The 144,179-nt window shown below is 35.6% G+C and overlaps 3 protein-coding genes and 1 pseudogene across 6 annotated transcripts; 3 read left to right on the top strand and 1 right to left on the bottom strand.

The window, feature by feature from the left end:
- Window positions 1-5,252: 5,252 nt before the first annotated feature.
- On the bottom strand, window positions 5,253-21,339 carry NMBR (neuromedin B receptor). Its single transcript, XM_026504679.2, has 3 exons — window positions 20,918-21,339; window positions 7,491-7,839; window positions 5,253-5,654 (listed from the first exon to the last, which is right to left on the bottom strand). The coding sequence occupies exons 1-3, from the start codon at window positions 21,337-21,339 to the stop codon at window positions 5,253-5,255; spliced, it is 1,173 nt and encodes a 390-aa protein (XP_026360464.2).
- A 3,423-nt stretch (window positions 21,340-24,762) lies between these two features.
- On the top strand, window positions 24,763-26,648 carry LOC113259686 (translationally-controlled tumor protein-like; annotated as a pseudogene).
- Window positions 26,649-50,444: 23,796 nt separating this feature from the next.
- GJE1 (gap junction protein epsilon 1) lies at window positions 50,445-52,556 on the top strand. Its single transcript, XM_026504680.3, has 3 exons — window positions 50,445-50,755; window positions 51,447-51,629; window positions 52,161-52,556. The coding sequence occupies exons 1-3, from the start codon at window positions 50,717-50,719 to the stop codon at window positions 52,554-52,556; spliced, it is 618 nt and encodes a 205-aa protein (XP_026360465.1). The 5' UTR covers window positions 50,445-50,716.
- A 7,888-nt stretch (window positions 52,557-60,444) lies between these two features.
- Window positions 60,445-124,538, top strand: VTA1 (vesicle trafficking 1). Of its 4 annotated transcripts, XM_044386379.3 has the most exons (9): window positions 60,472-60,611; window positions 65,707-65,767; window positions 79,791-79,885; window positions 82,603-82,730; window positions 83,838-83,913; window positions 100,458-100,566; window positions 112,709-112,882; window positions 117,891-117,971; window positions 123,188-124,538. In XM_044386379.3, exons 1-9 carry the CDS (start codon window positions 60,579-60,581, stop codon window positions 123,331-123,333), a joined length of 903 nt encoding a protein of 300 aa, XP_044242314.1. In that variant the 5' UTR covers window positions 60,472-60,578; the 3' UTR covers window positions 123,334-124,538. The 4 variants fall into 4 exon arrangements, with proteins under 4 accessions (XP_026360699.1, XP_057166992.1, XP_044242314.1 ...); XM_026504914.4 differs by lacking the exon at window positions 65,707-65,767 and having other exon boundaries at window positions 60,445-60,611; XM_057311010.1 differs by lacking the exon at window positions 123,188-124,538 and having other exon boundaries at window positions 117,891-119,358.
- Window positions 124,539-144,179: the final 19,641 nt, after the last annotated feature.

Raw genomic sequence — 144,179 nt, 5'->3', positions numbered from 1 at the left:
GTGAATACATACATTTCTAACATTCAGCAGAAAATTAAAAGTTCTAAGCACACTCATGCTTCCAATTAAATGTTTGCAACATATGAAGACAACAGTTTGAACATTCTAGTACTTGATTTTCAGATTTGATTATGTACTATTGCCAAAATACCTCGAGTGATTACAGGTTTCTCATTTCAAATATTCTAAGCACCATTAAATATTTTGTAAAATAGATTTTAGGTCCCTAAGTGGGTTCAATTTATATTATTCTTCCACTCAGAGGAATAAAGGCCAGCTATTACCTGTTTATTGCCCAAGAGGAGAATTAGTTCCCAGAAATAAAATCTTGGTTAAATTTTGCTGTACACTACTTCAAATACAAATTACCCACCGCAGATTAAGACTTGGCTCTGTATATAAGAAAGTTTCCTGTTTGAAATTTTGGTAAGACACAACATATGGAAAAACTAGAGCTCTTGGAATAGCTTGGTAAAATAGTTTAGAAAATGAAATAGTGTAAAATGCTGTAACCATAGCATGTAAGTAATGCTTTCTCCAATAATCATTAATGATCCACTTATAACCAGACTTTCTTTAACACTCTTGTTATTCTTTTATAACCGTACCAAAAAATGGTTTTTTTGCACTAAAGCTGACCATATTTACTTACACCTTGCTCCTTGCTTTGAAAAAGTCTAAGGAAAACGTGCACAAACATTAATTTATCTTAAGTTGAAATACACATGCTTTTGCTATTTTAAGAGAAGCTTAATGGCTGAAACATTTCATTTCTCAGAAATTTAGTGGAAATATCTCCTGTGTGTGCAATGAAGCCAGTAATAAAATATTAGTAAATGGAAAAATTGTACTTGTTCAAAAATCCATTAACTGTTTTACAGCTCTATACAATCCTATAAACATTTAAGACATGTTCTAAGAGGCAAATAGTCAAAATATGTGTTTTGGTATCAAAAAAAGTTCCATTAATTTTTATTATTTCTCTTCTTTTTTATATAGCATGCACAAAATAGAGAAAGAAATTGGGGCAAAAATTATGGACCCATATTTTTTATATGAAATTGTTTTTATAAAAATATTCATTTGGGGGCGCCTGAGTGACTCAATCAGGTAAGCACCGACTCTTGATTTCAGCTCGGGTCATGATCTCAGGGTCGTGAATCAGGCTCTGTGCTAGGTGTGGAACCTGCTTAAGATTCTCTCTCTCTCCTTCTCCCTCTGCCCCTTCTCCCTGAGCTCTCTCTCTCTTAAAAAATAAAATTAAATTAAACTAAATTTAAAAAATTAAGTATTCATATGGGTGACCCAGAATTTAAGCTATTATTCTTACTCTAGAATGATAAACGTAAACTCAAAGACCCATTTGTTTTTGTCCTCCATCACTGGGTAACTTCCACATTCTAGGGAAGAAAATGTTCTCGTGTTTATTTCTATCTTCCATTCTATCTTCCAATAAATTAACTGAATTTCAGGTTCTTAGCAGTATTGACCATAGATAGAATATATGAATTTGAAGTCAGATAGATGAGAGTTCGACAACCTCTTCCATTGCACCTACCTGCTTATTAACCCCCAGTTTCTTCACCCATAGAATGGGAATCTATGCCTTATGAGGCATTCCTGTAAACTATAGGATCTGGCACATGGTAAATTTTTAGTAAACTGTGTTACTTTACTACATGAAGAAAGACAACTTTTAAATAAAACAATAGAAGCTACTCTTACTGAACACTTATTATTATACCAGGAATCATTAACTTTACATGCATGTACGTTACATGCATTACCCAATTTAACCCTTGCAATATTGTTAACCTATTTTCAGACAAGACAATTAAAAGAGAGCATTCTCTGGTCTCCCAAGCATTGCAAAGATCCTACCGTGCTGTGGTTCTTTTGAAATACACTTGGTTTAAAGACGAGAGTAACATAAAAGGACATTTATCTACATGAAAAATCACAATTTGCCTCCGTTATGGCAGATATTACCACACTAGACATAATTTTTTTCATACTATTACCTTGAATTAAGATACTACTAGATGGAATTATGTAAATCAGGAAACTTATTACCTTTTCAAAGGTCTGTTTCACTCTGTTTCTTTTAACAGATTTGGTTTTGCCTTTTGTTCTTCTTCTGACTAATATGCCTAATTAGTTTGATTTCCTTCTGTAGTTTGATTTCATAGATAAATTTAGGGTTTACTTCTTTCATCTTCACTCTCTGGTAATAAAAACAGTCTTCAAATGCCCAGCAATAAATACAAATAGCTCAAAAATAAATATAGGAAGCATGTATAAACAAACATATAAAATCCAACCAACGCCAAAGCTTGAGCTCTATTTTAATATGAATTCAATCTCATATGTGTGTGAAAGTATGTATGTGTGTATAAGGCATGAAGTTTTGTTTGACTTGGAAAGTATATAAGTAAACATTAAATATTTGCCTTCATTATGCTGTATATAGAACATACACTAATATATTAATTCTCAGGTATCTATTCCAAAGAAAATATTTCAGAAAATGGTGCAATTCACAGGACTTCTTGAAAATTAGAAATCATTATAGTTAGTGAGTGAATTAGGATTAGAGCCCAGCAATGGAGCACAACAGCCAGATTCAAAACAAAGCTTGAACAGATAATCTTCAACCTGCTTCATTTATGAACATAGTTCTAAGTATTGACAGAGTCTCCAAACTTCAGGGCTCAATATTAAGAGAAAGTCTGACTTCCAATATTAATAGCAACCAGGAAGAAAATTTTTAAATGTAGCCAATAAAATAAAAACTTAATAAAATAAAATGCAGACAAAAGTTTGATAATATTGATAATATTATAAAATCAGACATGTGGCTATTGCTAAGATTCTTTGTTTAAAAGAGGAAAAATGAAATTTGATGCTATTATTATTCCATTTGTGTCATTACAGAAAAACATTTTTAACAAAAAAAGTATACATTAAAATTTTTTTCTAAAATATCTCCTGAAAAATGTTTTTCATTCCTGAAAAACAAATCAGATAACAGTTATACAAAAACATTATTCTCAGAAACTTTAAATTCTCAAGACTTTATAATTAAGATGTATGTTTGTCCCTTTAGTTTCATATATACATATACATAGTTTCCTACATATATAGCGTATATATCTTGTAATATATATATGTGTGTGTATATATGAGAAACTAAAAGGATCTTACAAGATATATTTGCATATACCTTGCAATATTCTCATATATACTTCCACCACCACTTTAATACTAACAAGGAGAAAGATTCTGCATGGACCAAGGATTACCCTGGGTTCTTTAGATTTTAATGGATGAGCCTTAAGAGATTTAAAGACACTCAGAGTCCATGTAAAATTTGTGCATAATATTTTGCACCTTTCTGATGAGTAGATCAACAACTTTTGCAGAGGTTAAGGACAACTAATCGAGACAGAAGAGAGTTACAACCGAGTACTGGTGGACTAGTGGGTGCATGCAGCATCCGGTTTTAGATCTCACCTTTCCCGCAAGGCTGTGTAAATCCTGTTTAACTTTCTAATATTTCTGAGTCTCAATCTTCTACTCTATAAAATAAAGATAATGACAGGACATATTTCAGAGATGAATTTACCATGAAGTGAATAAAGTCTAAGCTTGGTGCCCTGGCAGTGTATTTATGTGATTGGGTATAATTGTTTAAAATTCACAAAATTGAGTATTTTTAAAATTTTTTTTGGAAAGATTTTATTTATTTATTTAAGAGAGAGAGCATGAACCGGGGGTTGGGGGGGAGGAAGGGGCAGAGGGAGAAGCAGGCTCCCCGTGGAGCCCAATGCTGGACTTGATCCCAGGACTCTGGGATCACTATCCAAGCACAAGGCAGTCGCTCAACTGACTTAGCCACCCAGGCACCACAAAATTGTGTATTTTTAATAGAGATATTCCTCAAATTATTGGGCTTCATGCCCTACAAAAAAAATTGTTCTTTCTCTTTTTCATGTTAGGGTTTACACTGAGTATTAAATTAGATAAATAAAAAAGATAAAGCTTTAGGATTATGCCTAGAACAGGGAAAACACTCAATTAATGTTCATTAACATTATTATTATCAACTATCATAGGCAATTTGCTTGCGTTTATTTTTCCCGTTCCTGCATATGATTGAATATTTCATATCTTAAATAGTATGGCTTAGGGGTGTTTAAGAAAGAGCTTAGTATATTAATAGAATTTTCCACTCAGCAAATTTGGGAAGAGACATAGTATGAAATATATTAATTCAAATGTTAGACTTAATAGTACAAATCTAAGAAGGGGTAGCTTTTAGAATTTAATCAAGGCCACATTTGCATTTTGGTGAAATATCTAAAATACTTATTTAGAAAAAACTGTGGTACTATGCAGAGTAAACTTACTTAAATGAGATTTCATACTCTTGTCAGGTGGCTGTTGCAAGAGAGGATGAGTAAAGGAACTCACCAGAATTACACTAATCTTATCATATCTATACAGAAACATCTACATATTCAGGGACTTAGCAGTGTATACAAAAATGGCCATGCCATTTTCTAAGTCATAGTTTTGGGACATATGATAACTATTTTACTTCATAATGTAAAATCAATCATATTCATATGATATCCATTTTATTATTCATAATCAAATGTCATCATACCTTTTAATCACACACCTAAAAGTTAGACATAAGCTATCTCTATAAATTATGATTAATTACACAAAGAATCACAATAAATTAATATTATGGACTTGTGATTAAGCTCTACCTTTTGAATTTTCTATTTTATTTAAACAAAGTAGATAAATACATGCACCAGTTATGAATAAAATTCACCAGGAAAATATGACTTGTATTTCAAATAATAGGAGTTTGAATATTACCCTCACTGAATCATCAAGTCAATATAGAAATTCATTTCATGCTTCAAGATAAAACAAATTTAAGATAAATACACTAGAGTTGTCTCTAACAACAGCTTAAATCCTGAAGCAATATTAATGTATACACATGTAGAACCGCATCTTGGATGACTTTTAATATGAGATATATATTTTTCAATGTAATTTAAAGTCCTGTTCAGAGAAGAATGCTAGCTGTGTTTGTCTTGCCTTTTCTGAGTCAATCATGAAATCACCTCATGAATTAGCTGAGCAATAGTAAGAATGAGGAAATTGTTTCTTTCTGCTCTGCTCAATAGAGATAGAAAGGTGAGTAAGTTCTTTCCACCAAATGGCTCAAATCACAATGCCATTTCCTGCTTCATGCTGTGCCCATTTAGTAAAACTGAATTGGTCATCATGTTCTTAGCATTGCTTTTCAGAGATGTCATACGCACTGCAGAAGAGCTGGGAAGGTAGCTGGTTGATCTCTCTTGATAGGACTTCCTCCTACAGCAGAGCTGGCTATTGAAATGCCTCCTGAAGTTTTCGCTGAGTAGATAAAGAGCAAATGGATTGACACAAGAATTGCAAAAGCTCAGAACACGGGCAAGTAAGGTGACAATCATGTGGCCTAGAGATGGGTCAATCTCATTATAATTGAAAGACCTATACATGTAGAGAATGTGATTTGGAAACCAACAGAAGACAAAGCAGCCCACAAAGACCAGCACAATTTTAGCCAGGCGCTTCCGTGTTTCCATCTGCAAATACAAGGAAACAGTCCCATTGGTTAAAATGAAAATGGAACCATCTGCATGCAAAACATCATGGTGCAAAAACAGTAAAACTTACCATGGCAAGCAAATGCATCCAAAAATACAAAAGTTATTTTCCTCAAAAAAGTGATGATTTCAACAGTTTGACAAAGCCTATTTTGGTCACTATACACTTTCATCTAAAAATACGTGACAGCCTCTACAAGACTGGATGATAAATTATTAATAAATGGCTATGTCTTCATGTTAAAACTGTGACCTATGAAAATTGTCTCTTATTTTCAACTACTTTCCTGTTGCTTACAGTCTTAGTGTGTTCACTTTAAATATAAATCATTTGTTTGTATTAAATCCACTGAATTAATGAACCACACAATATGCTTAAGATTAGATTTTTTTTAAATCAGGGTAATTGAAATACAGCATGACTTTTTAAATCCTTATTCCACAAAAACAAAAACAAAAACTTGGGATTTAAACTTCTGACTCACATAAATCAAAACCATCTGATGTAACTATCAATCCTATAAGTATTACTATGTTAGAGACCTTTAAAAATATAAAGACATTTTCTTTCTTTTCATAAACTTTACATACTGTGCTTACTGTTTTATAACAAAATCTTCAGGAATGTGATAGACAAAATTCAAATATTGGAAATAAATCTTTTAAATCTAAAAGTCATCTTCTAACATCTAGAGTCCAAGGTTTAGCTCATATTTGTCTTATTTTCTTAAATATTTAAATAAGGCCACATGAGTATGAAAACTTAATGTACCAAAGGATATTGATAGTAGGCAGAATGATATTTTCTGAGCTAAAACTATTGATAGTGAGTTAGAACATGCCAAAGAAAACTGTAGGGAGTGGTGATGGGAGAAGCAAATAGAGGTGTAGTAAAGAGGAGGCAAGCAAAATGTGGTACCCCAGATGTATCCTGGTGGCATGAATTAAGCAACCTGGCAATATCAAGGAGCTCAACTGTGAAATTTGTATTATGAAGCAGTGTCCACTCTAGCAGGTGGAGGATGGTGCAAGAACTTCACGGCAGCCTATACTTGGAGTCTCAAATGCACAGGCAGGCTTTTGGCATTGAGGTTATTTCTTAGCTGATAACAAGCCTAGTTACCCAGCCAGAGTTTATAAGTTCTAATAAAGAAATTCACAAAAACAAGGCAGCACTAAGGCCACTTTAAAACACCCAAGTGGAGGTGGGAGGGTAAGAGGAACTCAATTTTAAAAGCCAAAGCAAAAACTCAAATACCCTAATTGAGATACAAATTGGATCACAGAACAAAGGAACAAGCGCAGTGAGCTTATGACCTGAATTTTTTTTTTTGCTTCAATGATGGTAGATATTTAGATAATAAATCTATAAATTTATCTGCAAGTACTTTAGTGATTGGTTGATTTTTTAGCTTTTAAAGATGTGGATTTCTGATGTTGATGGTCATCAATAAATAGAAGTTACCTTCTTGAAATGTGATAATTTTCTGGTTTATTTGTGTTGTTTTTTGCATGAACATTTGCAGATAAGGAAAAGCCTTCAAAGACATTAAATTTTAATAGCTCTAAGCCCAGATGGGAGATAAGCTGGACTTCAGTGGACCTCTACACAGCTATAACATGGCGGCATATTGCACATGGCTCCCCTCCTCCTCTCGGCACAACATCCCTTCTAGTTCAGGCTAATGCAAATCCCAACGCCCTGTGACTCTTCTAATCTTTCACGGTATTGAGAACCCACGAAATAGACCAGAAAATACCAGTTACTGCATCTGACCGACACACCCAGAACACAAACACACCTACCAAGCTTACCTGTTTTTTAGTATGTTCATTGCATTCTCCAGGAAGATTATGTGCACTTTTAATTAAGGTCTTTGCAATATGATAATAATAAACGCTAATAACAGCAAGTGGTATGAGGAAATAGACCAAGAAGATGAGCACTGAATGAATCTTTGGGTGTAATTCATCCGTCTGAGGGTAGGGTATACATGCCGTGAAGTTGCCATTTTCCAAGCTATCGATGCGCGTTACTTCCGAAAACACGGCTTCCGGAACCGCCAGCAGCAGGGAGATCACCCAGATCCCCACCGCCTTCACACAGGTCCGCAGCACCGCTCCGGATGTCTGGATGTCCATGGGATTGACAATGGCTCTGTACCTGGAAAGACAACACGCCTCACATTACTCTCTTAGAAGGAAAATGTAAGGGGAGGGAGAAAGAGAGAGGAAGGAAGGGAGGAAAGAAGGAGGGAGGGAGGAAGGAGATCCTACTTGCTAATATTCCATTATCCCTTAGCTGTTTTGTAGTGTATGGAATACTTCAGATCTCCGATGTCTGTCTGTCTACAAGTCATTCCACTGCTTATTAGCACAGAAGACAGGAAGAGAAAGGGAAAGATTTTAAACTGTCATTCCCCAAATTGCATTGATTTGCTTACCTCTTTCACAAATCTTATTCTAAATCAATAATACTACAAAGTATCATCATTTATTGAATATTTTTATTTAAATCATTACATTTTCCAAAAAAAGCTATCACTACTGAAATTGCTATAATATACAATAACCCTAAAATATAAAATGTCTACAAAATAATGTTACTAAGTTCTATCTTGATACTCTTCTTCAACTTTTGAGCCTGAGTCACCCACATTTTTTCCTGAGGACATCAGTAAATCTTATAGACTAATCTAGACTGGGATTTCTGCCGTAATTCAATCACAAGTACTGAAAGAACTGAGGACGAAGTAATGTTCTATCTTTGCAGCTCAAATTTATTTCATTTTGAGACCTCATGAAATCTTCTCTTCCTATATAAAACTGTTGTAATGGTACAAGGAACCACACTCCAGGACACAGGGCTTAAACGATCCAAACGGCTAACTCAATCACACACTTAAGGGTAATAATAATGCAAACAAACCAAAATTATATGTGAACATCAAATCATTTGTATTTTTCTGAAAGTATTTCAGGTTACAGTGTACCTAGAAGGTTAACACAATACAGTAAAAAGTGATTTTAGTCAAATCTGAACCATTGTCTCATCTCTGATATCCTTTAGAAAATCACTTAAGGTCTTCTTCATCTGTAAGGTGGGGAGAAAACATTTCTCTTGAAGTTTCTTGATTATAAAAAAAAACAGGAAGAGCACCTCTTACTGTGCCTGCCAATTAGCAAAATAGTAACCATGCCATGATTCTATACCTTCTCCTTATTTACATTTGACTTAGTCTGGTGTCCTAAAAAATTCAGAATATTTCAAGTACCATAACAAGCAGGTAAGATCTTCTGAGGTTCTGTAAAGCTATTTCCCATTGCCCACAGGAAAGGAACAGCTCCCAGCCTGAGGGGAGCCTGTCTTCCTCCTCCCTGACTGGCATCAAGTGTCCTTCCCAAGCTCTCAATAAGAGAAAGTCCATATTTTTATCTAGAGAATCTTCTCATGTATAACAAGAAACATATAAATTTTAAAGTAGAACAACAGCAAAGGGCCTCAACACCAAATTAAATAAAGCAGCATGCATAATGCGTTTATTTTACCCAGACTTTGCACACGGCAGAACGTAGTAGGCATGTGTTCCCTCCCCATTCTGCTTAATTGTATGTTCTTAAGAAAGTAAAAGGAGAATTACAATCAGTAACTAGAATGAGCTATTTGTTTCTGTTTCTTTTAAATTTTTTATTAGATTAATACATTCAAAGAGGTTTTTGTTTTGTTTTGTTGTTGTTTTTGTTTTAATCAGAGAGCACTATGAGACGATAAAGAAAAATAGAAGCCCCTGATTTCATTTCAGGTCCTGCTCCTGGATTGAACCAATTTCACATCATTACCTCCGTATGTCTAAGAAATGTCCTTCTGCCACTGTCTCTTGAAATAAATATTATCGACATTTGTCTTGACATCCTGTTACAGAAGTGGAAAATTTTCTCTCTTATACCACCTCTATTCCTCCCATTACCAACTTCCTGATTTAGTATGCTATATTAAACGTTTATAAGAGAGTCACTATATTGTTATTATGAATAAACAAGTATCTCTCACTGCAGGATTAAGTAATATATTATGTTATCTTTCTTAAACATGTCTCTGATTTACCTAGAGTTGCTACTTGATCATTGCTTTGTTTGCACAATTTTCCATGTTCCTGAATTTACTTTTTTAAAAAATGTTCTTCTACCACCTTGCTGAATAATTGGAGTCCCAGTGCTTGAATCTCAATTCCTCTTTCTTCGTTTTTTTACTTTAACAAGCTCAGCTCCAACTTCTTTTTGGTTTTACTTTCTATGATAATTTATTAGCTTTAGCTTCCATTCTTTCTTCTGATTCTTTAAATTTCTATTCTCATATTTTTATTTTCTAGAAGTTCTTGTTTTCATGTCACCCTTTTGCATAGGTCCTATTCTTATGTTATGAATATATGTTCTTATTATATATGTATGGAAATAATTCAGAAAATTTTGTTTACTGCTCTTTTATAGTATAGTTTCAATAATAGCTAACAATAATAGTAGCACAGCTTCTCCAAAGTTTCAAGCAAAAAATTTTTTTTCTCATAATAAAATCCAAGTGAATAACTTGATCAATTAACTAGCTTTCCTTGTTAGATTGTTAGAAAACTCAAAGAATATTCTGAACTTTCCTTTATGGATTTTAAAAGGAGGAAAACAGGGGCACCTGGGTGACTCAGTCAGTTAAGCATCTGCCTTTGGCTCAGGTCATGATCTCAGGGTCCTGGGCTCAGGTCATGATCTCAGGGTCCTGGAATGGAGCGCAGCATCAGGCTCCCTGCTCAGTAGGGAGTCTGCTTCTCCCTTTTCTTCTGCCTCTGCCCCTGACTCATGCTCTCTCTCTCTCCTTCAAATAAATAAATAAAATCTTAAAAAAAAAAAAAAAGAGGGAGAGGAAAACAAATGTCACTCCCCTCCCCTTATTCCCACCCCATATCCAACCAGGTAAACATAAAGCATGTTAGGGAAACTGCGAAGAGGAATGAAAGTTATAACTCTTTCATTCTGACAAGATTGCCATAGTAGAGCTAGCAACAGGTCTAGAATTCTTGATTTAGGAGAAGTAAGAAATCTAGTGGGGGTGTAAGACATGGGTAGAGAAGGCCTTTCCAACAGGGATGATTCCTGGTCATGTCCTGCAAGAAAGGGAAATAGACTTTGGATCTTCCCCTAAATAATATACATGTGATGGAAAGGGGAGTACTGACAATTCTCTAAAGCCAGAAATTACAGTTTACAACAGATTACTGAAGTGTCATTATTAGTACTTAAACATCACATAATTGTCAGAGAATAAGTTTTACATTAATGTTTCATGTGCATCTTTGAAAGGAAAAAAATCAAACAATACAGTACAAATTAGTATGGACATGTTTAATCATTTTTCCTTCAAATACTTATAAAAATGTAGGAATGAAACAGTCCCTCAGTTTGCAAACTATGTCATTAAATTTAGTAGCATAATACATATGTGTGAAAAGTTTTTTTTCTTTCAGATAGTCTCAGAAAGTTATCCCTAATGGAAAATTAGAAAATAATTAATCAAAAGGGATTAAAGAAAACATAATTACCATTCATGTGTTAAATATTAATAAATAGATATGCTTCTTCATTAATTTCTGTTTTGAATCTTGCACTTATCACATCTGTGTATAGTCTAAATTTAATGTAAAGGGATAATGGAATATAATCATATTATAAAATATATAATGAAAATTAGATCATTTTAGCTTATATGAAGTTATCTAAATATTTCAAAATCTCCATCTACACATTTCTATAAACCTATTAGTTATGTTATCCATAGTTTCTTTTCTTTTTCTTATCATACTTTCATTTATCAGAGGCCAACAAAGAGTTAAACGTGAACAATCTGACAAAGGCGAAAAGGTGTTGTGGAAGCAAGAGAAAGAGAAAATTTCAAAAAGAAGTATAGACCCTCTGTGACAAATACTCTAAAAACAAAAACGGAAACCTCCTTTTGCTTACCGTAGTATCTAAAGTGCCTAACACAATGCCTGACCCATAGGCATTTCTCAATGAACATTTGTTGAACTGATAAGGAAACGTGGTCTAAGCAGCAAGGAGATCACTTATGAAAAGCAGTTTTGGTAGAGTGCGGTGGTCATCGGATATTAGGTTAAGGGGAGAATGGACATTAGAGATGGAGACACAGTCTAGTCCAATAATGCCCAAGCTGGATCAATATTCAGAATCATCTAGAGCTGAAAACAGATAGAGTATTAGGTTTCTCCCCAAACTTACTGGCACAGAGTCTCTAGGATGCAAAAATGTGAGGTTTTGCATTTTACTAAGATTTTCAAATGATTCTGACTATAAACCAGGTTTAGAAATCACCTTTCAAGAACATTGACTGTGGCAGTGAGCATCTTTCCACAAGACCCTTGTGAGCTTGTCTTGTGCAAAGGACATACATTCATCAATGGAGAGTATCTGGAATCTAGCGAAAGTTCAGTGTTAAGAATTAGATGCCTGCCTTTTATAGTATGTCACATCATGTTTTCCTTTTTTAAAAGATTTATTTGTTTGCGAGAGAGCGAGAGCGCATGCAAGCAGGGGGACGGGCAGAGGGAGAGGGAATGAGAGAATACGCAAGCAGACTCCCTGCTGAGCTTGGAGCCTGACACAGGGCTCCAACCCAGGACCCTGAGATCATGACCTCAGCCCAAATCAAGAGTCGACCATTTAACCAACCACCCAGGTGTCCCACATCATGCTTTTTTTTAATTTAAATTCAATTAGCCAACATATAGTACATCATTCATTAGTTTTTGACATAATGTTCAATGCTTCATTAGTTGCGTATAGCACTCAGTGCTCTCACCACATCATGTTTTAAACATATTTATAGCTTATAGCAATAAAACTTATTGTGAATTTATTATTTAAAAATATCTATTCAAGATCATAACAGAATGGCTAAAGCAATAATCTTTTAAACATAATGTAATAAGTGGGATGTCACTTTGGAAAGGATGAAAAATACCATATTCAATTACAGAGGGCTCAGCAATTCCATTTGTTCTCTACCCCTCTCCCCCAATTATTTTGTTCTTAACCCATTAAAGTGTATGATTTAAATGACATATGAAAGTGTCGCAAGAAGGAGAATGACAATGACAGTTAATGTTGTTGAAGGCAACAGGTTGGAACTAGCCAGTCTATGATTAAAGGAATTGGAGAAGGCCTATACAAGGTAGAGAGCTCATTTTCATTCATTTTACAATAGGCTCATTTTGTTCTCCACTTCAGTGCCTATTATCTAATAATTAACTGCGTATGTGAATAAATATTGGTTTGAGTGAATGGGTTATTTGTCATCCTGACACACAGTTGACATAGTATAAGTAGTTACACAGCTACATACTGTTTAAAAATGCATATTATGTCATTTGATAAAATTATCCCGTGCAGTAAAATTAATTAAAGTACCCATTTTACAGAAAAATTCATTGAGATTAAGGGATTAAATGATGTTGAAATGATAGCCAGTAGGCAGATGACTCAGGATTCACACAAGACTATCTTGTGACTTCAGAGTCTATATTTTTTCAGTTTATGGCACATTGCAGAGGAAGCAACTGAAAAATTAAGTGCTTTATCTATTCTACTTATTTTTAGACATTTGATCTCCTTGTCCTTTAAAAGTCAGTGGTATTTTTAAATGGAAAGTCTTGACTTATGTCTGTAATCACGTTTTCTCAATTTAATGATCATTTTTATGGGAGAAACTAAGCCTCAACAGTACTAGCAAGTAACAGTTCATTTTTTTAAAGATTTTATTTATTTATTTATTTATTTATTTATTTATTTATTTATTCGACAGAGAGAGAGAGAGAGCACAAGCAGTCAGAGCAGCAGGCAGAGGGAAAGGGAGAGGGAGAAGCAGGCTCTCTATCGAGCAGGGAGCCCAATGACGTGGGGCTTGATCCCAGGACCCTGGGGATCATGACCTGAGCTGAAAGCAGACGCTTAACCATCTGAGTCACCCAGGCACCCTCATTTCCTATTTTGTGAGTCATCTCTAAAAACTGCATTTTCATCAAATCCATGTAAATACCTACAGTCATTTCCAGGTCTACTCTCATAATCTAAAACTGGCTTCTCGTGAGATGTTTAATGCTTGGTTGTCTCTTAAAATGTGATTCTCTTCCAAAAATTAATTTAAATTAAATCACTTATTAAAATGTTTGTTTTCAAAATAATCCCCCTTAACTTCCACAAATAATAATAAAAGTAAAGAAGGTCTACATTGAAAGTTGAAACAATATTCTTAATGAAAATCTGCAGAAGACAGGAATCAAAACCTTAACGGCAAATAGCTGCATCAAGGGAAGGGCTAGGGATAAATAAGTGGTTATCATTTATTCTTGTTCCCCTTGAGGATCCATGAGTAACTGGAAATAGAAAATACTGCCTAGAAATCTTATCCAGCAGAGGGAACAAAAGATAAATAAATATTTCTTTTAAAGTTGCAAGGTGGAGGGGGCCGCCTGGGTTGGATAAGATAAGCATCGGACTCTTGATTTTGGCTCAGGTCATGATCTCAGGGTCTTGAGAGCGAGCCCATGAGCTCCGCGCTCAACGGGAAGTTTGTTTCTCTCCCTCTCCCTCAACCCCCCCACCCCAGCTCATGTGCACACACGCAAACTCTCTCTCACTCCCTTTCACTCTCTCTCTAAAATAAATAAATAAACCTTTGGGAAAAAAAAAAGAAAATTAAATACTGCCTAGAACCTCAATAAATCGTAGCACTCACAAAGATAGGCTATGAACTTAATAACAATGAATATTTTGTATAAATAATTAAAACAGTAAGTTAAGAGATAGCTCATTAAGTTTGAACCTAGCAATATTAAGCTGGTTCATCACTTTGAAGCCTGGATCGAAACTGAAAACAACATTGATCAAACAGAAACAAATAAGGATACAGGAACAAAAACAACAATAAAAAGAAAAGGAAATATAATGAAGACATGTAACTTTTTGTATAGAAAATAAAGGAATGAACTTTCCAAATACCAGTGGTCAGTATATTTGGGATGTGGGTGGAGTTCTTCATAGAGCTGAAAATAATCTACTGGTTACATAAATATTATCTAAAACCTACATATTGATTCTAAAGTAAACATAATAATGAAAAGTAAATACACAACTATAGCATATAACTATTTGTACTGAATATTGAATCAACTCCTTCCAGAAGGGAATCATCTACACCTCATATCAATATCTAATTTTCCAGAAATACAATAAATAAGCCAGTCAGGACTAATTAAAAAAGTGTAAGAACTTATTGAATGGAATATTATACAACCACAATAAAGGATAAGATCACGCCATTTGTGACAACATGGATGGACATAGAGGGTATTACACTAAGAGAAATAAGTCAGATTGAGAAAAACAAATACCATATGATTTATTTCATGTGTGATCCTGACAAACAAAACAAATGAATAAAAAAATCGAAATGCAGAATCAAACCTACAAATACAGAGAATGAGCTAATGGTTGCCAGAGGGAAGGGAGGTGAGGGGATGAGCAAAATGGGTAAAGGAGGGAGATACAGCTTCCAATTATGCAATGAATGTCACAAGAATAAAAGAAACAGCATAGGGAATATAATCAATGTTACTGTAATAGTGGTGCATTGTGACAAATGGTAGCTATGCTTGAGGTGAGCATAGCATAATATATAGAGAAGTTGACTCACTATGTTATACATCTGAAACTAATATAACATAGTATGTCAACTATACTCAGGTTTTAATTAAAAAAAAGGGGGGGGGCGCCTGGGTGGCTCAGTCGTTAAGCATCTGCCTTCGGCTCAGGGCGTGATCCCGGCCTTCTGGGATCGAGCCCCACGTCGGGCTCCTCCGCTGGGAGCCTGCTTCTTCCTCTCCCACTCCCCCTGCTTGTGTTCCCTCTCTCACTGGCTGTCTCTCTCTCTGTCAAATAAATAAGTAAAATCTTAAAAAAAAAAGAACTTTCCGAGAATGAGAAAGTAAAAATGCAATTAAAAATTTTAAAGACCTTGGAACTGGTCAACCCTCCTGAGGAATCAGCAACTGGAAGAACCAAAGTAAATTGTCATTTTTGTTCCTGAAACACACAAACAGGAACCATACTCCTGAGACAACTAACAATATGGGGAGTGCTGTTGAACTTCCCTATCTGACTTCCTGGCTCAGCCGGAGTAGATGGGCCCCTATTTAAATGTAGCACCACAGGCAAAAGACTGACAGGTACATCTTAGAGAGTCTTTGTTTCCACTGAGAAGTGGGTCCAATAGAATCAGCATAAATTATTAACTGAAAGTCTTGTCTGAGATGTTGCAACATGGAGTAGAGCGATAGGTAGAGCCCCGGAGACAGAACTCACTATCCAGCTGCCTCACCAATACTAGTGTCCCTTCCCCCTTTTTGATCTTTCTCCCTCAATATCCAGGTAGGGAAATAATAGGATCCCAGCTATAGACCCTCAGCTCTACAGTTGAGGACATTATTCTTAATTTGCAAATGAAGAAAATAGCCGCCTTATGAGCATGTGTTTTGCACCATCTTATCATCTTCTCCAACTAGAACATCTGAACTCAGCAGATGCAGGACTAGCACCCACATGCCTGGTGCATTCCTTCTTACTTACAGTGTGTCCCAAAAGTGTCAGATCAAGGTGGATGAATAATCTTCAAAAACTATAAAGTAATATATAAATTATGGCAGTAGTGTGAATATTGTAAAAATTACACAGTACCTCCAACGTGCGGGATTCCTTCTAAAGAGAAGGAAAAAGGGACATAAGCTAGAAGCATTTGAGACCAATGAATAAAAAATATCTGACTTATTGGAGTCAAATATAGCAACTTTTGTTAGTTGGTTAGGCGTCTGCCTTTGGCTCAGGTCGTGATCCCACAATCCTGGGATCCCATTGGGCTGCCTGGTCAGCAGGGAGTCTGCTTCTCCCTCTGCCCTTCACCCCCCTCATGCTCTCTCTCTTCTTTTTTTTTTTTTAAGATTTTATTTATTTATTTGACAGAGAGAGAGACAGCCTGTGAGAGAGGGAACACAAGCAGGGGGAGTGGGAGAGGAAGAAGCAGGCTCCCAGCGGAGACCGCCGGGATCACGCCCTGAGCCAAAGGCAGACGCTTAAGGACTGCGCCACCCAGGCGCCCCCTCTCTCTGTCTCTTGCTCTCACTCTTTCTTGAATAAATAAATAAAATCCTTAAAAAAAAATCATACATATGAATTCAAATTAAAAACTAATAATGAAGAGCAGGTTATAATTTACCCTGTTTTATGACTTGATAAAAATAACACTGAGCACTTCTTATGGACAAATTGTCCTTTCTGCATCAGCAGCTAGAAAACTTGCAGACAAACCTGTGACTAAGAGTTTGTGATAGTATAGGTTACGTCATAGTCCTCAACTTTTATTTTTCCTCTACCTGGGTTTCGTCCCTTTTTTATTTCTCTCGTATGTTGTTTGCATCTTTATTTTTAAGCTCCCTTAAATTCTTTTAGAGCAAGTAGACAATAAGAAAGTCCTCACTCTGGTAAAATGCGTTATCTGTAGGGCAAGTGGGGAGTATTCTCTTAGGGAGGTATGGCTAGTCTGAACTCTCCAGAAGAGTTTAGAAATACACTCAAAGTGCTACGGTACGCACAGAGAAGCAAGGGCTTCTGGGTATACTACCCAGGGCTCTAGACCAAAGAAGAAGCATCTGCAGTTGGGGCCAGCTGGTCAATCAGTACCTGAGCTTCAGTCAGGAGTTTGGGTGAAAACCCTGGAAACAGATCATGGCATTCCTCCCCACCTCCATCACAGGACTGAGACTCATAAAAATGCTTCTGGCAGCCTAGAAAGTGTTAGATCCAGGGCCTACATTTGATCTGTTTCACTATTTTAACAAATAATTATACTGAAGAGAATATCTGTTTGCATGGGTATAATATCCAAGTAATGTTATTGATTCAACTAGCTCCATTATGGAATTAAATCTGATTATCTTAACCAGCAAACAAAAGCTTAAAACCATTTATATATTAGCACTAGAGTCAGATTTGGTGCAAAATTATTTTTGCATTCAATCCAACATTGCCTATTTAATATCAGAAAAACAACATAACCGGATACATTAAATTCATATTAATCTCACTTTTATTAATTTATAGATTTGTAATATTTAATTTATAAATGCATTTTAGTTAACACATAAAAAAGAATAAGAATTGATATCTAGTTTTACATTTGTAAATATATAAAATTATAAATAAAGTTTACAGTTCAGCGCTAAGAATTGAGAAATTTTTCCTGTAAAAGAAAAAGAAGAATTCATTCTTAAAAGTTATTTGCATTTTAATTAGGGGCTTTTAGAGGCCAAAGGTCTTCAAGAATCAAAGAAATTATATTCTAAGCTTGGAAATGAAGCTACTGTAACAGACAGTGACGGAGAGATCGAAATGCCAATCATAATTATGTTCATGGGACTTCACCCCCTCGGTATCACAGCACACATGTGAGGGTGTGAGAGTGTGTGTGCGTGTGTGTGTGTTTTGTTTTGTTTTGTTTTGTTTCGGTTTTCCTGTTGCCACAACTACTACTGAATTTTGACTTTGAGATGTTTCTTTTATTTTACAATCACATTTTATGATGTTCTTTGCTTTTGTTGAATCTAATGAATCAGCTTTTGCAATCATTTTTTCTTTTTTACTCTTGGGTGCTTTGTTTCAAACTGAACTCAGTCTACCATTAGTAGGAAAAATCATTAATAATTTCTTATATTTAGAAAAGCAATAATGTGGCTTAATGGTGAAGAGTATGGGCTTTGAACTGAGCTCAAATGCTGGCTCCATCATTGTGAGATCATTAAAATGTTGCTTAATTTCAAGACTTAGTTTTCTTTGCTTTAAAATGGTATTAATATTAATACCTCCTTCATAGTGTTGTGAGGGTAATGAACTCCCATACAAAAGCACAGTGCTAAGGGAGATTAGTCTTCTACTTGTTATCAAATTCACAGGAAATCAAAACATTTGCTTAAATAAAATGTGAGGAGATCAAGTACTTATCAACACTTAATTACTATGTTCTTTTTTTTTTTTAATAATTTTGTTCCAAGATTTTATTTATTTATTTGACAGAGACAGCCAGCGAGAGAGGGAACACAAGCAGGGGGCATGGGAGAGGAAGAAGCAGGCTCCTAGCAGAGGAGCCTGATGTGGGGCTCGATCCCAGAACGCCGGGATCACGCCCTGAGCCGAAGGCGGACGCTTAACAACTGCGCCACCCAGGCACCCCTAATTACTATGTTCTGGAAGAAAAGTACAAGTGTAGACAATATATAGGAAAACATTTCCAAACCATTTTAATTGAATATTGGAATGTATTGGGTCGTTTCATCACCAGTGATTCCAGTTCCTTGATTTATAATTCTAAAACACACACTAATAAGCAAGAGTAGAATCTGGACCAAGTAAAAGAGGCAACCCACCTTTTTTTATCCTTAGTAAGTTAACTGTGCTGCATTTACAGAGTACTCAACACACGTAACAAACCGAAAAAGTCAGTAGGTACACGAGGAATAGCAAGTTCTCTCAGCTTGGTCAGAGCCAATTTACCTGTGGGTCTCCATGATAATAGATTGAAAAAAAATGGTGTGAAATAAACTCAAGCCTTGGATCTTGCTACTCATAGAAATAAAAGCACAATGATAGTAATTTTAACTACTGTTAGTGATGACTATTCATTAAGTTTTATTCTAATCATTAAGTAGAATTTTTTTAACTTTCTAATTAAAATGGGTCCTATAAGGAAGGGCAGTTAAACTAAAAAGTCACATTTTAATTATAGGATTCAAAAAAAGACTTCATAAAAGTTAATAGAAATGGTATCATATTAGCAAGCTGAGGTGCATACATAACCCAAAGTCAGCTATTTTTATAAGAATGTGGTTTTTAGAAAGAATATGACACACACCAAAAAGCTGATAACACTTGGTTTAAAAAGACAGAAGCTCTCAACTCCCCAGTGATCATTGTCTTTCCTTCATTGAAAAATGGCTCTTCAATGCCAGAGTGATGGAAGGGTATTGTTACAAATACCAGGAAATTTAGATGGACTCATTTTCCATTAATAACAACATGTAAATTGAAGAAGAGGAGAGTGAACAACACCTTAATCATCCAAGTCCAGTTGTTTGTCTAAATAGCTGAAGTTCATACCCTGACCCCAAGGGAATTAGACCAGGGCTCCATGCACAGTTGCCTAATTGGATATTTTGTCTCCACCCCCATCCAGACATCCCTCCTGCTTAAATGCTTGAAAGCATGATGATAGGGAGACTGAGGTAGGGGCAGTGGACCAGGAGTCAGCAGGCCTGGATTCTTCTCTCTGTTCTGCCAGGGTAACTTACATTCCCTGGGCCTCAATATCTTCACCCAGAGAATGACATAGTTGAAATTAGCTGATCCACAAGGTAGGATAATGGACACTTCCCATGATTAAAATATGCGAAAAGCAGATTTGATATCAAAAACGTATTTTTGCAACACCATTTTAAGACACTAAAATTTGGTACCTACCTGTTGGGGGGGGTCACTTGACTTGAGGTATTAAAACAAGAATGTGAAGTCATCTGTCTGAAGAGCATTTACTATTGTAGTTGTTTGACTTCAAATAAATAACAGAATTTAGTTAATAAGTGTAAACGATATTTCCCCATTTGAAAAAATCTCAAAATCAAACATCTCCCTAATATTAAGTCAAATATTCTTACCAATCAGGTTATCAAAGTACTGAATAAGGAAAGTGCACTTCTAAAATTCTGGCACACAAGAAAAGCTTCTACATAATATTTGCACTGTTGCCCAATTATTCTAGTTTTTCTATGAAATAGATAACAAAGATTTCCAAAGTGTGTGCAGGGGAGGAGGAAGACTAGAAATGTGCAATCCTAAAACTACTTTCCAATTTTAAAAAAACAATGTTAATTATTTTAAAAGTAATAATTTTCTTATATACTTTTTCAAGCTTCACAGCTCAGTCCGTTTTAACTCCTTTTACTCCAATTCCCACATACACTCTCTCTCCCTCTCTCCTTGCCCCTCCCCAGCCTTTCCGAACTCCCCTTTTTCCCTCCAGGGGCACTCCTACCCTTCTCCACCTCTTTTCCAGACCACACCACCACCACCTGCGCCCTTACCTGTCGGCGCTGAGGGCAGTGAGAGTGAACACGGAAACCCCCACGGAGGTGAGCTGGATGACCGGGATCAGTTTGCAGCCCACCTTCCCGAACATCCACTCGTCAAAGAAGTAGCGCGAGGCATCCACCGGGACGCAGGTGAGCAGCAGCAGCAAGTCCCCGGCGGCCAGGTTAGAGATGAAGATGTTGGGGACGCTCCTCATGGCGCTGTTGGTGATGAAGATCTTCACCAGCACGATGTTGCCCAGCAAGCCCACGGTGATGATGAGCAGGTGGAGGGACGGGATCACGCAGCGGATCGCGAACTTGGCGCTGGTCCCGTCGGAGGCGGGCAGGAAGTCCCGCTCATACACCCCGGGAACCAAGACGCTGGGATTCTCGTCCGCGGTCTGGGAGAGGTTGCAAAGAGACTTGGGGGGCATGTTCTCCTTTCCAGAAGAGTCCACTGGAGTTTTCATGCGCCTGGGTGCCCTGAAAAGTGCAACACGCACTTGGGCTTAATCAATTTCCCTCTCACAGGAACAAGTTTACTGCCTGGGGAGAGCTAGTCACACTGCCGCGTCCCAAAGAGGACCGGGCCTTGGTGAGAAGTCCGTTCACGCTCCGGAGCTTCACTTCTGGAAGGGGCGCATTGGCGCCTGCTGGCTCCAAATTAAAAAAAAAAAAAAAAAAGGCAAAGCAGTTGCGTCTTTGTTCTAATCCTCAGTGGTTTATTTTCCTTTATAGCTAGGGGAGAACAGTCCTTTTGCGAACAAAGTTTTATCCCTCCGGAATTAATAAAAGTACCTGTCCGACGGTTCTCAGGGAGGGGAGGAAGTCATCCTGCCGCTGCCCAGCGAACCTCAGCTGAAATCCTGGGAACTAGCGGAGGGGCGGCTGGCACTTTGCTCTTTCCACAGCTTTGCTCGTGTGTCTGCAGCTCCTGCTGGAATGTATGGAATTGAAGGGGATCTGAGTCCTCTCTCTCACTCTGTGCCCCTACATAGTTCCATCCTTACCCGCCTCCGAGCGGGAGGAGCCCCAGTGTGCGAACCTCCGAATTCAGGGGCTGAGCTGGCAAGGCTAGAACACTGAATTTGGGAAAGAGAATGAGTGACAAAGGATGGAGCAAATGAATGGAATTCCCTCCCCACTCTTCTTCCTTGATCCAATTTTTTCACCCTAAATAGGGAAACTCTTTCCAACATCTGGCATATTAGTTTTAAACATATTTTATTGAAATATAGAATGCATAAGGTACACAATTCTTCGATGTTTAGCTTAATCTAACCACCATTCAGAACCTACAATCTAACCACTATCCCTTGAAGTGACCACTATTTATTCTGCCTTTTATCATCTAAGATTAGTTTGCTGCTTTTGAGCATCTTATAAATGGAACCATTAAGTATTTAATCTTGTGTCCAGTTTCTTTCACTCAACATTATATCCTTGAGGCCCACTCGTGATTGTGTGTGTGGCATTTTTCATTGCCGCAGAATATTCCAGTATAAATGTACCACTGTATTTATCCCTTCTAAAGTTGACATTTGGATTCTTTACAGTTTTAACTAATTTGGACGATGTTTCCATTAATATTCTTTGCCTGTCTACTGGTGCACATTTGAATCCCAGGTGTAGATTTTTTAGATCACAATGATTGAATGTGTTTAACTTTAGCAGAAATGGACAATTTTCTAAAGTGAATTCCAACTATTTTTCTTTTGGAAACTTGCTGGACAATATCTACTAAGGCTGAACATATGAATGCCCATGACTGAGCAATGCTACCCCTAAATATATACTCAGTACAAATATAATGCACTATTTTTTTAGTTTCAGGTGTACAAGAGAGTGATTCAGCAATTCCATACATAACTCAGTGGTCATGATGATAAGTGTGCTCTTTAACCCCATCACCTGATAACGCTATTTTAAATAGGATGTTCCCAAAACCAAAATGACTTTCCAAATTAACACCATCTGAGTTTAATGTAAACTTCTCAGAAGTAGCACAGTTCTGAAGTTAGCCAAATAACACTCTTCATTAGAAATGACATTAGGCTGGTTCTTGGTTAATAAAGAATTTGTGTGATAAGAAAATTAGTCAAGAACTACCTACGATGATCTAGCCATGAGCTGATGAAGTGTGCCAACCCATTTCTAAAATATAAGCAATTTTTCAAATATTTCTGGCCAATAACAGCATTTAATTATCATAGTTTCATTAGACAAGATTTGCACTACAGTCAATTTTATATTTTCTAACTTGATTATAATTCCTTATCATAGTCTTCTTGGATTTCATTACTTACTTTGCTATTAGGTTAAGGTTGGCTAAATGTAGTTAAGTTTGAAAATATGTATATAAATCACTTTTATATATATATCAAGGCAATTAATATTACATATAAGTTGAGAATTTCTCCGGGAATTTTATCTTCAAAGTTATTTAAATTGTATCTTTTAACATCCATTCTTATTATGCAAAATAAGTTAACTAGCAAATCAATCTTCTATATTATGAAATCTCTCACTTTCAAACTGCAACTATCCCATTCTAATCTTTTTTATATGAAAACATATCGTAGTCTAAATTGCTGTATGAATATCTGTATTCTCCTCTGACTGTGTCTGATGATCCTAAGCATTTAGATGAGAAAAATGTTTAGTCTAAAAACTGGATTAATAAATATCCAATTGCTTGGCATTGTAGAAATGAGGTATCTAGATTATTGAAATTTTTGCATTTTAAGTGAATCCATATGTATTTACTCAAAGTCTTAGGTTCATGAGATTGGAGAGTGTAATGAATGCTTTAATAATAATAGCCTTACTGATATTTTATTAAAATATTATAAAGTTATTATACTTATGTATGTATTATTTAGATATATCACAAAATTACATATAGGTGCACGGGTATTGTCTCATTTGTATGGGGACAATTTTTTTTTTATTATAGTCAATGTTCTATACATCACATTAGGTTCCTTAGAGTTACATCTAATTTAATGTTTATAAGTATTCTATGAGGTACATATTTGAGTCTTAATTTTACATATGAGATGATCAAAACTCATAGAGGCAAGATAACTTGCTTAATTTCCTAAAGAGTTTAGTAATACTGTATTTTGAAGCTTATTAAATTTGACTTCAAAGTCCACTGTAACTCATTCTTCCAAGAGAATAAAGTGTGGGAAAAAATGTGATTTCTATATAATTGAGGGACACCTTTTTAATACTGAAGAATTCAATGTTTATAAAATATATAATATACATTTCATTGCCCTAAAATGAACAAAATCTATTCGGAAGTATATATAAACATTCTTTGTTATTTAAAATTCATGCAAATAAGCTGGAAATCAGAACCAAAAAGAAAAAAAGAAAAAATCAGTCAATGGAAACTAAACCAATAATGATACAGATGATACAGTAAATAGATAAGGATATTAAAAATGTAACTAAAACCTTATACCATGTGTTTGAGAAGGAAGAAGAAAACATTAGCATTAACACAGAGAAATAGTGACTATAAAAAGACATATTCAATTTCTACAGAGGAAAAAACAATGTCTGTGATGGGAAATAAATTTTATAGGATTAAGAGCAGATCAAACACTGCAGAAAAGATCAGTGAATTTGAAATGTAGTAATAGAAATTATCCAAAATAAAATACTGAGAGAAAAAAAAAAACTGGAAAAAAAAAAAAAAAAGAACAGTGTATCAATGCACTGAGGGAAGCATTCAGTGGCCTAATCTTTCTGTAATTAGGTTCCTGAAGGACAGGAGAGAAAAAAATTAAAATAGTGGCTCTGTATTTTTTCACATTCGATGAAAGCAAATACCAGGCGGAAGAAACATGAAGAAAATTCTACGAAGAAGAGAAACTGGAAGCTTTCCCACTAAGATTGGGAACAAGGAAAGGATGATCTCTTTCACTACTTTTATTCCACATTGTACTGGAAATCTTAGCAATGCAATAGGGCAAGAAAAGAAAATGAAAGGTATACTGATTAGGAAGGAGGAAATGAAACTGTCACTGTTCAAAAATGGCAAGATTATATAGACAACCCAAAAAATTCAGCAACAACAAAAACTTGCAACTAAAAAGCAATTGTAGCAAGGTTGCAGGATACAAGGTTAATATATAAAAGTCAATTGGTTTTTTATATACTAGCAGTGAATAAGTGGAATTTGAAATTAAAAATGCAATACCAGTTACCCTAGTATCCCCAAAATAAAATACTTGTACAAATCTGAAAAAAGATATATAAGATCTATATGAGGAAAGCTATAAAACTCTTATAAAAGAAATCACATAAATAAAGGAATGAAATAAATGGAGAGATATCCACATTCATGGATAGGAAGACTCAATATTTTTAAGATATCATTTTTTCCCAACTTGATCTACAATGCAATATCAGTCAAAATCTTAAGTTAATTTGTGGATATTGACAAAGTGAATCTGAGGTTTATACAGAAAAGCAAAAGACCCATAATATCCAACACAATATTGAAAAAGAACAAAGTCAGAGAATTTACACTACCTGACTTCAAGATTTACTATAGAGCTACAGTGATCAAGACAATATGGTATTGGCAAAAGAATAAACAGATAAATCAATGGGATAGAATCAAGTGTGCAGAAATAGGTTCACATAAATATAGTCAACTGATATCTGACAAAGAAGCCAAGGTAATACTATGGAGCAAAGATTGTCTTTCAGCAAATTGTGCTAGAAAAAAAAATCCATGTGCAAAAAAAAAAAAAAAAAGAAAAAAATCAAGACGCAGACCTTATACCCCACACAAATTAACCATCAACCTAAGTGTAAAACATAAAACAATAAAACTCCTAGAAGTAACATAGGAGAAAACCTAGATGACCTTGGATGCAATAATTTTTTAGATACAATATCAAAAGCCCAATGCATAAAGAAAGAATCAATAAGATTGACCAAATTAACGAGTTGAAATCATATACTTCTGCTCCGCAAAAATACAGTCAAGAAAATGAGAAGACAAGCCACAAACTGGGAAAAAAATATTTCTAAGACATATAGCTGGTAAATGATTGTTATCCAAAAATACTTAATACTCAACAATAAAAAAACCAAAAAACCCAGTTAAAAAGTAGGCAAAAAATCTGAACAGATAGCTTTTCCACCCACTACCCACTCCCCAGCACGCCTTCTGGCTGCATACCACTTACTTCCAGCTGTGAGCTCCTGCTAGGCTAGCACTACCATCAACTCTCTCCAGCCATTGTCATGATCATCTACTGGGATCTTGTCAACCATGATGAGCTGGGTTGTGCCTGGAGGTGGAGGGGAATATGGCCAGTAAGACAGTAACTCTGATGAGTCGCTCATTGGTGAACCTGCCTTCACTGCAGGCCCCAAGGGCAAACGTACCCAAAGCACAGGAATCACTGGTGTTGATATTGTCATGAACCATCACAAGGAACCAGAGTCACAAAAGAAACCCCCAAGAAGTACATCAAAGACTATATGAAATCAATCAAAGGGAAACTTAGATTAATGACCATAGTGAGTAAAACCTTTTATGACAGGGGCTACAGGACAAATCAAGCACATCCTTGCTAATTTCAAAAACAACCAGTTCTTTATTCATAAAAACATGAACCCAGATGACACGGTTGTTATCCTGGAGCACCATGAGGATGGTGTGACCCCATATGTGATTTACTTTAAGGATGGTTTAGCTGTGAAAAAATGTTAACACATTTGGCTACTACTTTGGATGTTATCACCTGTTGTCATAACTGACTGCTGCTTTTCATCCACACAACACCAGGACTTAGACAAAGGGACTGTTGTCATCTTGAGCTCTTCATTTATCTTCACCTTGATTTATTCAGAGCAGAGGCATTGTTTTTAAGGGGAAAAAATGTCATGTAGGTTGTCAAAAAATAAAAAGCACTTAAATTCAAAACAACAACAACAACAAAACGAGATACCAGTACACACCTATTAAAATGGCCAAAACCCAAAAAACTGATAACACCAAACAATAATGAGGATGTGAAACAACAGGAACTCTCATCTATTGCTGCTGGAAATGCAAAATGCTCCAGCCACTTTGGAATACAGTTTGGACTTTCTTACAAAACTAAATATGTTCTTACAAAATGTATCAGTTGTACTTCTTAGTATTTACTCAAATGAATTGAAAACTTAATGTCCACACAAAATCCTGCATATGGAAGTTTACAGCAACTTAATTCATAATTGCCAAAACTTGGAAGTAACCAAGATGTCCTTCAGTAAGTGGACATATAAAATATGGTATATACAGATAATGGAATGTTATTCAGCCCTAAAAAATGAGCTATGGGGGCACCTGGGTGGCTCAGTCAGTTAAGTTACTACCTTCGGCTCAGGTCATGATCCCAGGGTCCTGGGATCAAGCCCTGCATAGGGCTCCCTGCTCAGCAAGGAGTCTGCTTCTCCCTCTGCCTCTCACCCTGCTCATGCTCTCTCTCTCTCTCTCAAATAAATAAATAAATATAAAAAATGAGCTATCAAGCCAGGAAAAGATATGGAAGAAACTTAAATGCATCTTACAAAGTGAAAGAAACCAATCTGAAAAGGATACATATTGTATGATTCCAACCGTGTGATATTCTGGAAAACACAAAACTGTGGAGACAGTAAAAGGATCAGTAGTTGCCAGAGGTTACCTTATGGAGGATGGAGAGGAAAAGAGGCAGTGCACAGAGACTCTTGAGGATGGTGAAACTACTCTGTATGATATTGTAATGGCGGGTGCATGCCATTATACACTTGTCAAAAGCCATAGAAAACACAATGCCAAGGGTGAACTCTAATGTAAATTATGGACTCCGGGTGATAATGATCTGTCAATATAGATTTATTAATTATAACAAATGTATCAACCCATGCAGGATGTTGATAGTGAGGTTGTGCACACACGAGGGGAGGGAATGTAGAGAAAATCTCTGTAACTTTCAATTTTTGTGTGTGTGAATCTAAAGCCACTTTAAAAATTGCTCTTAAAGGGGCTCCTGTGTGGCTCAGTCAGTTGAGCGACCAGCTGTGGATTTCAGCTTAGGTGGTGATCTCAGGGTTATGATCTCACAGGTGGTTAGATGGAGTCTTACCTGGGGCTTTACGCTCAGCGGGGAGTCTGCTTGAGATTCTCTCTCTCCTCTCCCTCTCCCATCCTCCTCCACACTCTCACTCTCTAAAATAAAGAAAATAAAGCTTTTTAAAAATTGCTTTAAAAATAAAGTCTTTTTAGGGGCGCCTGGGTGGCACAGCGGTTAAGCGTCTGCCTTCGGCTCAGGGCGTGATCCCGGCGCTATGGGATCGAGCCCCACATCAGGCTCCTCTGCTGTGAGCCTGCTTCTTCCTCTCCCACTCCCCCTGCTTGTGTTCCCTCTCTCACTGGCTGTCTCTAGCTCTGTCAAATAAATAAATAAATAAAATCTTTAAAAAAAAAAAAATAAAGTCTTTTTAAAACAAAATAGGATAAAATCGTATTTAGTTATAAAGTGCTGCATGTTACGTAGATACTTATGTTTGTAAGAACTCCTTGATCGAATTATCTGTTCTATATTTTAATGTCAAAAGAAGTCTTATTTGGGATTGTTTTTGTTTTTTTAAATAAACCCTACTTATGACTTCAAAAAAGGTACCAAGGTACATCATAATCAAAACAGCATTCAGTGAGAAAGAGATTTTGCACAAGGAAGAGAGAAGCTATGAAAGCAGAGAAGCTTTCCCTAAGAGAATTTACTGTATCAGGAACAGAGTATGAGGAAGTTCAAGCTGAAAGACCCTGTTGAAAACAATGAAGCAAAAAAAGTGAACCTGACAGTAGTTCAAATCCACATGAAAAATCAAAGAATGTGGGTAAATTTAATTAGAAAGGACAGCACATGCATAGTCCTTCCTTTTTCTTCTTTTAACTTATTTTAAAAAGCAACTGTACACAGCAATACGTATAAAATTGTATTGTTGGGCCTATAATATACACAAATATAGTAATATTTGACAATTAATGCACAAAATAGGTGGGTGGGAACAGAACTATATAGGAGTAGGAAAAAGACACCAGACAAATCCGTAAGAACAAATAAAGAGAATCCACAAAAACAACTGAAAAGAACCAGGAATGGTAAATAGGAAAGTTACTGTAACAAACAATATTGACATACTTGCTCTTTCTTCTTCTCCCAGCATCTTTAAAAGGAATAACTACATAAAGTAAAAATTATAACAATGTTATTGTTGGTCTTTTACTACACATAAACTGGTATTAATTGAGTATAAATCAAAAATAGATTCTGATAAGATATATATGGTAAGGCCTAGAGCAACCACAAGGAAAATAACACAAAACATATAGTAAAAAAATATTGAGTAAGGGGCAGGCGGGGCTAGGTAGGGAGGGATAGATGGGGGGTTTTTTGCTCTGGGTCACAGAAATCCCAAAAATGTGGAGGTGCGGGGAAACCAGAGATAAGGGAACAAAACGGACCACCCTACCCTAGGTGTGTGGGGTGGGTGTCTTTTTTCTGATAATCACCAGTGACCAACAAAGAATAGCCAGACCCTAAAAAGGAAGTAAGCCATTGAAGGTATTATCACTAGTCCTTGCTCAATGTCATGTTAAAAGGATTTAAGTTCCCTGGTTAGTTTTCTATAAAAGACCAAGCCTAAAGGCCCTCAGAGGCAATGCAGTCGGGACCCCTCTCACTCGAGTGCATTTTGTTTATCTTCACTTAATAAACTTCCGTTGCTTTACTCACTCTCCTTTGTCTGTGAGATTCATTCTTCGACTCCATGAGACATGAACCCAGCTCTCCTGCATCATTATTTAAAGAATTAAAATGTCAAACTAGAAAATATTTACTTTATACAAAAGAGAGCAATAAAAGAGGAACAGAAAAACAAAGAAGTATGAGATGCAAAAAACAAAAAGAAAAATGTCACACAAATCCAACTATATCAGTAACAACATAAAAGGTGAGTGGATTAAACAATCCAAACAAGGGGTGCCTCGGTGGCTCAGTCATTAAGTGTCTGCCTTCGGCTTAGGTCATGATCCCAGGACCTGGGATCGAGCCCCGTACTGGGCTCCCTGCTCAGTGGAAAGCCTGCTTCTCCCTCTCCCACTGCCCTTGCTTGTGTTTCCTGTGTCTCTCTCTGTCAAATAAATAAATAAAAAAAATCTTAAAAAAAAAAAAAAGTCCAAACAATAAGCAGAGATTGGCTGAAGAGGAAAATTGCCCGGAGCAGGCCCCAGAAGATGCAAAGTTACTAACAATAAGCTAGAGATAACCAGAAGCCCCACTGGGAGCAAGAGATAACCAGCAGTTTCCGCGTCTTTAGGCAGGCTTCCCGCCACAGGCTCCCTGGCTACTGTTCCCACCTAAAGCAGCCCTGGCTCCCCCAGTTTAAACCCACCTACCAACAGTCAGCAAGCCCTTGGAAACTGACTATCTGCAGTCCTCTTTAAAAGCCCTATAACCCTGTTGCTCCGGGCCCAGAATTTCAAGCAGGAGCTTATCTGGGTCCACCAGCCTAAAACAAATCCGAGTTCTCCTACTTCTCCGAGTATCACTTGTTCTCTCGTGGGTCTGATTTTTATTTTTCCGCAACAGGCAGACTGTATTAAAAACAAGATCAGGGCATCTGGGTGGCTTAGTTGGTTAAGTATCTGTCTTAAGGAACAGAGTATGAGGAATACAATTTTTAAGCAGGGAGTCAGCTTCTCCATCTCCTTCTACCCCTCTCCCTCTGCCCCTCTCCCTCTGCCCCTCTCCCTCTGCCCCTCTCCCTCGCTTGTGCTCTCTCTCTCTCTCTGTCTCTCAAATAAATAAAATCTTAAAAAAAAAAAAAGATCTAACTCTGCATGAGACAGACGCACTTTAGATTAAAAGGTACACATAGGTTGAAAGGAAAAGAATGGAAAAAGAAATATGCAAGCAGCAGCCATGAGAGAGCTGGAGTTCTATACTAGTTTCAGACAAAATAGCCCTTAAAACAAAGAGGTTACTAGAGATAAAGAAGGACATTTTGTAATGATAAAAGGGTCAATTCATTAAGAATATTTAACAATTCTAAACACATTTGTACATAACAATCAAGTCTCAAAATACATGAAGCAAATACTGACAGAACTTAAGGGGAAAACTGGCAATTCAATAGTCATAGTTGGTGATATTAGTGTCTCGCTTTCAATAATGGCTAGTACAACTAGACAAAGGCGCAACAAGGAGCTGGAAAACTTAACACTGTAAACCAACTAGACCTAACAGACATCATTAGAACAGTCTACTCAGCAACTGAAAAATACATATTCTTCTCAAGTACATATGAAACATTTTCCAGGATAGATCATATGCTAGGCCACAAAACAACCTTCAATGAATGTAAAATTATTAAAATCATTAAATACATTAAAATGTTTTCTGACCACAGTGGAATAAAATTCTAAATCAATAACAAAGAAATTTAGGAAATTCACAAATATGTGGAAATTAAACAACATATTCCTTAGTATCCAATGTGTCAAATAAGAAATCACAATGGAAATTAGAAAATACTTTAAGATGAAAATAAAGATACAACAAACCAAAATGCAACCAAATTAGTGTTTAGAAAGAAATGTATGGCTCTAAACACCTATATTAAAGAAGAAGAAAAATCTCAATTTAATATCTTAATCTTTCATCTTAAAGCATGAAAAGAACAACCTAAACTAATCAAACAGATGGAAGGAAATAATAAAAATTAGAGCAGACATTAATGGAATAGAGAATAGAAAAATGAGAGTGAAAATCAAAAACATTAAAACTTCATTCTTTGAAGAGATCAAACAACTTGATAAAAATTTAGCTAGACTGACCAAGAGCAAGAGAAGACTCAAATTGCTCAAATCAAATATGAAAGAAGAGCTTCACTTTTGTGCTTTCCAGAACACCATCAAGAAAGTGGAAAGACAATACCCAGAACAGAATTTATAAATCATATATCTAGAAGAGCTCTTACAACTCAATAATAAAAAGACAACTCAATATAGAAATGCACAAAAGATCTAAATAAATCCAAGGAAGATGCAAAAATCCAAAGAGATCTCCAAAGAAGAGATATAAATGGTCAATCAGCACATGAAAAGAAGCTCAATATTATTAGCAAGTGGGGAAATGCAAATCAAAACACAATGAGATACCACTTAGTACCTACTAGGAGAGCTATAATCTAAAAGACAAACAGACACAAGTGTTGGTAAGGATGTGAAGACATTCAAATGCTTATACATTGCTGGTAGAAATGAAACATGATATAGTCATTGCGGAAAACAGGCTATTCCTCCAAAGGGTACAAAAAGAAGTACCAAGCAATCTACTCCTAAGTATTTGCCCAGCAAAATCATATATTACACAAAAACTTTACGATCACAGCATTATTCATAATAGCCAAAATGTGGAAACAACTTAAAAGTCCCTCAACTGATAGATGAATAAATAAAATATATCCGTACAATGGAATATTGTTTGGCATTAAAAAGGAATCAAGGACGGATACACTCCACAGTATAAATGAGCCTTTAAAATATTATGCTAAGAAGCCAATCACAAAAGACCACATACTGTATGATTCCAATTATATGAAATGAAATGTATAAAATTTATATGCAATGTCCAGAATGGGCAATTCTAAAGGGTTAAAAAATACTTTAGTGGTTGCCTAGGACTGAGGAGTAGAGGGAGGGGGCTGGGAGAAGATGTGTGGAAAGGTTGATGGGTATGGGGCTTGTTTCGAAGGTGACAAGTTATTTTCAAATTGATTGTGGTGATGGTAACACAACTGTGAATATATTAATAATTTAATTGTACCCTGTAAATGGATGAATGATATGGTGAGAATTATATATCAATAAAGGTGTTAAGAAGAAGATGAAGAAAGGAGAAAGTAGAGGAGTCTCAGTAGCTTACTGTGTTTAACACTTAAGAATGTATAGAAAATCTATGGACCCCCCCCAGGCACCTGGGTGGCTCAGTCTTTAAGCGTCTGCCTTAGGATCCGGGCCTGATCCCAGGGTCCTGCTGGCAGCCTGCTTCTGCCTCTTCCACTTCCCCTGCTTGTGTGCCCTCTCTCCCTGGCTGTCTCTCTCTCTGTCAAATAAATAAATAAATAATCTTAAAAGAAAGAAAAGAAAAGAAAATCTATGAACCCCCTAGATTATGAAAGTTTCTAAATAGGGCAGGTAATTCACATCAATCTTCTTGACAACTTGGCTCCCGTGGATAGCTCAAAATAAGTCATGTTCAATTAAGGAACTTGTGGAGACAGGAAATATATTAAGTTTTTCTCAGATAATCCTACTAAGAAATTAATTGGCTGTCTCAGCAGACTCCTCCCATTGGGAAACCATTTCAACTTGACCCTGTAACATGATCAAAGATCCTGGCTATGCCCACAAAATACGTGAATTCACTGATGCATGGCCTTTGGTTTACATCACTGTGCATGACAAAATCTTGGACGTGGTAAGAGGTCATTTTTGTTGAGAAACGGCAATGAACACAACAGTCATAATCTCTGATTTGTTGATAAAAATCAAAGTTAAATGCCTTTCCTAATGAGAAGGGGGAAAAAAATGCTCTGGTTATATAATAATGTGATTTCTATGAGTTTCCAATCATTAATGTTACTTATAAAAAAAATTAACTCAATTGTCCTTTATGTAGCTAGAAGTCTCTTAAACCTTAGTCATTTAGAGGGAAGTTTTTTGTATGTATCGCTAGTTTCAAATAGGATTCACAAAAATGTGAAATTGATCACTTTATTAAAATTAGAACACAGAATTGGAATGAGATTGGTTTTTATTGGAAGAAAATTGAACTTTGAAAAACTGTGGATAACAGAAATGTCAATGACCATATAATCTGTGTACAAATGTGACTTCAGAGAACATGCATTAGTGTGTTCTTAGTAAACTCCGCTGAATTCCCCATTTGAAATGCAACTCTTTCTTTCTTGGTGAGATACCTCGCAAATAACTCGCTCAGCAGCCACCAAGGTACTTCCTAACACGTGAGCAGATGTTAGTTGTGTAGCATAATTGCTAAATTGACAAAATAAGCAAATACTTCCATCCTTTCTAATTAAATAGCATTTCCTTATCCTGAAAAATTCATTTTTCCTTTATGCCACCGTATATCTGGTTTTCATTCTGAATGTTTAGTAGAGCTACAAAACAAAAGGAATTTTCTGCCTTGGAAGGCTGGGCCAATGTTGGTCTGGTAAGTAGTCTGCTAGGTATTCCCCAAAGATAAATAGGATTATGATTTCTTGGGAGTTAGTAGCTCCTAAGAATCTCTTTTGAATTTCATATTTTGTGCTTGAAGGAATAACCACAATGTGATTCATTTTGCCCCCTCCTCCAGCATTTGAAAGGAAGGACGTTCATACAGGCAAATGACTAGGTTTAGTTTTGAAGTGAAAGAACGTACTCTATTTTTTAAAAATATTATGAAGTAGGCAAGAAAAAATAAACATTATCTTCAAACTCAGTATAAAGAAGGGTTTGAATAAATCTCTAAAATCATTTGATGTGGCATCAGCACTTCTCAAATGAGAAACAATGCAATCAGGCTGTTTTTACCCCCCAACATCCTTATTACTAAACTACTAAATCTCTGGCTGTTGAAGTTGACAATTCAATATTTTGTGTCTCATTAGCGCCACCTGCTGAGTGCTGCTCACACTTTGTGAATCTCAGGAATCAACTGCTTATAAACACAAAAAGAACAAAATCAAAATGACAAAAGAATGACAATAGAATTATTATATCTCCAGCGTTTTCTTTTTAGCTGTGCTATTTGAGTATAGGTACAATAACCAGAGCAGTGAATGTCAGGTCAGAAAAAGAATCAGCTTTAAATTTTATTTAGAGTAGCATGATACTTAATTTGATTAATAGAGGCTTTACCTTGGCAAAAGCAAATATTATTAAGCCAAAGCTGCCTAACCCATGTCATGAATTTATAATATAAATTATATAAAATAATGCATGTAAAAATATTTGCAAACCACAAAACATTAACAATGTAAAGCATTCTATACAATCTAACCCATAATGGAATGGCATTTTCAGTTTTAATTATTTTTCAAAAATTTTTAAAATGCCATAGTTGAATTTATGATCCAAGCTAGGCTACTACCTTAGGTTCAGTTGATTCAAGCATTTGGAAAAGCTGAAATATTTCATTTCACTGAAAGAGATTTCCTACATTTGATGGTTTGGAACTCCTTTCTTCTAGCTTGTCACTTCTAAAAACAAAAGTAAAGGGGTTAGTCTTATAGCCTAAACTCGTATTTATTTTTCAGTTCTGAAAATGCATTGAATCTCACACACTAAACATGCATGAGAAGGCTTCCTTATCGAAAATGGAGTTGGTAATTCAAACTTCTGATTTTGTTGCAACTACTGAGTCATGAAGCCCATGAAGAACTGACTGTAGTTAAGCACTGGATTCGTTGACTTCCGACTGTTCATGAGTTGTATGAAACAGAATGATTTCATGTAAGAAAAGTTCCTCTCACAAACTTTAGTTCTTTTACCATCTACCTGTGCATCATGTCTGAAGTAATAAAATAATAAAAAACAAAACAGCATAAAATAGTAATTAATAAAATAAAATTGAAATAATTCCATATATCTGATTAAATGCATTCATTACACTCATTTTTTTTTCAGCTAAATACATAGTACAGGTAAAACACCAGGATTGAGGAATGAAACAATGCTAATGTTGTTTACTTTCTTATCCACAGTATCCATTTATCTAACAAGCAGCCAACTGAATTTGGAAGCATTTAAATATTTCTAAACATTCAAATATTTGTTATTTTTGCTTAAATTGTCAATTTTTACTTGAATGTTTCCTTTTCCCACGGAGGTTTTCATATTTAATAAATATAAACATAACCTAAATATTGAAGTCACTTACACTCTCCAAATGCAAATATATGAATGTTTAACATATACCTTCTTTTGGCTCAATTCCCTCCTACATTCACATCTTCCTGGCTGTCCCTCTGCATCCCCCAGTGGTTTCTCAGCATGAAGAGCCCAATTACGAAGTAGGAAAAGTTCCACTCAAAGCTGACACACGCCGTTACAAAGAGCTCTGGAGAGGTTAAAAGACTGATATGAATTTGGTCCACCGAATATAACCTGCAGGAATATTGCTGGAGAAGACAAGAATTTGAATGAGCCTAGGTTGGGAAAATAAATTACTTTGTCGCCTTGAAGGCAATCTCCATGGGTCAAGGCTAAGGTCTTTTTCTTTGGTGTTGTATGGAGAATCATCTCTACCGCTGTTTTTTCCAGATAACTAGGTGGTTTTGACATTTTTGTGGTCAGTAATCTGATATTTTTTCACAAATTGTCTTTCAGAAAATGGAAAGTGTTGTCATTAGTTGAGTGGGAATGTTTGATCATACTAACAAATGCCTTTCTCAAAATGTATCATAACTTTAAATCAAGGTCAGGGTATTAATAAGACTACTACCTTCCTTGTATTTATTTTCTGTCTCTGGTCTTGTATTTCTGTATGTATCAAGCTAATGTCAAGAGCAGGAGAAAATAACATCTTGGTTCAAGAAATGTAGTCTTGTAAATATTTATTCAGGAGGTACTGACCTGACAAAGATCATCAGTAAACATTTCAGTCAAAAAACCAAAAGTGCATTTGTGTCTACAAATATATTTAATTTCCATACCTGAAACTTTAATTCAAGGAGAAAAACAGACTAGCCCTGAAACTAAGGATGGTAGCATAAAACATAGTAATTATAAAGGTCGTTACAATTTACTGATTAGGGTTTATATGCCAAATATCCAGCTAGACAATCTACATTCATTATCTTATATATTATTCTTAGCAATAGTACGAATTTCATATTACTTATCCCCATTTTCCAGGGAAGAAAACTACATCTAGAGAGGTAAAATAATATACTCAAGGTCAGCCAACCAGACAGTGACAGAAAAGAGAACTGAAGGAAGTCTGCAGAATCTCTGTTCATTAAGACCCTCATTCTGGTGAAGAGCAGCATCTGCAAGGATTAAGAGGTAATTTTTCCTACTTCACTTAGAGTCATAGTCTGCTCACCATGCTCTGTGCTTATGGGACTATATGTCCGAATGGAATGGGTTTTTCTAATTTGTTCAAAGATGTCAAGTGGCTAGAATTAGCCCTGTGCATTGCCAAATGTTTTGAAAATTCAGAGAGAACATTTGCTGTTAGTTCAGTTGATCAGGGATGGAATCATAGATATAGGAAATTTAAATTTAGCCCCCCAAATGGGTAGGATTTATAGTGGGGAAAAAAACAGTATGGTGGAAAGATAAAATAGGGCATTTTTAGAAAACGCAAAGGATATGGAAAAGAAACAAGGCACATTTGAGGTATAGGAGATGGTCTGGAATGGCTGAAGCATAGCTTCTTCTAGAAGAATAGAACAGACTGAAAAAGGCCAACTTGTGGAATAATCAAATGCTAAATTAAGGTGTGTTTTCTATAGTCATTAAAATTTGGGAAGCAAAGATGATTTTAGAGAGAAACAACAAAACCGTACATAGAACAATCACTCTGGCATTGGGTGTAGAAGCGTTTGAGCCAGTAAAAGAAGACGGTCTCAAACTACTGATTCCAGACCTGAACTGCACTAGTAGACGTAGAGGAACAGGAGAGGAGAGATAATCAATCACTAGCAACGCATTATTGTTCTTTCTTCCTATGCACACTTTTTTTTTTTAAAGTTCTTAGTTCTAATATTTTTTCATGTAGGCATCAAGTTAAAACACTGAGCTCTTTTGGAATTTGACATGGGGTAATGGCTGTGAAAAATTATCCAAAGATCTTGAATTGTGATTTCACAGAAATGTTAAATCAAAGAAAGAACTTCAATACCCATTTCTCTCTGCAGTCCCTTAATCTCACACACACACACACAAAATAACGCTTACCCAAACGCATATACTTTTATCTACACAAAAATGTATCTTCAGCCTACAATTACTATAAGAAGCAGTAGATAGAATATTTGGCTCCAAGGGGGTGTGAAGAGTTTTAAAATCTTGTTTGGATGCAGAGAACTTCAAGTATTTCTATATTTACAGCCTTTTATAAAGGACTCGAGGATAAATTACTAGAACCATACATCCACTAACAGTCTTGAAACCCTAATACATTGTTGATGCTTTTGAGTTCTGACAAATCAGCAATCGATGGAAGGTCTCTATAGCATATCTGTGATACCATTCAATTCCAAATTGCTCTGTCTACTAACTCCAGGGAATTTACCCTAGGAGGATCTTGCTTTTTCACAAGATCTTTTTGTGTCATTTGATAACTGATGAGCAATTTTCCACTGGGTATTACTGAGATATTCTTTTATTTTCTTATCCATTTAAGTTTCTATTCATAATTCAGTGTTATGTATTTTTCACAGATCTGTTGGCACAAAATCATCTTTCAGCTTATTGTTACTGTAAATTTTAATTGCTGGTAGCCAAATAATCCCATAATTATTATCTTTGTCCTTAATATAGTTGCTTTTAATAAATCAACTTCTAACATCATGATTAATATTACTAGAAACCTGCTACCTCACCCAAAGTAAGAAGTCCCATATTAATTTTGCAGATAAAAAGTGCTATTAGAAACTTGCAGCCACACAAACTCATCTTAAACTATTTGTATCTCAATAACAAACAATAAAAAATGGGATTGGTTTCCATTCACTGGAGTGTCCAAGAATGCTTGTGATGACAAGTTCATTAGATATTCACAGGATCTTTAAATATATCTTGAAAAGTTTATACCCCTAGCGTATAAAGTTGGAAAAATCTCTCCTTCTGAAACTATCAGAGAATATGCGATGATTTTACTTCATATGACTCATAAAACTCAAATAATTATAGTTAGTAACATATTAATAATGTCATCTCACATATGGTCTCATATTTTACTAGCTCCAGTACATTTCCATCCCAAGATCTATATTAACATTTTAAAGATAAATTAGCACATTCCAACACTTAATAAGTAGGAATTCATAGAAAAATATCCGTTAAATTTTCTTTATAAAAAGAAGCAAAGGTGGCTTATATATTAGGTGTTCAAAACAGAGAGAGGCATTAATCAGCTTTCAAAAGCTAAATTTGTCTCAAGCTCATTATTATTCAAAGCAATGAATTTTCCCTGGTAACATGTCACAAAGGGAATAAGGAATGGAAATTCTAATGATAGCCCAGCAATTTAGCACAGGGTTTTAATTCGGTAATCTGGAGTTTGTGCACATAAGACTGAATATATGCAATGAAGTTTGATTCTATAAGCATTTCATAAATCAAAGGAATGCTATGTATTTCAAAAATACAAAATATAATTCAACATATACTAAAATTAAGTAACAGAGTACACCACCTTACCAAACATCGAATCATTAATTTTTCCTATACTAAAGCTTATGACAGAAGTATTTACAATTTCTCAGGGTGTCCAACATTGAAAAATTACCAGTTGATGACTTATGGAACTTATGTTGATGAAAATTGGAGTGAAATAAGGGATAAGCACCAACAAAGAGTAGTACTAATCATGAGCTTTCTGAGTTTGACTTTACAGCAAATAATTTTACAAAAACCATTTGCTATCAGGTATGTACCTCCCTACAGATACCTGGTTTACAAAAAATAAAAAAATAAAACTTGGGATGCACAAATTTAAGTTTTTTTCAGAAAGATGAAAATAACCCTCCAACTAATAAATCTAAAGCATCCAGTTATAATGCCATAATATTCACTAACTCTTTCAGCATTGAAATAATTTGCAATCACGTGAAAACTTGAACATGTTGAAAGGCTATGCTAATGCTCATATTTGTAGTCATCACTAAGTTATTACTGAGAATATTAATTATGGGCACATAGCCAATCCTGATGCAAAAGTTTTTCATTTGCTAATGGCAATTTGTGGTAACTTCAGATAAGAGCCCTCCAAAATCACGTTTATAAGATGCAGGTTATTTCATAATGAAGAATCTATTCATTGAGAAATTACCATAATATCCCTTCAGGTTTATCTAGGAATCACTCTTAGGAGAAACGCCTATGCCTAAAGATCTTTTGGGATATAATGACTATTTAAAAAGTGTCAGGTGGCCTAGAAGCTTTTGGGTAGTTAATGTAAATCTGACGGCCAAAAAATATTCCATCTTCTGGCATGACTGAGGGACAAACACTTAGGCTGCCTACAGTGCTATTTTTTTTAAATGTTGGGGGATGAGTTGTTCTAACTACTGCCTCCCCTTCTACCTTTTTTCCATATACTTCCTTCCTCTTTAAGGTCAGGTGCATCAGGCTGGAGATTATTCAGGAACACATGTTCAGTTTAAAAAGATAAAACATTTCCACATTCATTTGGGTGGCATAATATTGTAGTTAAGAACCACAGGAAAGGGTGGCATAGGAAACCATCCGAGCAGTTTATACTGTAGCCCTTGCTCTCAATACTCCCAATTCAGACGCTTGTGTCAGCTCTCAGAGAGCCCCTGAGCAATGGGTTTTCTGCTTTAAGAATACAACAACTTCCCATTTTTGTCTGTTTCGCACTCATGTTCCGCTAGCGTCTTAGGCTGGGTTCCATAGAAACAAATTCTGAGATGATGATGTGTATGCAGGAGGTTTATTGAAGAACGCTTTTAGGAATTGACCCCAGAAAGAAATGCGGAAGACAGGACTGAGCAGATGAAGAAACTCCTACAAAATGGTTGCACTTGAAGGTTCTATCATCCCAAAAGCTGGGATGCCCTTCACAGTTGTTCTGAAATGGAATGGGAACAGGCCTTTTAGCTCTGCATTGGCCAGTTTCTGGCCCTGTGTCACCTTCTGGAAAGGAATACAGGCTCAGGTGAGACATTTCCCTGCAGCAGAGGACGATGCTCTGTGAAGGACATAGTTGTACCACCAGCAGCCAATATTCCTAGCAGTGGGGGGCAGGGGGTGGTATGTGGGAAAAGCACCATAGCCTTTATCACACCAGGTAGGGAGATGTGACTCAGCCAGGCTAATCCCATCTAAATAAGTAGACCTTCTCAGCCTTGACCTTCTGAATCAAGCCAGTCCACGGATGGCTTTGGCTGGTGCCCTAAGAGCTGGTCCCGTCAGTTGCAGCCAAGTTAATTGGTCTGCTTTCATCCAAATGGTAAAGCGCAAAGAATTTCCAGGGACTCTAGCATGGTGGGTAGTTAGAGGCTTATGGATTCATCTTCAATACAACAAATGAACAGCTCCTCAAAAACAATCATATCAATGACAACGCAATAATGTTTTATGTTAATTTGGTACTTGCAGTGCAGGATATTATGTTAAATACATAATCTATCTCATTTGATCCTAATAGCAACCCTATGAGGTATGTATTATTATTTTATTTACAGGTGGGAAATTGAAACCCAGGGGAAAAAGCGGAAATGTATCCAGTATGACACAATTGATCAGTCACAGAACTTGAAATGAAGCATTTCAGACTCCTGCATTCTAAGCAACTGTACTAAACTATCAACACAGCCTGACTTATTGCTGACCCTATGCTACTTGACACTTCAATAGAATTCTGTTGACTTCTTAATTTTAAGTGTAAAGTAAGATCTACTGTATTATAAATACTGCAAAGCTGAAATTATATTTACTCAGAGATCCCTTGATCTTTACTCTTCAGAACATTATTGAGAACGATGAAACTAGTTTTAAAGGCTTTTGTGTTATGGTAGAAATAGAATGATACAAATTGGATGGGGTTTTTTTTCTGTTTTCTGCTTTAAACAACTAGAAAACTGGACCAAAAAAAGTAGCAATCATTGTAAAAGTTGGGGCAGCCATTGGAAAACAAGCAGCATAGGACTGAAGTCACTGAGAAGAGAGAAATAAACCAGGCAAGCCCAGAATGCATGAGCTTATTCCCTAGAGGCAGCTCAGCACCGCACCCCACCTCCCCCTTCCAGTTCAGGAAAGGGAAACCCTAACATCACTCAGTGGCCTCACTGAATTGAGGAATCAAAAATCAGTGTTTGAAGAGACAAAGATGGCTAGAATTTGGAGGGCAGAGTACTATAGAGCCAGGAGCTAAACAGAGAACTCTAGAGATCAGAGGGGCATCCATGTGAGGCTTTGACTGAGTACTGATCTGCTCCTGCATAGAAGAAACTTCCCCAGGGGCGCCTGGGTGACACAGCGGTTAAGCGCCTGCCTTCGGCTCAGGGCGTGATCCTGGTGTTATGGGATCGAGCCCCACATCAGGCTCCTCCGCTATGAGCCTGCTTCTTCCTCTCCCACTCCCCCTGCTTGTGTTCCCTCTCGCTGGCTGTCTCTATCTCTGTCAAATAAATAAATAAAATCTTCAAAAGAAGAAGAAGAAGAAGAAGAAGAAGAAGAAGAAGAAGAAGAAGAAGAAGAAGAAGAAGAAGAAGAAGAAGAAGAAGAAGAAGAAGAAGAAGAAGAAGAAGGAGAAGAAACTTCCCCAGGTCAGAGAAAACCACTCATAAAAAGTTGAAGTGCAAACTGGGTTGAGAATAGTTTGTGTCTCCACAGCCAGAGTGGAAAGACTTTGTAATGGAAAGACTTTCTACAGAATACACAGGATACATACTTACTTTGGTTTTAAGCCTAGATTTTCCCTACTACAAGCTAATCTAAATCCATCTTAACATGCTGAAATCAAGCTTGAAAGGTAGCCAACTGATTAATCTTCCTGCATGCCAGGATAAATTCTAACATACATAATATGAATGGGAATGGGTATGTTGCAATAAAACCTTATTTTACAAAAGGGGTAGCTGATCCATGGGCTACAGTTCACTGTCCTTTGTCCTAGAGATAAATATATACTATCACAGATGAAAAATGCTCTGAGTGGGACTCACTTCAGATGAGACCCTGTAGATGAAAATATCAGTGACATTAACACAAGAACTATTCACAATGAGAAAAAACATTTAGAGAGAGGATCAGGTACCATATCAAGCACTCTAGCATCTATGTAATTGGAGTACCAGAATAAGAGGGGAAAAGGACCGAAAAATATTTGAAGAAATAATGGCTGACTTTCCCCTAAATTTCTTGAAAACAAATTCCCAGATCCAGAGAGGTCAACAAATCCCAGCAGTTGAGAAAAAGGAGGCTTTTTGTTGTTAGCTAATTTTCCCAAGGAATTTTCATCACAAGCTGTGATTCAAATCGATGTTCACTAATTTAACTTGAGAAACATTAAACACTGTAACCTTCAAAAAAAAATTTCTACAAATCGATGTTCACTGATTCAAGAACCCAAGTTTTTACCTATTTGGTGTACTTCCTCTCAAGTTTGATACAATGAGTCTAGCCTCCATAATAAGAGCAAAATCAGTATTTATTGAGATATCAACTATGTGTCAGGCATTGTGCTAGGTATTACCTCATATATTCTCTCATTTAATTACAACATCTATTGGGTAAGAGTTGTTTTCCCCACTTTACAATTAGAAAAACTAAAACTTGCAGAGTTAACACAGAATGTTTAAATAACAACCATAATCGTAGAATAAGACACAGATTCAGGTCTTCTGGATTTATAGACTATATTCTCCTATGGGGCTGGATTGTATGAATGGAGCATCTGAAAAAGAAATAAGGCATATGTATTACATAACTAGAAATCATGCAATATAGGCATCTTGAAAATATGGAATGTACAAACTCATTGATGAAGAAGAAAAATGAGGCCTTCAATTTAAGGGATTACTGGTAACATACAAATCACTCACAATAATTCTCACAGCAAGTATAATAACTCCAAATGGTTATAAGACTTAGAATCATAAAACCATAATTGTGAAATTATTTACAGATTGTGGAATCCAGCCTATTCCTTTTGGAGAAACGGAAATGCAGCCCAGCAAGTTAAATCATTTGCCTAAAATAACGTGATTGGTTATTGACTCTTTCTGCTAAAGCATCCCCAGTTCCATTCCAGAGAATATAAATTATTCATGCAGAAAGACAAACCCAATTTTGGCAGGTCAGAGATTTCAGTGAGATGCGAATTGGTTAGGGATTGTGATTTATGAATTGAGGCAGCTGTCCAGATTGCCTTATCTCAGCTGTGCTTCTGTGAAATCTACTACTGGGAGTACCTGAATTGATCTCTATTTCATCCCATTCAACAGTCATTGGATATCTCATGAGGAGGAGAGTAAATTAAAGTGACACAATGCAAAACTCTGAGAATCAAAGGATGCCAGAGAGGAAACATAAAGAGATTATTTCTCCTTGTTTGCCAAATGTAGAGCCGAGATAGTTTGTGACCATACTCTGAAGGATTAAATATAAATCATGCTTTATTTTAAGCAAAATATCCGCACTGTAAATGTCAATCACATACATTTATACATACATACACTCATATTTATACACACAAGCACACACGCTCTACTATAAGCCCGATGAAGGCAGGGGCTCTATTATTCTCACACATTCCCAACAATGTACATAGCAGTTGATATTGCAGATACTCAATATTTACTGGGTGAATGAAAAAAAATGAAGGTGAATAAGCACAAACACATAGAAAAGCATAGCTCTAAAACAATACCTGTGACTAGATTTAAAGTATTAATTTAGAGCAGATTATAAATAGTAATATGAAAAATATTTATAGGTTGATATGTGTTAGCCATCCTGACTAGTGCTTTTCTACACTGTTATTTCATTCGATCCTGTCTTGAGTTCTGTGCAAAATCAAAGGTTTGTCCCCTTTCTGGGCTAGACCACACAAGTTTTAAATGTTTTTAATCTCAGAAATTTTAGGACTCAAAGAATATCTGGCAAAAGATTATACATGACTCCCTTAGTTTAGAGTAGTACTGGAAAAATGTAGTAATCAATAAATGCCAGCAATTTGTGTATGCATGTATGTGTGTGTGTGTGTGTGTGTGTGTCTATGTGTGTGTGTAAGCAGTGGTAGTAGTAACAGTTGTAGTAGAAAAAGATCTGAACCTGTTTTCACTCCTCTGCTGAAGTTAAAAGCTTTAAGCAAGTTTGAGCAAGCAAGCTGGTACTATTGCCTCAAATTTTGGGCCATTTACTCAGGAAATTGGTGGAGGTGACCTGGTCATTTTAAAATCTTTGGAGCTGGGAGAGAAGAGGTATGTTTTAGTGATTAAATTTACCCAAAGCTTCCCACTAGTCTTGGCATCTTAGTAGACTCTAAAGGAAGAGACACTCCCTTCTGAAAAAGATTAAACAGTGACAGAGGAGAGACACTGAAAATAGACATGCATATTTCAAAGTTGCTGAAAGAATAAATCTTAAAAGTTCTTATCACAAGAAAAAAATTTTTGTAACTATGTATGGTAACAAATGTTAACTAGATTTATTGTGGTGATCATATTGCAATACAAATATCAAATCATTACATTGTACTCCTGAAACCAACATAGTTTCAATTATACCTCAACAAAAAAATTTTTTTTAAAGTGGGATCTGCATGTTATTCATTCTTCCCAAAAATGTTCTTCGTGGCCAATACAAATGTTCTTTATGTTGAAGAAAGCAGTGACTCTTACTTGCTTAAAAATGATTATTAATTTAACATTCTGTTGTCTTCATAACTAAGAAAAAATAATAGAAAATAACAGATGATTCAGGGTCCCATTAAACACAGGAGGAATGTTTTCCCAAATACTTTAATAATCCTCATACAACAACTCTGTGAGGTAAATACTACCATCATCCCCAGTTGGAGAAACTGAGATTCAGGGATGGTAAATAATTTTCCCAAGATCTCAGATCTAACCAAGTGGTGAAACTAGGGTTCAAACATAGGTTTTCTGATTCCAGAGCTCATGATCTGTGATACCATGTGGTCCTTCCTCCTCACACAGATACCAAATGGGAAAGAAATTTAGCTGACTTCATTTCTGTGGAGTCCTTCACATTTCTCAAGTACTCCCCTGGCACATATTACACAGGGTTAGTTCTCTGCTTGGCTTTTCCTCTTCACATTGAGATCAGGCCAGGAGCATGGGAAAATGGCCAACCTCCACAGCACCAATAACCCCTGAACTTTTTGCTGGAGAAAATAAGAAAGTCTGGACATATTTCCCCTTAATTCCTCGTGCTTCAGGGTCCTAACAATCAGTGTAATAATACCCTCATGTGCCTCCAGCTCACCAGTTAACAAGAACTTCATTCACGATCTTTCACTACCTGGTTTTGCCACCTATTAACTATAACTTTGGATAAATTACTTAAATTCTCTAAGCTTCATCTGTAAAATAGACCAATAAGAGAACATATCTCACAGAGTTGTAAGAATTCAGGGAGATAATTTGTTTAAAATACTTACTAGCAAATAGAAACCATTCGATAGGCTAATATATTATTATTGGATTTTTATTATAGGAGAGTTTTTTCCCATCTGCCTAGTTCTTCTCACATCCTTTTCACATCAGGAAAGAAGGGCTCAGTGAAAGCAGACAAGCATGGCTCCAAACTTTAGTTTTCATTAACTGATTCTTTAGGAAGAATGCACATATCCTTGATTCCCAAATTGCATTTTGAAACAAGCAAGCTTCTTGAAAAGATTTCCTCACTTAATGCCCCCAGTGATGGGGTTGATTGTAAAATCACTACACATTCTTCACCTCTCCACATCCCTGCCATTGGAATGCAACTTCAGATCTTCCTACTAAGAGCTGGAATCCATCTGAGGTTGCCACGAGACTTGCTTTGGCCAGTGCGACATTAGCAACTCTGAAGCAAGCAGACGCTTGAAAAGCTTTTGCACTTTTGGCCTTTTGAACTCTCTGTTTTGGAAACTCTGTAATTCCCACCACAAGCAGAAGTCTGGGTCAGTCTCCAGAATGACAAGAGGCATGTGCCTTGGTCACTCAGATCACTCTGGCCTGAGTCCGCCAACCTCCAGACATGTGACTTAAGTCATCCTGGATAATCTGCCTGGCAGCTGACCTGTTGACTAACCACATATGCATGCAAGAACCCAGCAGAAATCACTAAGCCAGTCCAGACTAGGAACAATAACCTCTTAAACCATGAGCGAAATAAATGCTTTCTATCTTGGCCATTAAATTTGAGAGTGGCTTACTATGAAACAATTCTTAACTGATACAGATACTGGTATCAAGGGTCAGGCACTACTAGAACAAAACCCTAAAATATGACATCATCTTTGGAAAAAGGCAGTAGGCAGAAAGTGGAGAAGTAACAAAGAAACTATTACCAAAGGCAGAAAAAGCAATGCCAAACTATTAGTGAAGGCTGGAAAAGAGGAAACAATTGTGGTAGGCTAGAAATATGGTGACTCTTATGGTATAATATGAAGACAATTGGCATAATAGTCACCTGAAATAACATGAAAGATAAAAAACATACTAATGAAAATTTGGATTTGGCTAAGAAGCAATTCAGAAAGAACTCTAAAAGTAACAGTTTGGTACTCCTAGCCACATTTGATAAGGTATAAGAAGAGAACAATGACCTAGTGAAGGGACCTTGAGATGAGATTGCAGGCAAAATTTGGGGAAAATATAGAGGGATCAGGACTTGCTACATGGGAATTCCTTTTGTTTTGTTTTGTTTTGTTTTCATTTCTAGCGTCTCTGGCAAGTAAAAATTCCTAATGCAAGACTAAAAAGCAAATCAACAGTATGACTACAACATCCTTTGATAAAACTCAAAATATTTAAGACATGACTAATGACCATCTCATTAGACAAAAGTTTCCTAAAAATCTTTAAAAGCATGGTCTCAGAGAAGCTTAATCCTTTCTTTAAAATAATTGTGGGTATAACTCTTTTTCAAACTAAGTGTGCTAAAACTGATACATTGGAAACTAAGGAAGAAGAGAGTTGTACCAGCCAACAAAACAAATGAAAGCAAAACAACTACTAGTTTCAATCAAATGGATATTAGTCAAGCTGTAAAAAAGACTCCTGGTCCTCCAAATTTCTAGCAGGGAGCGGTCTGAGGAAGTCACTCAGCTTCAAATGCAACCATTTTTTAATGAAAAAGGTCAGATGTTTTTAGCTAAGAACATAGAGGATGGAGCCATAGACTATTGACAACAATGCACCAGAAAACTGCTTCGATGGAGAAGTACAATAGAGTAGACTGGGGAGCATCTTTCAAGGAGTAGTACTGTGCCTTAATCATGGGATTTTCTCTGCCTTCAGAGTAGGGAGAACTGGCATTATGTCCTATGCAAAATTTCAGAATTGCTATGGACCAGTGACAGCAGCGTGCCTCCTGTTCTTCCACTTTGGAAGTGGAATTGTCTGTGAGAGTTCTCCTATCCCTGTATCACTATTGTGCATTAACATTGTGTGGAAGATAACGTTCTGTTTTGTTTCTTTAGATTCTGGATCGCAAGGAGCCACATAACAGCCGCATTCAGATTTACATGTGATGCAAATCACAAAACCTTGGACTTCAACCCTAATGCTATGATTAGATGAGACTTTCACCATTCTGGAATGAGGGTGAAAACCTGTGGGAGAGATATGAATATAAGTGACCAGAGGGCATATTGTGATAGAATATAAAATTAGTCACAAGTTTTTCCTATTTCTGTAGCCATACCTCTGCCATGTGACTGCAGATCCACCAAGAGGTCATAGATGTTTCTTGAATCTGGATTGGCACTGTAACTTTCTTTGCCTAAGGTAACATTAGCAAACATGAAGCAAGCAGAGGACTGAATAATGCTTGCACATTGGGGATTACCCTCTTTTGCTGCTTCCGATACCCTCAGCTGTTAGCATGTAAAAGGCTCAGGTTGTCATCCTAATCAACAGCCCTACCAATTGCCAAACATGTGAGGCCAGAGTCACTACAGCCACTGTCTTAGCTGGTGAGTATACCTTATATTTGGAAGGCAAAACTGAGCATTCATCATTTACTTCTTAGCATTTTTCCCTTGGAAGCCAGTTGTCCACAGAGATCAGCAGTTCTACTCTGCTCTTCTCATGCATAAATCTTAGAAAGGCAGGGAGACACTCCATGTGGTAAAGGCAGCCGTGATACAGCATTCATGAGGCCTGCATCTGTGTCTGCCTAAGAATCACACTTTCCCAAAGAGATAAACCACGTCCCTCTTCCAACATAATCTTTAGGGTAATAAGAGTATAATAAGGATAATATTTTGGCCTCCATATGCTTTATCCTTTTGTCTTATGACTCAATTGGGGATCATAACCTATAAAGGGAAGAGCAGTATTATTTATTTGGTCCCTTATAGATCTCAACAATGAAAACAATACTGCGTTTCTCCCATCTACACATGCAATTAAGGTTCAAGCTAAGCTTATTCATCTCTGAAAAAACACAGGAAGACTTTGATGATTTTTACATGTCTGACCCTAGCACATAATGGTCTAAACAAACACATTCATTGTTGCACATGGTAGAAATCAAAGCAGGATTCTTCCTGTGCAAAAGATAGCTTTGGCTTTTGGATACCCCTTCATAGGAATCAATACATAGCAAACCTGGAATGCTGTTTCTGAGAAGACGAAAATATACAGCAATTTCTCTCATCCAGCGGCTCTGAGGGATCATTACATTGTCCACGTTTATTTTCCCTATCCAGTGCAACACCTTGATTCAACAAGGCCATGGCCCCTTGCCCATTGGCTCCAATTGCATGTGTTATACAATCACTTCTCTGCATGCTAAGGAGAGCCGTGAAGTTGTCTAGAGTTACAACTTTTGCAAATCACAAAAAAAAAACAAAGATGAGGAAGGCAGATGAAGTAGCAGATTTGACCCATCATTGGCTATATGGAAGTATAGGTGGGTAGAAGACATTACACAGATATATCAGTTGGAAGGTATCTCCTTGTCTGTTTTGGCCCCTGCTGATCCCAGCACCCATAACAGTGTCTAGCACTTGATGTGCTTATTGAAGGACAAAAGAAAGAGAAGGCAGGATTGTTGACATGATTTGTGTCAGATCCTGGCCTCATCTTGGTTGGCAGTACACTATCTTTTCACTCAGAATAGAGATCTAACTTTAGATTTTTCAATGTCCACAGTAAGCATTCAGCAAAAAGACAAATATAGCAACATATCAGTAATATCAGATGTTGTAATAGCTATCATAATCTGTGTTACAGTTTCTTAAATGTCCCAGAAATTAGTCCTATTCTATAAAAGTAAACAAGAAAGAATCAGGAATATTTCCCACGTAATTATCTTTTCAGACATACCTACATGGAGCGTGGGGGGAGATCACTGGACATTTTGGAGAAAACTCTAAGCTTAAGAATGCCCTGATTTACATATAGGCAATTTTCAGGTAATTGAGAGGCATTGAGTGTTCAGAGCCCTTGTTGGACTGGACTCTTGCTTTGCTGGCACTTCTGTCTGTCTGGCTGGCTCTGCTGACAGTGTAAGTCAAGGGATTATTACATTGACCACATGCCCTCTGCTTTTCTTTGTTTTTGTTTTGTTTTGTTTTGTTTTGGGACAGAGATAGGAAAGTTGACTGGGGCCCCAGAGATCTACGGAAAAAAAAGAAAAAAGAAAAAAGAAAAGAAAAGGAGGAGGGGAGAGAAATTTGCAGTGATAAGTGTTTTCGGCTGTAAGAGTCATGAGAGAATATGAGTCTGATCCTGGCAGAAGCGAAGTGGCAATGTGGGTCAAGAATTAACCCACAGGGATGCCAGGCTAACAACTTCTGAGACATGTCTCTAAATTACATCAAAAACTTCTATGAAGGATGTGTAAGTATTATACAAACAAACAAAAAAAAACAGTTGTTTGAGTCTTGTCTTGTATTTTAACCTGATTTGCATAAGTATTGATGAATAAGAACCTCTACATATATGGAGAATAATATAAATATCAACTATATGATTTAGGATATTCTGAATTTAAAACTATAACTAGAATAATTCAGGAAGTACTTTAAGCTGTTAGTGTTTAAAAGTAGCTCACTCTCTTCTCAATCTGATAATTAAGAAGTGGAAAATAAGCTGTAATGACAATTAAATAAACATCATTTGGTTGTTAAGATAGTGTGCATACCAATGAGTTTAATATTAGATTTGTTATCTAATTTTCTAAAAGAGGTCTTAGATATTCTAAGATTCTCTTGACTTTATTGAAAAAGAATTACAGGGGTAGGAGGAATAGTCATTGAATTCAGAGCTTTTTAAATATTTCCAAGATTATACATTTGATTAGCAACATGTCCTTATTTGACTGCTGCATTTCATATTTTCAGAGTGCAAAGGCGTGAGCAATCTCATGATGCAGAATTTACATTGGGCTTTATGAGGTCTAAAGTTATATCTTGCTTCAAAAACTCATAAATCTTAAATATTTTAAAATGTGATAATGAAAACATCCTTTAAAATGTACTTCTTTAATGTTTGTTTACAAAACATTTCTTTCTCCTAAAACCATTAACAGGTGAAGCCTCCAACCGTGATCGGTCAATTCCACACCCTTTTCTTTGGATCAGTGAGAATGTTCTTCCTTGGGGTGTTAGGCTTTGCGGTCTATGGGAATGAGGCTTTGCACTTCAGTTGTGATCCAGACAGAAGAGAAATAAATCTCTTCTGTTACAATCAGTTTAGGCCAATCACTCCACAAGTAAGTTTTTCTGTGTTCACGTAAACCTTCCTCTACCCTGGATAAAAATTGTTTTCTTTTTAAATGTAAAATAATGTCATAATAAGATGAAGAATACCCTAATAAGTATTATTTTCTAGAATTATTACTTGTTTTCTAACTGGCTGTTTATTTCAGGTAAATTAACTTGAGTTGGTCAAGAGTTTCTTCCATCTCCAGAATTCTGTTATCTATTGATGTTAGAATTATACTCTAGGCCTGTAATTAGAAAATGGAAATTAGGTAGCTACTAAAATAAAATACTTCATTATTATTTGTAATTGGTAGGTGATGACAGCAAAATAGGACTACATTTTTACAATTCACAATTTAAAAATTTAAACATCTTAGTAATATGCTCAACGTTACTATCTTCATTATATTATTTTTATTGCTCATAAGACTTATGAAAGTTAGAATTGTTAAATTTGCCTCTGTTGAGAGTCAGTCTCTTTCGTGTGTTTTTGGTAACATGTTGGCCGATTTGACTAAGATATTTCTGACATACTTTAGGTGTTCTGGGCGTTACAACTAGTGATTGTCCTGGTTCCAGGAGCTATTTTCCACCTTTACGCTGCATGTAAAAGCATCAATCAAGAATGCATTCTTCAAAAGCCTATCTACACTGTGATTTATATCCTCTCTGTTTTATTAAGAATTAGTCTAGAGGTGATAGCATTCTGGCTTCAGATTCACCTCTTTGGTTTCCAAGTTAAAGCCCTCTACCTGTGTGATGCTGGATCTCTTGGGGAAAAATTTACTATTATAAAATGCATGGTGCCAGAACACTTTGAGAAGACCATTTTTCTTATTGCAATGTATACATTTACTGTGATTACAGTAGTACTATGTGTTGCTGAAGTTTTTGAGATCATATTTAGAAGATTTTGCTTTCTAATTGGGCAATGACCAGAAGGCTAATTATCTATTGTCATGCCACAATTCTTTCTCAATCATTCTTACTTAGTTTCGTCTTATTCAGAGAGTATCTCAATTTCAAACATAAATATCTGTTCTTTAAACTTACCTCAGTGTGTCTGAACTTCATGTCTGATATAAAATATTATACTAAGTTCCAAGGCAGGTTCTCGAACAAACATTTCATTCTACTTTAATTTTGTCACACACTAGAAAATATCTACAGAACTAATATTAACTCTTTTTTAAATAGTACTTTTACAGAGTTCTCTCACACAAAACATCTTAAATAATCACAGTATTTTGTGGCCAGAGAAACTTTTATTATCTCTTTTACACAGAGTGGAAAATTGAGTCTCAGGGAGGTAATACATATGCCCAAAGTCATATAACCACATCAGGATTCAGATCTCCTAAAAGTAAAGTCTGAAGCCTTTTGGCTAAACTTTGAGGGTGTAATTATATTTGCATTCACATAAAATGTAACTTAGTTAAGCACAAAAGTTGTAAATTAATTATTAAAAGTCATTCTATAGTTTGATCATTAACTTAAAGAAATGGAGTAATTACATTTTTAATATTATACTGTTTTCTTAACATTTTTAACATTAAATTATATGATAATATAGCCACCAAATAAATTTAAAACGCTATGGCAAATATTGTGAATGGTTTCCTTGTTTCTTGTTGAAAAAAAAAAAAAACACCTCTCACAGATATCCTAATAACTATAGCTTTTATGTTCAAGATTATTGAACTGGAAAACTATATTTATATTAAGTTAGACTTCCTGAAAAGCTATGAAATTATTTCAGAGAAATTTATATCAGTTCAGTGTATTCTTTTTAATCTGCCTATCTTAACAATAATCACCTTAATTGATATCATTTAAAATCTTTATGTATGACTGCCTTGTACTGATGCCTTATTAGCAGAGAGAATATAGTCAGTCAAATATTGAGGTTTTCAATTTTTTCTCAAACATTTTTCAGCCTATGTTTAATATCATGAATTTCTAGATTTAGGATTTTAAATCATTGAAGCTTTCTCCACATAGAAAGTATAGGAGAAGAGCCAACTTATTTTCATTCAACAAAGTGCTGCTAAGTATCTGTTATTGAACATGTACTGCACCAAGAGTTCATAGACAAAGATAATCAAGATTTAGTACCCTTATGAGATATGTAGTGAGTGGTCCAGTGGCATCTTAAAGAGTGGGGGCTGTGGGAATAGCCCACCCTGCAAGGAAGGAATATTTATTCACTTTGTTTAGAATCACTGGCCCTACGTCCTAAGCAACAGTGACAACTTTTAGTCCACTTTATTATTATTTTTAAATTCTCTATATATAGCCCATCTTTTATTGCCTGCACCCAGGGTGGATCACTTTCACCAATCCTCCCACAAACACAAACACGTTTATCTTGGATCTATTCTCCTGCACCTTTGGAAGTAATTTTTTTATTCGATGCTAGACATTGTGTGTTTTACCTTGTTGGATGCAGGATATTTTTGTCTTCCCATGAATATTCTTAAACTTTATTCTGGGGCACAGTTAAGTTACTTGGAAATGGTTGATTCTCTGTGCTTCCTTTTAAGTTTTGTTAGATGGAAACAGCTTAGCTCTCACTGAAGGATTAATTTTGCCACCTTACTAAGGCAAATCCTTTCTGAGTACTCTATCAGATAATCCTTTGGTATTGTGGAAATGTGATGTTTCCACCACTCTCAAAATTCTATCCTCAAGCTGGTTGACTCTTAGTCCATTTGGACTGTTATAACGAGGTACCATAGATTGGGTGGCTTATAAACAACAGAAATTTATTTCTTACAGTTCTAGAGGCCGGAAGTCTGAGACCAGGGTGCCAGCACAGTCAAGTTCTGGTGAGATCCCTCTTCTGAGCTACAGACTTGTCCTGGGTCCTCACATGGTAGAAAGAAGGTGAGGGAATTCTCTGGGGTTCCTTTTATCAGCGCACTAATCCCATTCATGAGGGCTCTACCCTCGTGATTTAATCACCTCCCAAAGGTCTGACCTCCTATTACCACCACATTAGGTGTTGGGATTCTAAAATGTGAATTTGAGGGGGGACACAAACAGTCAGTTTATTGCACTCATGGTTGCTACATAAATTGCTGTAGCTACTGGAAACAGGTCTGAATTTCCCAAAGAAAGAAGGGAAATAGGTCTCTATTTCCCAAAGAAAGAAGGGAAAAGTAGCACAGGACATTCTCTTGATTTGCCTCTTAGGATGTTTCTCAGGGAAGACCTCCTCCGCACCTACTCCCAGAAAACAAAAACAAAAACAAAAACAAAACCCAGCAGCCTCCCTCTTAATATCATTGGTTACTTATAGACGAACACTGATTTATTCTTATTCTGATTCATCCTCTAGTACATTGTCAAAGTATGACTCTTTGTAAAGAGATTTTTTACCTTGGCTGTTGGGAAAAGCAACAAGTCTCAATCTTGTGTGAATCTTGGATAATGTTTCTTTTAATCTTTTCAGTAGTTCTTTTCCTTGAAAAATATTTAAAGATGTTACACTGAGCAGGACTCAGCTGGAGACCCTTTAGAGATCTCTGGAGCTCTCTTGCTTTGCAATTCTCCCCTCCAAGGTATTCTGCCCTGCAAAATCTAGCCTCCTTGGTTCCCATGGACCGTATCTCCCCCTGGACAGGCAATGGCATTTCTGAGCCACCATAGAGACCCTGCTTACCTCTGCTTCTTTTCAGCAAACAGTACATGTTGTTATGTTTAAAGATACAGATCCAGTGAGAGTTGGCTTGGATAATCTTTTTAATTCTTTACAGATCCACTATTTTATGATTTCATTTTGTTGGTAACTATATCAGGATTGTTAGCACACAGTTATATAGTCCTGAATAATATATGATATATATAAATATGACATTTATAAAGTGTAAATATAAAATATTTATAAAAACTGGCTTTTCCAACTAAAATGCAAATGTAGTAAAAATTAATAAGACTGTCAATATTTCATAAAAGCTCATGGATCAAACAAGGTAATTTAAACTGTAGTTTTTCTGTATTTATAAATGAATAGCAGTCAGAATTCTACATATTAAAACCCACGGGATAGGACCAAGTCTGTAGTACACAGAAAATTGACAGCTGAAAATACATTTATTATTAAAAAGAAATAGTAAATGTGATTTAAAAAGTAAAAATAAGAACTTCAAAATAAAACTAAAAAATACAAAAATAATCTAATAAGGATAAAGGCAGAGAATACAGTAATAAATTAGAAAACAAACATAAAAAACAAAATAAATATTAATACAAAATAGTAAAGAAAAACAATAATAAAATAGACAAATTTGGTGAATCAAATTAAGTATGGAAATATACTATTATACGATTCTTCTATGTAAAGTTGTATATTATCACTTGAAGTATACTGTGTTAATTTAAAGATGTGTATTTTAACATATAAGATAACTGGTAAGCAAAACAACAAAATTTGGGCTAAAAAGCCAACAAAGGAAATTAAATTAAGTCATAAAATTAATGAACATTCAATTAATCAGAAGATGGGGAAAAAAGAGAAAAAGGAAACAAAAAATAATGGGGCAAATTGAAAGCAACGACAAGGCAGTAGACCTAAATCTAAAAATATCAATAGTAACAATAAATATAAAAGGCCTTAGCACCCTAAACAAAAGCAAAGATTGGATGAATTTTTTTTTAAAAAAAAAAGCTAAACCAAACAACTAACAAGAACAACACTTTAAATATTTTTGAATAAAGATTTAGTGTTTAAACCATTCAAATATTTTTACAAATAGATAATGAGAAAAAATGGAAAAAGATAAATCAGGCAAAAGTATAAGACAGCTGAAGTGGCTATAATATGAGAAAACTCAAGTAGGTTTCAGGGCAAGGGTGAATGACAGGGATAGAAGAGACATTTAATAATGATTAAAGGATAATTTCATCAGGAAGCATAACAGTTCTAAATGCGTATGTCACCAGTTACAGAGTAGCAAAATACATGAAGCAAAACCTGACAAAATTCAAAAGAGAAATAAATTCAGTTACAATCAGAGATTTGAACACCCCTCTCTCATAATCAATTGACAAAGTAGAAAGTATATCAGAAAGGAGATGGAGTACTTACGCGTTACTAATAACTGACTTGTACTGAATGATATTTTAGAGAACACTTCTCCTAACCACAGCAGATTATACATTTTTTTTTTTCATGTGCATGTGGAACATTCACCAAGAGGGACTTTTTGCTGGGTCATAAGAAAGTCTGAAGGAATGAAATCATACAGAGTATGTTAGCTGGTCACAATGGAATTAAACTAGAGATTAACAAAAATAAGATACCAGGTCAGGAATATGCCCAAGTACTTGAGAAACTAGCAATACCATTCTATTAACCCATAGATCAAGGAAGAAATTATGTGGAAAATTGGAAACCACTGTAAACAAATATTAATGCAAACACAGTTTCTCAAAATTTGTGGAAAGCAGCTAGAAGAGTGGACGACAGAATATTAAAAGTGATAAATATTGTTAGAAAAAATTAAGTTATAAAATGATTTAAACATCGCACCTTAGGAAATTATAAAAAGAACAGTTTAAATACAAATTAAATAAAGAAATAAAAGGACAAAACCTCGAAGTAGAAAACTGAAAGACAATAGAAAAAAATCAATAAAACAAAAAGTGGTTCTTTGAAAAGATTAGTAAATCTTTTCTCACTGAAATACATTTCTCACTAGACAGGTTGGGATAATAAAGGAGAAAATGAAAATGACCCAGACCATAAATGAAAAAAGGGGACATCAAGACAAAATATTTAAATGATCATACGGGAACATCATGAACAACATTATGTCAATGTTTGATACTTACATAAAATGAACACATTCCTTGAAAGGCACATATTACTAAAAACTTAACAATTAAACAGAAAATATGAATATCTTTATACTTATTAAAGAAACAACATTTGAAATCAAAAGCCTTCCCATGAAGAAAATGCCAGGCCCATGTAGCTTCACTGGTGATTTCCATCAACGCCCTCCCCTAACTTGCCAAGATTTAAGTCCCATCCTGGAGGGTGATGTGAGAGAGCTGGATGGAGGAGAGTTTAGGTCTTTCTTCATAATAAGTTCTTCATTATAAAACATCAACAAGAAGAAACAACCTGTTATTAATATTTATTTTCTTTCGCACCATAATTTTAATGTGCTGTTAAGCTAACAGTCTCTGTTACTTTTCTTCTTCGTATCGATACTCTTCTCATGACAGGAGTACAGTACTTGGAAAGAAGAGAGCATGTATTGGTAGATGGAGTAAAATCCATTTCACTTGCTTATTTTGCCCCTTTCCTCCTAGAACACATGCAAATGAGAAAGGGACCTAAGCAACCTCTAGCCCCAAAGGGAGAGATCAGGAGAATAACAGGAAGGTTCAGCCTTCACTAGGAATAGAACACATGATTTTCAGGGGCACCTGGGTGGCTCAGTCGTTAAGCGTCTGCCTTTGGCTCAGGGCGTGATCCCAGCGTTCTGGGATTGAGCTCCACATCAGGGTCCTCCGCTGGGACCCTGCTTTGTCCTCTCCCACTCCCCCTGCCTGTGTTCCCTCTCTCACTGGCTCTCTCTCTGTCAAATAAATAAATAAAATCTTAAAAAAAAAAAAGAACACATGATTTTCAGCCATAGGATCATTCAATAGGAAAAATATAAAATACAAGGATATATTGGTATAGAGAGGCAGTAAAGTCAATAGTGGTTAGATTCACAGGCTCTGAAACCAGAGCACATGGATTTTAATATCAAACACTCATATCTACTGGCTGTGATCGGCTGCAAGTTACATAACTTCTAAGTGCCTAATTTTTTTTATTTATAAAATAATGAAAATGATAATACCTTCTTCATAGGGTGTGGTAAAGATTAAATGAGTTGATATTGTCCCTAGAAACATACATAATTCATAATAGATTCTCAGGAAGTGCTAGCTAGTTATTATTACTTTGTTGTGGCAGAGGTGAGGTAAACAATTCATATCTCATGACCTTAATCTCAATATCAGGATTTGCAGCTTCTGATCAAGGCAATCAGGGCAGGGAGTCTAGCTTAAAGAGAGTGGAAAAGGCTTGAAACATGAGCTACATATTGATGATTCACTGGGGCACTGGTCCTCAACCCTGGATAAACCATTAAAATTTCCTGAAGCCCTATTCAAAATACTGATATTTAGGCTCCAGCCCAGAACAATTACATCGGGGGGCCTGGGGGTGAGACCTAGATATAAGTCTTTGGGAAAAAAAAAACAAACTTCTTAGGTGAACATTAAGAACAACCACAGTTGACAATCAAGAATAGGAAAAGAATAAATGAGAAGTCATAAGGACAGAGAGATGACATTTACGGTTATCCCACTCTGCTTTAGCTCCTCTACCAATCCAACTATTCTGACTGGAAGATCTGGTTCCAGCACAGTCAGGTTCCAGTGAGACTGCTCTTCTAGGCGTAGAATGTTGCTTTCTTATTGTATCCTCACATGGGGGAAAGGCCAGCTAGCTCTCTGGGGTCTCTTTTATAAAGGCATTAATCTCATTTGTAAAGGCTCTGACCTCATCACTTCTCAAGGACTCCACCTTCTAATACCATCACATTGGGCATTGAGTTTCAACATATGAATTTTAAGGAGACCCAAATATTCAGTCTATAGCACAAACGTCGTCATGTGGTAGTGAACGTTACTGAGATTGGGGAGAATACAGAACTCAGTTTCTTGTTGGGTACAAAAAAGGCAGACCCAGAGTAAGGTAATGGACTCTGCAAGCACAAATAGACAAAAGATGTGGAGTAGGGCTAATAATAAGGACACAGAGCAGTTTCTGCAGGGGTAGGGGGGAATGGGGAAGATGGTTTGGTGATTAGAGAATAGCAGGCAGGACAAATTTCAGAGGTTGAGATTTTCTTCCTCGGAGATGTTGTGATTTCAATGAAAACTAGTTTTAAGATGAACCCTCAAAACTAGGAATTGAGAAAATAAAGCAATTAAGAGGAAAGGTTATTGGGGGAGGCAAATAAAGTGTAAAGTCCTGAAAAATGACAGAACGGGATGGAAAAGAGAGAAAAAAAATTGAAGTCACTGATGGCAGAAGGAAAAGTTGATGCCTACAATGGTATGAGTGAAAATACTTGGCAAATTATTGATCATTCTCCAGAAACAAATGATCTTCAGATTATTCATTCACCAGTTGAGCACAAAAATTCAATTTTCTTTAAGCTTAATGTGCTTAGTATTTAAGTTGAAAAGAGTCTGGTTATTTTATCCAATGTGTCATTATAGAAGAATTCAATATAAAATTTAAACACATCATATCTCACCTTCCACAATAATTGAATTTAAATTTTCCAAAATCAGAAAGGCTCCTAAGGACGCTATTAAAATAATCTGAGAAACTGTAAGTGATAATTTCTGAAAAATCAACATTTCTCCCAATCAACAACATTATTCTCTTCTTGCTTTCCCCTTTCTGTTCCATTTTGCGGAAAGAAGGAGGAAGGAAGGAAGGAGGGAGGGAGGGAGGAAGGAGGAGAGGAGGGAGAGAGGAAGGGAGGAAAAAAAAAAGGCATGGGGGACGCGACAAGGTAAAACAAAACAAAAGCTCTTTTCCCTCCCACCCGCAGCCAGCAGAGAGCGCTAGTGCCACAAGCGGCACAACCGCGGAGTCGCTTAACCTTCTCTGGGCTCTAACCTCCAAGAGCGAGGTATACTGAACTTGTCCCTGTTGGGAGCCCGTAGTTGACTTGCTGTCGCTGAGCAACGGGAGAGTGGGCGGGATTTGCCGTTCGCGTCCGTGCGCGCGACCTACCGGCCGGAAGCGGAAGTGTCGGTGGCGCGCGAGTAGGAAGTGGTGATTCCTGGAATAGAGATGGCCGCGCTTGCTCCGCTGCCCCCACTCCCCCCCCAGTTTAAGAGCATACAGCATCATCTGAGGACGGCTCAGGAACATGACAAGCGGGACCCTGTGGTGGCTTATTACTGTGAGTCTTTCCGAGTCGCCGTGCCCCTCTTTACCCTCCAGGACCCACACACCACCCCTTGGTTTTTAAGGCAGGCCCCGCCCCTTCAGCTTTAGACCTGAGCTTTGACCTCTGGCCTGCCTTGGGAACTCAGTGGAGCCCCGCCCTTTTCTGGGTTTCTCATACCTCACCTGTTCTCAGCCCCCTCGCAGGCCCTAGAGAGGCAAAACTTAAAAAGCACAGTTGGTGTTCGCCGCCTCTCTAGTCTTGTGTTTAAATACTCCTAACCTGGCTACGTGGGCTCATGAGCTAACACACTGCCCTAAGGTTTTCCGGGTGCACTCAAGAGTCTCGTGTCTCAAAAATAACCTGGGTGGTTAAGTAATTGTGTTGGGGCTAAAACGAAGCTGAGTGTCCCAAAGACAGTAATGATGTGGACAGAAGCAAGGTAGACTAATCGAAAACATAGTAATAAGTGCAGGTTAAGTATGACAACATGCAAGCCCATTAAAAAAAAAACTCATAAATGGTGAAATGGAGAGTTGTTGCTACAAAACTAGCCCTTGACTTTGACCATTTTCCCAGCAATGAGAATTTTTTGTCTGACTTCTTTGAGTAATACTTGGGTTTGAGACATTTCACTATGACTTTGGTTGATTATGAGACATATAGTGTACAGTTGATGGAGAACAGATTAGGTTGTTCAAACTTTTTCCTTTGTAGTAAGTCCGGTAGTCTTATGTAAACTTTAAACTTGACGGCAGATAAAACGAGTGACCAAGCAACTGTAATCTTCTGTAAAGGGTTTTTAGCATTGAAAAGCTCAATATAATGTGTCCTCTGCTGTGAACATTGTAAGGTTTGCTAAAATCTGGTGTACTGTCTTCCCTATCATACTCCAGTACCCCATTTTCATTTCTCAAGTATACAAGGCCCTTTTAAACCCCCATGTTCTTCATTCCTTGGAATGTCTTTTTTTTCCACTTGGCAAACTCATGATTCAAGATCTAACTCAAATGTAATCTCTTCTGTAGGCAGTAAGTTGATTATTCTCCAGGCGCTACCTCATTTTGTTCAAATCATACAGTATTATTTCCATTATATTTGTTCTTCCAGTTCCTCAAGTAGGGACTATTAATCATTTATTCACCTTGTATTTATTGAGCTTCTTCCTGTGTGTCAAGCATTACCAGGCACTGTGGCTACAGTTCCTGCATTCGTGGAGCTTGTATACAGGTGGGGAAGAGGGAATTAAACAATAAAATGAGTATATTATATTAGAAGGTTTTAAAGAAAAATAAAGCAGGGAAAAAGAATAGGGAGTACTAGGAATAGAGTGGTAGGGAGTGAGGAGGGGATTTCACTTTCAAGGTACGCATGGAATGCTTCACTGAGTTCACATCTGAGCAAAGACTTGAAAGGAGTGAAAAGCATCGGAAAAGAGTATTCTCAATAGGGGAAATAACTACCATATGCAAAAGTCATGAGGCAGGGCTTGCTTGAAGGAGGATCAAGGAGCCCATTGTAACTGGAGTGGATAGAGGAGGAGAAAAGTGATGTGATAAGGTCAAAGAGGTAATTTCTTATAACAATGAAGTAGGAACCCTTGTTCTTGTCTAAAACTAACTGCTATTCGTGAGCTCTGTATTATAAACCTTTGTGAGTAGCCAGGGGCTTTCATTTTCTGTGTCATCATCCTGTCCCTTTTGCTATTTCTTTCTAAACTTGCCACAGTTTCCTTTATTTAAAAAATTAAATTTAATTTTAAAAAAAGCTCTCACTGTGACATTCTCCTAAAGTTATAGTCCTGTCTGCCTAACCTCAAAGTTAGGCTTGAAATAGTTGTCTGTCTTTACCTTCTTATCTCATATTCTTTTCAGCCTATTGCAGCCTGCTTTTCATGCCCTTTATTTCACTGAAACTGCTCTCAGCAGGGCCTTAGACAAACATTTTCATTGCTAAATCCAAGTGGTACTTACAAAATATTTTTTGTTATAAAACATACACATATTAACACATACAGTGTGTGTATACAGTTTAAGGAATAATAAAATGAACACCAAGGTACCCACCATATTTGAAGTTATTAGACTTTTTAATTTTTGCCAATCTGGTGAGCATGAAATTCAAGCTAAATTTGCAATTCACTGAGTCTTAATGAGGTTGAGCATCTTTTCATATGTTAATTACCATTTGTGATTCCTCTTTGAAATACCTATTTTGCTTTGTCCATTTTTTTTTCAATGTTTGTCTTCTCTTAAATGTAAATATTACTCTTTTGTTACATGCATTGCAAATGTCTTCTCCAAGTTCATAGTTTGATTTTTCACTCTGTTTATGAAGTCCTTTGATGGTCAAAAGTTCTTAATTTTAAAGTATAGCCAATTTATCACTCTCTTATAATTTATATTCTGATCTAGGACTTGATTTCTTTTTGTCTACCTTCTTTGGGACTTTGGCTTCCTGGATTTACAGATGGGTGTCTTTCATAAATTCTGGAGAATTCTCTACTATTATCTGTTCAAGTGTTCTCTACTGAAATTTTGATTAGACATGTGTTGCACTTTTCTCCTTTATTTGTCTCTTAATGGTTTCATAGTTTGTACCCCTTTGTCTCTCTCTACTACATTCTATATAATTTCTTTAGGTCTGTGTTCACCTCCATATATCCTATTGTGTCACCCATTTATTGAGTTTCTTTTCTCATTTTTTATTTCTGGTTGTTCTCTCTCTTTTTTTTTTTTTTTAAATTAACCTAGCCATTTCTGATGGTCTTTTGTCACTATTTTTTAAAACAGTCTTATTTCTTTAAGTGCTTTAAAAATATTTGCTTATATTTGCTGTCTCATAATTCCTTTAGCTGCCATATCTGTGGGTCTGATTTCTGTTGTGTAACAGAAGACTGCTCATGGTGACTTCTTGTGATTTGTGCTCTCCACATACCAATCAGTGTTCTTCAAACTTCAGTAAATTCTACAGGAATCATCTCCCCAATTCTCAACTTCTGTTTCTTCTCTGACAAAGCTCCTTTGATCACGGTAGCAAAGTAGTATGCTGCCTGTCTTTTCCCACATCCTGTACACAGTTGCTCTTCTCCTACTTTAAAAAAGAAAGGCATGCTCTCGTGTATCATCAGTATTTTTATGGTGTATTGCCCTGGGAAAGAAAGCGGAAAACCTTCCAGGGTGTCCAGACAAAAGGGACAATTCAAATTACTGGTGTAGTGAAGTCTCAATTAAGGTATTAAGGAGAGCATCCTGTCCTTCCCTTTTTTATATGGAAGAAAACCAGAGCAAAGAATAAGCCTTTATTTGAAAATGCAGGGCCTGAGAAAGGAATCAAAAGCAACATTCTAATTTGGGGAATAATGAGGACAGAACATTTTATAAGGGGGAAGAGGAAGAATTGTCCTTAGGTATTGGTAGGTATTAGTAGCCATTGTTTGATAATTTGGGATTTTATCCAGAGGGGTGGAGAGGAACAGTTTGGGACCAGAGTCATGTAAAGAGAGAATGTGAAAAGGTTTAGCTGTGGGGACGAGGACATGGAAGGACCACAATGGAAAAGTCTCTTTCAGAGGTCTCTTACACTTTATCTGTTAAGGATAAAGCCTCATGTTAAAACCAGGCCAGTGTTCTGAATTCCGAAAATGTAAGAGTTTTCATGAAATTACCTAACCTTTTCATTTTCTATTTTTATTTTAAATAATAACATTCCTGATGTAAGAGCCAAGCGAAAAGAGAAATGCTGAAGTGGGTAGTGCCTTGTTTCATCCAAGTGGCTTAAAGATCTGTGGCTTACTAAAATTTTGGAATTAGAATTCAGATGAGATGAGGTGAATGGGGACATGGCTTAACATATTTATTCAAATTGGAAAATTATGTCATATTTTTCTGAGGATGAAAGCCTCCACTGGCTGGCTGGTTTGGCATTAACAGCAGGTTTTGCCATTAATGTCATATGGTAGACATTCTCAAACTAAACGAGCCTAATCCTTAACTCCTGAGGTATTTTGTTTTTTCAGAAATACATTTAAAGCAAGAGAAAAACATTTACCTTGGTTTTGAGTTTTGTTCGTTTTATTGTTTTGTTTTGTTTTCTTTGCCAGAGGATGTTAAAATGAACAGTATTTCAGTTTTCCCAATCCTGTCAGTGTCTTAGAAGAATCCTGTCTCAATGTCATGAAATAAAATGATGAATCTTTGTAAGATTTTTTGGTATGCTTCACAGAATTGAGAAAATGAATAACACTAATGATGGGGTGACAAATCCTTTTCTAGTTTTAAAACAAATTTTGATTCTGACCTGTATGAAATGTCAGCTAAGAGATTATTAAAAATAGTATTTGATGATAGGTGGTTGTATGCTTTTTAGCTTATAACCCAGAAGGAATTAAAAGAATTCAGTGATTTTGCTGTGTTAAAACTTCCATTCTCATCTGCTGCTTTATGTGAATGCATTTTCTCTCATGTTAAATTTGTAAAAATGAAAGTGGCAACAGAACCAACGCTCTGCTGTGGTTCTGGATGACAGTAAATCATATTGATTCCTAGATAACACAGTTTAGCTCATAAGATGCATTTCTGATAAATTTTACCTTTTTAATGATTTTTGAAATGTGTAACATTGATACTGTTTTGATCAATTATGCATTACAATAATTACATAATTTTAACACTTAGAGGAAATCCAGAGGAAAAATTTAAACACTTAGCATCTTATCTCGTGGGAAATTTTGATAAATTTAGACTTCAATTTTTATACATTTTTGTTGTTGCAGATAAGTGTGATAATCAATTTAGGACTTTTGAGCATACAAATACATTCTTTTATAATAAAATTCTATAGGATAAGTAAATGGAAGTATAGGTTAAAAAAGTTACAAAATGTATTATTTCTGATGCTTAAAGACAGAGCTTTTTGTGTTTTAAAATTTTATCAAATTGTTACGATACAGTTGAGAGAATGGTATCATTTTTAGATGTATGTATTTGATGTACAGAAATTAGATCTTTTATACTTAAACATCTGGTGAAAAGTGGTAGATATCAACTTAAAAATGTGTGAGGGGATACATGTCTATAATCTTAGTGCAAATAATTTTCTAAATTCCTAGAGCAAAGAATTTTTGGTGAGGAAAAAAATCAAGATCATTATGCTGAAGTACTTGCTGACTGGTAAAGCTCCATATTCTCTTTTACTTCTAAGGCTTTATGTATGCTGCTCTTTGCCTGGAATCCCTGACTTCCTCTTAACCTGGTACCTTCCTCTTACTGATTCAGTACAAATTATACTTTTTCAAGCTGGTTTTCATTACCTTATAAGGATGGTCTGGAAGTTGTTCCAGTGTGCCTTCCATCTTAATTACATTGTGTTACAAACACTGATTTACCTTTTAATCTTCTGGATTCTCCTGGACGACGTATCTTGTTTTCTCTCACCACCTGGCACGTAACTGACATTCATAAATATTTAATAAATGCCATCTCTCTGAATGTTATTAATATTTTACTAGAGTGTAAGCTCTGTGAGAGCAAGAAGTATGTCTTATGTTGATGATCTTTGAATTTCTAACTCCTAACATAGTACCTAAGACACGGTGGATGTGTGTAAATTTTGTCTGTTGATTGAATACATGAACTGTATAGTAACTATGGTAATTTATGGCTTTTTAACATGTTCTAATTACAGCGAGGAAATGCAATGGAAAGAATTCCAGTGCTCTGTATTTTATAACTTACCCTGCTGTGTTTCTGATGAGTTTTAGATTAAGTCATACGTTTGTTCTCAGGATGTACACATTGTGCCTCCTCCATTTCAGTATTATATGTATTTCCAAAAATGATTTATCTCTGGCCTTAGTGTGAATACTCTAGTGTTTTATCATTTTTTAATTGTTACCTTAATATTTCTATATTTCTTTGTTGTTTGGTCTTTTGTTTTCTTTTTAAATCAGGAATGTATGTTAAAATGCTGTGTATCAAATTACTTTTGTTACTATTTGTGCAAGTGCTAATATGCTTATGCTTACTTCTTTGAACTTACTAATGTAGTATGTAATTTAAAAAAAATGTCCTTCTGTTTGAAACACCCCTCCATTCCTGGAAAGAATCCCATTTAGGTTTTTTTTTTTTTCTTAATTAAACTTTTTATTTTGAGGTAATTGTAAATCCAAATGCGTTTGTCAGAAATAATACAGAAAGATCCTGTGCCCTTTACCCTGCATCTTCCAGTGGAAATAACTTGCAAAACTATGCTATAATATTATGACCAGAATATTGACATTGATAAAATCCACCAATCTTATTCATCCTTCCCAGTTTTATGTTTATTCCTGTGTATATGTTATTTAGTTCTAAACAGTTTATCAGGTATAGGTTCCTATATCACCAAAGTCAAGATAGAGAACAGTTCTTTAAAAAGAATCCCTCCTTACTCTTTTGTAGCCACACCCATCTTTTTGTAGCCACACCCATCCCTTCTCAACCCTCTGCTAGCCCTGTCTCTTAGCAGTCACTAACCTATTCTCCATTTCTAAAATTTTATCATTTAAAAAATATTATATAAATGGAATCATACATTACATACCCTTTTGGAGTTGACTTTTTGTCTGCTCAGCAAGTAATAATTGCCTGGAAACTCATCTTAGTTGTTGCATGTACCAATAGTTTCTTTTTTAATGCTCGGTAGTATTGCATGCTATGTATGTACCAGAGTTTAACAGTTTAACCACTGAAGGACATTTGGTTTGTGCTTTGGTCTGAATGTTTGCCTCCCTCCTCCTCAGTTCATATTGAAATCCTAACCCCCAAAAGTGATGGTATTAGTGAGTGAGGCCTTTGGGAGATGATTAGGTCATGAGGGTGGAGCCTTCATGAATGGGATTAGTACTGTTAGGGAAGAGAGTCCACAGAGCTCCCTACCTTCCTAGTGTTTAATTTTGTAAGAAACCGGCATCCTGTTCTCAAAAAGATTGGCTGCACCATTGTATATTCCACTGAGCAACATGAGTGGTGAGTGACCCAGTTTCTCCACATTATCGCTGGCATTTGATGTGTCACTATTTTTTATTTTAGTTGTTCTGATAGTTGATATCATGGCTTTAATTTTTATTTCCCAGATGGCTACTGAAATTAACATCTTTTCTTGTGCTTATTGATTGTCTGTATATCACCTTCAGCTAAATATCTGTTTTTGCCCCTCTGCCTTTTTGCCTTTACTTGGTTTTGAGAGTTCCTAATACATTGTAGTTACTAGTCCTTGTTTTGCAAATTTTCTCCCAGTGTGTAGCTTCTCTTTTGTCTTCATAACGGTGTCACAAAGTTTTAATTTTGGTAGTACCCAGTTTATCAGTTTTTCTTTTCTTATATCATGCTGTTGGTGTCAACTCTGTATGTTTTATCATATATTTTTCTTAATGTCCTAGTCTATTTTTTCTATTTTTCTCCTTCAAGAAGAGTTCCTAAGTAATACTCATTCAGCCTTTTTTTTTTTTTATTGTTACCATTGTCAGATTTTTAGTAACGATGTCATGCTGGCTTCCTATATATTACTGAGAAGGTTCTCATATCTGACCTGGATTAAAACACAGATTTATCTCTTTCTTTAGATTAAAGAAAAGTAATTGATAAAGAAGAACTTTATGCTTTTGGGGGGAAATTATTTTATACATTTATCAGTTTCTTCAATTTGAAATATTTTTGGCCCAGTATTGATATATTAAATAAAGTTTTCTGGACTATCTCCCATTTCTGTCAAATTTGAAAATTTATTAGCTAGAAATTACAATTTTTTAAGAGATTTATTTATTAGAGAGCATGAGCTGGGGGACGGGCAGGGGGGTAAGAGAGTGAAAAGTAGGCTTCCCACAACCCCGGAGATCAGGACCTGAGCCAAAATCAAGTGTTGGATACCTAACCGTCTGAGCCACCAGGTGCCCCAAATTACAAATTTAACCTTTTCTCACTTCCCTCATGTCTCTCACAATCAGTCATTAAATTTTTAAACTTTTACTTACCTCCTCAGTTTCTTTGGTATATCATGCCGTCATCTTACACCTAAACTACTGACAGAGCTTCCTAGTTTGTACTTCAAACAGGTAATCCCTTTAGCAGATCTTTCTAGATCTGCTTTAAGTGCTTACTTTAAAAAGAAAAAAAAAATGAGTTGACTGGAAACATTTAGAAATTCTGTATGACACAAACAGTACAATTAATTTAAAAAACATTGCAAAAGAAAAATATTTCTAGTAGATGAGACAGAGGGCTGGTATCCCTGATATATAAAACACTCACACAAAACTGTTTTATAAAAACTAAGATCCCGGTAGATAAATGGACAAAGAGCATGTATGCTCTTTAGTAACAACTAAAGGAGGGAATGTTGATTATTAGCATTCAGCTTAATTAGTAATGTAAATTAAAATCACTTACTTTTTTTGGTTGTAAAATTTGTAACTCAGTGCAGGTAAACATATGGTGAAATCTCCATTGACAGGGCTGCGTGAATTGGTACAAAGTTTTGGAAAGCATTTTTTCAGAATGAATGGAATTGTAAAAATACCTGTAATTCAGTAATTCTAGTTTTGGAAAGTTTGTGCTTAGGAAATAATCATAAATATAGTGAGAGCTTTATGTAGAGTCCTCTGGATGATTATACATTTGTGAAAAATGCAAAACAACCAAAATATATGTCATTGTGGAAATGGTTAAGTTATGGCATATCTACTGGGTGGAAAGTAAAGTGATCACTTAAGAATTACAAAGCATCTTTTGTAACATGGGAAGTTTATATGAAAATGCAGGATATAAAATTATATATATATATATATAAAATATGAATTGAACTTTTTAATGTGTATATACTTGGAGAAAAAGATTACGGCTTTTAGGTTCATGGATAGTGTTTCTTTTGATTGTCTTTTTTGTTTATTTTCTGTTCTATAAATGATCATGTTCCATACCATAAAAACTTTAAAAACAAAAGCTTTATTAAGGACAGATTCATTTTTTACAGCTACCTATACTAGCTCCATATTTATAAGTGCCCTTAGTGATTTGAACTCTGAATCATCTTTAGCAGTTCTAATCAAGGTGAATTTTATTCTGTTTCTGGAACCTTTCTCATTTTCTCTTGTCTTCATGCCTTCCAACATTGTGGCCCTCTGCCTTGACAACTCTTTCCTTCTGCACCACCCCCACTCCACTTTATCCTTAGGCACCAGCAAGGATTGAACAGGGAGACCTTCTCCTAAACTTCAAAAGGTGCTTTTCTGTGTCCTCATTGTGTCTTGTAAGACTATCTTAATTGCTTTTCATTTATCTATTATCTTTTCCAGAGTTTAAACTTAAGGCTTGCACCCTTCTGGATGCTTTTTATTTATTTAAGGTTCCCTGTAGTGCTAGGCCACTAGAGATTTACATAATAAAGAAAAGGTACTCAAAAAAAATGTTTGTTAAATTGACCGGGATTTTAAGACAGCTGGTCCCTAGAGGGAACTATGGCCACACAGTTGTCACTGAATAAAGAAGCCAGACAACTAACATTCATGTAGCTCTTGGCATTTGTAACAATGCTTTCTTTCAGGATATCTGATTTGAACCCCACAGTCATCCTCGTTCTTCTCTTAGTAAGTGATGGAACCAGGAACTGAATGGTAAATGCTAGATGAGAAATAAGTTACATGGAAAATTGTTGATAGTAGGTAGTAATTAGAAAACCAGTTACGAAGTGAGTGAGGGTAAAGGGCCTAGTCAAACTTATAAAAATGAGAAGGAAGCAGAAAGGCAGTGCAGTAATCTGGGAGATTTCTAATAAATGAAGAGTAGAAATGGAGGACAGGCTTGATGTCATTAACATAACTCTGAGCAACGTGTGTCTCTCTTTTTTTTCCTTTAATGAAGCCAGAAAATTTTTGAGTCTCTACTAAATGTGGACACTGTAGGATATATATTTTGATTCTATCAGGCTTGGTGTTGTAGATAAAGCTAAACCCCTGAAGATTCCTTTTGTTGAAATTTGATCAAGTAACTAAACATAGTTTCAAGTGTGATTTTGCAAAGTTTCCTCTAGGGGGTGACAGTGTATAATTAACAGACTTTGAATGCCGTGTGTAAGTGCTCTTTGTGAATCATTTGTTCATATGATCACTGGAAAATTAAATACAGTCATTCAGGAAGTTGTAAATAGGAATGGCCATTTCAATTCTGAGATGTTACACCACCTACAGTGTAGAATTTTAATTTAGCTTAAAGGTTAAATAATATTGGAGTTTTTTAAATTGATGTGTTAAGTCAGATGGATTTTAGGATTAATAATCAGTTGCATATTATTTTTTCTGTTGTTAATCACACGGAAATTGGATCTTTTAAAGCCAGTGAGACAAACTTAACTAAACCAATAAAAGATAAGCAGTTTTCCCCCTTCTTTACTGATTTCTGGATCTCTGTGATTAATTGAAGCCCATAGTCCTGTTGTCTAAGTACTTATTTTTTATTATAGGCTGACTCAGGATACTTTACTGTAGTAATGACAGGTTAATAATGAAAACATACAAAGCTGAACGATTTATCCATTAGCATTCCATTTATTTACCTTATGTTTGTTTTTGCAGACGTGCTGCAAACATGAGTTTTATTTTGTAAAAAAAAAAGGTCATTTTAATAGTTACTCCTTTTTTTTAGTAAAGTAAATCAGTTTTTAGACTCTCAGCCTGTCCTTAAGGTTGAAGGGACAGGGTCAGTGGTATCAAGTAATTCGTCCTTCATTGTTATTGTCTTTCTTTGGCACCCATGCAATTTTAAAGCATCTTCGGTAAGGTTTATTTTTTATGACAATTATGTTTAACGTTTAAAGTGAAAACTAACTCTTTAGCAGTATGTTATTATATAAGAGGTTTCATTGCTTAAGTTCCTGCTTTCATTCAGTGCGTCATTTATTTTTCTGTGGCTTGTCAAGGTTTTTTGGTTGTTTGATGTTTTTTAACCTTAGTTACTGCCTCTCTTTGGAAGTGCTTGGGATTGTATTGTGCCTCCACTGTGGGCTTATTGGATATTCCTCTTTGTTTTATTTTATTTAGTGGTTACTTTAGCGTTTATATTAACTTATTATAGTCTACTATAGTATAATATACCACCTCACATTCAAGGTAAAAACTTTACTTTCTTTTCCCTTCTCCTGTCCTTTGGCTGTCATCATACATTTTACTTATAAATACGTCATAAGCCCAAACTACATTTTAGTTTCTTTGGTTGTCATTTTTTAAAAGAAATTTATAAAATGAGTAAATAAAATTTTGAAATATTTTCCCACATAATTACCATTCTCAGCACTCACTACTCCTCTCCTTAGATCCAACTTTTAAATCTGATATCATTTTCTTTCCTGTTGAAGAGCTTTATCATTTCTTATACAGGCTTGCTGCCAGTGAATTCTTTCAGTTTCTATTGTGTGAAACAAGCTTTTATTTCATATTTATTTTTGAAAGATAGTTTTGCTGGGTAAGGAATTTTAATTTTCTGTTTGTATTTTTCTTCAGCACTACCCGCCCCCCACACCTCTCCACCTACCCTCTGGGGAATACAGATACACATAGTTTGGAACACTTGGTATTTTTTCCTAACTCACTGAGATTCTGACTTTCTGTTTCTTTTTCTTTTTGATCCTTCTGATCCTTCTTTCCCTGCTTTGAGTGGTTTCTGTTGCTATGTTCTGAAGTTCACTTAATCTTTCTTTTGTGGTGTCTAAACTGCTATTAATCCTGTCCAGTAAATTTTTCATTTTAGGTATTTTTCATCTCCAGACATTCCATTTGTGTTCCTTTGTGCATGTTTTGTTTCTCTTCTCATTTTATTTATGGTTTCCATTAAATACATCATCATGATTTCCCAGTAATTTAATGTCACTGATGTTTCTGTTATTTTGTCATTGTTCAATCTTAATTGGGCTGTTCACATTCTCCTGCTTATTGCCATCTGTAGTAATTTTTTATTGGTTGCAGGACATAGTGGTGTTTAAGTTCTTGAATGTCTGGATATTATGGCCTTTGAACAGATTTGATCTGGCCAACAATTAATTTAGTTGCAGTTAAGTGTGATATGTTTGTGTCTTATTTTGTTTGTTTTTAGTTTGGGGGCAAGTCTAAAGTAGCTCTAAGGACAGGATAATCCTACTACTAAAGCATACCATACCATTTGGGGTCTCTACTAAATATCTTGGGTACGCATTTAGGACTCTTCACCCTGGTTGGAACTTGAATGCATCTCAGCTTTGGGGATGGTCCAGCTCACAGCTTCCATTCACTCTTTGACTTTGTGGCATTGTCATCTACATGTGCATCTTGTAGTATTCAGTTTAGCCTCAAGTTTATGCCTGTACAGATTTCTGGGATTCTTTTCTGCATGGCTTCTCTTCTTCAGAATTCTGCCCCGCCACTTATAGCTGCTTCAGTCATCCTGAGCTTTAATCTGTTTTCTCAACTCTACTAGACTGTATTCTGCCTGAGTCTCCACCTCCCCACTCCTTAGTTTCAAATGTGCCTCCAGGAAGAATGCTGGAATGACCAATGGTGTAGTCATCTCGTTTGTTTCCTTTCTCCAGGTGTCATGGTCTTCCCGTCTATTTATATTTGTGAAGAAGGGGTTCATATATTTTGTCTAGTGTTTTGTTGCTTATGGTGGAATGTCAAGTCTGGTTACTCCACCGTGGCTGGAATTAGAATCTGGTCTCATTTTAGTAATCAAGTAGTCACTTAGCTTTTGCTCCGTACTGGCACAATCTTTTAGTAAGAACTCAGGAGTAGCTTATATTTACTATATTATGACAGGAGCTCCAAAAATATTTGTTTAATGAAGGAATGAGCAAAGTAAATACCCTTTATTAGTAGATATTCATTCATAGTTTCCTTTTTATCTTTGACTCAGAAGTCCCTTCACAAAAGCTAATACTAACCATATAGCAAGTATTTACAATATACTTATGAATAGAGCAGTATATTCAGTTCTATTTATTGGAATAAAATTTTTTAAACATCAGTATAAATCATAATGATTCCTATTTGAGTGCCATGTTTATTTAACCTATCATAGCATCACTCTTCATAATTGCTTTTATATATCTTTTTTGTGTGTTTATATCATGCGTTTCATAGTTTTATATTTCTTATGTATAAGCAAGGATGTGTTAGAATGCTAATGTTTAGATTTTATGGAACTTTGAATTACACATACCTTCAGGATTAGTAAATGTTTATCTCCTAAATACCTCACATTAAATTAAAGTTAGGTTGGAAAGTATTTAATCCTTTTGCAAATGTGCCTCATTACTCATCTTCAAATAATATTTATTCATAAAAATAAACGCATTTCCTTGATGAAATAAATCAAATATATTTTCTTATAGATGATTTTAGCTACATATTTATTCTGCTTTAGTAGGTAATTTTCCATCTTAGACATTAATTTTTCATCATCCTGCTGCTGCCACAATGAATTACTTGTCTTGAGCTCTATATGAAAGTGATTCCTTTTTCTATCCTTTATGGCAAAAAAGATCTTCTAGTGTACTTGTTAATTTTCACAAGTACATTTAAGGTCTTTTTGCTTTTATTAATATTTAAAAATGTATCCCAAGATAATTTTCTGTATTTAAAAAGTAAACTGCATGAGATGTTCAGAAGTGTTAAAGCCAGGCCAGTTTTATCCTAAATATTTCCAATTCTGAGGTGATTCTTCCCAGTTTTTTAATTAGAGGTGTTATTATGTAATAAGGTCCTTGTAATTGCAAAGACTTAAATATGCATGTAAACCAAGAAAGAAAATGCATGTGGGTGAAACCAATTAACTATATTATCATTACATTGTATTTCAGGTAACGACCATCTGTGTTGAGGTTAACTTTTAAAGGATAGGAGCTGAAACTTGTTTTTATTTTATTTTATTGTTGTGAGGGAGGATGATAATGGCTGTGGTGGTATGAATTGGGAATAATTTGATTTTTGCTTCAAAGGAGATGTAGATATTCTCCATTTTTATTGTAAACAACAGAAGTAGTTAAAAATAATAACAAACTAGAAACTGAGAATTGTACTTTTTAGATATGAATAAGTCACTTAAATCACTTTCTCATGTAACAAGAAAACTGCCCGATTAATTTCTGCATGTTTGCTTAATGGTTAAGTCCTAGATGGCTGCCACTAAAGCCAATGTCAGCCTAATAATCAACCTCATTTTTTCAACCTTTCTATGCTGACTAGCCATTTATCCCCAAAGTTGGTTCACCAATTACACTCTACAGCCTACACTCCATGGATTGTAAGATTCAGTATTCACAGTGTTCACTACTCTGTTAGGAAGATAGGAGAAAGACCTAGGAACATGAAACTACTGTATTTCCTCACGTTATCATGATATCCTATTGGCCAATAGTATATTTGGGTAGTGAATAATTAATTAACGTCTGTTAAATTTTCTGTGCATGTTTTTGGGTGAGGTGGTTGTTCAGAGGGATTGACATATGTTTGAAATAGTCATTTGGGAGGTTGGGAAGGCAAGCGTTAAGCTCATTTGAGGTTGATAATTATGATATTTACAATGGTCAGTGGTCACTATTGCTCATATACAGGCACAGAGAAAGAGGATAGTTGGGTTTAAATGTGAGTGTTTTTTTGTCAGAGGCATTTGGTAAAAAAATTAAGGGGTAGAAGGAGATAGGGCTGTAAAGTTCTAGAAAAATACAAAATCAAAGCTGGTTGCAGAGAAAAATTACGGGGAGAGAAGACTGACTGTAATGAAGAAATAGACACCAGTGAACTGGCCACCTGTTGTAATAGGCGTAGTTTCATGTTGGAAGAAATGGAAATTGTGTTTAGTGTTGGTGATTAATATACTGATTTTGGAAGTATCACAGCTTGAGATTGTAATTTAATTATGGAGTGAGTGGCTTGTATGGGAGAGTGCATACAATTACTAGGGTTAATAAGAATTGAGAGCATGGTTCTGTGTATTAATTAGGATTAGATTTGCTTTCTTATTGCTGAAAATCCAAAATAACAGTAGCTAAGTCAGATAAGGACTCACTCCCTCATTTAAAACAAAGTCTGATGTTGTCAGTAACCAACGTGTGTCAATTCCATGAAGTCATCAGGGACCCAAGCACTTTCCAATTTCAAATTTTCAAGCCAACACACATGATTACCATTTCCAAGGTTGCCTTGTGGTCTAAGATGTCTACTAGTGTTTCAGTCATACCATTTCTGTTTTAGGCAGCAGGAAGGAGAAGGGGGAAAGTGTCAGTAGGATCTTTCCCCTGCTGTTATTTCTCCTTTAAGATTACTTCCAGAATTCTCTCCCAGCAACTTCTGATAACATGGTACCAGTCTTAGTTGAATGGCCATATTTGGCTTTGAAGAATGCTGGGAAATGTACTATTTTGGCTAGGTACATTACAATCCCCCCCCTTTAATAATGTAGGGGTCTCATTAGCAAAAAAGGTAGGAAGAAAGAATGTGGGCAGGCAGTTAGTAGTCTCTGCCACAAGTATTAATTATCCATGTGAACAGCCAGATTTTCAAGATTACGGAAGGACAAGGAAGGACCGTGAGGTCCTTGGTCAATTACGAGCATTAACAAGATCAGGTGGAAAAGAGGGACTTGAGCTTTAGACCAGTGTGTTTAGAAGACATTGAGAGAATACTGTAAGTAGCAGTGGGATGCAAAGAAAAAAACCTATCATGCTTTCCAATCCTGACATACGAAGAATGTAAGAGAATTTCTTCAAGTGACATATAGGGCTTAGTTAAGACAAAGAGGGAGAAGGAATCTGAGGAGATACAGGGGATTTTGGTGATTATAAAGCAGTAATTCCAGGGATTATGGTAAAAGAATGGGGGGCCCTGTGGAAGACATATGGGCTAGGTTGGGGTAAGAAAATACAGTTTATAGTTGAGGGGAGTAAGGATGTAATGAGTAGTGATTCTTAACCTTATGATCACCTATCCATATGAGTTAAAGAAATTAATCTCTAACATATTATGCAAGTTCTATATTATTTACATATTGATATACAAATACTATATTCTAAAAATACATGTATTATTAAAGATACAGAAACATAGAAATTTTTAAAGAATGATTAAAAATTATCAGTAGAAATGCTAAGATTTTCTTTTCCACATCCTAGCCAGTTATCTTGCCAATCCCTGGGATCATGGAGGTACCAAAGGCCACGGTTTCAATATAGCATAGGGTAGGGACTCTATTTGGGGAAATATGAGTAACCTGGCATGGAATTGATGCCTACTCTTAAGCAGAAGCCTTCCTCTTAAAAATAAGTGCAAGAACATATAAAATTCTTGGTAAAATTTTGGTAATACAGTAAGACATAGCAAGATTAAATTTGGGGGAAGAAAAAGCATATTATCACTTAGAGATACTGTTATGCTCTAGAGATGGCATTTGATCTGTGATCTCAGCAAATCAATTAGCCAGGAAACATAAAAAATAAAATATGCAGGGGTACTGGGTGGCTCAGGCGGTTGAGCATTGGACTCTTGATTTCAGCTCAGGTAATGATCTCAGGGTGTGGGATCGAGCCCCAGGTTGGGTTCTGTGCTCAGTGCTTAAGTCCGCATGTGTCCTCCCCCCCCCCCCCCCCCCCGCTCCTTCCCCAGCTTGTGCGCACACTTTCTCTCAAATAAAGTCTTTTAAAAATGATTTTTTAAAAAGTTAAAATATATTAAAGAGGGAACCACAAAATCATTAGAGAAAGGAGGGATCATTTATTAAATGTATTTGAGATAGGTGCTGGTAACTTGTGGAGGAGAGGAAATGCAAGTTAAAGAGTTAAATTTGAAAAATTAAAACCATAGGAAAAACAAGAAAAATCATGTAACTGAGTATCTAGTCCCTTAGAGATAAAAGAACTTTTCCAAGCTTAATATTTACAGGGAAATAATAGCTTTGAGCACATAAATATTTCAAGTCTCTGTGTTTTAAAACAGCATTCAGAAATTGAAAGATGGGGGCGCCTGGGTGGCTCAGTCATTAAGCGTCTGCCTTTGGCCCAGGGCGTGATCCCAGGGTCCTGAGACCGAGCCGGCATCAGGTTCCCTGCTCCGCTGGGAGCCTGCTTTTTCCTCTCCCACTCCCCCTGCTTGTGTTCCCTCTCTCGCTGGCTGTCTCTCTCTCTCTGTCAAATAAATAAATAAAATATTTAAAAAAAGAAAAAAAGAAAGTGAAAGATGGCATGATATTTGCAGCCAATATGTTTATTTTCCAAAGAGCTCATGTGATGTACCGTAGAAGAAGAAATGCAACAAAAACATTGGGAGAAGAAACCTGAACAGCTCACAAAGAGGAAGTGTTGGGGAGTTCAGTCACAGTTATAAGAAGAAAAGGAGCAAAGACAGGCACAGATCTTGAACAGCTCAGAAGAGATGTGACTGGTTTAAAAGGAGAAGGTGTTCAACCATGTTTTAAGAGGTGTGGGGGTGGGGAGAGATGACTAAAACCTTAGAGACAAATGGGTAAAGGACCTAGCCATGTTGCTAAAAAAAAAATATGACTGGTTAAAAAAAGGAAAAGGAAATTTGGTCACATTTGTTATCAAAGCAAGAGACATTTAAAATGAGCGGGTTTTTTTGTTTTTCAAATTAGAATTTGGTTTTGGGTCAAAGTGATACCCAGTGCTTGCTGGTGTGCAGAGAAAACAAAAGCAACATGCTTTTCATACTGTGTGGCGATGTAAATCTGTACAGTACTTTTGGAACTCCATTTTTTTTTCTCTCATTAATAACTAGATGGATCAAACCCTGAAATTTGATATGTGAAAATAAATCCATTAATAAGTTAAACATCAAACTCTGTAATATGAGATAGTCCTAAAAGCCTAAGTAGTAAAAAGTAGTTTCTTCAGATAAAGCTTTTAAAATTAAAAACAAAATAAATGTGTATCGTGTATCTTAATACATTTCTAAAGAAGCTACCATTGAGTAGGCATAATTGGAAATCTTGAGAGTAACTAACAGATACCAACCTATGTTACAAAGCTGTAGTAAATAAAGCGGTGATAGGCTAGTAGACTAATGAAGCAGGATAGACAGTATACAGAATTGGGCCCTTTTATCCCATGGAAGCTTAATATATGATAATGAATGATAAAAGTAGCATTTAAATCAGAATGAGCTATTCTTTCATCCATGTATTTATCTATTCAGAAAATGTTTATTGAAGGCCAAGCACTATCCTGGATGCCAAGGGTACATCAGCAAACCAAATAGACTAAAATAGTCATCATCACAGAGCTTAAATTCGAGTTGGAGGGGCGCCTGGGTGGCATAGCGGTTAAGCGTCTGCCTTCGGCTCAGGGCGTGATCCCGGCGATCTGGGATCGAGCCCCACATCAGGCTCTTCTGCTATGAGCCTGCTTCTTCCTCTCCCACTCCCCCTGTTTGTGTTCCCTCTCTCGCTGGCTGTCTCTATCTCTGTTGAATAAAAAAAAAAAAAAAAAAAAAAAATCTTTAAAAAAATAAATAAATAAATAAATTCGAGTTGGAGCCGGTGGATAAATAAGTAGATGATGAATACCTGTTAAAAGAACAGGAAAGCAGGGAAGGGGGATAGTGTTCACAAGATGCTGTTTGAGGGGAAAAACATATCCCTCCTTTATATTATATAAAGAACCGCCACAAGGCAATTTGTTGAAAAGCAAACAACGCAATGGAAAATTTGGCAGATTTTTTCTTTTATTTTGATAGCTACTCCTAATTCATAAAGGTGGATATAGAGCTATCCAGTAAATATGCAGTACTTTTTTAGTAGTGAAAAGGAAATATCACATAAAATCTTGAGACTGAGTAGTAAGTTCAATAATACCAGTTTTGATTTTTGTTTTTTGTGCTTTTTTTTTGTGGGTTTGGGGAAATGGTGCTTGCAGTATGTTGGAGATATAACTGCATATTGGTAATCTGTTTTGGAGGACAGTTTAAACAAAAACAAAAACAAAAAAACTGTTATCATCATGAATCTGTTACATTCTTTGGATAATATTTGTGTGTTCTTTATTTTTGTAAATAAGATCCATAGTAAATCAGAGTTTTATTTCTAAATTCACTTAGATTTTAAATCATTTATTAGACAGAACATGTATTTTAAACATTCAGTAATGGAAATTGTTCAAGTCATCTCATTTTTCTTTTCTTTGTAGGCCGTTTATATGCAATGCAAACTGGAATGAAGATTGATAGTAAAACTCCTGACTGTCGTAAATTTTTATCAAAGCTAATGGATCAGTTAGAAGCTGTAAGTTAAACGCTGATCATTTATTTCCTGATTGACGTTTAAGTGGCATTTTATTATATTTGTGGATGTGTATTTTGCCATTTTAGTTCTTCCTCTTGGCAGCCATCAAGCAATGTCATTACAAGTGAGGAAAAACTAGACACTTTTTTTTTTTATTTACATCTTACTGCTAAGGGAATTGTAAGCATAAGTTAAAGTAGATTTCAGTGTCTTTGCATATACCATTATATCTTGCTATTGTAGATGTTATTATAGATGACCTTTGAGTCGTTCTTTCATAAGTGACAAACCCTTTCTAATCTACTTCATACAATCACATGGATGATTGATTTGGGAGTTCTTAAATAGCTCTTACAATAATGAAATGGGCTATTTATTTAGTGAAAGGGACAATGCAGGGAATGGTATCAGATGCCTAATTTACTCTTTGTCTCACTCTTGGTACCAGGACAAGATAATTTTATGGTCCAGGCATTCTTCCCTGCTAGCAGAAAGGTGGTAGGTGACTAATGTATGAGTCACCTTCTTGAACCATGGTATAATTTTACAGGTTATATAGAGGCACCAATCCAGGGAAAATTGAATGGGTTAGATTGGGTGCCGGTGCAGGAAGGCAGGGGTAGCCATAGTAATACAACTTAATAATCAGGACTCCACCCTGTGCCTCCCCTGCCCAGCTGTCATGGTTTTTCTTTTAAAGTGTCAGGGTCTACTCATTAATTTATCTCTTCGAGTCTGTTATATTGATAGCTACAGCTTTTTTTTTTTTTTTTTTTTTTAAGATTTTATTAATTTGACAGAGAGACAGCGAGAGAGGGAACACAAGCAGGGAGCCCGATGTGGGGCTCGATCCCAGGACCCTGGGATCATGACCCGAGCCAAAGGCAGACGGTTAATGACTGTGCCACCCAGGCGCCCCTGATAGCTACAGCTTTTTATTTACTTTATTAGTTATGTGACCTGCTCAAGAGAATTAGAAACCTAAATATTTAACTAGTTGCATTAATATATGTAGAGCGATGAAATTTTAGATATATTAAAAATCAAAACATTTATAATAGCCCAGAGCTTTTATAAATATTGAAAGTTATTCAGATTAAAACCTAGCTACATTAGACAGCCATGGGCAGTAGGGTTCTAACTTGGTATGGATGTCTGGCCTTCTGACCCAGAGTCCCTGTCATTGCTACTATTAACCACCCACTGGACCTAGTGGCACCACTGATGGCAGTCCAGCTGCCCTTGAAGCCTCTCTGTCCTTCCGCTTCTAACGTGGCTTCTGTAGGAACAGGAAAAATTTGAGTACTCTTTTTTTTTTTGGAAGGTGAGGTTAGGGGATGAGAGGAGGAATGTGTCTCACACATAGTAGTACATTTATAAAATCATATTGCTAACAGACTTTGTATAGAATATATTTCTTTATTAATTTCACAATATAACAGTAATAACTGAAATACCTTATGGATAAGACAGAACTCAAAATAGTTCTTTATAATAAGCGAAGTCTAAAATCACATTTGTAAAGGAACTCAGCAGGAGTTTATTATTACCTAAAATAATGGGTAGAATAAATCTGTTCCATGGTGAGTCTATCCCATCTGCCTGTGCTGTAATGTTTAGATTAATTACAGTTGGAGAACTGAGTGTATTATGTTTTTGCTGCCAGATATTTCATGTTGCAGATGAGATGAAGTGACATATTCCGACTTTCTAAAATTAAATCCACTTCTAGAAGTAGATCTAGAATTAAAGTATTTCATGGTGTGGATATAGTAAACTAGTGTTACATGTGGGGTTTTTTTTCCTGTTTTTGTTCAGGAAAGCATAGCTAAAACATCCTTAGATTCCAACATTAAATCTCTTCTGGAACTTATATTTCTGTTGTATGAGAATATTTATTTTGCTGATTTTGTGAAGAATCCTGAAGCCTTTTTGAATTTAATTTTTTACTTTATAACATTTTCAAGAAAAGCCATTTTTAAACAGTAGTGTGGTACTCAGATCTAATATTCCAGAAAGCCATTTCATTCCAGTACAACAGTCTGAGTAAGATGTAGGAACTTTTAGTTTGTTGTGTTTAAAATATCGTGTAGGAAAAGGATGTACTGACTAAAAATTTACAGTTGTGAATTGTGTTAACGAGGTATATATTTGTCTAAATTTTAAAAACTTCTGTAATCCTTTTCTGAGTTTGTAATGTCATACTATAGAATTAGATCTGTGTTTTTACACAGTATGCTCTGGGCGATACTATTTTAGGATATAATGATTTCTGTAATCATATTTTATATATTTGATAGAAGAAATTGAAATGGGAATAAATTAAAATTTTACATTATGATTAGAGATTTTCCTAATTCCATTTTTAGGATACCTGATGGTATGTTGGCTATTATTTTGAAATATTTACCTGATGCTTTACATAGATAGTTGGATGTGTTATCTTTTTATTGTTGGTTATTTTGATTTTTAGAGCTGAATTATCCTTTCAGGTTATCATGACTGTGTTTCTTCAAAATTTTGTTAACACTGGATTTTATTCTAAAAACCCTTGGGCTGCGGCAGAGCAATTCTTGGGAGATTTCTTTGATACATCTTTTACTGAAATGAATGTAAAATAATTTTTAAAATTTTAAATGATTCTTAGGATTATTTGTATTTAAGCATACATTTCTGTGAGTCCAAAATCTTAAACTTTGTATCTGATTTAATTTTAGCTTAAGAAGCAGTTGGGTGATAATGAAGCTATTACTCAAGAAATAGTTGGTTGTGCCCATTTGGAGAATTATGCTTTGAAAATGTTTTTGTATGCAGATAATGAAGATCGTGCTGGACGATTTCATAAGTAAGTAAAGCAAAAGAAAAATTAAAATTGTAAGTTTAGTTACTGTGTAACTGGAATTATCCAATTTTCCATTGGATACTTTCAGACTTCTTGAATAATGATTTAGATTTTTTTTTAATTACTTGTAGAATGTCAGAAGAATGATTTTTGGTTTACAAGAATAATCCTGTCTTTTTAGAGAAAATGGCTGACAGAAGAATAGCCAGGGTAGATTTATTTTTTCAGTAATTATACTCCAAGTGGCCATTCTTTAACATTTGGTAAAATCTAAGAGTTGATTTTAGCCAGTGACAGCCTGGTACAATGATACTGATTTTTTAAATTATCGCAACCTGCTAATTCAAATGATTTGTTATTATTTTAATAATACTTAAATGCAAAGAAACGCACATGGCTTGATACAGATTTAGATAACACTGTAATTGCTTTTTTTTTTTCCTTAGGGCCTGTGCAAGTGCTGGTGGGGGTGGGGGAGACGGGACAGAGGGAGAGGGAGAGAGAGAGAGAATCTTTTTTTTTTTTTTTTTTTAAGATTTTATTTATTTATTGGACAGAGAGAGACATAGCGAGAGTGGGAACACCAGCAGGGGGAATGGGAGAGGGAGAAGCAGGCTTCCCGCTGAGTGGGGAGCCCGATGCAGGGTTTGATTCCAGGGTCCTGGGATCATGACCTGAGCCGAAGGCAGACGATTAACGACTGAGCCACCCAGGGGCCCGAGAGAGAGAGAGAGAATTTTAAGCAGACTCCATGCGTGGATCAGGGCTCCATCTCATGACCCTGAGATCACAACCTGAGCCAGAATCAAGAGTTAGACACTTAATCAACTGAGACACCCAGGCACTCCTCTTAATTTGCATTTTTTAATAAAAAGTATACTATAAAACCTTGCTGTAGTATATTTATTTATAATATGAATGTTGTTACTTTCTCCTAATAACAGATTACAGAAGGAGCTTCATTGTTTTCTTGAAATCTGATTTTATTTAAAACATTAATTACAGAGTACTTTTGTAAACACTGGAATTTTTTTTTTCTTACAGTTATATGACTAATTCTGCAGCTTAATGTTTTTCATTTAGCTAAACCAGTTTTCTCTTCTCTTTTAGAAACATGATCAAGTCCTTCTATACTGCAAGTCTTTTAATAGATGTCATAACAGTGTTTGGAGAACTCACTGATGAAGTGAGTGTACATTTTTTATTGTTTTGTTAGCCTAAGCTCAATATTGTTGCTCTTTATGAGTTTTGTAATTGCATTTCTTCCTTAGAGCAGCATGCCTGTCAGAAATGTAGTATAAACAAAAAATGTAATTTTAAATTTTCTACTGGCCACATTTGTAAAGTAAGATGAAATAATTCTTAATAATATATTTATAGTAAGTTCCTTAAATCTAGTGTGAATTTTACAGTTAGCAAATGCACAGCTACTTTGTTGGGCAGCACAAGTTTAGGGTTTGATTTTATTAAGTGCTTAAATATTACTATTCCTGTATGCTATTAAATTTCTACACTATTATTTGGTAAATAATTGGAGGCAGGGGCTTTTAGGACTTCGTTTTCTTATTTCATTTTTAATCAAATATTTTGATTTGTTTTATTGTAAAGTATACATAGAACTTGATATTTTTGAGGTACTTCATATCCATTTTAGCATTTTGTTTTTCATAACCTCTAAGATAAGTAGAGCATATATTCATTTTATACACGAGTAAATTGAGGCTAAGTGACAAACAGTTTATTGCTCTGAATTCAGTGTTGTTTTCACTGTAGCATGCTTTACCATTGGCATGGAAAATGTGTTTTTTGAGAGAGGAGATATTAATCTGAAATAGAAAGAAAAAAAGAGCTACAAATGAAGCTGATAAAGGCATGTTATATTAGTGATTTGAAATTTATGAAGAGTGTTGCTTTCTGTGACATGATTTTTTCCTAAATGATGAGCAGTTCATAGTGAAGTTCCAAACAAAGCAAAGTATAATCTATGTATGAGATGTTTACATTTTCATAAACAATACAGCAAAACTGCAAAAAATTTTTTATGTTTAAAACAAAGTTAGACTCTGGGCTTGATGATTATAAGCTAGGTTTTTGCATTACTGCAAAAGAGATGTGTAGGACATTTCAAGGTTGTGCCCAGTGAAGAACAATTTTTTATTATGTGGGACTGTCCCTTTTGTTTCAAAACATCAAGCATCCCCAGCGTTGCCCTCACAGCATTTCCCAATCATTCTGCTAACCAGAAACCACCCCCAGATATTTCTAAAACACCCTCTAGGGTATGGGGCAATGCCCATTGAAAAGTCATGTTTTCTAGTTGCCTTGAGACAGAGTAGTATAAGAGAAAACTGAGACCTGGAGCATGAAACCTAAAATGCTTCCCAGTGGTTATACCTTTTTTTGTATTCTGAAGGCCCTGTGAATCCACTCTGTTTAGCTCCCTCTCTACTCCCATCTTGTGTTATGACTGATTTGGAGTTCTTTTTCCTCTTTTTCTGGTGTGTGGCACTATGCTAGCTACTTGAAGATACAGAAGTGGTTTAAACATGATGATGGACTAGTCCTCTTTGAAGTTTTAGATAGTTCGTATGGTTTTAGAAAGTACCAGGTAGGGTGAAGGAGAATAATGAGTTCAGATTAAAAAAATAAGTCGTAAGACAGATCAGACAGACAATAAAAGGCCTGGAACCTTCAGTTAGTGGATTTTTTTTTTTTTTTAAGATTTTATTAATTGGACAGTACAAGCAGGTGGAGAGGCAGAAGGAGGGGGAGAAGCGGGCTCCCGGCTGAGCCTGGAGCCCAGTACAGGGCTCAATGCTGGGCTCGATCCCAGGACTCTGGGATCATGATCTCAGCCGAAGGCAGACGCTAACTGACTGAGCCACCCGGGCGCCCCATTTAGTGGGTTTTTTGAATAAAGAACTATATTCTGGTGTGCTTTCTGTGATAGGAATCTGTGGAATGAACTAGGCTTAGGCTGAGGAAGAACTACAAGTCATTTGACAAAAGAAGTAGTTAATGATTATTGTAGAACTTTGTACAAGGTGGGTTTTTTATTTGAGGAAAAATAGTATGTGCAGACAGATTGTAAAATCTGAGGTGTAGGTATGGCATCCAGAAATAAATCAGCATGAGACTCTTGGAAATAAGACTAGAAATCTGAAAAGCAGAGATGACAATTCAAGTTAGATTAGACACACCCTCACGTAAGAGGACAGTTTTGAAAGAGAAGATGGTCAAGTAAACATCCTGGTAAACACTTACATTGAAAATGCAAGAGGAAGACGTGAATACAGAAATAAAGAAGCGGAGATACTCAGGATATCAGAGAAGATTATGATACAGCAGAGTGACAGAGTAGCAGATCCATTTGCGCAGTACTTCCAAGAGGGCTACTCCTTGCCTCCTCCCACCTGCTCCTACTTAGGGAAGCTGCTCCCCTATCTCAGAAGGAAGACCAGGGTCCTTTGAACTTACAGATGCCAACCACGAGGACCCCAGATAATAGGTAAAGTAATAGATACAGGAAAAACAAAATGTTTAGAAGTCTTAACTGAGTAATGCAGGTTTTGCTTTTTTTTTTTTTTTCTGATTTAAAAGATACATAGGTAACCTGCACACATAATTAGCGTGAGGTTCATCTGCATTTCAGAAAAAAGTCTAGGTTTATATTTACATATCCTTAACAAAGAACAACTTCCTTAGTTACTCAAATGTTGCAACTAGGGCAGGACTCTGAGTAGGGCAAAGGAAAGGGCTTCCAAAGGAGTGGGTGAGATTGTTTAGAGACTGAGGATGCTAAAGGATGTATGTAGGAACAGAGTAAAGGGTCATTTTCCCAGAATGTTGGCACTCTTTTCTTTCCCTGTCTCACCACCCAGCCTGCTACCTGAGCTCTTCTGCCTTGCCTGGTACTAGACTACAGTAGGAAATAGCATCTGTGTTGGTGGTTAAAGGACCCAGCTAGCTGGAAGGGTCTGAAATGGTACAGAGAAAAGAAGTTAGGCATTCTAAGGCCAGCCTGAAAGGGAAGTTCTTGTTGTTATTTGATTGGGTTGAGGTTATTCCTTGGGTCTTCATCATGTAAGTCACCATGTAAGTCATGCATATTTCAATCAAGGAATGTGTGTATGCACAATTAGTGTTTAATGATCTGTAGGTGCTTTTCACTAATTTACACATGTCGGTTATAACGTGCAAAATTTGGACATTCAGTGAAAGTTGTGTATATCAAAATTTACAAACTGCTTGACATACAGTGCTGATGCTTCTCATATTCAGTATCATACAGTGATCTTATCCTTACATGACTTACGAACTGACTTGCCGGTGAACTAAGGTTGACTTAATACATAAAGTCAGCCAACAAGGAAAGTAAAATATGGGTGAGACTGTTGATCTGCCACTAACATAATCCCTAGGCCAACCAGTTTGTCAGCCTAGTTACAAATTCTTTTTTTCTCTTACTTTAATGTTGTTTTTTCTAGCTGTGATTTACCAGCTTGTCTTTGGTATAGATGACCAGGATGGTGATGGGCATCAACCCTTTCCCGTAGGTCCTCGTTGCTGTCTTAAGAAAATCTAGGGCTTGTACTTATTTTCTTGTGATTTAAGCCTGATATGCCTAAAACAAGGCACAAACTCTTATAACATTTTTTACTTCAAAATAACTATTAAAAAGATGAGCTGTTTAAAAACTGTGGGTATAAACTGGTCACTCAAATCATTTAGCAGTTTTAACTCATTCCCTCCTTTCCGCTTCCACTATAGTTACATCCTGTACTTGGAAAACACTAGCAGAGACACAGACAGGAAACAGAAAGGTGGGAAAAGAATGAGTTTAAGGATTTCAGGTAGGCAGATTTTTTTTTTTTTTAAATATATCCTCCTGTGGGTATAGTTCAGGACTCTATAACTTATTCATTCATTTATAAGGTAAGTATAGTGCTGCATTTAACTACAGAATACACCAGAGCTTCTTAACAAAGCTAAAACATTCCTCAAAAATAGTTGTTTTCCTTGCTTCTCAAAGAGCGCTCTTTTGAGAAACACTAAAATCTTTAACAACAGAAAATGGGAGGGGAAAGGCATTATAATTGTCTCGTAATTTTTTGTGTATTTTAAAATACTCTTTAATTTTATCGTCTTGATGAACAAGGGAATGGTGGTTTTTAAATTAACGTTTTCTAAAGTTTTTAAAATACTCATTTGTTCGCTATCAGCTCTGAAATTTATTTTAAAAGGAAAGAGAGAGTGATTGTCAGAGGCAAGCCCCACTGAACTCTAAACCAAGAAATCATTTTACTTCTTTGGACTTGGTTTTTCTTCTGTAAGGTGGGAAGCCTGGATGAGTAGGTCTCTGAGGCCCTCTGCAGCTCCACCAGTCTCTAGGAGTATATATTCCACACGGGGGAGAGGTGATGGGAAAGGAACAAAAGACAAAGATGAAAAAGCAAACAGAAAAAGAAAAGGAGAGAGACAAAAATAGTTTTCGGCTAGAAGATACAAAAGGAGGGGTGAAAACTCTATAGGAGGTTGTATAAACGAAAGTAAAAAGTAGACCCACTGAAAATACGATCACACAGAACAAATTTCTAGTAGGAGGAAGGGAGAAGAAAGCTAGCATTGCAGCGTGGGGAGTGGGCAAGCTGAACACCTGGGGCCTTCTGTATGACATTTGTATGTGAAGATTTTGAATCTTCTAATTAAATTATTTTTTAGTTAGCATTCTAGTTTTTTTGTTGTTGTTGTTTTTGTTTTTGTTGTTGTTTTACTAGGCCACTGGTTCACAAGCTGTATGACTGCAGTTTACCTAATTTATTTTCCTATTTGGGCTTCTTCTTCTCTACAATATATTTTCCTCTGTTACTGTAACACTTTCTGGCATTGCAAGTCCAGGCTCCTGCCTGTGGTACTTCTTCCCAATCCTCTTTTATGTTGTTTCATGTTCGTCAGACCAGTCTCCTTACTGCTGTTCGGTTTCTACCATTAATAACTGTTGTGTGTTTAGCCTGCTTGCCTAAGCCTTACCTTCTCTTCGAGTCTGTTACATTACTCTTGCCCATTCTCTCAACTGTTCCACCTCTAGAGTATGAATATTATACTATAATATATTGCTTTAAGTTTTATAGATTATATTTTGGAATAAATTATAGCACAAGTCCTTGCAAGAGGGGACTTTGTCTCATTCTACTCTTACATCTTCTTTGGCACTGAGTGTAAATTTTCACCCTGAGTAAAATCTCAGAGTAAAAAACAATGGCTGATAGTTGATGTTTCAGATGTTGCTACAGTTCAGCTTTTCATTTTTCTATCTGTAGGTGGAGATGATGTTCAGACTCGTTTACACAGAACTTATTTCTTAAGTCTTCTAAAATGTACTAGCTCTCATTTACTCACAGGATTTTTCTTGGTTATTTCCTGTTATTTTTCCTTTTAAATTCACATCATTATTCATAGTTGCACAAAAATAAAGTCTGTATTTTCTTTAGTCTACAATTGGTTTTTTAAAATATTTTACCTGCCACTATTCTGTTTTTTAATTCTTCTATCTCTGTTTTAGTTATACCTATTTAACTCTTTTAACTGTGCCTTGTGTAATTCCATCTCAGTATTTAAATATGTTGTATAAACCTCTAGCATTTCTATAGCTATATAGAAATCAGTGTCCCAGTTTTAGGGCTAGAATCACCAGAATATATATTAACATTTTTAATTTTGTATTTTAAAGCAAGGGATGTTCAAAACAAATACTTCGTTTTCCTCCTTTAGCATCTTTTGCAGTCTGTTCATGGCCAATACTGTTGAAAGACTTTTATTGTATTTTAGTTTGTTTCACTTCCAGCATGTTGGGGAGCAGACAGCATTTTGCCTTTTTTCCTTTGTAGTCTTTCGTTTAGGTTTAATAGTGCTAATTTAGGAAGAATATAAAAATCACAGGTAAAAGATGATAATACTATTCTTATCTATTGAGTTTCTGCTAATTTGGAGGGAATCAAGTGAATATGGTGTGCTTTTCTGCCCTCACAGAACTTGTGTTCTAATGTGGGAAGAAAAGCAAAAAACTAATCATGAAGACATATGATATAGTAATGATAGAGTACAGGCTAGACATTTCACTCCTGCCATTTGCCTGGCAGTATGCCTAGACAATTTAGATACACCTTATTTCACCTTTTACAACTCTGAATTACAGTAAGAAAACCAAGAGTCTGGAAAATAAATTAAGTACCTTGTCCCCAGATGCTATGGCCCAGAACAGTGTTCTCAAACTCTGTGTGATGAACATCCAGGTTTTTTTTTAATTTGTAATTTCCATTCTGTTGCAGACTGATAGTTTTGTAAAATACAAATAATTATTGAATTATTTAAAAAGTTAAAAAAAGACCTGTAAAATCCAAGCCTAATTTGTTGTTTTCTAAATACTCTCAGTTTCTGTACAGTCTTGTCACAAACTCATATACGGTTTGCACACTGGGCCTGGGACCGCATTTTGATTGGCAGTGATCTGGAGCCCTCTCTGGAAGCCCCCAGGGAATCCTGTTTATACCAGTCTGACTTTCCCTGCTCAGAAAACAGCTTTGCAGATCTCTGCAGTGATTATGTATGTGAACAGCAGGTTGGGAAGGAAGTAATCTGTTTAAAGTATCCATTTGTACTGAAAGGTTCTGAATTAAGCAACATCTTATTGATAACCTAGGAAGCCATGGTGGACCAGGAGAAGATTCATGCGCTTACAAAAGCATGTGTTCAGGACATACACCATACCTTAGGTTTTCATGCTCTTACTGTATGTACACTGAAGGTCTCATTCTTAGCAGTTACAATAACAGAAAAATATGAGGATCGTCTCTCTTACTAGAGTAGGAATTCCACATACTTTAAATTCATTTCTGTGTAATGATTGCCAAGAACAGTGTCTTGCACCTAACAATCAATTGTGAATGAGTGGTGTATGTTTGCATGCAGTGTTAAGATAATGTGACTAATAATACTACAGGCATTGGCCTCAGAAGTCCATACGCCACTTCATAACTGTGTGACTTTGGTAAGTTATTTGAATTATGTAAGCCTGTTCCCACGTCTATAAGGTGAAGAAAATTGTAGTATCTGTTTCGTCAAGTACTCCTAGACTTCAAATGAGAAATGTATGTAAAGCTTTTAGTAAGTAGTAGATGCTTAAAAAAACAGGAGTTCTTGCTTTTACTAGTAGGTGGATAATGGTCTAGTGTGCTATATTTACAAAGGGCATCAGCAAATACATGAAAACTTTAATGGGAACTATCCTAAACTCAATTTTATGTACTTACTTAACATGAATCTGTTAAAAAAAATAGAGAGCCATTATATATTACTACCATATTTGGAGGTCCAACATGTGCAGTTGGAGTCCCAAGAAAGAGAGTGGAGGGAGAATGTAGAAGAAAAGATATTTGAGGAAATAATGACCGTAGTTTTTCTAAATTGGATCCAGCAAATTCAGTGAACCCCAAGTAAAATAAATAAAAAGAAATCACACCTGAGAATATTATAGGCAAACCAGTGAAGTTCAGTGACGAAAGAGAGAATCTTGAAAGAGCAGTCTTGGCAAACAGTACATTATACACAAGGTAACAGTGCTTTGAAGGATGGTTGACTTCTCATTTTTTAAAAAAGTGGCAAAATGATAATGAAATTGACATATTTAAAGTACTGAAAGAAAAAAGAAAGAAAAACAAGCAAAAAAACCCCCCCATAATTCAGAATTCTATATAGACAAAGCTATCCTTCAAAATATGAAGGTAAAATAAGACATTTTCAAGCAAATTAATTCATTGCTAGCAGATCTGCTCTAAAGAACTAAAACAGCAGAAACAAAGTTTTTTTTTAGACTGAAGGAAATGATACCAGATGGCAACTTGGATTTATAGGAAGGAGTGAAGTACACTGGACATAGTATGTAGGTAGATAACATTTTTTAAAAAGCTATGTGTTTTCTCTTTTCCTTCATTTCTTTAAAAGATATATGCCTATTTAAGTAAAAATTATTATAACTGTACATATTTGGTAAAACCAAAAGAAGGCAGAAAAAGGGAAGAGAGGGTAACAAAAACAGATGGGACTAATGTAAAACAACTGGCAAATTTGAATACAGTTATATCAATACATACTATAAATGTAAATGGACTAACACTCTAAAAATAGAGACTTTCAGACTAGATTGAAAAACCAAGCTATAACTTTATACTGTTTACAAGAGACACCTTTTAAGTACAGAAACACATATTTTGAAAAAGAAAGGCTAGAAAATATTCAACACAGATACTAAGTATATAAAAGTCCAAGTGAACACATTAATATTAGACAAAGTAAACTTTAAGAAGATGTGTTAGTAGAGGTGAAATGGGACATTTAATAGCAATAAAGGTTCAGTTCATCAACAAGATATTACAGTTATAGATGTACACATAATAACAGTTTTATATGAAACAAAAATTGATAGAAATAAAAATACAGAAAAATTCATAATCATAGTTTGAGATGTTAACACTCCCTCAGTCGTTAGAATAAGTAGTTTAAAAACAGTAGTTAATAAAGACTGGCCAAATATTGGCTAGAATGTGGAAAAACAAGAGCTTTCATACATTGCTTGGTGAAAATGATAAATGGTATAACCGCTTTGGGAAAAGATTTGGCAGATTTTTGTGAAGTTAAATATACACCTACCCTTTTACCCAGCAGTTCCTCCTTGGTGTTTATCCAAGAGAAATGAAACTTATGTCCAGAAAAAGACTTGTTCAGGAGAGCTAATAGGAACTTTATTCATAATAGCCCAGAGCTGGAAACATCCCAGATGTCTACTGACAGAGGACTTGATAAATGAATTGTGCTGTACTGAATTCTAAAAAGGTAGTACTGATACACCCTACAACATGGATAAATCTTAAAGGGATTATGCTGAGCAAAAGAAGACTCAAATAATACAAACTGATTCCCTTCACACAAAATACTCCAATATACAAATTTATTCTATTGAAAAAGTTAGGATTTGTATCTGGGCGGGGATGGTGCAAGAACAAATTGATCTGAAAAGGGTTATAAAGGAACCTTCTGGGGAACTAGAAGTGTTATATTTTTGATAGGAATATATTTTGTATAGGTATATCTATTTGTCAGAACGACCTAACTTATACACAAGATTTATGCATCTCAAGGTATAGTATTACTGCAAAAAATTAAATATTGAACTGTTTTTTGTAGGTTTGATTTTTCTTAATGCTGTTGGGTTGGCAATTCTAAAACTGCTTACTCTGTATTCTAGGATTGAGCAAATGAGTAAATACACTGAGAGAACTAGGTTTCTCACTTATGGGGAAAGAATTACAGTAGGATGCGAGAAGACTAGATTGGATTATGGTGTTGGATTGGAATTGGATATGTCTATATTATTCATACTTTTAAATATATTAGATAAATAGAACAAAGTAGATACATGTGGTAGTATAGTGATTATGTAGTAGCATAGGTAGTATGTATGTATGCTATAACTGTATATATGTATAGTATGTATATTTGTATATATACATAGAGCATACATATGTAGATGAGTGTATACATGCACATAAAATTTAATTCTTATATCTCCGTACTGAAGGGACCTAGAAGCAGTGATGCACCAATAGCAGTGAGAGCACCCCAGTGTCTGATTTTGGGTTCTAAATACCATTCAGCTATGAAAGGAACCAGGACTCTTACAGAAAAGGCTGAATTTAGGACTGGGTCAGGAAATGTACTAGATGAATTGGACCTTTGTCTTGTGCCAGAAAGTAAAATCTTCATATGGTCTTGGGGACATGTCAGAAGGATCCAGAAGCCAGCTGGAAAGTGTTTCCACTGTCCCATGTCAAATTGTCAGGGACAGTTTGAGCATCAAAATAAGGAATGATAGTAATAGATGAAAACTCATCAAATAAAATAAGAATCAGTGGGTCTGAAACATACAGAGAAATACATGAATGAATGAATGAATGAATAATAGAAAAATAGAGAATCCCCTTTAAAATAGAATTCTAATAAATACAGAAATAATGATGGAGGTAGAAATCATTAATGGGGCTTAAAACTAATAGGTGGGAAGTTTGATGAAGAGCAGGATATTTACTTTAGTCTCTAATGTCTTCCCTCAAATTGCTTATTAATTTTAAAGGGGGAATAGTAAGTTTCTACTGTAGAAAGCTGTCTGACACCACTTTAACCAAGTCATCAAACCTGACACAACCAGTATTGGGACCAGCCAATACCATATGACTTCTAATAAGGCGAAGTGAGAAAGACAAACATCACTTCAGTGCTAATCCTGCTAAAAATGCATAACCTGAACCTAATCATGAGGAAACATCAGATAAATCCTAAAAAATAGATGTTTTACAACTAGGCTGGGTTTTTTTTGTTTTTATTTTTGTTTTGTAATGTTAAGGTCAAGAAACATTAACAAAGGCTGTTTCAGATTAAAAACTAAAAAGACATGACAACTGAATAATGCAAACTTCTTAAATTATTTAACCCAAGGGAGAAATAACTACTGGGGACACTATTGGTACAATTGACAGAATTTGTTGGAACTGTGGATCAGAGAGTATTCTTGTAAAAGTGTTAAATTTCCTGATTTTAGTAACCCTTGTGTATGAGATTGTCCTGGATCCTAGAAAATGCGTAAAGAAAGGGTAAGAGGCACAGTGACTTCCAACTTAATCCTAAATGATACAGAAAAAATGCATATATAAATAAGCAGTTTGCATATTAATAATGCATAAATATGTGTATATTATTGGATCAATAAAACTGTAAACTTGGGGAATCTGAAAAGTATATGGCAGTATCTCGTACTCTTTGTAAAACTTTTTTCTATGATTGATAAAACGGTATAAAATAAAAAGTTACTTAACAGAACTATAGATATATATATTATTTTATGTATTTTTTAAATGTTGAATAAATCTCCATTAGGAAAAACACGTAACTTCTGACTATAAATACTTCAGTATTTGAGTCATTGTGGTAATAAATTTGTTGAATATATATTTTTCAAGCATTTCTCATTGTATTTTGTCCATTGTTCTGGGAGTTTAACAGACCCCTTGTTTGTATACTATATTTGGGGGAATTGAGGGACTAAGAATATAAAAGTATTATCTTTGATGTTACCACCAAGTTGGAGATAAGTCCTTTCTTTTGTATCATTAACTGCTTTGAAATGTTATGAAAACTGTGGATTCTCTCCGATGCATTTATGTATTGCATTTTTGCATATAATTGAGAGGGTTTCACAGACACCCTCAACTCTAACCACTGACCCTTCTTTGCGAGCCTAAGTCAAAACTGTGTACAAGTGTAATATTCACATTTATTCATTAGGAAAAATGTTGTACTCCAGTTCAGTGTTTTTCAAAGTATGGTTCCAAGACAACCACCTTCAGAATCATTTGGGTTATTTGATTTTAAAAAAAGATGGATTCCCAGAATCTACTATCCTTTCCTTCATCAGCAAATATTGTATTAAGCTCTACGATACATCAAGCATGGTTCTAAGCACAAGTAATGTGACAATGAATAAAATCCCTTCCCTCATGGGAATCCCAGTCCTCTGGTGGGGACAGGGAACAAATTAATAATTTGTTAACTGTAATTTGTTAATAATTTGATAAGTGCCATGGTGAAACTCAGCATAGAGATAGGAAGGTTCATTTCAGTAGAGTGGATGGGGATGGCTTCACTGAGAAGCAACATTTTAGCAATGCCTTGAAGAAAATAAGGGAATGAAATGTAAAAATGTTCAGGAAGACGCAAGACAAAGTGCAAACCTTTTGAGATATCGTAAAGAGGGTCTGTTCAAGTTTAAGAAGTATCATTGAAGATAGTGTAGTTGAATCTAGAGTGAGAGAGGAGATTGATAGGTGGTGAGGGTGAGAAATTGATGGGACTTAAGTGCTATTTTTAAAGTACTTCATCAACAAATAAAATAAAAAGTCTTTCTTTCTAATGGTCAAGGATGGAAATAGGGAGACCCATTAGTTCATTTTTAAATAATCAAAGTGAGAAGTAATACTGGCTCACACCAGAATTTGCAGGAGAAGAGGTGATGAGAAATAGTTGGACTCTGAATATATTTTGAATGGAGAGCTGACAGACTTTAAAAGATTTGTTGGTAGATTGTAAGAGAAATAGAGAACTAAAAATGACTCCAGTGGTTTGGGCTTGAAAAACGGCAAGAATGAAGTTGCCATTTACTGACATGGAAGAACAAATTTAGTGGGAGAGGATCAGACGTTGGTGTTGAACTTTGAACGCTTTGAACTCTCAGCGTACAAGTGAAACGTTGAGGTGAATTGAAAGTTCACAAGAGAAAGCTGAGCAGAAGATATGAATTTGGGAGTTGGCAGCATAAGGTGATATTTAAAACCGTTATACTGGATGAGATTGCCCAGGTAAAGTGGTAGAAGAGGGGAAGTCCAAGAACTGAAGCCTGCAGTGTGTTCTCCACCCTGTAGATAAATAGAATCATGAGCACCCAGCAAGGCAAAGAAAACCAGAAGACCTTGATAACCAGGAAACCCAGTGAAAGGACATTGCCAGGAGGAGGAAGTGCTCAACTTTTCATGCTGATAGTCAAGTAAGATGACCTCTAAGCTTTGGATTTTGCAAGAGAGAAGTAATCTGTAACCTTGACAAAAGCAATTGTAGTGTATGTTGGGGATGAAAACTTGACTAGGTGGGTTCAAGACAAAAATCCAAGAGGAAGAATGGGAGCATTTTCTTGCAAAGTGACTTTTTTTCATGGCAGTAGTAAATGATTTTCATCAAATTTTCCATAGTTTGGGCTAAGAATTTATTTTTTTTTATTATATCCTGATGTGATTCTTACATGCACCAGGGGTTTGAGAACCCCTGCGGTAACCTGTGTTTGGTGTTTGCTAACCAGTCATTCTTCAGTGTAGCAAGTGCACGTGATTTAAAAATTAAATGAAAATTCTTACCACTGCTGACTCTCCTGGCCAAAATTTGCAGTTGTCAGTGATTCTCATCAATCCAGTTACAAAACAGGAACTTAGAGGCCAGAGACAAAAGTAAAAGTTCTTTTTGTAATTCCTGTTTCCCAGAAAGGATGTCTAATCAGCCAAAAGAAGTTAAAAGATCTCAAAAATATTGACATCTTGAAATTTTCCTCTTCAAATATTCTTTGATATCTAGCATCCTTTATTTTAAAGAGAACAAAATCAAAAGGCAAATTAATTTTGAGTTACCACTGCCAAAATCTTCTGTGAAGTATAAGCTCCAGTTAGCGGGGGTGTCTTGTAAATAGTGTGTAATAAGAAAATAAATGGTTGTATTGATTTATCTGCTCTGGGGAAATTTTGTAAAAATGTATTTACTAAAATGAAGCCATCTTAGGTTAGAGTAACGTTTGTAAACTTCACATACTAATGAAGGAACCCAACGTGGTTTAAACATCTTCATACTATTTTTTACCATGAAATTAGTAGTGAAGGAACATCCTAAAGTTATCACAATACAACTTAACCAAACTTAGTCTTTAGACGGTGTTAAATTATTTTGGGCCAAGAATAATCAGTACTATTTTTAAAGATCCCAAAAGAAGGCAAATTAAACTTTCCTAAGCAATTTATTCATTTTCTTTCAAAAGGGTCCTCTTATGTATACGAAATTATAGCCTACATTAATATGCATTAAGTAGCTGACCTTTTAAAGCCAGTTTTACCTTATTTCATATATTTCCACCTGAGTTGCAAATTGTAGTATGCTAATTATAGCTTATTAGGGTAGCCCTGAATTGAGTGGATAGCTTCACTGCAAAATAGTGTGACCTTGGGTAAGTCATTTAGTTTTGTACTTCCATTTCCTCATATTTATAATAATGGAATTGCAGAATCCTAAGAGAGAAAGGTGAAGAAAATATCATAGACTTCAGGTAATACAGATGCCACATTTAGTGATGGAAATTATTGTGTTGCTTTCAATTTGAACTCTAAAGTCCAGACTTATTTTGTTCATCCTGTTATCCCCAACACTTAGCATCTGTAACTGACTTGAATAAATGATGAATTCACTTGCTAGTCGTCAGGGAGGTTGATAAGAGAGTAAAGATTTGAACTGAGCCTAAGAAGACTTGTCAGAAGAGGAAGCCATGTTCATAGGAAGACTAGCATGAGAAAAGACTGCAGGTGAGACAGAATCTCATCTGGAATGAGGGGAGATAGTAGGAAATAGAGTAGACGGTAACAGTATCCACAATGTGGAAAGACCTTGAATGTGAGGTTAAACTGTATTTACATTGACCCAGTCTTTTAATGTCTCAGAGCCTTGGAGTAAAATGTGACCTGCCTAAATTTCAAGGTTATTGTGGGGACCAAGTAAGAGAAAAATGTTTTAAGTGCTTCATAACCTGTAGGGTATGGTAAAGATGTTGGTCCACAGCTTTACTCCTGTCTTGGATTTATCTTATTTATCCAATTAGTCCCTAATATGTATCTTCCACCCATGACAAATTTACTTATTCACCTTCATTCTCTAAACATTTACTTCTGCCTTTCTGTCTTTGCTCATTCTTTTACTTCTCCCCAGAATAGTCTTACTACTACTTTCCGTCATACCCATCCTGTAAGACCAAGCTGAAGTACTATTTATTTTATCAGTTGTCCATTATGAACTTACTAAAGAAACAAGTCCAATACTTTCTATGTACTGTATTTTTATAGTAATATTCTTTTGTGTTTTAGATCTATATCCATAACAAGATGATCAGCTCTCTAAGGGCAGAAGTCAATGTATTGACTTGCTTTATATCTATTATATCTATTGCCTATCTGAACGCCTTAACTAATAGCAATTATTTATGAAGCCTAAACATGTTGAAGTTATCTGTATCTTAGGTTTTCCCAAAGATAGGGAAACTTTAAATCACTGGAAATTTGAAGTAATTCCCTTCATGAGTAAGTGACTTTCCTAGTATTTAATTATATAGAAACATAATTCATATTTAAAATTGCATATGAATCCATTGATTGAGCCTACCCATTTACAGTATCTGCTAGGACTGGGTGTGTAAATTTACTTGGAGATGAGATAGAGGATTAGTAGCCAAAAATAGGGAAAGCAGGAGAACAAGAGTGTCTCAAACACCAGTAATAGGGAATGTTTCACAGAGTTTGGCGTAGTTTGATGTTTTATATGCTGCTGAGAGGTTTGGTGAGATGATGCCTACAAGTGTCTGTTGGATTTGCCAACGTGGAGAGGGCTTTTGGTAACATTGAGCACATTCCTTAAGTGAACTAACAACTTAAGTGAGGTGGGGGCTGGTACAGGTGGGCTCACTGCCATTGAAAGGCATGGCACATTGAATTCTCTGACCTTTTATGTGATGAAAATAAGAACCAAATGAAAGAAACATTTTTCTATCTAGAGTGAATTAACTGGTGAAGAAGTGAAAATGTTAAATATGGATGCTTCTTTTGAAAAGCTTCTTTGTGAAGTAGAATAAATCATAATCATAGCTGGAAGAAAATGGAAATCAATGTAGAAAAGTTGTTTTTAGTGGAATATAGGAGAGGATTGTTTGATAAGAAAAGGGAAATTAAATATACAAATTCAGTAATTTGGGGGTTACTTCTTTTAGGTTTCCAAATACTTATTTGTAGTAGTATCTAGATAATTTTGCATAAAATACTCCACTAAGTATCTGTGCTGTATGCTGTATTTGTAATTATTGATGACTTAGTGAGTCTTTGCAAAAGGCGCATTACGGTTGTTTTCAATATAATGAAAAGTGTCTGATCTCAAAATCTAATGTGCATACAGATCACCTGGGGATCTTGTTGTAGGGCAGGTTCTGATTTATGAGGTCTGGGATGTGTTTAAAGGTTCTGCATTTCTAACAAGCTGCCAGTTGATACCAGTACCACTGGTCCGTGAGTGTCATAAAGGTCGATTGAAATATAAACTGAAAATTACTAACCCCTCCAAAATTCTAACAGATTTTGTTTTTTTATATTTTTAAAGTAAATTTTTGTCTTAATTTTATAGTGTGTAGCATCAATTTTAAGGCAGAAAAGAGGAAAAAGCAACTAGCAGGTTCTTCACTGATATTTTCAGTTCTTACAACAACCCCGTGAGGTATTATTTTCCCCTTTCTGGAATTGAGGTAACTGAGATTCAGAGCTGGTAAATAGCTTGCTATGAGTTAAAAGGTCGTTTGCTTAACTATCTGTCTAGTGTTTGTTTTAACCACTGCATCATCTTAGTTTTCCTTTTGTTTTCACAAATGTGTTTTCATAGATTGGTACAATATTTTCCTCTTTGGTGGAAATAGCTCAATCTACTGTTACTATCTTTTATATTTAATTTTAGAATTCCATTTAGCCTAGTTCTCCCCTGTGCATAAGAGTTACCAATTTTGCTGAAGGACACTCCCGTATTTCCATTGCAGACCTTTTCTGAAGTACAGAATCATAAGAGAGAACTAGGCATGTTTTGAGGAACATAGCTTTTTATGGTCTTTTGAGCCCTAGACAGTTGGTAGAATCTAGTGGTAGGATGTGGAGATTTCCAGATTGTTTCAGAGATATAATATGCAAAAATGGGTTTTATCTCAGAAATACCATATAGGTTATCATAAATGTATATTTTTATTTGACTTCTTACTGCAATTTAATATTGATATAAAAATATTCCTTCTAGAATGTGAAACACAGGAAGTATGCAAGGTGGAAGGCAACATATATCCATAATTGTTTAAAGAATGGAGAGACTCCTCAAGCAGGGCCTGTTGGAATTGAAGAAGATAATGGTATGTATTTATTTATTTAAGTAAAATGATTTAGTAGAATGATAGTTGTTCAGAATATTATCCAAGGTTTTTGGAAGAAACTGTAATTTTTGTTTGTCCTATCAGGTCCAAAATCCATGAAAATAAGGGGTAAAATAAATTTCAGGACAGGGTGAGATTAGGGCCAAACTGCTCTACTGTCTGTCTTTGTCAACAAGATGGCTTGGCCATCTCCTCCTACCTGTAATCAGATTTCATTCTTACATAGAACAGGTAATCCATTTACAATTTATAAAATATTTCCAAACCACAAAGAACACTATTTTCTTTGTTTGTTTGTTAATTTTTTTTATTATGTTAGTCACCATACAGTACATCCCCGGTTTCCGATGTAAAGTTCAATGATTCATTAGTTGCGTATAACACCCAGTGCACCATGCAATATGTGCCCTCCTTACTACCCATAGAACACTATTATTTTTTACGTATCTATTTGAGGTGAGTTATTTTTGTCAGAGGGGTAGGTAGTACATTCACATGGTTCAGAATTTATAGAGGATATAAAAAGTATGAAGTGAATTTCTCGTTTCCACCATATCCCTCATTTGGCCAGCTTCTACCAAAACCCAAATAAGTACTATTTTTTTTTAGTTTTCTGTGTCCCTTTACAGATGATTTCTTACGAATTTACAAATAAAGAGGAATACATGTCCTCCTTTTTTTATACAATTGGTAATATAGACACTTCTGCATCTGAGTTTTGTTTTGTTTTGACTTAATAAATGCATGAAAGTTGGGGCGCCTGGGTGGCACAGCGGTTAAGCGTCTGCCTTCGGCTCAGGGCGTGATCCCGGCGTTATGGGATCGAGCCCCACATCAGGCTCCTCCACTATGAGCCTGCTTCTTCCTCTCCCACTCCCCCTGCTTGTGTTCCCTCTCTCGCTGGCTGTCTCTATCTCTGTCAAATAAATAAATAAAATCTTAAATAAATAAATAAATAAATAAATAGATGAAAGTTTCACCATTACATAATAAGTAGTTTTATAAAATTAAATCATGAAAAAGTATCATTTTGCTTCACCTTTCAGTTAATGTGTAATTGGAAAGAAAAGGAAGGACATTTTTCACTTACTTGTTTTTATTGATTAGACATACAGGAAATTGTTAGGAGAACAATCACTGTACTCTGAATTAAAATTCTAGGTGATCCTTGCATTTTGTTATGCAAATTTTGGGCATCTGTGAAAATGATCATTGAATGCACGAATTGGTGAACTTTTTCTTAAATGGTCAGATAGTAAATATTTTAGACTTCTAGGTCATAAGGTCTTTGTGGCAATTTCTCAACTGCTCTTGTAGTGCAAACGTAGCCACAGACAATATGTAATCAAATGAGCCTCTGTTCCAGTAAAACTTTACTTACAAAAATAGGCAGCCAACCTGTTGGCCGGAGTTGGCTGATACCAGCCTAATGCATCTCCTTAGATCTGTTACTATAGCAAATTCTATTAAAAGATTGCCTGATACTGAACCAGCTTTACATTGAGTAATAAACCTCACTTGGCTCTGTTTTTTGTTTTTTGTTTTTTTTTTTATTATATTGATAGATTCAGTTCACTACTACTATATCATTTAGGATTTTTGCATTGACATTCTTAAGTAAGATTGGTCTACAGTTTTACTTTTTGGTGTCAATGTTCTGCTTACTTCATAAGTATAATCTGAAGATTTCTAGTATTTTTTTATGCCTTGAAACGTTTTGAATCGCCTTAGAATTTCCTTTCCTTTAAATGTTTTCTAGAATTTTTTTCGTGAAACCAGCTGGTCCTGGTTCTGGGGATGACTTGTTGGCACTACTCTTCTTTGGGAATTAATCCTCTTAGATTTTTTTTTTTAATTTTTCTCATGCCCAATGAATGAATGCGGTGATGAAATGAATATTTTAGTTCTTATAAGCCATTTTAGTGATTTCTGCATATATGTGCTGTCCTCACAGTTTTTCAAATGACAATTATATTGCAGTTCTGCATAGTGGTAATTTATATGTACATGTTGTGTAAGTATTCATAACAAAATAAAACAGCTATGTTGAGTATTTCCATATATCAGGTAAGAATGAACGGGTAGCAAATAAGCACGTGAAAAGATGCTAAAATCTTTAGTCATTAGGGAAAAACAAATTAAGACTATAGCAAGATACATCATACCAACTAGAATCGAGGGCTAAAATTGAAGAAACTGATAGTCCCAAGTGCTGATGAGAATGCCAGGTAACTGGAACGCTCATACGTCACTCATGGGAAAAGAAAAGGAAAACAGTATGGCAGTTTTGTATAAAATTAAAAATACGCTTGACACAATATCTAGCAGCCCCACTTCTAGGTATTTTTTTACCCAAGAGAAATGCAAATATATGTCCATACAAAGACCTGTATGTAATTGTTAAAGCAGCTTTATTTGTAATTGCCAAAAACTAGAAATAATTCAGATGCCATCAGCTGTTGATATTTGCAACAATATGGTATGTACTGATTTCAGAAGCATTATGCTAAGTGAAAGAAACCAAACACAGAAGGCTACATATATAATGTATGATTGTATTTATATAACTTCCTAGAGAAGGCAGTGCTCTAGGGACACAAATCAGGTATGTGAGTACCTGGGGTGAGGGAGGGATTTACTACAAAGGAACATGGGAAAGGTTTGGGGATGACCGGAAGTAATGGTTATACATTATATAAGCTTTATGTCAAAAATGTATACCCAAGAGGTGTGAATTTTACTGTATGTAAATTATACCTCAATAAACCTGCCTTTAAAAGAGCAAAGGAGATGGGAGAGAGAACAAGTGGGGAAGACAAGAAAACCTTTTTGTTCTATTTAGTTATTATTCAGAAGACTGTTTAGAATGTTAAAATGCCATTTGGTGAAAAAGGGACACTCCAGTTTTATATTTGAATACTCAGTTTATCTCCTAGAGATGTAAGTTTTCATACAGTATTTCAAGTTAAGTTTGTCATCTATTCCTGAAGCACACTTCCTGGTATGTCCTTATCTAATGTTTTAACAGTCTTTTTCACATAGAATTCTTTTTACAGTCATTTTCTGTAGTAAATACCTTGCATTTATATAGTGCCTTAAAGCTTACAAATCATTTTCCCTTATCTCATACCCTCGGAAATCCCTTGGGAATTGTGTATGTTATTACTGTTGTACACAGGAGGAAGTTGAGGTTCCATATGGGTTAGGGCCTAAGGACATAGGATCACAAAGGAGAACTAGAGCTTGAGTCCTGGCCCTCTTACTCTGATTCCTGTGTGTGTTTGGGTTTTTTGTTTGTTATTTTATACCCGGTGCCTGTGTTTTTTACATACTTCCTTTCCTACTTTAATACTGACTATAATCAGGAATGTTTTATGTCTGTCCTACTGTTAACAAGTGTCCACCAGAAAATACCCAAGATCCTCAGGCTTCCAAGCAAGAGTCACCACAATGTGGCATCAACCTACTTTACCAGTTTTATTTTCTGTTCCTCTCTCATATTGTCTTGCTTGGGTCAGGCTGCCATAACAAAACACCATAGTATTTATTTTCTCAGGGGTCTAGAGGCTGGAAAGTCCAAGAGCAAAGTGGAGCAGGGTTCAGTTGCTGGTAAGTGCCTACTTCCTGGCTTTCAGACATCAGCCTTCTCTTTGTTCTCATATGATGGAGAGAGAGACAGGTCTTTCCTTCTTCTTATAAGGCCACTGTTCTATTAGAATAGGACTCCACTCTTATGACTCATTTAGCCTTACTCACCTTCTGAAGAGCCTGTCTCCAAATATAGTCACATTGGTGATTAGGGCTTGATCATATGAATTTTGGGGGACACTGTTCATTTCATAGCACCTATATATTCCCTTTATTATAGTCATAGATGTTAAGAGCTAGAAAGTACCTTTGTCTCTTTCTTTAATTATAAAACCATTTCTCCATCCTAAATCGCTCTTTTTTTTTTTTTACTTACCTGAATCCTGCCTGTGATGTTTTCTCCTTCATCTGAATTTCTGCAGAGCTATTTTCTGTATGTATTTAAAATCTTATAAAATATATAGCACTTAATAAAGTATCTTCATAATTTATGTTTATATTTTTACTTATGGAACACTTGGTATAATTAGGAATTGTGCTAAATATTTCACATATATTAGCTAATTTAGTTCTCGTAGCTTCTGAAGGTAGGTGGGCATCCCTGTTCAAGCTCTAATAACTAGTTAATGAAACTCAAGATTTGATCCCAAATCTTCTAATTCTTGTTCTGCATTTAAGCAGATGCATTTTTTTTCCTTCAACCAGTTTGATATTTGATGCTAATATGTATTTGTCTTCCCCGTTGAGTTTTACAAGATTTCTCAGCCAGTCAACAAAACTATTAATTTCACATTCTCTTGAGAACATAGTACCAAATATTATGAGGAACATTTCTGTGCTTTAGACATGATGTAGAGCCCTTAAATTTGGAATGAACTCCCACTTCCCAGGACATATCCTTGTTCTTGCATTTTTAAAATGTAATCGCTTTTCATTCATTTTTAAAGAAACTTATTTTTTAAATGCCATTTTGTCAGCGTTAGCTGCATACCGGGGATGAATAAAAGATATGATCCTTTACTTACAAGAGCTTACATCCTCATGGGGTACAGTAGTTTTGACAAGTAGTTACAAAACATGATAGTAAGAGATTGTGCCTGAGCTGAGTCTCAAAGAGAAGTTGAATTAAGTCAGGTAAACAAAAAGGAAGGATGCCACAACTTTAAAAACAAAACAAAGTAAAAACACTTCAAAAGCAGCAGGGAGGCAGAGAACTAGCTAAGACTGTAAGATCAGTGTGTGGGGAGGTGATTTTTGAGAGCGAATTGGAGAAAGATAATTCTGCAGATAGTGAGATGAATTCAGGGGCTATTAGTGACCTAAATTATAAAAAACTAAAGCCTGGGTGAGATATCAGCCATGGGGATAAAGAGAAGGAAATGTAATCAGTAGAACATAGAACATTTTAATGAGGGAGGAAATGGAAGATGATCCCTAAGTGTCCAGCCTCTCAAAGAAATGACTAATACAAGATGAGCAGGTTTGGTGGGAAAAATTAAGAAAAGATACTGAGATGCTTATGTGATTACTACTTGCAGAACTCCCAACTGGCAATTAGATACTCTTCCAAAGATTGCAGGAGAAAATTCTGGGCTAAAAGTAGAACTTTGGAGTTGTCAGCCTAAAAGCAAGAGATGAAGCCAAAGTAAAATGTTTCTTCACCCAAGGAAGGTGGATAGTTTAAGAACTAAGGCCAAAGATGGAACCTTTCTTCACATTTAGTAATTACATTAAATTGGAAACAGAAGCTGAACCACTTCTATTACCTGATTATATTTAAGTTACCTTTTACATACACATATTTGTAGTAAATATAGTCATGTTGTATTTTTCATTACCTTTAAACGTCTGATTTCTTGTATATGGTTATACATTATATTCTTAAATATACCATGAAAATAACATTTTTTGTTTTAAACATATTTTACTTTCAGTAGCATTTCAGATGTGTCATTTTAGGTGCATTGATATGCCTAATAAATGATCAGTGTTTTTTTCCTCTAGACATTCTTTCAGTACCATTGACTTCTCTAATTTAACATTTTTAACTTTTGCCCTTGAAAGTATTACATTTTGATTATTATCATGATCTCTTTTGTTGTGAAGTGGTTATTTTAGGCTCTTTATAATACTAACTTAGTAGATGATTAGATTTATATATATATATATATATATATATATAGTTTTTGTTATGTTTTTCAAAAATTAGCTTAAGTGGAGTTTGTAATTTCCATTCATTATTTTTATTCAGTTTTTATAGAGCCTCTAGATAGTGGAAAATTGGGAGTTATATAATACCAATAACCCTTTAAAATATAAAGGAGAATATTTCACTGTATGCTTTTTCCAAATAACTTAAAATGTAACCTGGTGACTTAATCAAGTGTTAATGTCATAACATCTAACAATGTCTGCTCAGAAGTGGTTTATGGGTCTAAATGTGAACGTGTAAGAGAAAAGTCCTCTTTAAAACCTTGATTTTTTTTTTTTTTTCTCAGTATACAATTATATTCTCTTGTGTTCTTAAATTAACTCTAGGGGTAAAAGGTATTATGTTTAACAAAAGTCTCATTCTCTGTTATTCTGGAATTGAATTTCTAGTAAAACCATTAAAAAATAATAGATACTACACCTTAGAGTAAGAAAAAAAGAGAAAGATACTTACTTCTGAAAATACTACTATGTGAAATTAAGTCATATTGTCAGAAAGTACATAAGGAAACCGTATGATTAGTACAAAAAAAGTGTTCCAGGAAAAAAAATAAGGCTCAACTGAAGGGAATTCTGTCAGCATTCAAACGCTAGGTTTGCATATCTGTTTCAATTCAGGATCTGCAAAATGGTATTATTTTTAAGTGGTCTATTAATTTATATTCAATAAACGCTGAAGATAATTTCTTATATTTTTTTTTTTTTTTTTTAAGATTTTATTTATTATTTATGTGACAGAGAGACAGCCAGCGAGAGAGGGTACAGAGCAGGCGAGTGAGAGAGGAAGAAGCAGGCTCCCAGGAGAGGAGCCCGATGTGGGACTCGATCCCGGAACGCCAGGATCACGCCCTGAGCGGAAGGCAGACGCTTTAACGACTGCGCTACCCAGGCGCCCCTTCTTATATTTTTATAATTTAAAATTTTTTCCCTCTTTTGGGAAACCCTAATATACAGTTAACTTCAGCATTTTCATCTCAATAAATATTTGCTGCTAATTAAGACCTGTAGTTGGAGAAAGTAAGAGATATAAAATAAGTCAACACATTATTCATCTAAAATGTAATTTTAAAGTGCCCTAATCTAGTGTTAATGTCATAACTTTTAACAGTATCTCCTCAGAAATGGCTTATGTGTCTACAAAAGGATACAATTTTACATATAGACATTTTTTGAAGTATGAAAATTAATTGGAGATATGCTCTTTTGCTTCTAAGTACTTCATTCAGATGTGACCAGTTGATTCAATATCTCCTTTGTGACTTTTTGTCCCTTGTCCACGATACAGTCCAGGATTAACCACTGCATCTAACTTTCGTGTCTCCTTAGTTCCTTTCACCTGGAATGGTTCTTCAGCCTTTCTAGGTGTTTCTTTGCCTAGTGTTTTTGAAGAGTACAGGCTAGTTAGTTATAGACTGTCCCTCAATTTAGGTTTGACTACACTAGGTACCTCGTATATGTGGTACATACAGTATCTGTCCTTTTGTGACTGGCTTATTTCATTTATTGTAATGTCTTCAAGATTCATCCATGTTACAAGATATTTTAGAATTTCATTCCAAGGGCTGAATAATATTCCGTTGTATGCCTACACACACTGTATTTATTCATCCGTTGATGAACATTTTGGTTGTTTCTACCTTTTGATTGTTGTGAGTACTACTGTGGGCATTAATATACTTGCCTATTTTTCATCGGTTGTCTGTCATTTTATTATTGAATTACTCATTATGACTAGAAGTCCTTCATCAGATACATGTTTTACAAATATTTTCTCCTAGTCTGTTGCTTCCCTACTTGTTTTCTTAACTGTCTTTTAATTACCAAAAATCTTTAATCCTGGTGAAGTATAATTTATAATTTTAAAATTTTTATGGCTACTTCTTATGTCCTGTGAAATCTTTATCTACCTCTACCTTAAAAATTTTTTTCATATTTTTAATCCTGAAGGTTTATCGTTTGAGCTGTTACTTTTAGGTTTGTGAAAGACCTTTAATTTTTTCATGCATATAGTGTGAGGTAGGCTAGATTCAGGATTCTTCCCCCATAAGGATAGCCTATTGTTCCAGCATCATTTGTTATGCATTTTCCTTTCCTTGTTGAATTTCTTTGGTTCCTCTGTCAAAAATTCAGTTAACCATGTAAGTGTGATTCTATTTCTGGACTGTGTTCAATTACATTGGTATTTTTTTCTGGTCTGTACTAAGAGCACACTGCCTTCCACTTTTTTACAGTAAACCTTGGAGTTAGATCGTGTAAGTTCTCCAACTCTTCTCTTCTCTCTCCAGATGCTCTTAGCTATTCTAAGTCCTTTGAGTTTCAACATAAATTCAGAAGTAGGTTTTCAGTTTCTATTAAAATAAAAAACAGCTAGCTGTAATTAGAATTGATATTGCATTGAATTTATAGATCATTTTAAGGAGAATTGATACCTTAACAAAATTGAGCCTTTCATTACATGAATGTGGTGTATCTTTCCATTTATTAAGCCTTCATTGATTTCTGTCAGCAATATTTGTATTTTTCAGAGTTGAGATTTTGTGCCTCTTTCGTTAAATTTATTTCCAAGTATTTGGTTTTTTTCATTCCCTTGTTTACTTCTAGTATATGAAATACAATTGATTTTTGTATAATAATGTTGTATCGCACAGCCTTGCTAAATTTACCTATTCTGGTGGTTGCTTTATAGATTCTTGGGCATTTCTGTGTAGATAATCATAATCATGTTATCTGCAAAGAGAGACAGTTTTGCTTCTTTCTTTCCAGTCTTTATATCTTCTTTTTCTTGTCTGTGGCACCAACAATATTCCGTGAAATGAATTCTATTGTGTCTGTTACTGGATTTAGCTTCTTCAGCTTTTGTCTGCTTGATACTTACATAGTTTGTCTGTGTTCATCCTTTTACTGTAAATATATCTGAGTCTTAAAGCATATAGGTGTTCTTTGGTTTGGGTTTTGTTCATTTGTTTGTTTTAGTCTGTGAACCTCAGACTTCAAAATAGCATTTGGTCCATTTAATTTAATGTAATTACTGGTATGTCCATTGTTTTGTTTGTTTTTCGCCGTCTCATACTAAGGAATTGTTTTTTGCTTTTGTTTTGTTTTTTTAATTTCCTAGGGAGCTGAAATCTTTTGTCATAAATGGATATTAAATTTTATCAAATGCTTTTTATGCATTTATTGAAGTTATCATATGTTTTTTCTCCTTTATTCTGTCAGTATGAGTGACATTGATTTTCATATGTTTAGCCAACTCTGCACTCCTTAAAAAACCCCATTTGTCATGATGTATAATATCCTTATATGGCTAGATTTGATTCTGATACTAAGGATTTTTGTGTTCAAGTTTATGAGGTTTTGCTATCAGTTACATTGGCCTCATAAGTTGACAGTGATCCTTATGCCTCTGTTTTCTGAACATGTTTGCATGAAGTTGACATTATCACTTAAACTTTTGATAGAACTTGCCACTTGATTTGCCTAGGTCAGGCATTTTCTTTGTAGGAGTTTTTTTTGCTATGAATTCAGTTTCTCCAGTAGATAGTAGAACTGTTCAGATCATTTCTTTTGGGGTAAATTTTGGTAGTTTATGTCTGTGTTTCATGATGATAATCCTACAGACATTGAAAAGATAATGACGTTTCTCTTAGGTCGTTCAATTTATCAGCTCAGTATTTCCTTGTTATCCTCATTATCCCTTTCATATCTGTAGATGTGTATTAATAGCACCTCTTTAATTACTAATATTTATAATATCCATTTCTCCTTTTTCTAATCTCTCCAGTTATTTTTCAGGTTTTTTTATTGTTTTAATAAGATTTTTCTTCTTTATTTTCTATTTCCTTTATGTTTGCTCTTTATTATTTTTTCTTTCTTTATACTTGAAGTTTAATTTTCTTTTTTTTTTAAGCTTCTTGTGGGAAAATAGGCTTTTTATTTTAAGTCTTTATTAATATAAGCATTTAAAGCCACCAGTTTCCTGCCCTCTAGGCACTGATTTAATGGCATTCACAAATATTGATGTCATTCAATTCAGATATTTATTTCCTTTGTGATTTCTTCATTGAGGGATTATTTACAAATATATTGTTTAGTTTAAAAATATTTGGGACTTTTCTAGCTATTTTATTGTTACTGATTTCTAATTCAGTTCTCTTTTGGTCGGAAAACTTAACTTTGCAAGATTTCAGTATTTCAGAGTTTACTAAGATTTGTTTCATGGTCCAGAGAATGATCTATCTTGGTGAATATTACATGTACATTTGTAAAGAATGTATTCTGCATTTATTAGTTGTGGTGTCCTATGAATGTGAGTCATAGAAGCATATTAAAATCTCCAGCTGTGGGGATTTTACTAGTTCTGTCAATTTTTATTTCATTTGAAACTTTGTTATTTATGTTATGCACATTCACCTTAATAATTAATTTTTTTAATGACTTGACCTTTTTATCATTATGAAACATCTCCTTGTATCTCTAATATTCCTTGAAATGAATTCTATTGTGTCTGTTACTGGATTTAGCTACTTCAGCTTTCGTCTGCTTGATATTTACATAGTTTATTTATGTTTGTCCTTTTATAAACATATCTGAGTCTTAAAACATATAGGTGTTTTTTGGTTTGGGTTTTGTTCATTTGTTTGTGTAGTCTGTCACCATCAGCCTTCAAAATAGCGTTTGATCCACTTAATGTAATTATTGCTATAGCTAGATTTAAGTATCATTTATATCATTTGTTTTCTCTTAGTCCCATCTGTTTTGTCTGTTCTTACAGTTTCTTTTCTCTGGTGGTTTTTTTTTTTTTCTCTTTCATTCATTGTGACTACATTTTTCTCTGTGGCCTTGAACATATTTAATGTTGTTTTGTTTTTTAACCAATTTTGTTATCTGGGTCATTTGGGGGTCTTCTGTAGACTCTTTTTTTCTTCTAACTCTGGTCACATTTTCTTCCTCCCACCCCCCCATATTTCTATTAATTTTTATTATTGATAACGTCTTGTAGCTCTTCTGTATTTTCTCATCTTCCTCTGCAAGTTCTTGATTCTTATTCTAGCAGGCAGTTAACATGCCTGAACTCAGACACTGCCTGTTTTTCTTTCAGCTTTAAAGCTATTGCTTTCACCAGGACCCTCTAGAATCTTCCCGGAGTGTGCATGCATAGTTCAGGGTCATAGAGTAGTTGGGGTTTATACATTTCAAGGCTCACTTCTCTGCAGCTCTCTCTTGCACATACTGTTTAGTGCCTGCACGTGAAAAGCCACATGAAAGCAAACCCTACCTGGTGAGATTTCCTCTCCAAAGGGCCATCTTCACTGTAGTTTCTACCAGCTTTTAGTCACTTTCTAGTGCCTTTAAAAAGTGGAGGGAGGGGCTCCTTCCCAGGGTGTATCAATGTTATAGTTCTCTAATATAAGAGAAAATTATTTTAGTGTATATAAAGTATAAATACATCTACAAGGTTACTCAGTAAAATGTGTATCTCAGAGTAGGTAGGGTGGTTTTTTTTTTTTGGTCATTTAAAATTATCCACATTGAATATATAATATAGTTATGATCAAACAAAAAAGTTATTTAAAAATTTGATAGGAAATAAATCGATTTCGGAAATCTCTTGCTCTTGCTTACATTTGAAATTATGAAGATTCCCAAAAGTGGCTATTTGTCGTTTTAAGTAGACTGTCAATATTTAATTTTCCCAGAGTAGCTTTCAAATTCAGCTAATAATATAGTATATTTTAAGTCTGTATTTCAGAATTTATCAACACAAAGTCTCCACACTTGATCTTAGCCAAAAGGCCAAGAAGCAATTCAACACAAAGTCTTTTATTACTCCTTTCTTTGCAGCTAGCTTTGTGAAATTTCATTCCTTTGTTTTTGTTGATTAACCTAATCCTTTGAACAGCAAACACACAGGTAATCATTTAATAGCTGGTGTGAACAATGAATACTGAGGAAAAGGCAGCTGTCAGAAAAATAAAGTCTGTGGTAGCATAAATGTGACATGTCTTGCTTAAAATACCCTGTTTATCATAAGTTTAAAGAGCGGGTTTAAAGAAAATTTATTTTTAAGAATATACTATATGCAAAGGTTTTATAGAATTGTAAAGTATTAACTTGAAGTGACAATCATATTGTCAGGTACAATTAAGTGATTTAAGAAAAGAAAACAAAACTATTATTTTAAGAGCTAGAGCCTACTTATCAGTTGCATTAAATAGAATTGCATTGGAAGGTCCATTTGTCATGTCTGTATAGCAAAATAAGAATGTTTGGCATTTTTATTTCAAAGTACCTAGTTTAACTTTACATATATATTATATAATAGATGTTGAAGAAAATGAAGATGCTGGAGCCACATCCCTGCCTACTCAGCCACCTCAGCCATCGTCTTCGACTTACGACCCAGGCAGCATGCCGTCAAGCAGCTTCACTGGAATACAGATTCCTCCCGGCGCACACGCTCCCGCTAATACGCCAGCGGAAGTGCCTCACAGCACAGGTAGGAAATTAAAGTTGCACAAGTTTTGAGCTCTCCTTTCAAAAATGAGGACTGCACTTTTTATTGTGTTTACGCCTGATAATGATGGTCATAAAGCCTGATAAGACCTTTAAATTCTCTTTGAACCCACAAAAACTGTTAAATCCTTTCTGTTGAAGTTTTAATGTTAGTTGTCCTTTAGTTTTTTGAGAAATGACCAAACATTTACATATGTTACTATTAACTTTATATTTTGTTACTAAGAACAGCATCTGTGCTTTTTGTATGTGGTGCTATTTTCTTTCTTCCCCTCCCTTTCTTTGCCCTTCACTGTTCAAGATTAGCACTGAGGTGCGTGGGTCTGTTATAGTATGTGTTTGTGAGTGTCCTACTGTGTCAGTAAGATTTGATTTTTCTTGCCTTATTTCCTTATGACATGACCTCTGCCCTCAACATAGATATTATTGATGAAGGGAGCTGGCATTGAGGCACAAAATCTCAATAGCACTGGAATCACAGACAACTGAAAAGAGGATGTGTGGATTATTTCTTTTAATATTATAAACAGTTGACAGAAGGGAAAAAGAGGGAAGTGATAGCTACTATCTTTGAATAAATCAGTACTGTATGTCTGTGTTTTCATGAAAAAGATCTAATAACACTAGTCTCTAGGAATGAGTCAATGTCAGTAAGTGAAAGATAATTTTTAAAATTGCAGACGGATACTCTTCCATTTACTTGTTGACAAAGTGTCACCCTTACCTTCAAATAGAAGGGCATTTAAAGCCATAATTTACATCTTGAAGTTTTTCCAAAAATCGTTCTTAAAATACTTCTTTTATCTTGGCATAAATGTAATCCATGGTAGTAAACCATATAAACATTTCAAAATATTTAATTCATAAGATAGAAGTCATCCTTTGAACCCTAATTTCTACAGTTTCTGTTAAGTACCACGCCATTACTTCACTGACTTTCAAATTTTCATCCTCAGTTTATCCAGACCATTTTAGGTTATTTTGCATGAGTTGAATAACATTTAAAAGTTTTCTGTTTGACAATTATAGCACCAATTATTATTAGTTTCTTTTCTCCTATTTAAAAATTTTTAACTTTATATTATCTACAAATACTGCTATTATTTTTGTCTTGAAGAATATTGATGAATATGATTATATTAACACTGATCTCTTTTGTGTCATCATTCTGTATATTTTACTCTGCTTTGCGTTATGGTCTCTTATGATGAGTTTAATAGACAAACCAATTTGAGTTTGCTTTGTAAGTAAAATTACACAGAACACTGTTATAAATATTTTATTTTATTATAGAAAATTCAGTATTTCCAGTGTAGAATAATATAAGCAATACCAGCTACTTAGAGTATTTGCCTTAGATAAATACTACTCTATTCTAGTGAATTTAAACACTAACCCGGAGCCTCTGACACACCATTTTTATAGAAGGCAAAGTGAGAATAAAATGCATTTGAAGTCAAATAGTATTGGTTATTAGTTCCTGTCCCTTGCTAAACCACAAATTCACATGTTATTCAGCTTCTCAGCCTAGGTTTTGCCTCTTTCTAAAATGAAATTTGTCATACTTCTCATAGTGATTTTAATTATTAAAGGAGAAAAAGTTTGACAATTCACTATTACTGTGCCTAATCACAAAATCAGTGTTCAGCAAATTAGCTTCCTTTTCCTTTTTTTTCCCTCTTCCTTCCTATCTCTGTGCCAAAGACAGGGTGTTTAAGAGTAAGCTCATGAACACTTAAAATCATTTTGTGAATCAAGGGAAGTGTCAGCTTTGGGGGTAGGATATGGGCCTTAAAAAAAAGTTGCCTAAGCGGTACCATGTTAGACAGCATACCTTAGGGCAGAATTCCGGTACAGATGCATATATACATACATTTCATGTGTAGTCATACAGTGTGTATATAGAAGAGAGAAAGCTTACTTCTGAGAGGGTTGTATTTGGTTGAACCATATGAAATTGCTACTTTTATATAAGATGAGTGATAAAATCTTAGTAGTTTCATATATTCAAACTAACCGTATCTCTTGCTTAGAATATCTTTGGCATACATAAACATAGATATTAAGGAGGTAGTCTTCTATTAGAAAGTTTTCTGGCATGAACAGTTCATCTTGCTCCAGTTAACTCTGACATGAGCCTTATTTTTTTTTTTTCCTTTTTTGTTCCTCAGAGTGAGCACATAAAACCAAAAACCTTGGAACTATTTTAGGATGAGGTCCTATCTTGTTACTTTATATACACTCTTACAGACTTAGCATTTACAAAATTATCACAGCTATTTCATAAATTAATTCTTAGAGCAACTATATTAACTATATTCGAGATTGCTGTCCCTAATTTACACACTATAAAGAAATTAAGCAGTTATCCCATGAAAATAAACATAAACGTATCTCTTAGTGACAGAACCAGAGTTTGAATCCACATCTTTCTGATCTCATGTTTTTGGCACCTCCTTTCTATGTCTCTTCCTCTAAGGAACTAAAACCCTGTTAAATCAAAATATACTTTTCTCACAATATTTTGCCCCTTAAAATTGGTTTGAGATATTGGAATCTCCTCTTAGCTGGCAGATTTTTTTTCTATTATATTTAAAACAGTAAAAAAAAAAAAAAAAAAAAAATCAGTTCATAGTTGGCTAATAGCAAATTAAATAACATTTTTAGTTTATAAATATAGCAGATGTTTCCCCTCTTACTCACTTTAAGATTGATTTATTTTCCCTCATATAAAGATCCAGGATACACTTTTATCAAAGGGAAATCCTCAAGATAGCTGAAAAGAATAGTATGTACTAATATACGGTTTTTAGTTCTTCCACAAAAAAGCACAGGGGGTGTGGAGGGCCGCGAGAGCGATTGTTTAAGCAGGCAGAGCGTCTGTGGCTGTGCTTTAACCAGCGTGGGTGGTCAGGTGGAGGTGATAGAGCGGATGCTCTGTCCTTTCTCTTGGAACATCTGCTTTATACAGCCTGTAAATATTGAGGAAGAAGATCTCAGTAATAAGTCTAAATAGATTATTAGAATTATGTTAGAATTAATGCTAGCCTTTTGATTATAAATGCAGCTCCTCACATGCAGATCAGAAACTTAGCTCTTTTATTGTTGTTCTTTTACGTATTTTCGTAACTTTGCTTATAGTGTTCCTTGTAGATAGCATGGCTTCCTTTTTCTCTGCCTCTCCAAATGCCAGTCCCTTAAGGGTTCTGTTTAATTATAATTCTGGATAATCTTCTCTGGTTTTCTAACCAGCACCCATTTCTCCCTTCTCAGAATCCCCAGACCGTGTAGGACAATTTAAATTCAGTACTTAATTAGAAATCTTGTAATGTTTAGTTCTTGAATGTGTATTAATCCCATTTAGTAGGCTATGTAACCATCTACTTAGAAGTTAGCCAGAAGTTATTTGTTGACACTTCTTTTTTGTTAAATAATAGAAAGGAAGAAATTTCCAACACAGTTCTGCTTTCCCGAAACCATGAATGTTTTTATGGTCACATCAGTCCCAACATAATCCCAACATATTGCAGTCTTCAGGGCTGCAGTTCATTTGTAAATTGACAAGTGAGACCTTTCCAAATCCAGAAAGAAAGAGAAACAGATTTGAGCATCTCAAAAAATAAATAACATAAACTAAATGCCACTTTTACTAATTTAACGAGTATTTATGAGGTTGTATTGGGCCTGCACTCTAGACCCGCGTGGGAACTTGTCATGATGGCTGCGGAAGGGACAGGCCTTGGCTCATACATCAAGACAAATGGAAACAGCGTCTTCTTACTGCTGCTTGAGGCATGTTGAATGGCCTGTGCTGTCAGTTCAAGCCTTAGTTGCATGACTGTGACCAGAAGTTCTTAATAAAATACAGACTACCTATTTTTTAATATTGCTCAAATAAAATTTTACTACATAACTAAATTTTCTCCCTGTAACTTCTGTTTTGTTCTGGTTAATTAATATTGCCTACTTAATCATATGAAGATGTACTAATAAGCATTTGAAAGTTAATACAAGATACTGATCAGTAAAAATACTCCCTTTTCCATAGAGAAAGGGATTTGTTTGGAAAATTTTAATTTAGGCAAAAACACAAATTACTTAACAAGAAATGGCTTGATATCTAGATTGATCTGTGAGCAGGCTGTAGACTTACCTTTTTTTTTAACATTATATGAAAAATATATAATCACCTACCTATGCTTTAGGTAGAGCTGCTTCAGAGTACTAGGCTTGACTAGGTCATCTCTGAAGATCCCTGTCAAGTCTTGCATTCCCTTTTTTTTTTTTCTTAATGTAATTATGTGTCTTTAAAAGCAAGTTTTTTGAGGACAATTATGTTGGTTGGTGATACTTTAATATATTTGGTTAGCACTTAGCAAAATCAAGGAAAAGATAGTCATTAAATTGGTCAATTTAAAACTTGTATGTCACCTGATTTTGCAGTTACACTTCTTTAAATGTTTCCTATAAATGAATTCATATATGTATGTGTATATATGCACGATGTGTAAGATTACTCACTGTAGTATTATCTGTAGTAGCAGAAGATTGGAAACAACCTAAATGCCCATCAGTAAAGAACTGCTTTATAAATTGTGGTTCATACATGGAATGGAACACTATGTAGCCATGTCAAATAACAAGGTAGATATATCTATACCTATATATATAGATATATCTATACCTATATATAGATATATCAATCTAGAATTATTGCTAAAACATATTAAGTGAAAAATGCATGAAATAGTATAGTATGCAGACATACTACCATCTGCACTAGACATGTGTGAATGTAAACACTCAGAATATATTTTCCTGCATATTCTCTATACCAGCCTCCAACATCATATAAGTATGTCAAATTGCAATTCATTAAGATTTCAAAAAAATAATTAAGAAATGAAATTCTTTCATGATTCGTCAAATATTTTCCTAGTATATAATTAAGAGGCATAACTTTTATATCCATTTGTGGTTTTCTGATGCAGGTGTAGCAAGTAATACTATCCAGCCCACTCCACAGACTATTCCGGCTATTGATCCTGCACTTTTCAGTACAGTTTCCCAGGGTAAGTCAGCCTACTGTTTTTTGAGATATATTGTATCTCTGTTTTGGGTGGTGTTTTCTGATTGTACCTTAAGAGTATTATATATTGGAATGTTTACACATTTCTTTCAATGTCTTTGTTCGCTAGGTTCTCCAGTGAACCAAGATTGTTTCATATTATCAAAAATATCTAAATTTGAAGGCATCTTCCCCCTTTTTTTACAGTTCCTTTTTTTGTATACTGCTGGATATAGTGGCACAAACTTATAGCCAGAGCTATCACGAAAGGTGATACTAGATTACTTTAGTTCAAAATTCCCATGTCTTGTGATTATGATCTTCCTTATCTATACTAAATTATTAGATTATCCAAAAAGAGGAACTGACCACAGTTGAAAACAAAAACAAAAGGGAACCTGTAATAAACTGGCAAATTACCCAAGAACATAGTGGAAAATATTTGTGTTAGTAGACAGACCAGATAACCTGCCCAATGAATACTATATTCCTCTGTTAAACTTGGTTTCCAGACTCCCCTCTGGAGTCCCACCCAATTTTAAAAGCTCCGTCTAAAATCTGATGTGAAAATATCTGAAGTAGATAGATCAATGAAACAGAATAGGGACTCTGGAAATTAGACCACACATTATAGGAATTAAATTATGATGAAGATGGCATTTGGATCAGTGTGGCAAGAATATATATTCGAAAGTGATGTTAGAACAATTGGTTATTCAGGAGGCACCTGGGTGGCTCAGTCAGTTAAGTGTCTGACTTCATCTGGGGTCATGATCTTGGGGTTTTCTCATAACAACTGGTTATGAGAAAAAAATATATATTAGATACTATCTCTCAATACTTGTATCTGATTTAGCTGTGTCTTAATAGGTTTGACTAATGAAAAGTGATGAATTCATACCACAGAAGACTCCTTCTTCCCCATTACATTGTTAGAGGAGGAAATTGAAATTTAAAAATAAAGAAGTAATGTCCAGAGCATATATAAAGAGCTCCTACAAATGAATAACTGAAACTCAACTTGGTAGAAAAAAACAGGCAGAAAATATGATAGGTGATGCACATATGCAGTGAACACATGAAAGCTTTCCCAACCATGTTAATAATCAGGGAAATTGAGAATTAGAATGAGTTTGGTTTATGTCAATAGATAAAAAATATTTTAAAAGATCAATAATCTATAGTGTCATTGAAGACCTAAGGAATGACTCTCGCATGCTGTTAGTGGAAAATGTACATGAGTAAAGTGTTTTCAGCAGCATTATGTCACTCTCAGAATTGCAAGTGTAATTTTTTTGAACCTGCTATATTCCACTTTTAGGAATCTGTCTTAAATACTCAGACATGGGCACAAAAATTTATAAGGATATTTTATTTCAACATCATCAAAATAGTAGAAAATCTTTTAAGTGCTTATTAATGGGATATTATGGTTCAGTCGTCTCATGGGATACTGAGCAGATATTTAAAAAAAAAAAAAAAATATATATATATATATATATATATATATAGCAACTCTGACATGAAAAGATCTCCTAAGCATATTAAAAGTAAAAAAAAAAAACAAAAAACCAGTGCAGAACATTATATGTAATATGACCCTATTTAGGAAAAAAATATTAAAACTATCTTCCTGCATGTATGTATGTGTTTAAGTACATAGAAAAATTCTAGATAATACTCAGACCAAAATTAGTTTTATAACCATCACTGTCTTCACCACCACCTCTAATGAATACTCCCTGCACCACTTTCTTGCTACATTTTTCTCTTTAGTCCTTAGTACTTATCACGTTTAATACACATAGTTTATGTGTGTTAGTATTAATATATTAAACATTTCTGTAGTGAATTTGTGGCTAACTGTGGAAGAGAGAATGGAATCAGAAAGATGGTAGGTATTTGAAGCAGAACATTTCCTTTTTTAACTTATGTATTTCTATATAGTATTAGAGTCTGAATAACCACTTACCTCATGAATATTTTTGAGAATTAAATGGAATATCTGAAAAGTATTTAGCACAGTGCCTGACCTAATCAAATTCTACCTCTAATCATTCTAGTATTGCCATCTCTAAGGAACATATCTTGGCAATGCTTGGTTATAAGGCTTCGGTACTGAGCTTTATTTTTACCCTCAAGATTTACGCAAGATTTTGCGTATCAGATGGTTCCCCTTATGATTCTGCCCATGCTTTCCATTCAAATCAGAGGATAATAGAGTACACTAGGATCAGATTATTCAAGGTCCCTGACATGAATTTCTAAAATCACCTAGGTAAGTAGGAAAGAGTCTCTAAAGACCCATTTTGGAAATTTTTACAGTTAAGTATTCTATGGTCTATCATGACGTTAGATAAATCAGCCTTAGGAATGGATACTTAATCAACTGAGTTTGCAGGGATTTCTCTTAATACCAAAAATGTTATCTTTGATCCAGTGCTGACCCAGGCTCTTGCCGCTGTAGTAGGGAACTTGACTAATCACTTTGGCTGTCTTCTGCCAGCCCTGGGATAAGGACGGTCTTGTCTGAAGCCATCGGCAACATATTAAGCATAGAGTTCAGAGATACTCTATTAGACAACCTCTTTAATCCTTCAAAAGCTTTTTTATTTGGGTACACTAAGCAGTATTTACTATTTTGTATATAACATCAGATACTGAAATTGAGTAATTGTTCTCTTCCTGTTCTCTTCTTTTATGTATTTTCTGCTTTATCTAGTTTTCAAATGCTAAGTTAAAAGAATCACAATTGGATATACTGTATGGTAACTAATATAACAAAATAAAAATTGAAAAAAAGAATCACAATTCGGCAGATTTTCTTTTTATTTAATTAAAAATTTTAATCATATGTTTTATTATTAATGACTCTTAAACGATATTTGTGAAATGAAGGGAAGCCTGAAGTATTACAAAATAGCAAAAGTAACTATTTGACATGGCTTTTTAAGTTCTTTATATTTTCAGTTAATAAGTCTAGCATCTCTATTTAAATCTATAAGTTACATTTTGTATCTGAGTCTGTAAGTTGGTTATTATCTAGTTATGTTTTATATGATAGTTATACAATTTCATACATGTTTATAAGCCGTATATATATTACATATCTGTAATGATATTTTTCTGTTAAAATATTTTCATTCACATTTTCTGAATATTGAAATTGTTATTTCATGAAAAGTGCAATATAATGTGTTTTAAAATAGTTCTATCTTTGGTGGATAAGTTTCATTTATAAAAACTAAAATAGTAATGGAGTTCTTGCCACTACATACATCTCATTAATAAATAAGTGATACATCAGGAAAACATCGCTAAGGCTAATGCTATAAAAATAAGATTAGTTCTGAGCATTGGGGCTTTCTTCCAGCAGGTCCAATAAATTCTGGATGGTTGCCCTACGTATTTAAAGATTGCCCTGAGATAAGAGGACAGGCTACTAAAGCATGAAATGAGTAGTGGGGTAAACTCAATTTTCAAAGGTGTCTCCCCCACCTAGATAGGATATATAGCTTTAGATGGCTAGAACCTCTTACTTTCTTGGAAAAACCATTGAAGAATCTAGTAGGTATTTTCAAGAAGAAAAATACAACCTAAAGTGTTCTGACTAAATTGTCAACAGAACAACTGCAAGATAATTGTTTTTTAGGTTTAATGTGTTTGTAACAAATGCCAAGGCACTAAAATACTAAAAGATATGTGGAAAAACTTTTTTATATATCTGTAATTGCATTTTACTAGTTTATTGATTTGTATTTTTTGCTTTCTAAGCAAGACTGAAATTCAAGAAAATTGAAACAAGGTCTGTCGAAATTGGAATGTATAATCTCTTATTCACATTAAAGACCAACCATTGTGAACTTTAATAATATTCAACAAATTTTTGAAGACTTTGTATGTAACACACTGGACTAATTACTATATGTAGGTCTGTGTGTTATTTTAAAATCTGAAATTTCATTAATGTTTAATTCTGTAAGAACTTTATTTTAAAATATAGGAAACAATGTACGGACAGCATTTTTATATTCATTAATCAAAGTTACTCAGTACTTACGGGTGCCTGGCATTGGCCTAGAAACTTTAGGATACATTGTTTCAGAACTCTTGAAAATTTTAGAAAATAATGATTTGGATCAGAACTTAGTATCTGGGTACCTAGAGTCACTACCTACTTTGAAGTCCTTACCTAAGTAATATCAAAGTTTTAATTATATGCCGTATGTGTGTGTGTGTGTGTGTGTGTGTGTGTATGTGTGTGTGTATGCATACATATATATAGCAAAATTAAAAGCAACTAAACAAAGGTAGTGTGTTTATAAGTTCATGCTTATAAACAGAATTGAGATATATTATCTGTTCATTTGTAAACAGAATTTGAAATATATTATTTGTTTGTTACATTCTGTGCCCCCGCCTTCTGATCAGTTCTTAATATTATAAAAAATTCTAAAGAAAATGGTATTTCAAAAGTCGACACAAAGTCAGTTTTTAATTTCATCTTTAGAAATATATATTCAAATCTTAGATTAAGTGAAGTTTTTAATTGTCTTTTTGGTTTTACCCAGATTATTTAGTTGTGTTCTACCCATATTAATCATATGTGTAACTGGAAAACTTGATGAGAATAAATTTTGGACATAATTTAAAGGTTGTTCATATGTTTAATTTTGTAATTTAATGATAATTAAACTGTAGAGATTTTTGTATGGATGGCACAAAAAACATTTTCAGGCTAAAAAAGTTAAATGACTTATATAATTTTTTTCAATAATGTTATTTATTTTTTCATTGAGAATTTTATTTATATTCTAGCTCAAATGAGGGTTGAATGGTTTAGTCTGTGTGTATTGTTCCATGAAGAGAGAGGCTCAGCATTTCTAGTATAAACACCAAAGCTGCTGTCCTTTTTTTACACAGAACATAATTTTTTTGCAATTAATTTATCAAAATATAAAGGCTTCTAGTTTATTACTTCTGGAAGAAAAATCTTTTTATATAAGTTATTAGTATTGGCATATGTATGGTTTATGTTTGTAAGAAAAAAGGTGAAAAGCATGGAAATACTTAGTTAAATATTTACACCTAGGGTTGAAAAAAAACCTTCATGTTTTTATATAACCTTAAATATTTTCTGTAATCTGAAATGTAAGCATTTACCTAACGTAACAGAACACTTTTTAGATTCCTACAAATCTTACTCTGTTTTTCTTCTAGGGGATATCCGTTTAACACCAGAGGACTTTGCTAGAGCCCAGAAATACTGCAAATACGCTGGCAGTGCTTTGCAGTATGAAGATGTCAGCACTGCTGTGCAGAATCTACAGAAGGCCCTGAAGTTACTAACTACAGGCAGAGAATGAAGCCTTTGTACAGCAGATCCATGCATTTTTGGCTTAAAGAACTAACAGTCCATTACTCTCTCTTCAGCCTATCAGGAGCACAGTTTTAAGGAAGACTTCAGTTGCATTGACTATAACAATGAAATCTGTGTCTGTGTATCAGATTCCTGTTGAAGCATTCAGCAGCAGCCTCAGCCAGTTTTCATTGTCCATTTAGTGGATCCAGTAATCTCCGGGTACATAGGGCTGATGTGAGCAAAATCCTAAAAATGCCCATTGAATCCTGCTTCAGAAAACGAAAACATGCTTCTATAAAATGTATTGGGGTTTACACTATATCTTAATATACATAAATTAAGGATTTTTGAAATCATAATTTGGACACACAGACTATATTACTTTGCTATAAAATTCTAAATTTAACCTTTAATAAAAATTGCCAGAATATACTAGAGATCATGTTTTTGTTTTCCTCTGGGTTTATAAAACAAATACGAACATCGTAAACTGTTAGGTGAATCTGAAAGGGATTATGTTCAGAATTCAATTTATGTTCATGTTTAATTTAACTACATTAAAAGTTAAAATATTTGTGGAAGAAAACACAAGGAAAAGAGGTGGAATCACTTTTAGACTTAAGAATAATATTTGTTTCCCTTCTCCATTGAAGCTTAAAGTGAATTGGTATTTATTCATAGGCAGTTTGACTGCATGTACTAGGGAATGAAAAAAAGATACTTGTAGTAATGCCTGGAAACTTGGTGCTTAAAGTTAAGGTTCTCCTCTGCTGCTGTGGAATGGATTCCATACGGTATATAGCTAGGAACGATGCAGAAGATTATAAGAATTTAGAATCTCAGTTGTTAAGTTTATAAGTTTTGTGGGAAATTATGGACTTCCTGTGTGTCACCTGGCGTTTGTGCTGTGTAAAAAATAAATACAAGGATTCTTTTAACTCGTTCAGCTTATTACAGAGCCAGATGTGTTTTAATTTGCATGCTACAGTTTGTCATTTTTTTAAGGCATTATGTTTAGTACAGGAATTTCTATAGTAAAAAAAACAGTTTTTAAAAGGAAAGAGGTAAATTTGCCAAATTTACCTGGAATTTATCTGGTCCATTTCGTTCATCCCACTGAGATGGGAGTCATTTAACATAGGGGTCCACAAACTGTATAGTCAGTGGGCAGACCACCTGTTGTGTAAATAAAGTTCAACTGAAACAAAACCATACCCATCATTTATGTTTAATCTGTGTTTGCTTTCCCTGACTGCAGAATTAGATGGCCTGCAAATCTAAAGTATTTATTATTTGGCCCTTTCAGAAAAAGTTTGCTGACCGCTGTTCTAACAGTCTCTTTGAAAAAAAAAAAAAAAAGAGTCATTAACTCATCATCATTTGTCTTTTAATTTTTCTTTGCCTAAGTGTTAACGCTATTGCATAGGGTTTGATAGAATGAACATTCAGACAGAGTAAACTATTCTAAGGTATTGCAAATACAAGCCCCACAAACCATGCCTCCTGAAAAATGTGTTCATATCTTTCACAACTAAATTCCTATAACATCTGTAGAGTTCAACATTTGCATCTAGAACTCCAGTGCTCTAATGCATTCCTCTAGACTTTTATTATAGAAGAGAGTCTAGGATGATCTTTAGTGTTACAAGAGGTAAATAAATCCAGCAAGTTTTATTCAGATCCTAACATGTCTGGACACTAGAGAGAAAACTCTCACCTCCCATTTCACACCCTCCTTTGTTGCTCCCAATTGGGAGAGCACATTGGGGGGAAAAGATAATGTGGAAACCCTGGAGTTCACTGATAAGTGGGCTGTGGTGTAACCAGCACTTATCTATAAAACAGAAGCAACATCGCTAGCTTCCTCAGAATTTGTTATAAGATACTTTACATGAAGTGCTGGTGGCAGACCACAAATGCTTATTGTTACTAACCTTAATGTTAAGATAATAATGTCAATTATTAATAATTTATCTCCCAAATATCAGGAAATCCCAGTTGTCTCTGTGTCCTGTTGCTTTAAAATGCTTTCTTGCCTGAGAGGATTAAACTTTAAGTATTTTTAGCTTTGTATTCATACACATTCTGGCAAGATACAGTTAGAAATTTTTTGATGTACCACTAGGATAAGCAATTTTTAGTCATTCAGCATGTATTTATCGAGCAGCTGCTATGTACCTGCTTTGTCCTTTGCATGAGAACACAACAGAAGATAAGGAAAAAATTCCTGTCTCATAGAGTTTATATTCTTACAGAAAGGAAACAGGGAAACTTAGTAAAAAATGTATCATTATATTCAACCAGTGCTTTTCAAAGGGTAATTGTTAGAAATGCAAATTGCAAGCTCTTGCCCCAGTCCTACCCAATCAGAAAAAAACTGTAAGGGTGGGGCTTGTCATTCTGAGTTAAGAGACACTTTAGGTAGTCTGGTGGTCCCTGAAGTTTGAGTAATTTAGCCCTACCCAAATCACAAAGGATGAGAATCTGGGAGAAAAGATTCTCCTGAAGCAATGGTTCCCAAAGTGTGGTTCCTGGACCCCCAGCATTAGCATCACCTAGGTACTTGCCAGAAGGTTCTGGGGATCATACTTAAGGAGTTTCTGTATTAGTGATAAATTCAATGGGGAAAACTAGAGTTGGATAAGAAATGCTTAGGTGTGTGTAGACATGCATATTTAAGTAAGATAGCCAGGATGGGCCTCACTGAGGTGACTGCATGAAGAAGGAAGAGGGAGGAAGAGCATTCCTGGCAGAGGGAGGTAGACAGAAGAGGTCAGAAGGTAAAGTGAGGAAGGCTGGTGAAGGGAGCCACAGGCTTAGGACCATATGATGGCTTTTTGTAAGAGACCTGATTTTTATTCTGAATAAGACAGGGATCTGTAGAGAGGATTTGAACAGAAGAGTGGCCTGATTGTGACTTAACTTTTAAAAGGATCATACTGGCTACTGTGCTGTAAAGCGGGTAAGAGTGGAAGCCGGGAGACCAGTTACAAGAGTATTGCAATAAGGAAGGTGAGATACAGTGGCTTACCCCAGGGGTAGTGGTGGAAGTAATAGGATGTTGTTGGTTTCTGGCTGTTTTTTAAGTAGAGACACAGTATTTCCGATAAACTGGATATGAGGTATGAGCATAGGAGGAGTGAAAATTGACTCCCAAGTCTTTAACCTGAACGCCTGGAAAGAATAAGTGGTGGTTAATTGCAGTAGGGATATATCGTTGCTGAATTCTAACATTTAGGCTGAAGTACAATGTTCCCAGGTTCTTGTGACCATCCTGAGTAAAACTACTTGATAACATTGTTTTGCCAGTGCAGACAGAGGGGGAAGAAAAAATAAGATAAAGTTCTATCTACACTGATTGTCACAGACATCTCACCAAATCACTGCAAAACTGGAGCTAGAAGCCAAGGACAGTTCCCCTGGTTAGCATGGCCAAGGAAGCATACAGGCTTCGAGATTACACCAAGAAAAAGACCCCAGTTACAGGTCTTGAAAGTTAACAGCCTACGGTATTCATATGAATTGATCTCTCTTTTGCTCTCTCTCTATATATATACATAACTTGTACTTCTAGAAATTTGAGGTTACTGTATATGCATTAAAATTAGGTTATATGCTATTCTTTCTAAAGAAACTTGCTCCCTAATAGCAGTGTTGTTAATAGATGTCTTCAACTCTGAAAGAACTATAACTGACTAGGGGTTGAGGAGTTTTGGTTATCTGCACAGCTTCCCCTACCCCTCCCCATTTTATTTTTTAACTTTACTCATGTTATGTATCACAGCAATTGGATCAGATCATCTACTTTGGACCGTAAGTAAAGCTCCACCAGTAGAAAAGTTCTGTTCTTAAAAGAGATACAAAATTGTAAGACATCCCTCGTATAGAGGTATGCTTACCTGGTTGATTGTATTCTCTGATGTCTGTATGGAATTCTGAGACCAAAAGCTCATTCACTTGGACTGTATTTAAGTGGGACTAATTTCCAGTAAGCAATACTTTAATAATAGTAAAGATAATAGCTAACATTTAGGTGCCCACTAAGTACCAGGCAGTGTTCTAAGTATTTTACATGTATTAATTCATTTAATCCTGCCAGTGATCCTGAGAGGTGGGTCCTGTCTTTGTCCCTGTTTTATAGGTGAGGAAACTGAGCCACCAGATAATCAATGTGCCTGAAGCTGTACAGCTAATACTGAAAGTTTCTAAGCTCGGGCTACCTGTTTCATACAATGTGTATTATCCCATATAGGTAAGTCACCAGTTAAATTATTGTGAGTGTAGTCAGATGTTCTAAGTAAACGCCTCATTATCAAGGTCATGGGTCACAATCAAGGTCACGATCCCTATTACTAGTGGCAGGTGTGTCAGCTAGATTTTTCTGTTATCTAGGCAATGTGTCCCAATTAACTGTAGGTGCGAAGCAGTGAATAAAGAACATGAACACACAGTCTGGAGCCGATGACCTGGCAGTAAATGGACTGAGTCCGGAGAGAAAATAAGTGGGTTTTGAATGGTGCAATGGATTAATATATCATCTTGGAGAGGGTGTCCCACATTGCTAGGGAGACCTGAATTTCCCATTCTTTCCTTTTTATTTTAAATAACATTACTATTTTTATTTCAAATATGCAGTGTTTATCTTAAGTTTGTATTTTAAAAATACATTAGACTTTACCTTCAGGAAATCAGATTGGGATATGAATGTCAATGTAAAATTAACAATAATCTTTATAATTAGTTATTTCCTCAAACTTCTATTTGAAAATCTGAGGCAAGAGCACCTGTTCTTTCAGAAATCCCTTGAAGTTTGGACGGGGAAAGAGATGATTGTATAAAAATAACTTACGATAGAACTTCCTGAAGAACTAGCTTCATAGTTCAGCAATATTAGGAGATCTTGTAAAAATATTTTTAAAATATTAATATGCATTCAGTGTCCATGGTCAATTAAACTTGACATGCTAATGCTGTATTATTGGCGGGTATATAAAAGACACAGTAATTTTTCCTGGGAAAAGTCAGGGAAGACCTTGAAGAAGAGTTTGAACTGTGTGTTTGCCTGGCAGATGAGCAGGGAGAAGTGAGCAAAAATAAAGTATGCACAGTAGTATGAGGGAAAAAATATGTAGAAAATTAGGGGAATTTGAAGAATTTAGTGTTGCTATGGCAGAAAGCCTATGAAGAACAGGAGTTGTAAATGTGAGATCACACAGGTGGAGAGGTGTTAAGCACTGAACTATGTCCTGCCAAACTTCCTACCTTAAAGCCCTACCCCTGACGTGGCTGTATTTGGAGATGCGGCCTTTCGGGAAGTAAGTAAGACGAAGTGAGCAATGGGGCCCAGATCCCATAGACTGGTCTCCTTGTGAGAAGAGAAGAGACACTAAAGCTCTCTCTCTGTCTCTCTTTCTCCTTCTCTCTCCCCAAGCACACAAAGAGGTCATGTGAGGACACAGCAAGAAGGCAGCCATCTACAAGCCAGGAAAGAGAGGCCTCACCAGAACCCAACCCTGGCAGCACCTTGATCTCGGGCGTCTAGCCTCCAAAACTGTGAGAAAATAAATCTCCCTTGCCGAAGCCATCTGTGGTATTTTGTGATGGCAGCCCAAGCTGACTAAGACAGAAGGCAAGAGGATGAAAGCACCAATAGTCCTGCCAGAGAATTGACATTTTCGTTTTGAAAGTGATGGAAAGTATGATTTCAGTTCTCAATTTCCTCCAAAATCTGTGGCTCAATTTGCCACTTGTAAAAATGATCTTTATCTATGTATCTCTGAAGGCTTTGATCCCCTCAAATATGCCCTGGACCATACAGATTGCTTGGTTCATTGGTAGCCCATAGAATTATTTTTGTCTTCTTGGCCCCTCAGCTGTGATACTTGTGTTGCACTATGGGGGAGAGTCAAAGTCCCTTAAAGAAGGAAGAAGGATATTTAGGTGTGTCTGTTGTACCACGCTTCTATACTTTGTCAAAAACTAATGACGCCCCTCTAACTGTAACTTGACAAAAATTACTATTTACCTCTTCACTTTATATATCATGTAAGCTAAGCTTCACTTATACAAATCTCCCTTCATTAAGATGCTAAGCTCCCTAATGGTGAGAGTGAGTGAGTGAGTGAGTGAGTGAGTGAGTGAGTGAGTGAGTTATTTGACATAGAGACAGCCAGCGAGAAAGGGAACACAAGCAGGGGGAGTGGGAGAGGAAGAAGCAGGCTCCCAGCGGAGCAGGGAGCCCGATGTGGGGCTCGATGCTAGGACCCTGGGATCAGGCCCTGAGTAGAACACCAAGCTTACTGACTGAGCCACCCAGGCACCCCTGGTGAGAGCTATATAAATCTGTAAATCCTTAGTACTTTGTGTGATGCCTGATGGCAGACTAAGTCTCTCTAACCAGTAAAATTAAGGACTTGGTGAGGACTGAAGAAATTATATGGAAATCATCAAATAAAAGTTAATTATGTTCAGAAAACTCTGTTCTCTAATATTGTAGTGTGAGATAAAAATTGCCTCGAAAAATTCTGAAATTTAATCATTGTTATCTAAAAAGCCCTTCATTACGCAACATCAGAATACTGGGATATTGGATAGAGTCCATCCACACCACCCAGAAAGTCTTGATTCCTAATTCAAATGCATGGTTCTTTATCTGTTGAGATTGTGAAGGGTAACAGTGGATCAGATGTGCTCAGAAAATTCTTCTAGTATAAACTAATAACATCCTAGTAACAACGTACGTGTTCTCTGCAGGTATATGTTCTATGTTCTTGGCCTATCCCTACTCAGAGATTAATATGTTCAAGCCATTGCAATTACTTAAGAAAAAAACCCGGACATGTTAAAAACAGGGAAAAAAAATACCCAGATTATGTTGAAGTTGAAAATAATTATTGTGTCTAAGGAAATTCTAACCGAAAGATTATTTTTATAGGTGAATGGACAAATAAATGGAAGTTTAAAATATAGAAGCTGCCCCTGAGACCTGAACACTTTTGGGGAAGTCAAAACTCATTTGAATTTTTTATTTCTCAATGTATATACTCTTTTCTTCTGTCCATTGCTCTAAAGACAAGCAACTGAAGAAAAAGTGTGAAGATTATAAAGCCATGGTCATAGGGTGACATAATGTAAAGAGTGTTCTTTTCTGAGTCAGGAAACTGGGTTTCTGGTCCCCTTGTTGCCATAGTCTGTTCTATCAACTAAGAAAATATGCCCTTCCTGACCCTCCTCTGAGCATTAGTTTTCCCACAAATAGCAGGAGTGGGCAGGGCTGGATATCTAACATCCTTTGAAGGTCTAAGATTCTTCAAGTCTCCAAATAATCCTTAGGCTTCTACAGACACAATTTGAGGTCTGTGGTCCTTGAATCACTTCTTATTTGAACTAGATGCATCATTACATTATGTTTTCAAAACTCAAGTCCTGACATCCATCCTATTTAATTAATAAATGTCCCCTGTTTTGTAGTGTGAGATAAAAATTGTTGTGTCAAGAATTGTTAATATGTTATGTTAATATGTCAAGAATTCAGTAAGTACATCCCTTTGAATAAAGTTGAAACCAAGGACCAGGACGGCAAAATAATTATTCCTTTAGGTAGGGAGTTTTCTTCTGCCAATGTGAAGATTGCCAGTGAGCAAAAATCTGACAAAGATTTCTGAGCAAAGAATATTCCTAGGGATAAAGAAAGTCATTTCAAATGATAAAGTGGTCAATTAATCAACAGAACATCACAAACCTAAGGGTTTATGTGCCTAGGAAGAGAACTGCAAAATACATGAACCAAAAACCAATATAATTGCAAGGACAAGTCTACAATTATAATCAGAGTAACACCCATCTCAGTAATTGACAGAACAGTCAGAAAATATGACTGGTATACTAAACCCTTAAAATTTGTCCTTATGACTTTGAATAAAACCAATCCATCTTTTTTTTTTCTCTTGTTACAGTGGGTTCCTTTTTTTTTTTTTTTTTCAGTTAGAGTGACTTTTATATAGGATGATAGGAGAATGATCTGCTGACCCTGTTTTCCTCATGATTGGAGATTTTATTTCTACATGTGTGAAGACTGCAAACATGTCTGCCTTCTTTGATGATGAGTTAAAATAGGTGTGTTCAGTTATTTATAAATGAGTGTATATATTGAGTATATACTTACCGATTCTTTTTTTAATACCATCTTGAGATACTGTTTATAAACATCTCCTGGTATTCTAAGTATTTTCAAAACGAATTAGTCTGAGAGCTTTTGCTGTAGTGACTTGGAATAAATTTCCAGCTGCAGCTTGGGAAAAAATTTATTCCAAGTCACTATAGCAAAATCTGTCAGATTAATTTATTATTTATTGGTATCATTTTTGAGAAAAATCCCAGTATTACCGGTAGAATAACATAAAGAATCAAGTTAAATATGTGTGTATTATATATATATATAACATATATATCATATATATCTCATATATACATGTGTATGTATATTTATCAGATAATAGTAATCCTTTTGAAAATACTCTTTAGAATTATGTGGAACAAAAAGCAAAAAAAATTATAAGATAACTTATTTTCTATTATTGTAACCTGAGGGCACAAAGTTTTATTAGAAGTCTCAGCTGCTCAGGAGCTTAAAATCTATGTAGGTCGCAGATGTGCACAAGTAAACATAACCAGAGGCATAGTTTTAAGTGCCATAACGAAAACATTCATGAATTGCTATTGAAACTTAATAATTTGTTTTCCCCCAAACTGAGGAAGCTGGAACAGGACATTTCCCTGCGATGGTGACATTTGAGTTGCACCTTATTCCAATAAAATGAAGTGGGTAATTAAGGTAAAGGGGAAGCATAAAAGGGAAAAACACAGCAGTGGAACAGTGCATGATAACTTTTTTCCAATTATAGCAAAATAGCCATAATGAGAAGCCGGCTAAACAGTAGTCACCTTGAATGAGTATAGTCACATTGTTCCAGTGAGAGAGACAGCAATCTTGTAAAGATGGAAGAGATTCCAGTCTAAATCCTTTCCTTCTATATAAATCCCAAGTAAATTCTAGATCCTTCGAAATAAAGTATTTTTATTCTTTCTGAAGCTGAAAGTGTATCTACTTGTAGATCCCAACTTTGTATAAGCCCCCGTCCTCTTCACGATCTTCATCCACCCTGCTCTAGGGTCTCTCAGAGATCAGAGTGAGGGGTCGGTTCATCATACGGAGGAGACTGACGTGGAGCAGACAGGACAGAACAGGGTTGGGGGGAGAGTGAGGTGGGCAGAGGAACTGGAAGCAGGTCAAAGGGTGGATATTTTAAGATCTTTAGAAGACAAAAGTAAGGGGTTAATGGAGTCTCAACAATTCACAGGAAACGTCACTGAAGTCTAGCTCAGAGACTCGCTGTTGGTTATTGCTGCTGTAACTGTCTCTTCACCTGTAAGTTATCAGGATGTTTATGTTTTTGTAAGAAAGTTATGGAAAAATTCCGAGCACGCTCTCATAAAAAGGTTTCTGAGGAACTTACCAACTAATCCCCTCTTTCATCCGGGTGTGAAAGAGTCTGAGTAGCATTAGAGATATGGCAAGTCACGTCAAATGAGTCTTTTGACAAGAACGAATAAATCTTACGAGTGTGTTTGATAGCATCACAATTTACCTTTTCAGGAAAGTCTCAGTCCTTAGACATTTAAATTCTTAAACTGCTTGGGGAAATGGAATAATCTTGGAAACTTGAATTCAGTCCTAATGAAGTGTTACCAACTTTAGTAATGTAACATAAACTCTTTGATTCACAAACTCTTCAAGATGGAAGGGCCCTTGGAAATGATCTAATCCAATCCTTCTATTTTATGAAGGTTGAGGCCCAGGAGGGCCTTGAGGCCCAGGAGATAGGCTGTCACTTGCTCAAGATCACGAAGCTGGGACAGAAAAAGAAACAAAACAAAACAAAAGACCCCTCCATGTCTCAGACCAAGGATCTTTTTGTATAACATATCTTGTTCTGAGGCCTAGTTCAAAAAAACCCGCCACTAATTCTTGATATTTGCACATTTTTCACCACAATAGACATGTGAGTTCAGTGAGGGTGATTAATTGGATAGTTGGCCAATCACACCGTAAATATTCACCCACTTGTACCTTAAAAAGCCCTCCTTGCTGCCCTAAAGAAGGAAGATGTGTATCACTTTTGCTTACAGAGATTCAGAGTGATGGAAAACATACACGTGGAAAGACGTCCAGCATCCCCAAGGCAACGCATGACAAAATGCCAAATGAGCGGGAGAGGCAAGAGCCAGGCGCAGGCCATGGCATATCTGGAAACAACAGAGACGTGCTGTGGAGAACCGAGTTGAGAGCCCGACCAAGAGCAGCTCCAAGTGTCCACGAAGGCTTTGTGGGGAAAGCAGAGCTTGAGGATGATAGGCTTTTTCAGGCGTTACTGAAACTCCTGCTGACCTGCCACCTTCTCTCAGGCTCACTGTCCAGAGCAATTTCAGTGGCCAGGGGAGGGGCTGTGTGCTTCCTGCCACTGCCGGCAACATCAGGGTTATCATTTCTTGACGGCTCTTTAGCACAGAGCTTTTCACCCTGAAAAAAGATCTGTGGTTGTGGAGGAGAGAAAAAAAAATACATCTTTACTTTTTTAATCTCTAGCTGATATGTAACATTTCCTACAATTAAGAATATAAACAACAAACCGTGGTAGAATTAGCGCTTCTTGTGACTGTCACCAATGAAAACGACAGATGTTTTCTTCCCTCATTACAGCCTTTGCAGTTGTTCCTGATAGATTGAAGAGTCATTGATGGTTATCGTTATTTTCAACATGTGGACATTATTTGATCTGCTCTAGATATTATTGTGTTAATAAAGACAAACGTATATTATTACATTGCAGATTTGGATTTTAATATGATCCTATGTATTTCCACAGGATTATTGCCAACCATAACCCTAATTAGGTAAAATAATGGCCTTCAAGGATGCCCAGACGCTAACCCCCAGAATCTGTAAGTATGTCACCTTGCGGGGCAAAAGGGACTTTGCAGATGTAATTAAGGTTAAGGACTTTGAGATGGGGAGATCATCCTGGATTTTCCAGGTGAGCTCAGTGTAAGCACAAGCATTCTTGAATGCAGAGAACCCCTCCCAATGTGGTCAGAGAGGAGAATGTACAAAGGACTTGATTAGCCTTTGTAGATTTTGAAGATGGAAAAGGAAGCCAGCAGCCAAGGCACGTGGGTGGCCTTTAGAAACTGCATAAGACAAGGAACACAGATTCTCCCTTAGATCCTTCAAAAAGAAGCGCAGCCCTGCCAACACCTTAATTTTAGCCCACGGAGATCTCTATCAGACTTCTGACCTTCAGAACTTTCAGATAATATATTTGTGCTGTGAAAGCCAACTAAGTTTATGGGTATTTGTTCTGGCAGCAATAGAAAACTAGTACACTATTAATTTTATACCTTTAAAAATAACATGCTGAGAAACTTCTCCAAAGGCGTTCATGCACAAAAATAAGTTGAAAACTCCTGCCTAGCGCTGTCTGTTGTTATAGTTAGAAGGAAAACCTTAGGTAGTTTGACAATGACACCAAGCAGTACGTGGTGGGGCCTCAGAGGTAAATTGTGTATTTTTTTTTTTTTTGACAGTTGTTCAAATGTTTCAGTAAAACATTTTGTAGCAAAATCATAATTATAGTTCTTATTCAAGCTTTACTTTTTCTCTCACCTTCTTTCTTAGGGGTTCTTATTTTTTTCTGGCTTCCACCATTTCCAAATCTGGATTACATTCATATACGCAACTCATTCATGCAGTAATGAGAGCCAAGGGAGGAGTGATTTTAATCCTTTTAATCGGCATTATTACTTTATGAGCTTCCAAATGGACGCAGCAGCTGCTAAAATATCATGCTAGGGAATTGTTGTAGGAAAATGAAAACCCAACAAAGAAGTCCTATGCCAAAGGAGATGTATTTTCCATTCTCGGTTGTGATAGAATCTCTGATGATTCTTTATTGAAATTCTTGAGGATCAATGCCTAATTTGTTATAACACATTAATGCAAAAATGATTTACAAAGGAGTCTCCATTATCCTACTTGTTAAATGTAAATGGCACCTTTTGAAGTATCAGGTTAATTAAAATTGGTAATGATATTTGGGTTCTGTAAAGTTCTAGGGAAGCACCTAATATAATTGTTACCAGTGCATTCTTATCTGCTATTTTGTAGTCTATCCGAAAAAAAATCTTTCTATGTGATTCCAAAAGAGATGTTTCTTCCCTCATAGAAAACCACAATCATGTAGTAACTAACATGAGTTTGTTAGCAGCACGATCTGCCTGCTGCTGGGCATAACTTGCAACACACTTCTCAGCGTGTCCACATTCTCTTATTACAAGCAGTCTTTCTAAATGAGTGCATTTGGTCTTAAGAAAATAAAAAGAAAATTACAACTGCCAATGCAAACATTATAAAATTCTAAATTATCGATCAATTTGCTTTTGAAAATATGTATAAAACAATCGAATCCTTCTTTCCTAGGACTAGCTCCTTTGAGTAATTAAAGACAGACATGCTAGTTTTGCTGAGGTCAAGTACATACAGTATATAATAAAGTATGATATCTGGACCTTGGACAAAATGGAATGCCGAAACTAGAATGTTGCCAACTTCCCACTGCGCAAGGTCTAATTTAGTTGATACGTCTGCTTTCCATACTCCATGAACCCTAATGCATTCTCAGGAATTCAAAGCTAATATTTCTCTTTACTAAAGATGCATAGTCATTCTGGCCTCAGGAACATAAAGTTGTGTTAAAACAACATAAATTTTTACATGGAAGATTTTTGGAATGCCTTGCGGGGAGTTTTCTAAAATGTGAAAAAGTAAAATGATGCTAAAATTTAGCTTAACAATGCATAAATATTTAACTTGTGCTTTATAGCAAGTTTTTTCATTAAAGCACCTACATACTTTCACACCTGAGAAACATCTCATATCTCTAATCGCAAACCTCAACTAAGACTAGCATTTTGTTGGTATTTTCATATAACCATACACTTCCTAAATGCTTGTGTATTGTATGGTAAATAGTGACAAAAGACAGAAAATACACATTGGTGATACAAACAGTTTGCACATAGCAGCTCTGATTTTTTAAAATTAATGTTTATCTCATAGAAAGTAGCATACTACCAAAACCAGACAAAGATGTCATAAGAAAAGAAAATTCCAGGCCAATAGGATCCTCTTCTTCCAGCCATTAAAGGTGGGGTCCCTCACACCGCTGCTCTGGGCTTTTCTACCTCTCTCCCTATTCTGTCTCATCTGCCAGCCAACCTTCAGTTAACTAACCATGTGCTTGCTGATGATTTCTAATTGTATTACTCAGGCTTGGTTCTTTCTTCTGTATTCCAGACTTCACTTGACATTTCTATTGGGATGACACTAAAGGTACTCAAGTTAAACATGCCCCAAACTAAACATTCTCTCACACCCTCCACCATCCAACCCCTCACCAACGTCTCAAGGAATTCCACATGTTCTGTTCAGCTTATTCAATTGTATATTCTAGAAGTCATATTTGACTCCTACTTTCCCTTATTCCCCACATCCAGTCGATTAAACGCTGCGAACTTGAACTCCTAATATCCAGTTCATGAACAGCACGTTCTGTGATCCCTACTACCATGACTCTAATCTAAGCTACCGGTCTCTCTCACCTGGACTATTCACCTGGATTCACCTGGAGAATCCAATGATTCTCCCTGTGTGTTCTCCCTCCCTCCCTCTTCAGTCCACTTTTTGCCACAGAGTCACTTTCTAGAACCTTAGATCTGATTCTTCGGTACCACTGTTCAAACACCCTCAGTATGACCCCTTGCCCCCTGGATAAAGACCAGAATCCTTCATAGTGCTTCCCAGGTGCTCTGTCGTCTGATCCACACCTGCCTCTCCAGTTGGCCTCGTATCACTGTCTGCCTTGTTCTTTGTGTTAAGCCACCCAAGGCTTCTCAGAGGTCCCCCAAAGTCATTGCTTTCTCTTGCCCCTGGACATTCACATACACTGATGCTCTATCTAGAAATACTCTCTGCCCCAACCACAATCCGTACTTAACCTCATTCAATCTCACTTATTTTTTGACATCAAATAGATTGAATGTAGAAACAGTTGTGTTTTAACATACTTTTGTAAGAAGAAGAGATCCTTAAGTTCTAGATGTTATGGTTATTTGAAAAATTAGTAATGAAAATATATTTTATTAGTAGTTTAAGTGTTTCTCATACTTCACTACGTATGCAAGTATAGTTGACAATTCATTGTGAGAATTAAGAACACTGAGAGTATATTTGCCTACAGAAGATGCCTCCCTTCCCTGAAGCAAACTGGCACGGATTCTATCAAGGTATTAAACAATGTTACCCATAGGAAGAAGCCTCCGGATTTTATATCATAGAACAGAGGTCAGCAAAGTATGACCTATGGGCCAAATCTGGCCCATCACCAGATTTTAGCGATAAAGTTTTATTAGAACATGGTCATTTATGCATTGTCTGTGGCTGCTTTTCTGACACAATACAAGTCGTTGACTAGTCATGACCAAAATTGTATGGCCCAAAAAAGCCCCAATTATTTCCTTTTTGGCCCTTTAGAGGAAGTTTCCTGACTCCTGTCATAAAATATAATGACAAGGATTTTAATCAAGAGAGTTCAATGTCAGGAAGTACCAGTAATCCTGAAAGACATTAAGTATGAATTCTTTAGAAAACCTAACATAAATTATACTCTATTCTGATGGACCTGACAGGAAGAGTTGTCCTCAAAATGCACCAAAATAACACAATCCACTGATTTGTCTAAAGAGTGACTAGGAACTGTATATTTGAATGTTAGAAATTTATGCCAAAATTTGTGTTTGTGTGTGTGTGTGTGTGTGTGTGTGTGTGTGTGTGTTTGTAGAAGTTCATGTTATGATGGTGAGTTGCTCTAGGAGGGAGTAACTAGTCATCAGACCCTACTTTTCAGGATGTCTTGGTTTATGATAGGAAAAAGCCATCATCATTGAAGAAGTGCTTTTTTCATTATTATTATTATATTAACAAGTTGGTATGTGTCCAACTCATCTAAAGACAAAAGCATGTAGAAATGTTAGCAAGAGGTAAGCATGGCTTTCACCAACCTCTTTTCTGTCACTTAGCATTGTTCTGATCTGCCAAGAGAATATTTCTTAAATCTCCAAATATAATTGTAATATTTCAGTACTCCCTTTGAAACACTTGGTCAAAGCGTGTCTTCCACTCTCTCAACCTCAATAGAAGCAGTAAGTGCATGCTTATATGCATAAACTAATCTGTAATTTATATTCTGGGTGTATGATAAATATTAAAATTATCTCCCCGTGGGGAAAAATAAGCAAATAATAAAGATACAGGCCCTGAGGTCCAGTCACCAGAATAAATTCAGGTTCAGCAACTTACTGGCCAGGTTGCCACGGACAAGTACCTTAAAACAACAAAACTTCTATTTCTTTTTTATGAAATGGTAGAGATACTAGTACCTGCCACGTAAAGTTTGCTTGAATAAAAATAGACTATTTTTGACGCACTTATGTGATGTCTTGTGTAACGTGTAAACAGAAGTGTTCCAGCCCATGCTTATGATGAGTCACGCAGGTGAGCCTATCAACTTTTCCCACCTCTGGACATTAAAGCTGATGATAAACCAACACATGATGCAGACTCCCAATCAGTGATGGTGGGAAAAGTACTACATCTTTGAATCTGTTCTCAGTGAGAGGAGAAAGCACAGCAATGAGCAATAGTGGAAGAGCTATACCTAAAATCCACTTCTTCCCTATCCAAGGTATAAAATTGACATATCCAAAACTCTAGTATCTTAAGGAAAAAAAGTTAAAATATGAAGAAACGTCTAAATAAACTGGGAAGTGTACTTCGTAAACGGGAATTACATTTTTGAGCGTACTACATAAACGGGAATTACTTTTTTGAAAATAGAGTAAATTGATGCTTCTCGAATGCTCCTCTCCAGAAGACAGAGAATGAAGAGAGACCTGCCAAGTGTTCTGGAGAGAAGAACAGACATAGCTCTGAAGTCATGAGCTGTAACTTATGATTCATAGAAATGTTTTATTCTACATCTTATTATCTATATTTGTTACTTTAAAAAATCCTTTAAGTCTCAATAAAAAGGTGCATCTTATCCATTTGAGGGCTTCCCTGCAACTGCTCCTTATCCGGTAAGAAGCACAAGTTGAACAGGGGTTCATCTCAGGTATATACACCTGCTGAGGGAATTCTCTTTAAGGAATAAGTTGATTTAGGAAGGGAAAAAAAAGCTATCACCTTGAACAACATCTAAACAGTTATTATAATTTTTCCCTTAGGCCCTATGAAATTAAAGTGATACTGGAGAGTCACTATTTAAACAATCTTTTGGGGCAATTATTAGATTTGTATTCAAGGGAACCCAAAGCAATCTTGATCTTAGGAAGCTAGTTACGTAATGGAAAAAAATGAGAATTTTGCAATCAATGTATTACAAACCTGGGCCTGCCACTTACTACTTCAAGGAAAGTTATTTAACTTCTCTGAGCCTCCATTTGTTCAGCTGCAAAGGGAAATAACAATGCAGAGTTGTTTGAACAACGAGGAAGGATGGGTATGAAATGCTTGGCTTGATTACCACATGGAATGGATGCTCAGGGTAATAGAGGCTCAGTGTAATACTTTATGAGGTCTTATTCATTCATACATTTGTTTATTCATTTTGGTAGAACAGCGTGTCATTGAGACAAGGTGAAAAGTAATAGTCTGAATACTATTCTTGACATTTTACTGATGTCTGCATGCAGAGGCTTCTCCAGGTACGAGTACGGATCCCAGTGTGCATGGGCTGCTAAACAGCCCACAGCACTGGAACAACTTGTCTATGTGCAAGCAAGGAGGTTATAATTCCATTAGGGTGAGTTTGCATATAGGGTCACCTAAAAAATAGTGATTGAGCTCTCACTACGCAAAAAGCAGCATACTAGCCATAAAATGCAAAGGACTGGCATAAAATGGAAGAATAAATTATAAAGGGAGCAAAAATTGCTGTTCCTAACTTCTAAAGAGCTCACTTCTAAAGGAGGAGAAAATGATGAACAAACATGCAATAAGCCCAGTGGATTTGTTTTTGGAAACACACAGTGAATCTAGGCTCGAGAAAATATATTCTTAAAGCTTATGAATAAAATTTTCACATAAATGGAATACTTGCTAGAGGCAGGAAGCACTCCAATAAAACTCAGCACAGTCAGCTCCAAAATTGCTATGTAGTTGGGGCCTAGGGGCCATCTAATTGCAAGGGGAACCAGACAGATCTGCTTGGAAGCTTCATTGGCCTGTACTCCGATTTTATTTAGGGTGCCTTTGGTGGTGATGAAGAAGATTCTGAAGAATGTCTAGCCACAACCGCTACCCACCACTCTGACCCAGTATCCCCTTTAGCACCGTCTCAGAAATTTGGGTTTTAAAACTTGTTTTATCCTTACATTTGGAACCTAGAGAGAACACCTGTCCTTTGAATATATATTGAGTATCTTACAGGTACTCTACCAAGTGCCAGGCAAAGACACAATCTCTTTTCCCAATGGGCTCAGGGTCTAGTTCAAGGGACAGAGAGTCCAAAATTAGGAAGTACAGCTGTGTGATAAGCATTCATCTGGGCTTCATTCTTTCCAAGGTGATATAAATGCGGTGGAAATCAGGCTTCCATCCATAATAGGCAGGGCTATCTTTCCAGAATTAGGGTTGTTGGACATAAATCCAACAAGATCCAGGAAATCTTTCTCCACAAGCCAAATTCTAAAAAAAAAAAAAAAAAAGTTTATTTTCGAAACTCATGTTTCCTATAGATATTATCTCCACTGGTAAATTTTAAAAATGGCCCCAAATACAAAAGATTTACCCATAACTCTCCTGAGGAAGCCAAATATAAAAAAAAAAAAAAATTTCACTAGCACCTTAATGTTGCATTGGGAGAAAAAGGAAGGTACTTTGGCTGCTGGTTGCTAATGTGGTTAATTAGCACTCAGTGAATGTTAAGCCTTGGTTTATAAAAAGTTGAATATATTGAGCTACTCTCTTGAGCCGGAGATGGTGCTACGTGATTAACAAGTATTATCTCTGCTAGAATTCCTTGGAATAGTCATCATCTTCTTCTTCTCCTCCTCCTCCTCCTTCTTCTTCTTTTCCTCAGAGTAGTCTTCTTAGACAAATTTATATCCTAGAGCCCTGAATTACTCTTCCCAACAATATTTTGATTTCTAGGAACATCCTTCCCTTCATCTACCAAATACCACTTCAAGGGCAGAAGCCGAAAAGCAAGGCCATAAAGGCTTAATTTCCTTCTGATTTTGGTCTATGTGGGATCACAAATATTTGGTTTAGAATTGACCATTTCTACAGTATGCCTTAAGCGAGCCAAATTCCAATGTGGCTCTGACTGAAATATTTGCCAAAGTCTTGAGGCTGTCAGGAGAGTATTGACTCTATAAAGAAATGGATTTCATCTAAGTATATTTAAATGTGCTCTTCTCCTTTGCCTAGAAGTAGTTAATGAAGAAGATGTTTACTATGATATTAAATAAAATATTTCTTTATATGTTGAGTTTATTCAACACCAAATCATGTACACTTCCGATCACACAATGCCATGACTAGACACATAGGGTGCAGCTAGCCCAGGCTGCTCACTTCCTGGATGAGGAAGCTGACTCCAAAGATGAGGAGTCTCCCTTGACATCCTGTAGCTTGAAGGGAAATGCAGGTCAGGATAAGATGAGCCTCTGCTCACTCCGTCTCCCTGCCGCTCCCACTGTACTTCTGCATCTCTCGTTGCTGGCATGTGTGGTGTTTGTGTGCAGAGTTCCCAAGGAGTGCTCCCCCAATGTGTCATTTCGGTACATTAGTTTTCTACTCATCCACTATTTTTCTTAAGTACCTCTGAACTTAAAAGAAGGTTATTTAAGAAAATAATCTTTCATAAGACAATACCCAGTTGTAATAGAAAAGCATCCTGGCAGTTTGCTATGTCAGGAACCCCCTTCTTCTGTTGGATGCTGTGGAATGCAAATTGGTAACAACAGTAACAAATAAGTCATTGGAAAACCAAGATAACACATGACCAGAGTTTAGCGGAGAGGCAGGCATGTCGAGTGTGGGAATGGCTAAGGGGTGATAATGACATTAATGCAAAAGAACATGTTCCAGTTTCTGTTAATTAGTAGGAGCACAAACTTTCTTGTCTTTCTCGCAACATTTAAAATCTTCTCTTCTTTTGAAACTGTTTTCCATTGGCTTCCAATACATGGTTCTATATTAGTTCTCCCTCTCTCTTTCCATCTCTCTCTCATCTTTTTTTTTTTTTTAAGATTTTATTTATTTGAGAGAGAGTGAGAGAGAGAGAGCATGAGAGGGGGGAGGGTCAGAGAGAGAAGCAGACTCCCTGCTGAGCGAGGAGCCTGATGAGGGGTTTGATCCTAGGATTTCAGCTCAGTCCCAGGACCCTGGGATCATGACCTGAGCCGAAGGCAGATGCTGAACCAACTGAGCCACCCAGGTGCCCCTCTCTCTCATCTTCTAGATACCTGCTTCATATCATCCTTGTATGACACTCATGTCTCTCTCTCTTTCTCGTCACTATTTTTCTATGGACCTACAATTCTGCATTTTCAACCCTCCCAGAGAGTTTCCACAATTTATTTCTAAGACATCTCGAACTCTGTGTCAAAATGAATTCATTTTATGTACAAACTTCTCCTTCAACAGAGTGAAATATATTTCTCCATTCCTATAAGTGTGAGCTGTGCAGAGTGACTTCCTTTCAAAGAATATAGTATGAAAAGGAGGTGAAAAGCATAATTTCACAGTGGAGAAGCTGCGCAAACACTACCTCAGCCAGATAATCAACATCAAGCACCATGTTGACAGTACATACCCCTAATATGATGTGATGAAAATGGTACTTTTCCTCTGTGTTCTTCCTCCCAAAATTCATAACCACAGTCAATCATAAGAAAAACATCAAATAATAATTGAGCGACATTCTACAAAATACTTGACTAGTACTCCTCAAAGCTGACAAGATCATCAAAACCAAGAAAAGTCTGAGAAACCATCACAACCAAGAGGAGCCGAAGGAGACATAACAACTAAATGCAATGTAGTAACCTGGAAGGGATCCTGGAACAGAAAAAAGACATTAGATGAGAACTAAGACAATCTATATGTATGGACTTTAGTTAACAATAATGTATAAATACGTGATTATTAATGGCGACAAATGTACCACACTAAGATAAGAGGTTAAGAATAGGGAAACTGAATGTGAATAGATGAAAACTCTCTGTCTGATCTTTACAATTTTTCTGTGAATCTAAAATTATTCTAAAATAAAAATGTTAAAATAATGAATTCATAATTTTCCCTCTCAAGTCTTTTTTTCCCCTTAGGTTCCCTATTTTTGTCAGTGTCGTTGTGGTAGGACAACCAGAACTTTGCCCCGGCTATCCACATTTATAAGGCACACAGCTATTAGTGAATGTTTTATTAATTTTGAAATTTAATATCTGAGTTTAGCACCTACATATTGAGAAGAAAAATAGCTAAAATAGAAAGCTGTCAGATAGCCTCTGTTTGTTAATGACACAAATCTGGGCACTGCACTGTAAAGTTCAAAGTTGATTTGAGACCATCTGTAATAGAGAAGTCAAAAGGACCTACTTTGACTCAGATTCAGGAAAATTAAAACTGATTTTTCTACAAATTGTCTAAACTGCCTCATACGAAGATAA

The sequence above is a fragment of the Ursus arctos genome, unplaced genomic scaffold, assembly GCF_023065955.2.
Source record: "Ursus arctos isolate Adak ecotype North America unplaced genomic scaffold, UrsArc2.0 scaffold_13, whole genome shotgun sequence".
NCBI classification, from domain to species: Eukaryota; Metazoa; Chordata; class Mammalia; order Carnivora; family Ursidae; genus Ursus; species Ursus arctos.
This window is presented reverse-complemented; position numbering and strand designations above follow the sequence as displayed.

Coding starts and splice junctions, on each gene's coding strand:
- GJE1 (XM_026504680.3), top strand. CDS start 50,717: ATGTCTCTAAATTACATCAAAAACTTCTATGAAGGATGT. Junction 50,756..51,446: donor AAAACTTCTATGAAGGATGT/GTAAGTATTATA, acceptor AACCATTAACAG/GTGAAGCCTCCAACCGTGAT. Junction 51,630..52,160: donor TTAGGCCAATCACTCCACAA/GTAAGTTTTTCT, acceptor GACATACTTTAG/GTGTTCTGGGCGTTACAACT.
- VTA1 (XM_057311009.1), top strand. CDS start 60,500: ATGGCCGCGCTTGCTCCGCTGCCCCCACTCCCCCCCCAGTTTAAGAGC. Junction 100,567..112,708: donor TGGAATTGAAGAAGATAATG/GTATGTATTTAT, acceptor ATTATATAATAG/ATGTTGAAGAAAATGAAGAT. Junction 112,883..117,890: donor GGAAGTGCCTCACAGCACAG/GTAGGAAATTAA, acceptor TTTCTGATGCAG/GTGTAGCAAGTAATACTATC.
- NMBR (XM_026504679.2), bottom strand. CDS start 21,339: ATGCCCCCCAAGTCTCTTTGCAACCTCTCCCAGACCGCGGACGAGAAT. Junction 7,840..20,917: donor ACTGCCCTCAGCGCCGACAG/GTAAGGGCGCAG, acceptor TTGTCTTTCCAG/GTACAGAGCCATTGTCAATC. Junction 5,655..7,490: donor ATGAACATACTAAAAAACAG/GTAAGCTTGGTA, acceptor TTGTATTTGCAG/ATGGAAACACGGAAGCGCCT.